This window comes from Salvelinus alpinus, chromosome 3 (assembly GCF_045679555.1).
Source record: "Salvelinus alpinus chromosome 3, SLU_Salpinus.1, whole genome shotgun sequence".
In the NCBI taxonomy this organism is placed as follows: Eukaryota; Metazoa; Chordata; class Actinopteri; order Salmoniformes; family Salmonidae; genus Salvelinus; species Salvelinus alpinus.
Window position 1 is genome coordinate 89,066,663 of NC_092088.1, and position 135,846 is coordinate 89,202,508.

A 135,846-nucleotide genomic window follows, 5' to 3' on the forward strand; every position below is an offset into this window, starting at 1 on the left:
ACCTTGTTCACTCTCCTCAGGACTTTAAATGGCCCCACAAACCGCGGACCCAGCTTCCGACAGGGCAGGCGGAGGGGCAGTTTCGGGTCGAGAGCCGGACCCTGTCCCCCGGTGCGAACACCGGGACCTCACTGCGGTGACGAAGAGTCAATGGAAACACCCTCCCAGGAGAGGAAGAGTCAATGAACACACCCTACCAGGAGAGGAAGAGTCAATGGAAACACCCTCCCAGGAGAGAAAGAGTCAATGGAAACACCCTCCCAGGAGAGAAAGAGTCAATGGACACAACCTCCCAGGTTAAATAAAATAAATAAAATAAAAAATACCCCTACCGTCTGACTCATTGAAGAATAACTATTTGTATAATAGAATAACTATCTAACCCTCATGCAATGGAATAATCAGAGTTCTAGAATGTCTGTAATGGGGTGCGTGCTGGTGGCAGGGAAGTCAGGGAAGTCAGGCGCAGGAGAACGAAATTGGTATAAACTGAGTTATTTAATAAATGCTTACAAACTCCGAAAACCAACATAAAAATAAAGAAAGTGTGTAAAAATGGACCTCTCTCCCTTCCAGTGTGTGTTGGGGTATCAGCCGGTTCTGGCTCCTTGGCACAGCCGAACACCGCCTGAACAAGGAGAGGAACTGACCTCGGCAGAAGTCGTGACAGTAACCCGCCCTTGACGCGCGGCTCCAGCAGTGCGCCGACACCAGCCTCGGGGACGCCCCGAAGGGCGAAGCGCAGGGTGATCCGGATGGAGACGGTGGAAATCCTGCAGCATAGTAGGGTCCAACACGTCCTCCTCCGGAACCCAGCATCTCTCCTCCGGACCGTACCCCTCCCAGTCCACGAGGTACTGAAGGCCCCTCGCCCGACGTCTCGAATCCAGGATGGATCGAACGGAGTACGCCGGGGCCCCCTCGGTGTGGAGGAACCTTCCGCACCTCAGCTTCCTGGAGCGGCCCAGTCACCACCGGCCTGAGGAGAGACACATGGAACGAGGGGTTAATGCGATAATCGGGGGGAAGCTGTAACCTATTACATACCTTGTTCACTCTCCTCAGGACTTTAAATGGCCCCACAAACCGCGGACCCAGCTTCCGACAGGGCAGGCGGAGGGGCAGTTTCGGGTCGAGAGCCGGACCCTGTCCCCCGGTGCGAACACCGGGACCTCACTGCGGTGACGAAGAGTCAATGGAAACACCCTCCCAGGAGAGGAAGAGTCAATGAACACACCCTACCAGGAGAGGAAGAGTCAATGGAAACACCCTCCCAGGAGAGAAAGAGTCAATGGAAACACCCTCCCAGGAGAGAAAGAGTCAATGGACACAACCTCCCAGGAGAGGAAGAGTCAATGGAAACACCCTCCCAGGAGAGAAAGAGTCAATGGACACAACCTCCCAGGAGAGGAAGAGTCAATGGACACACCCTCCCAGGAGAGGAAGAGTCAATGGAAACACCCTCCCAGGAGAGAAAGAGTCAATGGACACAACCTCCCAGGAGAGGAAGAGTCAATGGACACAACCTCCCAGGAGAGGAAGAGTCAATGGACACAACCTCCCAGGAGAGAAAGAGTCAATGAACACACCCTACCAGGAGAGAAAGAGTCAATGGACACAACCTCCCAGGAGAGAAAGAGTCAATGAACACACCCTACCAGGAGAGAAAGAGTCAATGAACACACCCTACCAGGAGAGAAAGAGTCAATGAACACAACCTACCAGGAGAGGAAGAGTCAATGAACACAACCTACCGGGAGAGGAAGAGTCAATGAACACACCCTACCGGGAGAGGAAGAGTCAATGAACACACCCTACCGGGAGAGGAAGAGTCAATGAACACACCCTACCGGGAGAGGAAGAGTCAATGAACACACCCTACCGGGAGAGGAAGAGTCAATGAACACACCCTACCGGGAGAGGAAGAGTCAATGAACACACCCTACCGGGAGAGGAAGAGTCAATGAACACACCCTACCGGGAGAGAAAGAGTCAATGAACACACCCTACCGGGAGAGGAAGAGTCAATGAACACACCCTACCGGGAGAGGAAGAGTCAATGAACACACCCTACCGGGAGAGAAAGAGTCAATGAACACACCCTACCGGGAGAGGAAGAGTCAATGAACACATCCTACCGGGAGAGGAAGAGTCAATGAACACACCCTACCGGGAGAGGAAGAGTCAATGAACACACCCTACCGGGAGAGGAAGAGTCAATGAACACACCCTACCGGGAGAGGAAGAGTCAATGAACACACCCTACCGGGAGAGGAAGAGTCAATGAACACACCCTACCGGGAGAGAAAGAGTCAATGAACACACCCTACTGGGAGAGGAAGAGTCAATGAACACAACCTACCGGGAGAGGAAGAGTCAATGAACACACCCTACCGGGAGAGGAAGAGTCAATGAACACACCCTACCGGGAGAGGAAGAGTCAATGAACACACCCTACCGGGAGAGAAAGAGTCAATGAACACACCCTACCGGGAGAGGAAGAGTCAATGAACACACCCTACCAGGAGAGGAAGAGTCACTGAACACACCCTACCGGGAGAGGAAGAGTCAATGAACACACCCTACCGGGAGAGGAAGAGTCAATGAACACACCCTACCAGGAGAGGAAGAGTCAATGAACACAACCTACCGGGAGAGGAAGAGTCAATGAACACACCCTACCGGGAGAGGAAGAGTCAATGAACACAACCTACCGGGAGAGGAAGAGTCAATGAACACAACCTACCGGGAGAGGAAGAGTCAATGAACACAACCTACCGGGAGAGGAAGAGTCAATGAACACAACCTACCGGGAGAGGAAGAGTCAATGAACACACCCTACCGGGAGAGGAAGAGTCAATGGAAACACCCTCCCAGGAGAGAAAGAGTCAATGAACACACCCTCCCAGGAGAGCAAGAGTAGGGAATCATAGCCAATTAGCTTAAAAAACAACACACGCACACACACACACACATACATACACAGAGATACAACAAACACACACACAGACAGACACACATGCATATACAACACACACACACACACACCAGTCTGCTATATTAGGGAAAGGATTAAGGCCTCGTTCTGCTCTGGATCCTACCTATCCAACCTGTTTACTAGTCGTTGATATATTGATGTGATGACTGCATGCGTCACAGCAGCCTGACATACTGTACCTATGGGAGAAACTGCCCTATATTAGATTAGGGTAGGATCTCTCACAGTGATCTCCTGGCCTGTTATATTAGATTAGGGTAGGATCTCTCACAGTGATCTCCTGGCCTGTTATATTAGAGTAGGATAGGATTTGTTTTGTATCTTTCATTGATCAGCATATAGTGACATTACTTTTTCTGTTTCCATGGCACCTGGGACATGTCTCAAATGATGTAGATTAAAAAGGATAACAGATTAAAGGTTACCCAGACATTTAAAACAATCAGTGGGAGATCTTCTGGTCTCCACAGACATATCCAAATGCAGACATTATGATTTCAAGCTAGTTGAGCTTTTTTCAAAATATACACACGCTCTACGAATCTGATCCTTTAATGCTACCCCGAGAGATGATGGAAAACAACATAAATGCACAGCATGAGCTGACATCACAGCCTAGTTCAAAGGTAACCCCAAATACAGGAAGAATAACCTTACATGCTTTTCTTGTCATCTCAGTATTTCCTGTCGATCGTAGCTAGCTCTTATCATGCTCCCTGTGACGTCTCCAAACACGTCCTGTTGATTGTAGCTATCTCGTACCTCTCTGTGACGTCCCGTCTCCAAACACTTCCTGTTGATCGTAGCTAGCTCTTACCTCCCGTCTCCAAACACAGGCCTTGTACTTTAACAATGCCACCAAGCCTGCCAAATCAGGGAGATACTCTCTCTTATCCATCCTCCCCCCCTCTAGCTGGGTTGCAGTAATAGCCATGTCACACCCTCATACCTGGGACTGGTTGGGAGAGAAATAAGGAAATGCTAGCCATAGCAGCATCGCAGGGCTGCTTTGTACCCTGTGGGTATAGTGAGAGCCATGCAGAGAGAGACAGAGAGACAGGGATGTGCCCTGGGCCTTGTTCCACATCGCAGCCATCACCACATTCGGCCTCCCGTCACCATTGCTCTGCTATGTTCTGCTCCCTCACCCCCCTACTCCTCCTCCTCCTCCTCACTGAAACCTCTGTTGCATTTCTGTTATATATCACCTTTCTAACTGTTCTGACAAAATGCACTATGTAAAGAGAAACTTCTGAATTCCGTTGAATCATGCTGTACATTGCTACTCCCCTAAACACTCTTCCTGAAGCCCAAAGACAACATCTCCTTTCTACCTGTCTGACTGAGCCATCTGTGTGTGTGATGCTTGGCACGTCTGTCTGAGTTTGATGTGTCTCTTTCATAAAGCACCTGCATCTCTCTGCTGGATGACTTACAAGTCCTGCCAAGAGGAGCAGTTCAGATGTGCTGCATGAATAAAACAACAGACATCTTCATCCCTCTCTTTTCAGTATCCTCCGTCTAACAGAATAATAATATTTTTAATTTTTAAATTTTTTATTTCACCTTTACTTAACCAGGTAAGCTAGTTGAGAATAAGTTCACATTTACAACTGCGACCTGGCCAAGATAAAGCAAAGCAGTACGATACAAACAACAACACAGAGTTACACATGGAATAAACAAGCGTACAGTCAATAACACAATAGAAAAAAAGAAAGTTTATATACAGTGTGTGCAAATGGCGTGAGGAGGTAAGGCAATAAATAGGCCATAGTAGCGAAGTAATTATAGTTTATCAAATTAACACTGGAGTAATAGATGAGCAGATGATGTGCAAGAAGAAATATTGGTGTGCAAAAGTAGAGAAAAGTAAATAAAAACAATATGGGGATGAGGTAGGTATATTGGGTGGGCTATTTACAGATGGGCTATGTACAGCTGCAGCGATCGGTTAGCTGCTCAGATAGCTGATGCTTAAAGTTAGTGAGGGAAATATAAGTCTCCAGCTTCAGCAATTTTTGCAATTCGTTCCAGTCATTGGCAGCATAGAACTGGAAGGAAAGGCGGCCAAAAGAGGTGTTGGCTTTGGGGACGACCAATGAGATATACCTGCTGGAGCGCGTGCTACGGGTGGGTGTTGTTATCGTGACCAGTGAGCTGAGATAAGGTGGAGCTTTACCTAGCATAGACTTATAGACGACCTGGAGCCAGTGGGTCTGGCGACGAATATGTAGCGAAGGCCAGCCGACTAGAGCATACAGGTCACAGTGGTGGGTAGTATATGGGGTTTTGGTGACAAAACGGATGGCACTGTGATAGACGGCATACAGTTTGCTGAGTAGAGTATTGGAAGCTATTTTGTAAATGACATCGCCGAAGACGAGGATCGGTAGGATAGTCAGTTTTAGGAGGGTATGTTTGTCGGTGTGAGTGAAGGAGGCTTTGTTGCGAAATAGGAAGCCGATTCTAGATTGATTTTTGGATTGGAGATGATTAATATGAGCCTGGAAGGAGAGTTTACAGTCTAGCCAGACACCTAGGTATTTGTAGTTGTCCACATATTCTAAGTCAGAACCGTCCAGAGTAGTGATGCTAGTCGGGCGGGCGGGTGCGGGCAGGGAACGGTTGAAAAGCATGCATTTGGTTTTACTACCGTTTAAGAGCAGTATGAGGCCACGGAAGGAGTGTTATCTAGTGTTAACTATCTCTCTACATATGTCTCTGTCTCTCTCTATGTCTCTATGTCTCTGTCTCTGTGTCTCTGTTTCTCTCTCTATGTCTCTGTGTCTCTCTCCCTCTGCCTCTCTCTGTCTTTCTCTATGTCTCTGTGTCTCTCTCCCTCTATGTCTCTGTCTCTCTCCCTCTGTCTCTCTCTCTCTCTCTCTCTCCCTCTGTCTCTCTCTCTCTCTCTCTCTCTCTCTCTCTCTCTCTCTCTCTCTCTCTCTCTCTCTCTCTCTCTCTCTCTCTCTCTCTCTCTCTCTCTCTCTCTCTCTCTCTCTCTCTCTCTCTCTCTCTCTCTCTTTTTCTCTCTCTGTCTATCTCTCTCTATCTCTCTCTATGTCTCTGTGTCTCTCTCCCTCTATGTCTCTCTCTCACTATGTCTATCTCTCTCTATGTCTCTCTCTCTCCCTCTTTTTTTCTCTCTGTCTCTCTCTCTATGTCTCTGTATCTCTCTCTATGTCTCTGTATCTCTCTCTCTATGTCTCTGTATCTCTCTCTCTATGTCTCTGTATCTCTCTCTCTATGTCTGTCTCTCTCTCTCTCTGTCTCTCCTTTCGCTCTCACTATGTCTGTGTCTCCCTCTTTTTCTCTCTCTGTCTCTCTCTATATGTCTCTGTATCTCTCTCTATGTCTATGTGTCTCTCTCTCTTACTCTCTGTCAATGTTTGATGCAGTTGTCTACAGTGTCTCAGTACTTGTGTCAATGGTTGGATGAACAAGAAGTCAGCTAGCGTATTTTTATTTTTTTTACTGGAGACTGAAGAGGATGTTTACGACACTGTAGTTACTCTCCTAACAGTAGTAAGCATCATCATGCTCTCTACAGATGCAGTACGACCTCCTCAGAGCGCTGCAACAAAGTTATCAGCACCGCTTTACTTTCTTTGGAAACTGTAGAGTTACTGGCCTGTGGCTGATGATCTATTGATGATCTATTCCCCAATCCCTACATAGAGCACTACATCTGACCAGATCCCTCTGGGCCCTGGTCAAAAATAGTGCACTACATAGGGAATAAGAGGCCATCTGGGACACAATGGTCTGAACCAGATGTGGTAGATGGCAGAGTTCTTCTATTAGCCCTAACCCATAGAGCTCTATAGAAATTGTGGGCATGATGTGTGACATGCTACATTGATTTTCATAGTCTATTCGTGAACCAGTCGGCAGATTTAACTCTCTGACTTAGTGATGTGGCACTATTAGGCCAAACATGGCCCTCTTGGGACGGTTCCCTGGACCTGCACTTTCTAATACAGTCCAGTAAAATACACAATGACATTCTTCAAATGATTGTGTTGTAATAAACGTAAGATTACTCCGGCCTAGTATTCGGTCAGATGCTGGTAAAGTAGCGGAGCTACTGACACGTATATTAGTTCTGTAGTGCCAATAACAAGAGAGGCTTGTCACTAGACACATATTAAATATTGAACATGGAAGGGTGGACGAGGGTAGGGGTTGGCTTGGGAAATGGCGAACCACAAAGGAATGATTCATTGATGGATGGAGACAGAGGGGAGAATTAAATTGAAGGGGGAAAAAATGATTGGACGGGAGAGCAAAAGGATGAGTCTCAAATGGCACCCTATTCCCTATTCAGTGCACTACATTTGACCAGAGCCCTATGGTGCAGTATAAAGGGAATAGAGTGCCATTTGGGACACAACCAAGGAGAAGGGTCATTTGGGATGGAGATGGGGTTGGCTCAAGAAAGATGAGGCTCTTGGATTGTTCTTCAGACATTATGAAGAGACAGTGAAATAGTCAGTACATGAAGAGACCGTGAAACAGTCAGTACATGAAGAGACCGTGAAACAGTCAGTACATGAAGAGACCGCGAAACAGTCAGTACATGAAGAGACAGTGAAACTGTCAGTACGTGAAGAGACAGTGAAACTGTCAGTACGTGAAGAGACAGTGAAACTGTCAGTACGTGAAGAGACAGTGAAACAGTCAGTACGTGAAGAGACAGTGAAACAGTCAGTACGTGAAGAGACAGTGAAACAGTCAGTACGTGAAGAGACAGTGAAACAGTCAGTACGTGAAGAGACAGTGAAACAGTCAGTACGTGAAGAGACAGTGAAACAGTCAGTACGTGAAGAGACAGTGAAACTGTCAGTACGAGGCCATAACAGTAGCTAGGTTTCCATCCAATTGGCAAGAGATTTTTATGCAAATATTCTCAAATCTGGATAAAAACAATGTGCATTTTCCCACCAGAGATGTATTTCCATCAAATTGAAATGTTGCGGATTAAAGGCTGTGCGCCATGATGTACCTGCACATAAAAATGTACTTTTCAGTTAAATTCCCATGTACTGAATAGGAAAAACAAGTTTACAGGTTTCCATCACATTTTCAACTCTACTGATGTTTTTCTCACAACAAATGTTGCGTTGTATAGCGAATGGGCACCACTCTGGTATGGCCTCGTGCGCTCTAGCCAACAGCTCGCAGAAACAGTGCAGATAGTCTACCTACCTACATGAAGAGATTATTATGGATAAGAGTAAGATTATTTGTATTTGTCAAACGGCAGCCAGGCATCGATCATCATGTCACCATCATGTCACCTAGTTTACAGGCCACATCAGGCCTGCTAGTCACATCATGGTGGCTTGCAAAGTGATGTGTAATTCATATTGTAACCCAGCCAGAGTTCAGACATTCAACAGTTGGACTTTTATTCACCCACAACCTGAGACTACCTGCACCATTTAAACTGGGACAAGCATTTCAGTAATGTGTGCAATAAATCGAACTAACTGATTGGAATTAAAGCTAGAATTGTTACTGAAAACCAACACTAGGTAACACTGGCCAATTTGCTCTGTGTGTGTATGTGTCCTGATGTTGAAATGTCCAAGCATTGAACTAGAAGGTGAATTCTCAGGAAAAATAGTGATGAAAAAAGAGGAGAGGGAAAGAGTTCAAGGTCAGGGTGAACAAACCTCTTTCACCCCATTCCTGAATTACAAGAGACACTGTGTTATGACCTGAGAGGCCATTTCTCAGTAATACCCTGGGAGTCATATGATATAAGGCCTAGGTCCTTGGGGGCCACACCCTGGATGGGGATGTTTGATGAGCATGTTTGATGAGAACAGCCAGTTGTTTTCCGAGATGGGGATGTTTGATGAGAACAGCCAGTTGTTTTCCGAGATGGGGATGTTTGATGAGAACAGCCAGTTGTTTTCCGAGATGGGGATGTTTGATGAGAACAGCCAGTTGTTTTCCGAGATGGGGATGTTTGATGAGAACAGCCAGTTGTTTTCCGAGATGGGGATGTTTGATGAGAACAGCCAGTTGTTTTCCGAGATGGGGATGTTTGATGAGAACAGCCAGTTGTTTTCCGAGATGGGGATGTTTGATGAGAACAGACAGTTGTTTTCCGAGATGGGGATGTTTGATGAGAACAGCCAGTTGTTTTCCGAGATGGGGATGTTTGATGAGAACAGCCAGTTGTTTTCCGAGATGGGGATGTTTGATGAGAACAGCCAGTTGTTTTCCGAGATGGGGATGTTTGATGAGAACAGCCAGTTGTTTTCCGAGATGGGGATGTTTGATGAGAACAGACAGTTGTTTTCCGAGATGGGGATGTTTGATGAGAACAGCCAGTTGTTTTCCGAGATGGGGATGTTTGATGAGAACAGCCAGCTGTTTTCCGAGATGGGGATGTTTGATGAGAACAGCCAGCTGTTTTCCGAGATGGGGATGTTTGATGAGAACAGCCAGCTGTTTTCCGAGATGGGGATGTTTGATGAGAACAGCCAGTTGTTTTCCGAGATGGGGATGTTTGATGAGAACAGACAGTTGTTTTCCGAGATGGGGATGTTTGATGAGAACAGACAGTTGTTTTCCGAGATGGGGATGTTTGATGAGAACAGACAGTTGTTTTCTGAGTTTCAAATGGCACTGTACTCCCTATAGTGCTCTATTGGACCTGGTCAAAATTAGTGCACTGAATATGGAAAAGGGTGGTGACATTTGGTTCGCCGATGGGCTGTACACTGGACATAGGTCAGGAGGAACAGATACATGGCTAATCCATTCAGCCTGACCAGGTTAAGGGAATGTTACGTTAGGGGTCTGGAATCAGTCCAAATATGCGGGTGAAATGGGAATTTTATATAGCATGAAGCAACTTTTGAGTGAGTGAGTGAGTGAGTGAGTGAGTGAGTGAGTGAGTGAGTGAGTGAGTGAGTGAGTGAGTGAGTGAGTGAGTGAGTGAGTGAGTGAGATTAGTCTGTGGTGACCTAAATGCCAGAACTGGACAAGAACCCGACACCCTCAGCACACAGGGGGACAACACCTACCTGGAGGTGACAGCATTCCCTCCCCCATTTTCCACCCTAGACACAACTACGATAACATACTTTAACCAACAAAATGGGTCAAAACTCCTGCAGCTCTGTCGGCTGCTGGGTATGTACAAAGTCAATGGTAGGCTTCGAGGGGATTCCTATGGTAGGTACATCTATAGCTTATCTCTTGTCAGTAGTAATCTAGACTACTTTATCACTGACCCCAATCCAGAGTCTCAGAGCATTCACAGTCAGTCCACTGACACCCCTATCAGATCACAACAAAATCATACTCTACTTGAACAGAGCTATGCTCAGTCATGAGGCATCAAAGCCAAAGGGACTGAATAATATTAAGAAATGCTATAGATGGAAGCGAAATAGTATAGAAATCTACCAAAAAACAATTAGGCAACAACAAATTAAATCCCTTCTAGACAATGTCCAGGACAAAAGGTTTTACTGTAATAGTGAAGGTGTAAACTTGGTAGTAGAAAACCTAAACAGTATATTTGACCTCTCAGCTTCCTTATCATATCAAAAAAATTCAATCAGACACCCTAAGAAAATTAACAACAATGACAAATGATTTTATGAAGAATGCAAAAACCTAAGAAAGAAAGTGTGAAACCTACCCAACCACAAAGATAGAGACCCAGAAAATCTGAGCCTACGCCTTCACTATGATGAATTACTAAAACAATACAGAAATACACTACGGAAAGAGAAGGAACAGCATGTCAGACATCAGCTCAATGCAATTGAAGAATCCATAGAATCTAACCTCTTCTGGGAATATTGGAAAACTCTAGATAAATAACACGAAGAGTTATCTATCCAAAACGGAGATGTATGGATAAACCACTTCTCCAATCATTTTGGCTCTGTAACAAACAGCAAAAACATATACATGATCAAATACAAATCATAGAATCAACTATTAAAGACTACCAGAACCCACTGGATTCTCCAATTACATTGAATGAACTACAGGACAAAATTCAAAACCCAAAAAGGCCAGTGGGGTTGATGGTATCCTAAATTAAATGATAAAATATACAGACCACAAATTGCAACTGGCTACACTTAAACTCTTTAACAACATCCTCAGCTCTGACATCTTCCTCAATATTTGGAAGCAAAAACTGATCTCCCCAATACAAAAAAGTGGAGACAAATTTAACCCCAATAACTACCGGGAGATACATATGCATCAATAACAAACTTGGGAAAATCCTCTTCATTATCATTAACAGCAGACTCACACATTCCCTCAGCGAAAACAATTTACTGAGCAGATGTCAAATTGGCTTTTTACCAAATTACCGTACATCAGACCACATATTCACCCTGCACACACTAATTGAAAAAACAAACAGAAACAAAGTCTTCTCATGCTTAGTTTATTTCAAAAAATATTTTGACTCAATTTGGCATGAGAGTCTGCTATAAAAATTTATGGAAAGTGGTGTTGGGGGAAAAAAGACACTACATTATAATATAGTACACAAACAACAAGTGTGTGGTTAAAATTGGCAAAAAACACACATTTCTTTCCACAGGGTAGGGGGGTCAGATAGGGATGCAGCTTAAGCCCCACCCTCTTCAACATATATATCAACGAATTGGCGAGGGCACTAGAACAGCCTGCAGCACCCGGCCTCACCCTACTAGAATAGTCTGCAGCACCCGGCCTCACCCTACTAGAATAGTCTGAAGCACCCGGCCTCACCCTACTAGAACAGTCTGCAGCACCCGGCCTCACCCTACTAGTATCTGAAGTCAAATGTCTACTGTTTGATGATGATTTGGTGCTTATGTCCCCAACATGGAGGTTCTACAGCAGCACCTATATCTTCCGTACAGATTTAGTCAGACCTGGGCCTTGACAGTAATTCTCAGTAAGACAAAGATCATGGGCGATCCAAAAAAGGACCACTTGCCAGAACCACAAATATACATTTAATCTAAACACCGTTGACCTAGAGCAGGTGTTCCCAAACAGGGGTATGGGTAGGCGCATTGCCGTCAGGGGTACGCCAAATAAGTATGTGATTCACATTAAAAAAAAAATACACAGTGCCTTGCAAAAGTATTCATTCCCCTTGGCATTTTCCTATTTTGTTGCATTACAACCTGTCATTTAAATAGATTTTGGGGGGGATTTCGTGTAATGGACATACATAAAATAGTTCAAGTTGGTGAAGTAAAATTTATAAAATAGCATGTTTCAAAAATTTCCAAAAAAATAAAAACGGAAAAGTGGTGCTTGCATATGTATTCACCCACTCTGCTATGAAGCCCCTAACTAAGATCTGGTGCAACCAATTACCTTCAAAATTCACATGATTAGTTAAATAAAGTCCACCTGTGTGCAATCTAAGTGTCACATGTCCTGTCACATGATCTCAGTGTATATATACACACCTGTTCTGAAAGGCTCCAGAGTCTGCAACACCATTAAGCAAGGGGCACCACCAAGCAAGCGACACCATGAAGACCAAGGAGCTCTCCAAACAGGTCAGGGACAAAGTTGTGGAGAAGAACAGATCAGGGTTGTGTTAAAAAATATATATCTGAAACTTTGAACATCCCACAGAGCACCATTAAATCCATTATTAAAAAATGGAAAGAATATGGCACCACAACAAACCTGCCAAGAGAAATCACAGACTAGGCAAGGAGGGCATTATTAATCAGAGGCAACAAAGAGACCAAAGATAACCCTGAAGGAGCTGCAAAGCTCCACAGCGGAGCTCGGAGTATCTGTCCATAGGACCACTTTAAGCCACACTCAACACTCCACTGAGCTGGAGTTTACAGAAGAGTGGCCAGAAAAAAGCCATTGCTTGAAGAAAAAATAAGCAATTACGTTTGGTTTTTGTCAAAGGGCATGTGGGAGACACCCCAAACATATGGAAGAAGGTACTCTGGTCAGATGAGACAGAAATTTGGCTTATTGGCCATCAAGGAAAACACTAAGTCTGGTGCAAACCCAACACCTCACATCACCCCGAGAACACCATCCCCACAGTGAATCATGATGGTGGCAGCATCATGCTGTGGGGATGTTTTTCATCGGCAGGGACTGGGATACTGGTCAGAATTGAAGGAATGAATGATGGCAATGGCGATACAGGGAAATTATTTTGGGAAACCTGTTTCAGTCTTCCAGAGATGTGTTCCTTCAGGACAATGACTCTAAGCATGCTGCTAAAGCAACACTCAAATGGTATAAGGGGAAACATTTAAATGTCTTTGTAACGTTCTTCGTCGGGCGAAAGAGAGGAGGACCAAAATGCAGCGTGATGATTATCCATTTTAATAGAATACTTTAACAACGAACAAAAACAATAAACCGACAAAATGAACGAAGACGAAACAGTCCCGTAACGTGAACATAAACACAGGAACAGGAACAATCACCCACACCCACAATACAAAACAGGCTACCTAAATATGGCTCCCAATCAGAGAAAACTGACACCTGCCTCTGATTGAGAACCATATCAGGCCAAACACATAGAAATAGACAAACTAGACATACAACATAGAATGCCCACTCATATCACACCCTGACCAAACAAAACATAGAAACAAACAATGCAAACTATGGTCAGGGCGTGACAGTCTTGGAATGGCCTAGTCAAAGCCCAGACCTCAATCCAATTGAGAATCTGTGGTATGACTTAAAGATTGCTGTACACCAGTGGAAGACATCCAACTTGAAGGAGCTGGAGCAGTTTTCCCTTGAAGAATGGGCAAAAATCCTAAGCTTATAGAGACATACCCCAAGAGACTTGCAGCTGTAATTGCTGCAAAAGGTGGCTCTACAAAGTATTGACTTTGGGGGGGTGAATAGTTATGCATGCTCAAGTTCTGTTTTTTGTCTTTTTTCTTGTTTGTTTCACAATAAAAAAATTGTTGTAGCTTCAAAGTGGTAGGCATGTTGTGTAAATCAAATGATACAAACTCCCCAAATATCCATGTTAATTCCAGGTTGTAAGAAAAATGATGCCAAGGGGGGTGAATACTTTCGCAAGCCACCCTATATGTATATACTGTGTGTATATATATATATATATATATTTTTTTTTTTACTTTACATTTTCAAACAGTCCATTTATATTTTCCAACGGGGCTATACATTTGGATGAGGTTTTTTTCTTGCTTGAGTAGCCTCATTTTGCTGCCAAAAAAATAAAATTAAACGATCTAGTGTTCATCGAAATAACGCAATGTCAAATACAGGTAGCCTAGTCAAATAATTAACATCCAATCACATTAACCGTTACTCTCTCGCGGGAATTCCACTAATGGTCCGTATGCAGCCAAACGTATCTGCTGCTCATTATGTTTGCTCCAGAATGGATAAATGGTTAAAAAAATTAAGACCATTAAGGACAACAGGGGAGGATATTTTTAAAGCACTGGACAGCTTTGTAACATCAAATGGACTTTGTTGGTCAATATGTGTTGGTATCTGTATTGATGGCGCAAAAGCCATGACAGAGAGACATAGTGGAGTGGTAACGGGCATGCAAGCAATTGCTCCCAACGCCACTTGGGTACACTGCAGCATCCACCGAGAGGCTCTTGCTGCCAAAGGAATGCCTGACAGCTTGAAATATGTTTTGGACACTACAGTGAAAATTGTTAATTTTTTTTAACAAAGCAAGGCCCCTGAACTCTCGTGTATATTTGCTGCACTATGCAATGATATGGGCAGCGACCATGTAATGCTTTTACAACATACACTGTACGTGCACTGGTTATCAAGGGGCAAAGTATTGACACGTTGTTTTGAATTAAGAGACGAGCTTAAAGTTTTCTTTACTGACCATAATTTTCACTTGTCTGACCGCTTGCATGATGACGAGTTTCTCACACGACTGGCCTATCTAGGTGATGTTTTCCCTCGCCAGAATGATCTGAATCTAGGATTACATGGACTCTCCGCAACTATATTCAATGTGGGGGACAAAATTTTGCCTATGATTAAGAAGTTGGAACTCTTCTCTGTCTCCATTAATGAGGACAACACACAGGTCTTTCCATCATTGCATGATGTTTTGTGTGCAAATTAACTCAAGCTTATGGACAATGTCAAATGTGATATAGCGAAGCACCTGAGTGAGTTGGGTGCGCAATTACGCAGGTACTTTCCTGAAATGGACGACACAAACAACTGTATTCGTTATCCCTTTCATGCCCTGCCTCCAGTCCACTTACCGATATCTGAGCGAGAGCCTCATCGAAATTTTGGTTCTGTGAAAATTGAATTTAATCAGAATCTCTCAGAGTATCCTGCCTTGGCAAAATGCTCTGTTAAGATACTGATGCACTTTGGAACCACGTCTCGGCCCTCGCTAGCATTCAAACGAAATACAGGCACAGACTGTGTGTGGAAAATGATTTAAGACTGAGTCTCTCTCCAATACAACCCAATGTTTCCGAGTTATGTGCATCCTTTCAAGCACACCCTTCTTGTTAACCTGTGGTGAGTTATTCACAATTTTCTATGAACAAATAAAGTTTCATATGGAAATAAAGAGGAAATGATTGATTATTATATTATTATTATTTGTGGCCTGGTCCTATAAGAGCTCTTTGTCACTTCCCACGAGCCGGGTTGTGACCAAAACTCACACTCATTCTTATGTTTAGTAAATGTATCATATAGTGTGTGTGTGGCAGGCTTACAATGATGGCAAAAAACATTTGAGAGTGCGCTGACCCTGGTGCTAGAGGGGGTACGCAGCTGGAGGTTAAATGTTTGAAGGGGTACGGGACTATAAAAAGTTTGGAAACCACTGTCCTAGAGCACACAAAAAACTATACATACATCAGAGCCACAGGTAACTTCCATTAAGCTGTGAAAGATCTGAGAGACAAGGCAAGAAGGGCCTTCTATGCCATCAAAAGGAACATAAAATTTGACATACCAATTAGGATCTGTCAAAAAATACTTTAATCAGTTATAGAACACATTGCCCTTTATGGATTTGAGGTCTGGGGTCCGCTCACCAAACAATAATTCACTAAATGGGACAAACACCAAATTGAGACTGCATGCAGAATTCTGCAAAAATATCCTCCCTGCATAACGTAAAACACCAAATAGGCAGAATTGGAAAGAATTTACAAAAAACAGGGCAAGCTAGAATGCTATTTGGCCCTAAACAGAGAGCACACAGTGGCAGAATACCTGACAACTGTGACTGACCCAGAATTAAGGAAATATTTGACTATGTACAGACTCAGTGAGCATTGCTATTGAGAAAGGCTGCCGTAGGCAGACCTGGCTCTCAAGAGAAGACAAGCTATGTGCACACTGCCCTCAGAATAAGGTGGAAACTGAGCTGCAATTCCTAACCTCCTGCCAATTATATGACTGTATTAGAGACACATATTTCCTCAGATTACACAGACCCACAAAGAATTCGAAAACAAATCCAATTTTGATAAACTCCCATATCTATTGGGTGAAATACCACAGTGTGCAATCACAGCTGCAAGAGAGAGAGTTTGAGTTTTAAATAACCTTTTTTTGGTCTTGGAACCCACAACACAATAAACACTCAAACGAACAAAACCATGGTTAAACATCAACTAAAAACACAACACCAAATGTACGACTGATCCTTGTGGACCAACAGCCCCAGATATTTGTTCAACCTGTTTTAAAGACACTTGGATATAATGTAATATTCTGCATACAGCAATACAACCGGTCACCAGTTTTTTAAGAGCCAAATCCACCTTTTTTTTGGCAACAATGAAAGCACAACACATTGACAGGATACAGGAAGAGAAACCATATAAAAGATTCACACACCACTTCATAAAAATCCCCCCCAATCGACCCCCAAAAGTGCTTATAGAATTCAGATGGTAAACCATCGATGCCAGGGACTCGACCTGATGAAAGCTGCATAACTGGAGTGGACAGCTCCTGCAGAGTAATGTCAGAGTCCAAAGCAGCTTTCTGCTCAGGGCCTAATTTGAGTAAGTCCATGTAACAACTGTTCAGCACAAAGAGAATCACAATTCTCCGCCTTATAGAGGGCAGAGTAGAAATCCACGGCAAGTTGGCGCATCTCACCTTCATCCGTGGTCACCTTCCCATCAGTGAGACTAAGGCAGACCATCTGTTTGCGTTGCAATGTCGACTGCGCTAGTTTATTTTTTTTAAAGGCGCTAGGAGCATCCTAATCCTTGAGGGTAGCAAAGCGAGACCTAATCAACGCACCCTTCACTCTTTCATGTATAAACAACCTCAGTTCTTGTCTCTTGTCCTGTAAGTTCATGACTAGTCCGGGGTCATTCTGAGTGAGCAACTTCAATTCAATAGATTTGATGTCCTGTTCAGAGAGAGAGAGAGAGAGCGGGAGTGGGAGAAAGAGAGTATTGCCCTTTATGGTTGTGAGGTCTGGGGTCCAATCACCAACGAAGAATTCACAAAATGGGACAAACAACCAAAAAACATCCTCTCTGTAGGCCGATACCGGCTAATTATCAAAATCCAGAAAAGAGTTCTAAATTCTACAACCACCTAAAAGGAAGTGATTCCCAAACCTTCCATAACAAAGCCATCACCTACAGAAAGATTAACCTAGAGAAGAGTCCCCTAAGCAAGCTGGCTCTGGGGCTCTCTTCACAAACACAAACAGACCCCACAGAACCTCAGGACAGCAACACAATTAGACCCAACTAAATCATGAGAAAACAAAAAGATAATTACTTGACACATTGAAAGAATAAAAAAAACTGAGCAAATTAGATTTCTATTTGGCCCTAAACAGAGAGTACACAGTGGCAGAATACCTGACCACTGTGACTGACGCAAAATTGAGGAAAGCTTTGACTACATACAGACAGTGAGCATAACCTTGCTATTGAGAGAGGCCACCATTGGCAGAACTGGCTCTCAAGAGAAGACAGGCTATGTGTACACTGCCCACAAAATGAGGTGGAAACTTAGCTGCACTTCCTAACCTTCTGCCAAATGTATGACCATATTAAAGACACATACTTCCCTCAGATTACACAGACCCACAAAGAATTTGAAAACCAATCCAGTTTTGATAAACTCCCATATCTATTGGGTGAAATGCCACAGTGTGCCATCACAGCAGCAAAATGTGTGACCTGTTGCCACAATAAAAGGGCTACCAGTGAAGAACAAACACCATTGTAAATACAAACCATATTTATGTTTATTTATTTTCCATTTTGTACTTTAACTATTTGCACATCGTCATAACACTGTATATAGACATATGACATTTGAAATGTCTATTTTCCTTTGGAACTTTTGTGAGTGTAATGATTACTGTTAATTTTTGGGTTATTTCACTTTTGTTTATTATATATTTCACTTGATTTGACAATGTATGCATATCTTTCCCATGCCAATAAAACCTTTTGAATTTAATTGAATTGAATTGAGAGAAGGACTGGTCAACGACTGAACCTAAAATCCCTCTGTCTACCACCATTTTATAGTAAATATGCTCTCCAGGAAAAGCAAAACCGACAATGAAGAGATCCTGGGTCTTGAAGAATGCTAGACGACCTGCCCTGGACAATGTTCACAGTCCCACTCCACCTCTTGAAGGAAGTCAACACAGACGACACACACAAGCACACCGACACAGACAAACGTGCAAACAATGCACTCCCTTTACTGTCCCTGAGGAGGGATAAGTTGCAACGCTTGCTGCAGCTCAATTGGGAATGGCAGAGTCAACCGCGAATCAGATTAGTTTAAATTGCTAAAAAATATCTCTCTCATGACTTTTGTTTGTTTTTTCTTTTAGTTCAGGATATCCCCAGTGTCTTCTCTCTTTTCTCTCAGGATATCACTAGTGTCTCTTTTCTCTCAGGATATCACCAGTGTCTCTTTCCTCTCAGGATATCACCAGTGTCTCTTTTCTCCCAGGATATCACCAGTGTCTCTTCTCTCTTTTCTCTCAGGATATCACCAGTGTCTCTTTTCTCTCAGGATATCACCAGTGTCTCTTTTCTCTCAGGATATCACCAGTGTCTCTTTTCTCTCAGGATATCACCAGTGTCTCTTTTCTCTCAGGATATCACCAGTGTCTCTTCTCTCTTTTCTCTCAGGATATCACCAGTGTCTCTTCTCTCTTTTCTCTCAGGATATCACCAGTGTCTCTTCTCTCTCTTCTCTCAGGATATCACCAGTGTCTCTTCTCTCTCTTCTCTCAGGATATCACCAGTGTCTTCTCTCTCTTCTCTCAGGATATCACCGGTGGCTCTTTTCTCTCAGGATATCACCAGTGTCTCTTCTCTCTTTTCTCTCAGGATATCACCAGTGTCTCTTCTCTCTCTTCTCTCAGGATATCACCAGTGTCTCTTCTCTCTCTTCTCTCAGGATATCACCAGTGTCTCTCTTCTCTCAGGATATCACCAGTGTCTCTTCTCTCTCTTCTCTCAGGATATCACCAGTGTCTCTCTTCTCTCAGGATATCACCAGTGTCTCTTCTCTCTCTTCTCTCAGGATATCACCAGCGGCTCTTTTCTCTCAGGATATTACCAGTGCATTCTTTTTTCTTCTCACAGATATTTTCTATCTCAAGCCATCTGGACAGAAGAATGAGAAAGAAACAACTAGACAGTGTTTCTGAAATGTTTTCCCTTTGAAGCAGTAAACTGGGAAATAACACTTAATTTGTCATCCAACAACTGGAAGACTGGCGAAGACATTCTACCCTCATACCATCAGGATGCTTGACTTTCTCCACATTTTGTTGCGATACAGCCTTATTCTAAAATGTACTAAATGTAATTTTTTCCCTCATCAATCTACACACAATACCCCAATAATGACAAAGCAAAAACAAGGTTTTTAGAAATGTTTGCAAATTTATACAAAATAAAAAACTTAAATATCACATTTACATAAGTATTCAGACCCTTTACTCAGTACATTGTAGAGCAACTTTGGCAGAGATTACAGCCTTGAGTCTTCTTGGGTTCGAATAAGCCAGAACCTGTTCAAGTCCAGGTTCTGGCTTGGCAACTGAAGGACATTCAGAGACTTATCCCAAAGCCACTCCTGCGTTGTCTTAGCTGTGTGCTTTAATATTGTTGTCATGTTGGAAGGTGAACATTCGCCCCAGTCTGAGGTCCTGGGCGCTATGGAGCAGGTTTTCATCATGGATTTCTCGATACTTTACTCCGTTCATCTTTCCCTCAATCATGACTAGTCTCCCAGTCCCTGCCACTGGAAATCATCCCCACAGCATGATGCTGCCACCACCCTGCTTCAACATAGGGATGGTGCCAGGTTTCCCCCAGATGTGACGCTTGACATTCAAGCCGAAGAGTTCTAGCTCGGTTTTTTATCAAACCAGAGAATCTTGTTTCTCATGGTCTGAGAGTCCATTAGGTGCCTTTTGGAAAACTCCAAGCGGGCTGTCATGTGCCTTTTACTGAGGAGTGGCTTCCTCCTGGACACTACCATAAAGGTCTGACTGGTGGAGTGCTGCAGAGATGGTTGTCATTCTGGAAGGTTCTCCCATCTCTACAGAGGATCTCTGGAGCTCTGTCAGAGTGACCATTGGGTTCTTGGTCACCTCCCTGACCAAGGGCCTTCTCCCCCAATTGCTCAGTTTGGCCGGGCGGCCAACTCTAAGAAGAGTCTTGGTGGTTCCAAACTTCTTCCATTTAAGAATGATGGAGGCCACTGTGTTCTTGGGGACCTTCAATGCTGCAGAAATGTTTTGGTACCCTTCCCCAGGTCTGTGTCTTGACACAATCCTGTCTCGGAGCTCTATGGACAATTCCTTCAAACTCATGGCTTGGTTTTTGCTTGGACATGCGCTGTCAACTGTGGGACCTTATAAAGACAGGTGTGCCTTTCCAAATCATGTCCAATCAAATGAATTTACCACAGGTGGACTCCAATCAAGTTGTAGAACCATCTCAAGGATGATCAATGGAAACAAGATGCACCTGAGCTCAATTTCGAGTCTCAACGCAAAGGGTCTGAATAATTATGTAAATATGTTATTTCTGTTTTTATTTGTAATAAATTTGCAAACATTTTCAAAAACGTGTTTTTTCTTTGTCATGATGGGGTATTGTGATGTCATGATGGGGTATTGTGATGTCATGATGGGGTATTGTGTGTAGATTGATGATGAAAAAACATATTTCAACCATCTTAGAATAAGGCTGTAACTTAACAAAATGTGGAAAAAGGGAATAGGTCTGAATACTTTCCGAATGCACTTTATATCTAAAATCTAAATTCCTAATTTAACATCATTACACTGGTCTAGTGCCAAGAACATCATAGTAACACTATATAATATACATGTACTATTCCAGATACATTGTAGAGTTATGGAGCACTCCACTTCAGCACAGTCCTCAATATATTTACAGCAGACTGAGACCCAGGTCCAAGGGGTCTCATTAGCTGTCTATCCAAGTGTCCAAGAGCTGCTGAATGTGAAATGAATCCGAAAAAGAGGTGGGTGTTGGTGAGAGGAGGTTCATCTTGTGCTAGTTACGCCAGAAGGAAGAGGAAATACTCATGAACCCCCATTTCTCACATTCTGTTACACACACTCACCGGGACACACACACTCGCAAGGATATACACACACTCACCGGGACACACACACTCGCAAGGATATACACACACTCACCGGGACACACACACTCGCAAGGATATACACACACTCACCGGGACACACACACTCGCAAGGATATACACACACTCACCGGGACACACACACTCGCAAGGATATACACACACTCACCGGGACACACACACTCGCAAGGATATACACACACTCACCGGGACACACACAGTCGCAAGGATATACACACACTCACCGGGACACACACACTCGCAAGGATATACACACACTTGAATGAGAAATATTACGCTGCGAAGTGAGCCAGTATTTACTCTCTAACTATGAGCCTGACAAAACATAACTGTAATTAACTAGAATTATCTTCATATATACAATATATATAGTATATATACAGTTGAAGTCGGAAGTTTACATACACCTTGGCCAAATACATTTAAACTCAGTTTTTTACAATTCCTGACATTTTAATCCTAGTAATAATTTCCTGTCTTAAGTCAGTTAGGATCACCACTTTATTTTAAGTATGTGAAATGTCAAAATAATTGTAGAGAGAATGATTTATTTCAGCTTTAATTTATTTCATTACATTCCCAGTGGGTCAGAAGATTACAAACACTCAATTAGTATTTGGTAACGTTTATTTGCGTTTAAATTGTTTAACTTGGGTCAAACGTTTCGGGTAGCCTTCCTTAATTAAGCTTCCCACAATAAGTTGGGTGAATTTTGGCCCATTCCTCCTGACAAAGCTGGTGTAACTGAGTCAGGTTTTTAGGCCTACTTGCTCGCACACGCTTTTTCAGTTCTGCCCACAAATTTTCTATGGGATTGATGTCAGGGATTTGTGATGGCCACTCCAATACCTTGACCTTGTTGTCCTTAAGCCATTTTGCCACAACTTTGGAAGTATGCTTGGGGTCATTGTCCATTTGCGACCAAGCTTTAAATTCCTGACTGATGTCTCGTGATCTTGCTTCAATATATCCACATAATTTTCTTTCCTCATGATGCCATCTATTTTGTGAAGTGCACCAGTCCCTCCTGTAGCAAAGCACCCCCACAACATGACGCTGAAACACCCGTGGTTCACGGTTGGGATAGTGTTCCTCGGCTTGCAAGCCTCTCCCTTTTTCCTCCAAACATAACAACGGTCATTATGGCCAAACAGTTCTATTTTTGTTACATCAGACCAGAGGACATTTCTCCAAAAAGAACAATCTTTGTCCCCATGTGCAGTTGCAAACCGTATTCTGGCTTTTTTATGGCAGTTTTGGAGCAGTGGCTTCTATCTTGCTGGTGGCCTTTCAGGTTATGTCGATATAGGACTCATTTTATTGTGGATATAGATACTTTTGTACCTGTTTCCTCCAGCATCTTCACAAGGTCCTTTGCTGTTGTTCTGGGATTGATTTACACTTTTTGCACAAAAGTACGTTCACCTCTAGGAGACAACGCGTCTCCTTCCTGAGCAGTATGATGGCTGCGTGGTCCCATGGTGTTTATACTTGTGTGCTATTGTTTGTACAGATGAACGTGGTACCTTCAGGCGTTTGGAAATTGCTCCCAAGGATGAACCAGACTTGTGGAGGGCTACAATTTTTTTCTGAGGTCTTAGCTTATATCTTTTGATTTTCCATGATGTCAAGCAAAGAGGCGCTGAGTTTGAAGGTGGGCCTTGAAATACATCCACAGGTACACCTCCAATTGACTCAAATGATGTCAATTAGTCTAACAGAAGTATCTAAAGCCATGACATAATTTTCTGGAATTTTCAAAGCTGTTTAAAGGCACAATCAACTTAGTGCATGTAAACTTCTGACCCACTGGAATTGTGATACAGTGAATTATAAGTGAAATAATCTGTCTGTAAAAAATTGTTTGAAAAATGACTTGTGTCAAGCACAAAGTAGATGTCCTAACCGACTTGCCAAAACTATAGTTTGTTAGCATGAAATTTGTGGAGTGGTTGAAAAACAGGTTTTAATGACTCCAACCTAAGTGTATGTAAACTTCCGAACTCTATATAAAATCGCCTAAAAAGAAACGTCCTCTCACTGTCAACTGCATTTATTTTCCGCAAATTAACATGTGTAAATATTTGTGACCATAACAAGATTCAACAACTGAGAAATAAACTGAACAAGTTCCACAGACATGTGACTAACATAAATTTAATAATCTGTCCCTGAACAAAGGGGGGTACAAATCATAGTAACAGTCAGTATCTGGTGTGGCCACCAGCTGCATTAAGTACTGCTGTGGATCTCCTCCTCATGGACTGCACCAGATTTGCCAGTTCTTGCTGTGAGATGTTGCCCCACTCATCCACCAAGGCACCTGCAAAGTTCCCTGACATTTCTGGGGGGAATGGCCCTAGCCCTCACCCTCCGATCCAACAGGTCCCAGATGTGCTCAATGGGATTGAGATCCGGGCTCTTCGCTGACCATGGCAGAACACTGACATTCCTGTCTTACAGGAAATCACGCACAGAATGAGCAGTATGGCTGTTGGCATTGTCATGCTGGAGGGTCAAGTCAGGATGAGCCTGCAGGAAGGGTACCACATGAAGGAGGAGGATGTCTTCCCTGTAACACACAGCGTTGAGATTGCCTGCAATGACAACAAGCTCAGTCCGATGATGCTGTGAGACACCGCACCAGACCATGACGGACCCTCCACCTGCAAATCAATCCTGCTCCAGAGTACATGCCTCATGGTAATGCTCATTTCTTCAACAATAAATGCGAAACCCGACCATCATCCCTGGTGAGACAAAACCGTGACTCGTCAGTGAAGAGCACTTTTTGCCAGTCCTGTCTGGTCCAGCAATGGTGGGTTTGTGCCCATAGGTGACGTTGTTGCCGGTGATGTCTGGTGAGGACCTTTCTTACAACAGGCCTACAAGTCCTCAGTCCAGCCTCTCTCAGCCTATTGCGGGCAGTCTGAGCACTGATGGAGGGATTGTGCGTTCCTGGTGTAACTCGGGGAGTTGTTTTTGCCTTCCTCTACCTGTCCCGCAGGTGTGATGTTCGGATGTACCGATCCCGTGCAGGTGTTGTTACACTTGGTCTGCCACTGCGAGGACGATCAGCTGTCCGTCCTGTCTCCCTGTAGTGCTGTCTTAGGCGTCTCACAGTACGGACATTGCAATATATTGCCCTGGCCACATCTGCAGTCCTCATGCCTCCTTGTTGCATGCCTAAAACACGTTCACGCAGATGAGCAGGGACCCTGGGCATCTTTCTTTTGGTGTTTTTCAGAATCAGTAGAAAAACCTGATTAGTGTCCTAAGTTTTCATAAATGGGACCTTAATTGCCTACCGTCTGTAAGCTGTTAGTGTCTTAATAATGACCGTTCCACAGGTGCATGTTCATGGTTCACTGTCCATCTCAATCTATTTTTAGGATGTGGTCTCTACTATCCATCTCCAATCTATTTTTAGGGTGTGGTCTCTGCTATCCATGTCTAGTGTAGTTTAGGGGGGGTCTCTGTTGTCTACTCTGTAGTTTCAGGGGGAGTCTCTACTTTGCATTCCCAGTGTAGTTTTTTTGGAGAGGTCTCTGCTGTCCACTCTGTAGTTTTATGGTGTTTCTCTACATTCCACCTCTAGTGTAGTTTTAGGGGAGTCTCTAATGTCCATTTCCAGTGTAGTTTTAGGGGTGTATCTACTGTACATCTCTGTAGTTTCATGGGAGACCTCTACTTACCATCTCCGTAGTTTGGGAGGTTACTCTACTATCCATCTTCAGTCTATTTTTAGGATATGGTCTCTATTATCCATCTCCAGTGTAGTTTAATGGGGTGTCTCTACTGTCCATTTCCAGTGTAGTTTTAGGGGGGGTGTCTCTACTGTCCATCTCTGCTGTTGATCTCTGTAGTTTTATTGGGGGTCTCTTCTGTCCATCTCTGTAGTTTTAGGAGGGGGAGGATCTCTACTCTCCATCTCTGCTGTTGATCTCTGTAGTTTTATTGGGGGTCTCTTCTGTCCATCTCGGTAGTTTTAGGAGGGGGGGGTCTCTACTGTCCATCTCCAGTGTAGTTTTAAGGGGTGTCTCTGCTGTACACCTCAGAAGTTTAGGGGTGGTCTGTACTGTCCATAATTTTGTTTTAGGGGGGGTCTCTACTGTCCAACTCTAGTGTAGTTATGGGGGGTGTCTCTTCTGTCCATCTCCAGTGTAGTTTTAGGGGGGTTCGCTACTGTCCATCTCTGTAGTTTCAGGAGGGCGTCTCTACTGGCCATCTCCAGTGTAGTTTTAGGGTTGTCTTTACTGTCCATTTCTACTGTCGTTTTTTTTGGGGGGGGTCTCTAATGTCCATCTCCAGTGTAGTTTTAGGGGAGGTCTCTACTGTCCATCTCGGTAGTTTTAGGGATAGGGAGTCGCTACTATCCATCTCCATTGTAGTTTTTTTGGAGGGCGGCTACTGTCCATCTCTGTAGTTTTAGGGAGGGGGTGTCTCTACTATCCATTTTCATTGTCGTTTTTTTGGGGGGGCTACTGTCTGTCTCTGTAGTTTTAGGGGGTCTTCTCTACTGGCCATCTCCAGTGTAGTTTTAGGGGTGTCTCTACTGTTCCTTTCCATTTTAGTTTTAGTGGGGGGGGGGGGGGGGGTCTCTACTGTGCATCTCCAGTGTAGTAGTTTTAGGGGTTGTCTACTGTCCGTCTCTGTATTTATGGTGAAGGGTGTCTCTACTATCCATCTCCATTGTAGTTTTAGGGGGGTTCGCTACTGTCTTAATAATGACCGTTCCACAGGTGCATGTTCATGGTTCATTGAACAAGCATGGGAAACAGTGTTTAAACCCTTTACAAAGAAGATCTGTGAAGTTATTTTCTTTTTAATGTTATTATCTTTGAAAGACAGGGTCCTGAAAAAGGGACTTTAGGCTATTTGCTGTATTACGAAAGTCATATTGAATTGTGTTTTGTTGACAACACAACCATATATCAACATTTGAAGGATATGTTAATAGTGTTTGGATAGTTTCATCTGAGCCACTTACTTAGTTTGGTTTTAATTCCAGTTTGTTTACAATTTAATAATTGATATGTTGGATTCACGTCTCCATCTCAACCAAAAAACAAAGTTACAGCATAGGACTAAATCAAACGTTAAATGCACTTTAAATAAAGTTTGATTTAGTCCTATTCTTTTTAGGGAGGGGGGGGGTCTCTACTATCCGTATCCATTGTAGTTTTATGTGGGGGGTCGCTACTGTCCGTCTCTGTAGTTTTAGGGGTGCTTTTCTACTGGCCATCTCCAGTGTAGTTTTAGGTGGGGTCTCGATTGTACAGCTCCAGTGTAGTTGTAGGGTGGGGTCTGTACTGTACATCTATTTCGTTTTAGGTGGGGTCTCTACTGTCCATCTCTAGTGTAGTTTTGGGTGGTGTCTCTTCTGTCCACCTACAGTGTAGTTTTAGGTGGGGTCTCTACTGTCCATCTCTAGTGTAGTTTTGGGTGTTGTCTCTTCTGTCCACCTACAGTGTAGTTTTAGGGGGGTCTCTGCTGTCCATTTCCTGTGTAGTATTTTGGTGAAGGGGAGTCTTAAGGGGAGTCTCTACTGTCCATCTCTACTGTAGAGGGGGTGGAGTCTCGAGAGTCCACCTCCAGTGTAGTTTAGGGTTGTCTCTACTGTCCATATCCACTGTTGTTTTTTATGTTGGGGGCGTCTCTAATGTCCATCTCCAGTGTAGTTTTAGGGGGGGTCGTTACTGTCCATCTCTGTAGTTTAAGGTGGGGTCTCTACTATCCATCTCAATATATTTTTAGGATGTGGTCTCTACTATCCATCTCTAGTGTAGTTTAGGGGGGTCTCTGTTGTCCACTCTGTAGTTTCAGGGGGAGTCTCTACTTTGCATTTCCCGTGTATTTTTGGGGGGGAGGTCTCTGCTGTCCACTGCAGTTTTATGGGGTTTCTCTACATTCCACCTCTAGTGTAGTTTTAGGGGGTTCTCCACTGTCCATTTTCAGTGTAGTTTTAAGCTGGTGTCTCTACTGTACATCTCTGTAGTTTTAGGGGGGGTCTCTACTGTCCATCTACTGTCCATCTCAATCGATTTTTAGGATGTTGTCTCTACTTTCCATCTCTAGTGTAGTTTAGGGGGGTCTCTGTTGTCCACTCTGTAGTTTCAGGGGGAGTCTCTACTTTGCATTTCCAGTGTAGTTTTTTGGGAGAGGTCTCTACTGTCCGTTTCCAATGTAGTTATGCGGGTGGTCACTACTGTCAATCTCTGTAGTGTAGGTGGTGTTTCTTTTGTACATCTCCAGTGTAGTTTTAGGGGGGGGGGGGGGTCTGTACTGTCCATATATTTAGTTTTAGGGGGGGTCTCTACTGTCCATCTCCAGTGTAGTTTTAGGGGGGGGGGTCTGTACTGTACATATATTTAGTTTTAGGGGGGGTCTCTACTGTCCATCTCTAGTGTAGTTTTGGGGGGAGGGTCTCTTCTGTCCACCTACAGTGTAGTTTTATGGGGGGTCTCTGCTGTCCACTCTGTAGTTTTATGGGAGTTCTCTACTGTCCATCTCCACTGTAGTTTGTTTTGTGGAGGTCTCTACTGTCCATTTCCAATGTAGTTTTAAGGGGAGTCTCTACTATCCATCAACAGTGTAGAAGGGGTGGGGTCTCGAGAGTCCACCTCCAGTTTAGTTTTAGGGTGGTCTCTACTGTCCATCTCCAGTATAGTTTAAGAGGAGATCTCTACTGTCCCTCTCCAGTGTATTTGTAGGGGGTGTCTATTGTCCGTCTCTGTATTTTTGGTGAGGGGGGTCTCTACTATCCATCGCCATTGTAGTTTTAGGGGGTCTCGACTGTCCATCTCTGTTGTTTTAGGGAGGAGGATCTCTACTATCCATCTCCAGTGTAGTTGTAGGGGGGGTCGCTACTGTCCATCTCTGTAGTTTTAGGTGGGGTCTCTACTATCCATCTCTAGTGTAGTTTAGGGGGGTCTGTTGTCCACTCTGTAGTTTCAGGGGGAGTCTCTACTTTGCATTTCCCGTGTATTTTTTGGGGGGAGGTCTCTGCTGTCCACTGTAGTTTTATGGGGTTTCTCTACATTCCACCTCTAGTGTAGTTTTAGGGGGTTCTCCACTGTCCATTTCCAGTGTAGTTTTAAGGGGTGTCTCTACTGTACATCTCTGTAGTTTTAGGGGAGGGTCTCTACTGTCCATCTACTGTCCATCTCAATCTATTTTTAGGATGTGGTCTCTACTATCCATCTCCAATCTATTTTTAGGGTGTGGTCTCTGCTATCCATGTCTAGTGTAGTTTAGGGGGGGTCTCTGCTGTCTACTCTGTAGTTTCAGGGGGAGTCTCTACTTTGCATTCCCAGTGTAGTTTTTTTGGAGAGGTCTCTGCTGTCCACTCTGTAGTTTTATGGTGTTTCTCTACATTCCACCTCTAGTGTAGTTTTAGGGGAGTCTCTACTGTCCATTTCCAGTGTAGTTTTAGGGGTGTATCTACTGTACATCTCTGTAGTTTCATGGGAGACCTCTACTTACCATCTCCGTAGTTTGGGAGGTTACTCTACTATCCATCTTCAGTCTATTTTTAGGATATGGTCTCTATTATCCATCTCCAGTGTAGTTTAATGGGGTGTCTCTACTGTCCATTTCCAGTGTAGTTTTAGAGGGGGTGTCTCTACTGTCCATCTCTGCTGTTGATCTCTGTAGTTTTATTGGGGGTCTCTTCTGTCCATCTCTGTAGTTTTAGGAGGGGGAGGATCTCTACTCTCCATCTCTGCTGTTGATCTCTGTAGTTTTATTGGGGGTCACTTCTGTCCATCTCTGTAGTTTTAGGAGGGGGGGGTCTCTACTGTCCATCTCCAGTGTAGTTTTAAGGGGTGTCTCTGCTGTACACCTCAGAAGTTTAGGGGTGGTCTGTACTGTCCATAATTTTGTTTTAGGGGGGGTCTCTACTGTCCAACTCTAGTGTAGTTATGGGGGGTGTCTCTTCTGTCCATCTCCAGTGTAGTTTTAGGGGGGTTCGCTACTGTCCATCTCTGTAGTTTCAGGAGGGCGTCTCTACTGGCCATCTCCAGTGTAGTTTTAGGGTTGTCTTTACTGTCCATTTCTACTGTCGTTTTTTTGGGGGGGGGTCTCTAATGTCCATCTCCAGTGTAGTTTTAGGGGAGGTCTCTACTGTCCATCTCGGTAGTTTTAGGGATAGGGAGTCGCTACTATCCATCTCCATTGTAGTTTTTTTGGAGGGCGGCTACTGTCCATCTCTGTAGTTTTAGGGAGGGGGTGTCTCTACTATCCATTTTCATTGTCGTTTTTTGGGGGGGGCTACTGTCTGTCTCCGTAGTTTTAGGGGGTCTTCTCTACTGGCCATCTCCAGTGTAGTTTTAGGGGTGTCTCTACTGTTCCTTTCCATTTTAGTTTTAGTGGGGGGGGGGGGTCTCTACTGTGCATCTCCAGTGTAGTAGTTTTAGGGGTTGTCTACTGTCCGTCTCTGTATTTATGGTGAAGGGTGTCTCTACTATCCATCTCCATTGTAGTTTTAGGGGGGTTCGCTACTGTCCATCTCTGTAGTTTCAGGAGGACGTCTCTACTGGCCATCTCCAGTGTCGTTTTAGGGGGTGTCTCTACTGTACATCTCCAGTTTAGTTTCATGGGGAGTCTCTACTATCCATCTCCAGTCTATTTTTAGGGGTCGTCTCTACTATCGATCGCCAGTGTAGTTTTAGTGGAGGTCTCTACTGTCCACTCTGTAGTTTTATGGTGGTTCTCTACTGTCCATTTCCAATGTAGTTTTTTGGGGGAGGTCTCTACTGTCCATTTCCAATGTAGTTATATGGGGAGCCTCTACTGTCCATCTCTGTTGTGTAGGTGGGGTCTCTTTTGTACATCTCTAGTGTAGTTTTAGGGAGTGGATCGCTACTGTCCGTCTCTGTAGTTTTATTGGGGCGTCTCTACTGGCCATGTCCAGTGTAGTTTTATGGGGTATGTCTACTGTCCATCTCAAGTGTAGTTTTAGGGGGGATTCTGCTTTGCATTTCCTTTGTAGTTTTAGGTTAGGTCTCTGCTGTCCACTCTGTAGTTTGATGGGGGTTCTCTACTGTCCATTTCCAGTGTAGTTTTTTTTAGGCCTCTACTGTCCACCTCCAGTGTAGTTTTAGGGTTGTCTTTACTGTCCATTTCTACTGTCGTTTTTTTGAGGGGGGGTCTCTAATGTCCATCTCCAGTGTAGTTTTAGGGGAGGTCTCTACTGTCCATCTCGGTAGTTTTAGGGATAGGGAGTCGCTACTATCCATCTCCATTGTAGTTTTTTTGGAGGGCGGCTACTGTCCATCTCTGTAGTTTTAGGGAGGGGGTGTCTCTACTATCCATTTTCATTGTCGTTTTTTGGGGGGGGCTACTGTCTGTCTCTGTAGTTTTAGGGGGTCTTCTCTACTGGCCATCTCCAGTGTAGTTTTAGGGGTGTCTCTACTGTTCCTTTCCATTTTAGTTTTAGTGGGGGGGGGGGGGGTCTCTACTGTGCATCTCCAGTGTAGTAGTTTTAGGGGGGCTTCTACTGTTCATCTCCAGTGTAGTTTTAGGGGGGCTTCTACTGTTCATCTCCAGTGTAGTTTTAGGGGGGCTTCTACTGTTCATCTCCAGTGTAGTTTTAGGGGGGCTTCTACTGTTCATCTCCAGTGTAGTTTTAGGGGGGCTTCTACTGTGCATCTCCAGTGTAGTAGTTTTAGGGGGGCTTCTACTGTTCATCTCCAGTGTAGTTTTAGGGGGCTTCTACTGTTCATCTCCAGTGTAGTAGTTTTAGGGGGGCTTCTACTGTTCATCTCCAGTGTAGTTTTAGGGGGGCTTCTACTGTTCATCTCCAGTGTAGTAGTTTTAGGGGGGCTTCTACTGTTCATCTCCAGTGTAGTTTTAGGGGGGCTTCTACTGTGCATCTCCAGTGTAGTTTTAGGGGGGCTTCTACTGTGCATCTCCAGTGTAGTTTTAGGGGGGCTTCTACTGTGCATCTCCAGTGTAGTTTTAGGGGGGCTTCTACTGTTCATCTCCAGTGTAGTTTTAGGGGGGCTTCTACTGTGCATCTCCAGTGTAGTTTTAGGGGGGCTTCTACTGTGCATCTCCAGTGTAGTTTTAGGGGGGCTTCTACTGTGCATCTCCAGTGTAGTTTTAGGGGGGCTTCTACTGTTCATCTCCAGTGTAGTTTTAGGGGGGCTTCTACTGTGCATCTCCAGTGTATTTTTAGGGGGGCTTCTACTGTCCATCTCCAGTGTAGTTTTAGGGGGGGTCTCTACTGTCCCTCTCTGTAGTTTTATGGGGGTGGGGTTCTCTACTAAGTCCAGTTGGTGTAAGGGGGACGATCAGGGACTCACACACTGAGAGGAGAGTGTGCATCAGCTTTAATGAGGCCTCTACTTCCTGCACAACTGACATCACTGTACTTGTCATAAGTAATACAATATGGTCCTACTGTATACTGTGGTAATGTGTTTGGCTTGACTACCCATAGGTCATGTATGGGCCTATATTGCCTGTGGTAATGTGTTAGGCTTGAACAGTAATGGAGGGGCCTATATTGTATGGGGTTATGTGTTAGGCTTGACTAGTCATGGAGGGGCCTTTAATGTCTGTGGTAATGCGTTAGTCTTGACTTGTCATGGACAGGCCTATAACGTCTGAGGTAATGTGTTAGGCTGACTAGTCATGTACGGGCCTATAACGTCTGAGGTAATGTGTTAGGCTGACTAGTCATGGAGGGGCCTATAACGTCTGAGGTAATGTGTTAGGCTGACTAGTCATGGACAGGCCTATAACGTCTGAGGTAATGTGTTAGGCTGACTAGTCATGGACAGGCCTATAACGTCTGAGGTAATGTGTTAGGCTGACTAGTCATGGACAGGCCTATAACGTCTGAGGTAATGTGTTAGGCTGACTAGTCATGGAGGGGCCTATAACGTCTGAGGTAATGTGTTAGGCTGACTAGTCATGGACGGGCCTATAACGTCTGAGGTAATGTGTTAGGCTGACTAGTCATGGAGGGGCCTATAACGTCTGAGGTAATGTGTTAGGCTGACTAGTCATGGACGGGCCTATAACGTCTGAGGTAATGTGTTAGGCTGACTAGTCATGGACGGGCCTATAACGTCTGAGGTAATGTGTTAGTCTGACTAGTCATACAGGCGCTTATTGTGTAACTATGGAGTTAGCTAAACTAGTGAATGGTGACTGTCCATCTCCATTGAGTGGTGACATTTCCAATGAGTGGTCATGCTGACCTTTCCCATTGTGAACCAGTCACCCAAGAAGGACCCGTAACCCACCTGTTCTCTATTGAACCCAACACTGACTCCCCTAAGCCTTTATCACTGTAAATAATTCAAACATGCCAAACAAACATCTGACAAAGAGTGATGAAGAATGGTTTGCATGAGACCTTTTTCTATAAGAGGGAGAGAGAGAAAGAGAGAGATTTAGAAAGAGGAGAGAGAGAAACCTGTGGGCTGCCAAGCGACTCCTCTGGAGCTCATTACGTTTTCATAATGAAAAATGTTTTTTTAATGATGACCTTTTGAGAAAGAAAAAAGAGAAAATACTAAAGAGAAACCTCAGCATGTCATCTGTTCCAGACTTGATCATTCAGTCAGTCTAACTGTGCTGCTCCCTCTGCTCTGCCAACATTGTGTGTAGAGTAGTGTATTCACCCGCCAACCCCCCACTTTCTGATGAAGCATCATCCAAGAAGAGCACACACACACACACACACACACACACAATAACAGAGTGCATGACCCGGTGCCCTACGAAGCTTCATCATAAGCATCAGTACAAAAAAGTATGAAAATGTATGCACTCTACTGTAAGTCGCTCTGGATACTCTTGTGTGTATAAGGTAGAAGTGGAATTGTTAGGTTAGATTACTTGTTGGTTATTACTGCATTGTCGGAACTAAAAGCACAAGCATTTCGCTACACTCGCATTAACATCTGCTAACCATGTGTATGTGACAAATAAAATTTGATTTGATTTTGATTTGATGATTTTCCTATCTCCTCTCCTCATATCTCCTCTCCTCCCCTCTTCTCCCCTCTCCTCCTATCTCCTCCCCTCTCCTACTATCTCCTCTTCTCTATTCTTCTCACCACAAAGAGAGGGAATCAACTGGTTCACGGACCCTCGTCCTGTCTTTGTCATTATAAAATCAAGCATGAGAGAAGTACTTCATTAGAACTTTCATTCATGCCACCATCCTCATCCCTCTCTGTTTGTTTGTGTGGCTTTAAGGGCCACGTTGCCATGGCACGTATCTGCATTTTTCAATTGGAGCCCAAATATTTAGTAACCGTTTCCCTATGTGGGTCGGAGAAATCATTTCCTTTTTCCACTCTGAATCTGCTGCTTCCTTCATTATATCACCCTCAGGGATTGTACTCTTCCAAAGTGACGGTTGACGTTCGGATATATGCCAGCTAACCATCACTAAAACAATAGAACAGACAGTAGAAGCACTTGGAGAGGACCATTTGTGCATTCTCACATTATATTAGGAGTCTGTAATATTGTGTCTACTGTCCTGTTATATTGTGTCTACTGTCCTGTTATATTGTGTCTACAGTCCTGTTATATTGTGTCTACTGGCCTGTTATATTGTGTCTACTGGCCTGTTATATTGTGTCTACTGGCCTGTTATATTGTGTCTACTGGCCTGTTATATTGTGTCTTCTGTCCTGTTATATTGTGTCTTCTGGCCTGTTATATTGTGTCTACTGGCCTGTAATATTGTGTCTACTGGCCTGTTATATTGTGTCTTCTGTCCTGTTATATTGTGTCTACATGCCTGTTAAATTGTGTCTTCTTGCCTGTTATATTGTGTCTTCTGTCCTGTTATATTGTGTCTTCTGGCCTGTTATATTGTGTCTTCTGGCCTGTTATATTGTGTCTACAGTCCTGTTATATTGTGTCTACTGGCCTGTTATATTGTGTCTACTGGCCTGTTATATTGTGTCTACTGGCCTGTTATATTGTGTCTTCTGTCCTGTTATATTGTGTCTTCTGGCCTGTTATATTGTGTCTACTGGCCTGTAATATTGTGTCTACTGGCCTGTTATATTGTGTCTTCTGTCCTGTTATATTGTGTCTACATGCCTGTTAAATTGTGTCTTCTTGCCTGTTATATTGTGTCTTCTGTCCTGTTATATTGTGTCTTCTGGCCTGTTATATTGTGTCTTCTGGCCTGTTATATTGTGTCTACTGTCCTGTTATATTGTGTCTTCTGTCCTGTTATATTGTGTCTTCTGGCCTGTTATATTGTGTCTACATGCTGTTATATTGTGTCTACTGGCCTGTCCTGTAATATTGTGTCTACTGGCCTGTTATATTGTGTCTACTGGCCTGTTATATTGTGTCTTCTGTCCTGTTATATTGTGTCTTCTGGCCTGTTATATTGTGTCTTCTTGCCTGTTATATAGTGTGTACTGGCCTGTCCTGTAATATTGTGTCTACTGACCTGTTATATAGTGTCTCCTGGCCTGTCCTGTAATATTGTGTCTACTGGCCTGTTATATTGTATCTCCTGTCCTGTAATATTGTGTCTACTGGCCTGTTATACTGTGTCATCTGGCCTGTTGTATTCTGTCTACTGGCCTGTAATATTGTGTCTACTGGCCTATTATATTATGTCTTCTGGCCTGTTATATTGTGGCTACTGGCCTGTTATACTGTGTCATCTGGCCTGTTGTATTCTGTCTACTGACCTGTTATATTGTGTCTACTGGCCTGTTATATTGTGTCTACTGGCTTGTAATATTGTCTGCTAGCTTGCCTAGGCATTCTGTTGTCACACAATAGCAGATTTAATGTTGCCAACAGACATTTCTGGATTGAAGGGGTATCCTTAAAATCAAGCCTATACTCTCCTGGTGTCAGCCAAGATGTCACAAATGTAATTGTGTATGTTATGTAACTCTGAGCTGAGAGTAGCTACAGGAGAGAGTCAAGGGTTAAAGAGGCATCATCTTTCTTCATATCACCCACCACAACCCTGGTTTATATTTCAGAGGGACTGCTTATACAGAAAGAGTGCTGAGCATACATGCTAACAGCTACTTACATAGTGGTGTGTGGTGTGGTGTGTATGTCTGTGTATGTGTGCGTGTGCAGTACCCTCTCACTTACAGTACAAGTCCATGACCTCTCGCTTTTAAAAAACATAGTCAAATTCCCAGTCTTTGGCTGCTTGATTCTTTATTCTTGGTTTTCATGCAATAAGGCCTGTTAACACCTTCATCATCCAGGCATGTTTATATAACAAGTTATTTAGCCACTGCCTACAGCAAATTGTTTACAATATCAAAATGTGTGTAATAAATTATTTGTGTTCCTCGACCTGAATTTGAACACAAAGCAGTCGAGAGTGATGTGCATTAGCGAAGGTTCGCTGACCTCAAAAAAACACTGTGTAGACCTGTGGGCGGTTAGACCTGTGGGCGGAGTAGACCTGTGGGCGGAGTAGACCTGTGGACGGCGTAGACCTGTGGACGGCGTAGACCTGTGGGCGGACTAGACCTGTGGGCGGAGTAGACCTGTGGGCGGCATAGACCTGTGGACGGAGTAGACCTGTGGGCGGAGTAGACCTGTGGGCGGGTAGGCCTGTGGACGGAGTAGACCTGTGGACGGAGTAGACCTAGACCTGTGGGCGGAGTAGACCTGTGGGCGGAGTAGACCTGTGGGCGGAGTAGACCTGTGGGCGGCGTATACCTGTGTGCGGAGTATACCTGTGTGCGGAGTATACCTGTGGGCGGAGTATACCTGTGGGCGGAGTAGACCTGTGGGCGGAGTAGACCTGTGGGCGGCGTAGACCTGTGGGCGGACTAGACCTGTGGGCGGACTAGACCTGTGGGCGGCGTATACCTGTGTGCGGACTAGACCTGTGTGCGGACTAGACCTGTGGGCGGACTAGACCTGTGGGCGGCGTATACCTGTGGGCGGACTAGACCTGTGGGCGGCATAGACCTGTGGACGGAGTAGACCTGTGGACGGCATAGACCTGTGGGCGGCGTAGACCTGTGTGCAAAGTAGACCTGTGGGCTGAAAAATAAAGAGAGGATAAGAAATGTAGAATGGCGCTGGAGAGGATGGCTGACGTTTCACGTGCTCCTAACCAACTGTGTTATTTTGTTCATTTTTTAGCATTGTTTGTAACTTATGTTTTTACTTATTTTGTACATAATGTTGCTGCTACTGTCTCTTATGACCGAAAATAACTTTTGGATATCAGAACAGCGATTACTCACCTCGAACTGGTGGAAGCTTTTTCCTCTAACGAGTCCAATGAGTCCAACGTGAAGGATATACTGCTTCCCTGGGAACAGGCCCAAATCCCCGTCATTTGCGTGAAGAGAAGACGGAGAAACAGGGGGCGGAGATCGGGCTGCCTTCTGAGAATTCGTAGGCGAGCAAGTAATACCCCACTGCCATTCGTTCTATTGGCAAACATGCAATCATTGGAAAATAAAATCGATTGCCTATGAGCAAGATTAAACTACCAACAGGACATTAAAAATGTCTTATGTTTCACCAAGTCGTGGCTGAACGACGACATGAACAACATACAGCTGGCGGGATTTACACTGTATCGGCAGGATAGAACTTCAGCCTCAGGTAAGACAAGAGGTGGCGGTATATGTGTATTTGTAAACAACAGCTGGTGCATGATATCTAAGAAAGTCTCAAGGTTTTGCTCCTCTGAGGTAGAGTATCTCATGATAAGCTGTAGAACAAACTATCAACCTAGAAAGTTTTCATCTGTATTTTTCGTAGCTGTATACATTCCACCACAGACCAATGCTGGCAATAAGACCGAACTCAATGAGTTGTATTCCGCCATAAGCAAATAGGAAAATGCTAATCCAGAGGAGGCGCTCCTAGTGGCTAGGGACTTTAATGCAGGGAAACTTAAATCCGTTTAACCAAATTTCCACCAGCATGTTAATTGTGCAACCAGAGAGAAAAAATTTGACCACCTTTTTTTTACTCCACACAGAGAGACGCACGCGTACAAAGCTCTCCCTCGCCCTCCATTTGGCAAATCTGACCATAATTCTATCCTCCTGATTCCTGCTAACAAGCTAAAATTAAAGCAGGAAGCACAAGTGACTCGGTCAATAAAGAAGTGGTCAGATGAAGCAGATGCTAAGCTACAGGACTGTTTTGTTAGCACAGCCAGGAATATGTTCCTTGATTCTTCCGATGGCATTGAGGAGTACACCACATCAGTCCCTGGCTTCATCAATAAGTGCATCGATGACGTCGTCCCTACAGTGACTGTACATACATACCCCAACAAGAATCCACGCATTACAGGCCACATCTGCACTGACATAAAGGGTAGAGCTGCTACTTTAAAGGAGCGGGACTCTAACCCGGAAGCTTATAATAAATCCCGCTATGCCCTCTGACGAACCATCGAACAGGCAAAGCGTCTAAGATCGAATCGTACTACACCAGCTCCGACGCTCGTCGGATGTGGCAGGGCTTGCAAATTGTTACAGACTACAAAGGGAAGCAAAGCCGAGAGCAGCCCAGTTACACAAGCCTACCAGACGAGCTAAATTACTTCTATGCTTGCTTCGAGGCAAGTAACACTGAAACATGCATGAGAGCATCAGCTTTTCCGGGCGACTGTGTGATCACGCTCTCCGCAGCCGATGTGAGTAAGACCTTTAAACAGGTCAACATTCACAAGACGGGTTACCAGGATGTGTAATCTGAGCATGCGCTGACCTTTTGAGCTTTTCAACCTCTCCCTGTCCGAGTCTGTAATATCAACATGTTTCAAGCAGACCACCATAGTCCCTGTGCACAAGAACACTAAGGTAACCTGCCTAAAAGACTACCGACCCGTAGCACTCACGTCTGTAGCAATGAAGTGCTATGAAAGGCTGGCCATGGCTCACATCAACACCATTATCCCAGAAACCCTAGACCACTCTAATTTGCATACAAATCCACAGATGATGCCATCTCTATTTCACTCCACACTGCCCTTTCCCACCTGGACAAAAGGAACACCTATGTGAGAATGCTATTCATTGACTACAGCTCAGCGTTCAACGCCATAGTGCCCTCAAAGTTCATCACTAATCTAAGTACCCTGGGATTAAACACCTCCCTCTGCAACTGGATCCTGGACTTCCTGAAGGGCCGCCCCCATGTGGAAAGGGTAGGTAACTTCACATCCGCCACACTAATCCTCAACATGGGGGCCCCTCAAGGGTGTGTGCTTAGTCCCCTCCTGTGCTCCCTGTTCACTCATGACTGTACAGCCAGTCACGACTCCAACATCATCATTAAGTTTGCTGATGACACAACAGTGGTAGGCCTGATCACAGACAACGACGAGACAGCCTATAGGGAGGAGGTCAGAGACCTGGCTGTATGGTGCCAGGACAACAACCTCTCTCTCAACGTGGTCAAGACAAAGGAGATGATTGTAAACTACAGGAAAAGGAGGACCGAAGACGCCCCCATTCTTATTGACGGGGCTGTAGTGAAGCAGGTTGAGAGCTTCAAATTACTTGGTGTCCACATCACCAAGAAACTAACATGGTCCAAGCACACCAAGACAGTCTTGAAGAGGGCACGACAAAACCTCTTCCCCCTCAGCAAACTGAAAAGATTTGGCATGGTTCCTCAGATCCTCAAAAGGTTCTACAGCTGCACCATCGAGAGCATCGTGACTGGTTACATCACTGCCTGGTACGGCAACTGCTCGGCCTCTGACCGCAAGGCACTATAGAGGGTAGTGCGTACGGCTCAGTACATTACTGGGGCCAAGCTTTTTGCCATCCAGGACCTCTATACCAGGCAGTGTCAGAGGAAGGCCCTAAAAATTGTCAAAGACTCCAGCCACCCTAGACATAGACTGTTCTCTCTGCTACTTCATGGCAAGCGGTACCGGAGTGCCAAGTCTAGGTCCAAGAGGCTTCTAAACAGCTCCTACCCCCAAGCCATAAGACTCCTGAACACCTAGTCAAATGGCTACCCAGACTATTTGCAATGCCCCTCCCCCCTTTTACACTGCTGCTACTCTCTGTTATCATCTATGCATAGTCACTTTAATAACTCTACCTACATGTACCTATTACCTCAATTACCTTGACTAACCGGTGCCCCTGCACATTGACTCTTTACCGGTACCCTCTGTTTATAGCCTCGCAATAGTTATTTTACTGCTAATCTATAATTATTTGTTACTTTCATTTCTAATCTTATTCTTATAATTTTTTTAAACTACATTGTTGGTTAGGGCTTGTAAGTAAGCATTTCACTGTAGGGTCTACACCTGTTGTATTCGGGACACGTGACAAATTAGATTTGATTTGATTTGAAAAGATGAACGGAGCAAAGTACAGAGAGATCCTTGATGAAAACCTGCTCCCGAGCACTCAGGACCTCAGACTGAGGCGAAGGTTCACCTTCCAACAGGACAACAACCCTAAGCACAGATCCAAGACAACGCAGGAGTGGCTTTGGGACATGTCTCTGAATGTAATTGAGTGGCCCAGCCAGAGCCCAGACTTGAACCTGACCGAACATCTCTGGAGAGACCTGAAAATATCTGTGCAGCGACGCGCTACCCAACCAACCTGACAGAGCTTGAGATCTGCAGAGAAGGATGCGAGAAATTCCCCAAATACAGGTGTGCCAAGCTTGTAGGGTCATACCCACAAATACTCAAGGCTGTAATTGCTGACAAAGGTGTTTCATCCATGTACTAAGTAAAGTGTCTGAACACTTATCTAAATGTGATATTTCAGGTTGTTATTTTTTAGAAATTTGAAAATAAATATTGAAAAACCTGTTTTTGCTTTGTCATTATGGGGTATTTTGTGTAGATTGATGAGGGGAATAAAAAAAAAATCTAATTTAGAATAAGGCTGTAACGTAAGTAAATGTGGAAAAAGTAGAGGGGTCTGAATACTTCCCGAATGCACTGTACACCCATCTAGTACCGGGTGGGCCCCCTTTGCCTCCAGAACAGCCTGAATTATTTTGGGCATTCTATAAAAAGTGTTGGAAACGTTACACAGGGATGTTGGTCCATGCTGACGCGATGGCATCAAGCAGTTGCTGCAGATTAAGCGGCAGTACATACATGCTGCGAACAGCCCGTTCCATCTCATCCCAAAGATGCTCTATTGGGTTGAGGTCTGGGGACTGCGCAGGCCACTCAAGTGAACTGAACTCGCTGTCATGTTTCATGAAATGTTGTTCCACTCCTTATTTGTACAGTGTTGGTGAACGCATACCCACTGGATCCGCTTCTTCTTGTTTTTAGCTGAGAGGAGTGGAACCTGGTGTGGTCGTCTGCTGCAATAGCCCTTCCACGTTCCAAGATGCCGTTCTGCACACCACTGTTGTACTACACCGCTATTTGTCAGTTTCTGGCCCACCTGTTAGCTTCCACAATTCTTGCCATTCTCCTTTGACCTCTCTCATCAAAAAAAAAATGTGTCCACAAGACTGCCGCTAACTGTGTCACGACTTCCCCCGAGTCGGCCCCCTCCTTGTTCGGGCAGCGTTCGGCGGTCGACGTCACCGGCCTTCTAGCCATCGCCGCTCCATTTTTCATTGTTCCATTTGCTTTTGTCTTGTTCCCCGCACACCTGGTTTACATTCCCTAATCACACCGCATATATATATTCCTCTGTTCCCCCCATGTCTTTGTGTGGAATTGTTTTGTTTTGTGTTTGTTGTATCGCGCCAGTCTGGTTTTTCACCCTGGGCATTGCCTGTACCCTATTTGGGGAATTATTGGTGAACCTTTTTGTTATATTATTGACGGTATTTTGCGCTTGTAAATTTTGCCGGTTGGCTTGAGTTGTAGCTGTTTGCGCCCGTCTGTTTGTTACTCTTGGCTAATAAAGTCGCCTAATCACCTATTCTCTCCTCTCCTGTACTTGACTCGAATGACCAGCAACGAAAACCCTGACAGAATTCCACACCACCTATGGAGTCAGCAGGAGTAGGTACCCCGGTCAGAGGAGTCGAGGAGCGCGTCCGAGAACACTCGATGCTGCAACATATCGGCGCCACAATGGATCGTGTTGTCCAGACCATGGACCGCTGGGAGAGACAGGGAGTCTCTCAGCCCAACCGGGGTTACCTCTACCCGTCCCTCCTGTACCCGATCCCAGTGGAATGCGTCTCTCGCCTTCCCAGGGAGTATGATGGTACGGCAGCACGGTGCCAGAGGTTCCTGTTACAGCTGGACCTATATAGCTGGCCACCGTTCACCCAGCTCCCTCGGGAAGGGAGAGGGTGTCCACCCTCGTCTCGTGCCTCTCGGGGAGAGCTCTGGAGTGGGCAAACGCCGTGTGGGGAGAAGGAGACACGGCATTGGACCACTTGAGGAGTTCACCCGCCGCTTCCGGGCAGTCTTCGACCATCCGCCCGAGGGTAGAGCGGCGGAGGAACGGCTCTTCCACCTGAGGCAGGGGACGAGGAGCACCCAGGAGTTTGCCCTGGAATTTCGGACCTTGGCCGCCAGAGCAGGATGCAACAACAACAGGGCCCTTATCGACCACTACAGATGCAGCCTGTGCGAGGACGTCCGTCGGGAGTTGGCCTGCAGGGATGCCACCATCACCTTTGACCAACTGGTGGATCTGTCCATTCGGTTGGATAACCTGCTGGTCACCTGCGGACGTACAGAGAGGGCTCTGTCGGTTCCAGGGCTTTCACGTTCCAGGGCTTTCACGTACACCTTCTGTGGCCGCAGAGGGCACACTGCTGGTCAGTGCTGGGTTGTTCCCTCTGGGAGTCGAGGCAGCAGGCAGGGCTCTCTGGCGTCACCCCAGGTGAGCCTGCACCACTCTCATCCAGAGTCCTCTGTTGTCCACCTGTTTGTTCATGTTTGTTTTCCTGAGTTTTCCCCGCATTCCCAGCATAAGGCGCTCGTCGATTCAGGCGCGGTTGGGAATTTTATCGACAGAGCGTTCGCCCTTAGTTTAGGGATCAACATTGTTCCTGTGGTTAGACCCTTCCCGGTACACGCTCTGGATAGTCGACCATTAGGGTCCGGGTTAATTAGGGAAGCCACCATCTCCCTGGTCATGGTGATGCATGGGGGTCACGAGGAGAGAATCAGTCTCTTCCTCATTGACTCTCCTGCGTTTCCCGTGGTACTAGGCCTTCCCTGGTTAGCTCGTCATGACTCCACCATTTCATGGCAACATAGTGCTCTAACGGGGTGGTCACGAGAGTGCTCGGGGAGGTGTGTAGGGGTTTCCGTTGGTGCTACCACGGTGGAAAGTCCAGACCAGGTCTCCACCGTGCGCATCCCCCAGAATATGGCGGTTTGGCTCTCGACTCAAATGGGGGTGATTGTGCGATAAATCTTCTGGTAGACGCTACACTTCCCAGGAGTCACGTGTATTCCCTGTCGCAAGCGGAGATGGCGGTTATGGAGACATATGTCTCTGAATCCCTGTGTCAGGGGTACATTCGGTCCTCCAATTCACCAGCCTCCTCGAGTTTATTTTTCGTGAAGAAGAAGGAGGGAGGTCTGCGCCCGTGCATTGACTATCGAGGTCTAAACCAAATCACGGTGAGGTACAGTTACCCGCTACCTCTCATCGCCACGGCAATTGAGTAAAAATGCATGGCGGCGCGCTTCTTCACTAAACTGGATCTCAGGAGCGCTTACAACCTTGTGCGTATCCGGGAGGGAGACGAGTGGAAGACGGCGTTTAGTACCACCTCAGGGCATTATGAGTACCTCGTCATGCCGTACGGTTGATGAATGCTCCATCAGTCTTCCAATCCTTTGTAGATGAGATTTTCAGGGAGTAGTGGAGTATGTCGAAGACATTCTGATATACTACGCTACACGCGCCGAGCATGTGTCCTTTGTGCGCAGGGTACTTGGACGACTGTTGGAGCATGACCTATACGTCAAGGCTGAGAAATGCCTGTTCTTTCAGCAGGCCGTCTCCTTCCTAGGGTATTGTATTTCCACATCAGGGTTGGAGATGGAAAGTGACCGCATTTCAGCCGTGCGTAATTGGGCGACTCCCACCATGGTAAAGGAGTTGCAGTGGTTTTTAGGGTTTGCCAATTACTACCGGAGATTTATCCAGGATTTTGGCCAGGTGGCTGCTCCTATTACCTCACTGCTGAAGGGGTGTCCTGTACGTTTGCAGTGGTCGGTTGAGGCGGACAGGGCTTTTGGGCCCCTAAGGGCTGTGTTTACCTCGGCTCCCGTGCTGGCCCATCCGGATCCCTCTTTGGCATTCATAGTGGAGGTGGACGCATTCGAGGCTGGGATAGGAGCCGTTCTCTCTCAGCGCTCGGGTACGCCACCGAAGCTCCGCCCCTGTGCTTACTTCTCGAAGAAGCTCAGCCTGGCGGAGCGGAACTATGATGTGGGGAACCGGGAGCTGTTGGCTGTGGTTAAAGCTTTGAAGGTGTGGAGACATTGGCTTGAGGGGGCTAAACACCCTTTCCTCATCTGGACTGACAACCACAACCTGGAGTACATCCGGACAGCGAGGAGACTGAATCCTCGTCAGGCAAGGTGGGCCATGTTTTTTACCCGTTTTGTGTTTACCCTGTCCTACAGACCAGGTTCCCAAAATGTTAACTTCTCACGAGTCACCAACCCTGATCTTTCATCAGAATGTTGATCAAAGTGTCCTTTGTCAAGATGAGTCGTTGGTTCCGTTCAGAATTGTTCCTTTCCCACTCCATTTAGCACAGGTACTGGTCGAGTGGCACGGATCTCTCAAACGTAAATAAAATCAGACAACGGAACACCACAAAACTCCCAAAAAAATTCAAATAATCTGATTAAACTATATTGAAAAAACATACATTACGATGATCTGGTCACATGTATCAAACAAACTTCGAGACGGAGATAGTTTTCATCCATAATGGCCCCACAACAGAAGACAATCGCAGCTACAAGTCGCACGATTTAGAGAACCGGAAGTTGTCGGTCACGCCAAAGAATTAGCTCTCATTTCACGTCAGTCCCAGATAAACAAGATATTTTTCCTCTGACGTCCTCTTGACACCCAGAGGAAGGCCAATGAGGTGTGTTTCGGGTCATAGGGGGCACGACCATATATAGGCAGAGCGTTGAAGCTGGCATACACATCTTGCTTTTTTCTTCTTGGTCATGGAAAGTGCTGTCAAATGACTTCTGTATCACTCAGAGACAAAATTGAAACGGTTTTAGAAACTAGAGATTGTTTTCTTTCCAATGGTATTATTTATATGCATATAGTAAGAGCAATAATTGAATAAGAGGCAGTTTAATCTGTAGAGCAAATTATGCTAATGGGAAAATAGCACCCCCTGTATTCTCAAGAAGTTAAGGCAGACGCACTGTCCTGGCTGTATGACACAAAGGAGCGACCCATGGATCAGACTCCCATACTCCCGGCCTCCTGCCTGGTAGCCGGTTGTGTGGGAGCTGGACGCGGACATTGAGCAGGCGTTACGTACAGAGCCCGCTCCCCTCAATTGTCCCGTCGGGCGTCTGTACATTCCGTCTGCTGTCCGTGACCAGTTGATCTATTGGGGCCGCACGTCACCCTCCTCTGGTCATCCGGGGATCGGCCGGACAGTGTGCTGTCTGAGTGGAAAGTACTAGTGGCCTACCTTGGTAAAGGACGTGAGGGTTTATATTTCCTCCTGCTCGGTGTGCGCCCAGTGTAAGGCTCCGAGACACCTGCCCAAAGATAAGCTACATCCCTTACCCGTTCCACAACGGCCTTGGTCACACCTGTCGGTGGATTTTCTGACCGATCTTCCTCCCTCATAGGGAAACACCACTATCCTGGTCGTTGTGGATCGGTTCTTTAAGTCCTATCGTCTCTTCCCTCTGCCCGGTCTTCCTACAACACTACAGACTTTGGAGGCCTTGGTTACACACGTCTTCCGGTGCTACGGAGTGCCTGAGGATATAGTGTCTGATCGAGGTCCCCAATTCACTTCGAGTGTCTGGAGGGCGTTCATGGAACGTCTGGGGGTCTCGATCAGCCTCACCTCAGGTTTTCACCCTGAGAGTAATGGGCAGGTGGAGAGAGTGAACCAGGATGTGGGCAGGTTTCTGCGGTCTTATTGCCAGGACCAGCCGGGGAAGTGAGCGGCGTTCGTGCCCTGGGCAGAGATGGCGCAGAACTCACTCCGCCACTCCTCCACTAACCTCTCCCCCTTTCACTGTGTATTGGGGTACCAGCCGGTTCTGGCGCCGTGGCATCAGTCAGACCGAGGCTCCTGCGGTGGATGACTGGTTCAGGCGCGCGGAGGAGACATGGGAAGCCGCCCATTTTCACCTCCAGCAGGCCGCGCTGCGCCAAAAAACCAGCGCGGACCGTCACCACAGTGAGGCCCCGGTGTTAGCACCGGGGGACCGGGTCTGGCTCTCGTCCCGAAACCTGCCACTCCGCCTGCCCTGCCGGAAGCTGGGTCTGCGGTTTGTGGGGCCATTCAAAGTCCTGAGGAGAGTGACCGAGGTGTGTTACAGGTTACAGCTTCCCCCCGATTACCGTATTAACCCCTCGTTCCATGTGTCTCTCCTCAGGCCGGTGGTGGTTGGTCCGCTCCAGGAGTCTGAGGTGCGGGAGGTTCCTCCGCCACCTCTGGACATCGAGGGGGCCCCGGCGTACTCCGTCCGTTCCATCCTGGATTTGAGGCGTCGGGCGAGGGGCCTTCAGTACCTCGTGGAGTGGGAGGGGTTACGGTCCGGAAGAAAGGTGCTGGGTTCCGGTGGCGGACGTGTTGGACCCTGAAATGCTGCGGGAGTTACACCGTCTCTGGCCAGATCGCACGGCGCCTCGCCCTTCGGGTCGTCCCCAAGGCCGGGGTCGGCGTGCGGCTCCAAGGGGGGGTACTGTCACGGCTTCCGCCGAAGTCGGCTCCCCTCCTTGTTCGGGCGATGTTCGGCGGTCGATGTCACCAGCCTTCTAGCCATCGCCGCTCCATTTTTCATTGTTCCATTTGTTTTTTCTTGTTCCCCTGCACTTGACTCGAATGACCAGCAGCAAAAACCCTGACTAACTGGATGTTTTTTGTTTGTTGCACCATTCTCGGTAAACCCTTGACACTGTCATGCGTGAAAAGCCCAGGAGGGCGGACGTTTCTTTATTAAATCTAGAATCGGCTTCCTATTCTGCAACAAAGCCTCCTTCACTCATGCTGCCAAACATACCCTCATAAAACTGATTATCCTACCCATCCTTGACTTCGGCGATGTCATTTACAATGTAGTCTATCACAGTGCTATCTGTTTTGTCACCAAAGCCCCATATACTACCCACCACTGCAACTTGTATGCTCTCGTTGGCTGGCCCCCACTACATATTCGTCGCCAAACCCACTGGCTCCAGGTCATCAATAAGTCTTTGCTAGCTAAAGCCTCGCCTTATCTCTGCTCACTGGTCACCATAGCAAAACCAACCCATAGCACGCGCTCCAGCAGGTATATTTCACTGGTCATCCCCAAAGCCAACACTTTCTTTGGCCGCCTTTCCTTCCAGTTCTCTGCTGCCAATGATTGGAACTAATTGCAAAAATCACTGAAGCTGGAGTCTTATTTCTCCCTCTCTAACTTTAAGCATCAGCTGTCAGAGCAGCTTACCGACCACTGTACCTGTACACAGCGAATCTGTAAATAGCACACCCAACTACCTCATCCCCATTTTATTACTTACCCTCTTACTCTTTTGCACCCTCGTATCTCTACTTGCACATCCTCCTCTGCACATCTATCACTCCAGTATTAATGCTAAATTGTAAATATTTCGCCTCTATGGCCTATTTATTGCCTACCTCCCTACTCTTCTACATTTGCACACAATGTACATAGATTTCTATTCTATTGTGTTATTGACTGTACGTTTGTTTATGTGTAACTCTGTGTTGCTGTTTTTGTCGCACTGCTTTGCTTTATCTTGGCCAGGTCGCAGTTGTAAATGAGAACTTGTTCTCAACTGGCCTACCTGGTTCAATAAAAGGTGAAATAAAAATAAATGAAAATAAAAAATAAAATTTCTGGGGTACTGGATCCGGTGCACCTGGCACCAATGATCATACAATGCTCAAAGTTACTTAGGTCACTCGTTTTACCCATTCTAACGTTCAATCGAGCAGTAACTGAATGCCTCAATGCCTGTCTGCCTCCTTTATTTAGCAAGCCACGGCCGCGTGACTCACTGTCTGTAGAAGCGATTCATTTTCTTGAACGGGTTGGTTTACATAATAAAGTGTATATTTATGCTGAGAATGTTAATAGACCATGGAGCCTTTTAAGTAGTGTAACTTTGTGGGGAATCTTTATTTTTTATTTCACCTAATTTTTACATTCTGTCAGAAAGAGCCGATGTTCAACTTAATAAAATACATGTTTTTTTTTTAATTACTGGAGTAAGTGCCTATTAAGTGCCAAATACAGTAACAGGGTTGACCCTAAAAGGGTTGACCACAATCCCCTTGTGACAGTCTTGTTGTGTGCAATAAGGAGCACGTTTCAATGTCTAGCCTGTCTATATACAGTGAGGGAAAAAAGTATTTGATCCCCTGCTGATTTTGTACGTTTGCCCACTGACAAAGAAATTATCAGTCTATAATTTTAATGGTAGGTTTATTTGAACAGTGAGAGACAGAATAACAACAAAAATATCCAGAAAAATGCATGTCAAAAATGTTATAAATTGATTTGCATTTTAATGAGGGAAATAAGTATTTGACCCCTTCTCAATCAAAAAGATTTCTGGCTCCCAGGTGTCTTTCATACAGGTAACGAACAGAGATTCCTAATCTCAGTTTCTTACCTGTATAAAAGATACCTGTCCACAGAAGCAATCAATCAATCAGATTCCAAACTCTCCACCATGGCCAAGACCAAAGAGCTCTCCAAGGATGTCAGGGACAAGATTGTAGACCTACACAAGGCTGGAATGGGCTACAAGACCATCGCCAAGCAGCTTGGTGAGAAGGTGACAACAGTTTCTGTGATTATTCGCAAATGGAAGAAACACAAAAGAACTGTCAATCTCCCTCAGCCTGGGGCTCCATGCAAGATCTCACCTCGTGGAGTTGCAATGATCATGAGAACGGTGAGAAATCAGCCCAGAACTACACAGGAGGATCTTGTCAATGATCTCAAGGCAGCTGGGACCATAGTCATCAAGAAAACAATTGGTAACACACTATGCCGTGAAGGACTGAAATCCTGCAGCGCCCGAAAGGTCCCCCTGCTCAAGAAAGCACATATACATGCCCGTCTGAAGTTTGCCAATGAACATCTGAATGATTCAGAGGACAACTGGGTGAACGTGTTGTGGTCAGATGAGACCAAAATGGAGTTCTTTGGCATCAACCCAACTTGCCTTTGTTTGGAGGAGGAGGAATGCTGCCTATGACCCCAAGAAACCATCCCCACCGTCAAACATGGAGGTGGAAACATTATGCTTTGGGGGTGTTTTTCTGCTAAAGGGACAGGACAACTTCACCGCATCAAAGGGACGATGGACGGGGCCATGTACCGTCAAATCTTGGGTGAAAACCTCCTTCCCTCAGCCAGGGTATTGAAAATGGGTCGTGGATGGGTATTCCAGCATGACAATGACCCAAAACACACGGCCAAGGCAACAAAGGAGTGGCTCAAGAAGAAGCACATTAAGGTCCTGGAGTGGCCTAGCCAGTCTCCAGACCTTAATCCCATAGAAAATCTGTGGAGGGAGCTGAAGGTTCGAGTTGCCAAACGTCAGCCTCGAAACCTTAATGACTTGAAGAAGATCTGCAAAGAGGAGTTGGACAAAATCCCTCCTGAGATGTGTGCAAACCTGGTGGCCAACTACAAGAAACGTCTGACCTCTGTGATTGCCAACAAGGGTTTTGCCACCAAGTACTAAGTCATGTTTTGCAGAGGGGTCAAATACTTATTTCCCTCATTAAAATGCAAATCAATTCATAACATTTTTGACATGCGTTTTTCTGGATTTTTTTGTTGATATTCTGTCTCTCACTGTTCAAATAAACCTACCATTAAAATTATAGACTGATCATTTCTTTGTCAGTGGGCAAACGTACAAAATCAGCAGGGGATCAAATACTTTTTCCCTCACTGTATGGCTAACAGGGTTGACGTGTTTTGCTCTACTCACTCAGTTTTCCACCACAAAACACCAGAAAATGGCCAAAAAGAGTAGAACCAGCTCACCTGATTTTACACTATGATTTGACTATTATATGTTCAATGTTTCACTATATTAAAACGAGAGATCAGTTAACAAAACAGTTCATTTTAAACCTTAAAATGAATCAATAAGGACATGAAATAAATCATAATCTTCAGAAATGACTATGTCAAAGCAATAAAATAACTAGGGCTTTACAATGATGGTGAAAACATGGAAAAATACTGTGGTCTGTTGCTGTGACCTGGAGTGGTCTGCTCTGGCCCCTGTCTCTCAAACACATGGGTTGAATTTGACCCACTGCTCTAGCATCATCTCTCCTAACTTTCTCCTCTCTCTATCCTGTCCGATAAATACAAAATATATGAAACAAGTTGGATTGCCCCGCTCCTAAGAAAAATGTAGCTGACAAGCACAGAGAGAGACATTCATGCAATATTGACAGTGGAACCGATTGAGGACGTGGCACCTATCTCCCATGAAGAAAACTAGATCTCAGCTTTGTGTCAACTTACATAAAAGGATGTGAGGCTGGCCATGTTCTTCAACACTCTCGAGGCATAAACAGTCTTATAAAGAGAAAAGCCAGGCCAGCTACAACTGTGGTGTTATTGTTGCAGAGAGAGAAAGAGAGAGAGACAGAGAGAGAGAGAGAGATAGACAGAGAGAGAGAGGAGGTTGTGAAAGCCAGGTATGAAGCAGAGTTGTCGCTGCGTTTGACTAAAGATAACAAACCACGCAGGGAGGAGGGTAATACAACAGTGTATCTGTTCAACAGAAAACCTGTTGTTGTAGTGTGTGTGTTTCCGTGCATGTGCGTGTGTGTGTGTGTGTGTGTGTGTGTGTGTGTGTGTGTGTGTGTGTGTGTGTGTGTGTGTGCGTGCGTGTGCGTGCGTGCGTGCGTGCGTGCGTGTGTGTGCGTGCGTGCGTGTGCGTGTGTTTTAGAATGTTTGTGTTGTGTGTTCGCATCTGATTAGCCTAACTGTGAACAGGCCAAGTAAGAGCAAAGTATATTTAGCAATTTCACTTATACATTTCCATAAAATCCAGACTATGGAATATGAATATGGCACATTGAAAAGACACGTAAGCCAATAGTTAAACTGATATTGGGAGCAGTATATCTAAGCCTGGAATCTCAGGTTCAATTGTTTAATGCACCCCAGGAGTTCCAGGAATGTGCCTGCTCTCACATGTGGGAAAGCTTAGCCTCATCTGGTGATTGGGGGATCATTTTCACCCAGCAGAGAACAGGTTTGAAGCCAGAGGCCACATCTTTATGTCACTTGAGACAAAGTCATCTACACATTAGTGTCCTCAGCAAATCCAATACATATAATAACATTGATAAACAGGGAAAGAAACAGCCTTTTAATGTGTGGATATATATCTCTGCATCTCTTAAGTGTTTCTCATGACACAGATCCCATATGGCCCTTGTGTACTTTTTTTATTTTTTATTTCACCTTTATTTAACCAGGTAAGCTAGTTGAGAACAAGTTCTCATTTACAACTGCTACCTGGCCAAGACAAAGCAAAGCAGTGCGACAGAAACAACAACACAGAGTTACACATGGAATAAAAAAGCGTACAGTCAATAACACAATAGAAAAAAAATTAAGTCTATATACAGTGTGTGCAAATGGCATGAGGAGGTATGGCAATAAATAGGCCATAGTGGCAAAGTAATTACAATTTAGCAGATTGACACTGGAGTGATAGATGAGCAGATGATGATGAGCAGATGATGGTGTGTAAGTAGTACAATAGTCTCTCCAAGACCATTGCACTGGAGTATGGGGATGCGTCCCAAATGGCACCCTATTCCATATAGTGCACTACTTTTGACCAGGGTGCACTATATTAGGGAATAGGGTGCCATTTAGTATACAGACTGGGACACATCCCACTGTGTTAGTCATAGGAACCAAGGGTTGCCCGGCTGTCAATTTTAAGGCAGCATACTGTTTATACGGGTAATGCCAACAGGATCCTGATTGCAAGCCACTGGTTTATGATGATTAGCCATGGAGACTATTCCCAATTAGGTTTGATTTGAATCACCCTTTTTTAACATTAGGCTCTACCATGCAGTCCCACTGTAAGTCTGAGGTTGGGTTTCACCTAGATTAGAGACAGTTTGTGTGTGTGTGTTGGTGAGCATGTGTGTGTGTGTATGCGTGCATGACTGCGTGTGTGTATAGCACTGTGTAATGATGTAGAAAACCCAATTAGTATCTTTGGACTGGTTGAGAGATTTGAAGGTGTTAATCACACAGAACACTGGGGTTTCTCTGAGCTGGTATAGAGAACAGTGTGTCCTGTCTATGTTTTTATTGGATGACCACAGGCTTGCATTTTTATCCAAACATCTCCTTTTTCCCAGAATGAAATGATTCACCAGGTATTCCCTGTCTTTCCCCATGCTGAAATATTTTCCATTTGGAACAATAATCTATGTTTCATTAGGAGATAGAGACAAAATGGTTGATTTGGATTGCGAGTTACTTCGTTCTGTATAAGATGGCGTGGTAAATTCCACTGACTAATCAATCAGAGAAAGTCTTCATAAGAAGTGACACATTTCAGTGACAGTACAGTAGTTGGACAGAATCTAGTTGACACGATCGTCGTATAGTGAAAGAGAGGAGGACCAAGGCGCAGCGTGATAACAATACATCTTACTTTTTAATGAAGACGAAACTAACACTTTTACAAACTAACAAAACGACGAACGTGACGCTATACAAACAATAAGTGCAGACACTGGCAACTTACACATAGACAATCACCCACAACCTACCTAATGACTATGGCTACCTAAATATGGCTCCCAATCAGAGACAACGGTAGACAGCTGTCTCTAATTGAGAACCAATCTAGGCAACCATAGACTTACATAAACACCTACAATGAACACAACCCCATGAACTCTACAAACACCCCCTACACAATACAAACACCCTAGACGAGACAAAAACACACAAACATCCCCCATGTCACACCCTGACCTAACTAAAATAATAAAGAAAACAAAGATAACTAAGGCCAGGGCGTGACACTAGTGTCACAACAAGAAGAGTACAGCAGTCACCACCACTATGTCCTACTAACAATCTGCACTGAAATGTTTCCTGTCTATGCCAATGTTATGGTGACAAGGTCATGGGAGGGTTTGTCATCTTAATCTCAACTTTATCTCCATATGAAACAACTTTTGGATAGTTTTAAAGCTATCATCAAGTCTTGCCACAGCTGTGATTGTGGATATCCAATACAACATGACTCCAACAGAAAGGCTTTCAGCAGATTATCCTCAGACACAAATACCTAATATAGTCCCAACCCTTTATGCTCCAGTTTCCCATTATGAAATTATTGTTGGATTAATCAGCCAATAAGCATTACTGAATAAATCTCTCAAAATGTTTCTCCATTTGTGATGTTCTGTGGTGCCTTCAATAGTTTTTACAACAATGAGTAACACTATGACAATATCACTGAGGAGAAGAAGTTTTGATTTAGTCCACTACTTTTGACCAGGGCCATTCCCTATATACAGTAGTCCACTACTTTTGACCAGAGACCTATAGGCCCTGGTCAAAAGTAGTGGACTAAATAGGGAATAGGCTGCCAATTGGGATGCAAACTTTAGTCTTTAGAGCAGGCAATTTATTCCCTGGGCCTGACCTACTTTTTTCCAATCCTTAAACTGAATTGTGCAAAACACATGAGCTGCATCAGTGGCAAAGCCACTGCTTCAACCTCGCTAAGAAGATCACTTCTGATGTCTCCACATCAAAAACAGTGTGCGAACCTAGACACTGGCGGAATGAGAAGTGGAGGCCTGATGTTTCCAACTTATCAAATCATATTGGGTTACTCTTGTGTACATACGCAGTGGCTGGCCGTTAGGAAAGCTCTTAGTGGAATTGTCATTGATTCAGTGCTCATGCTCTCCTCTCTCCATCCACCTTTTCAGCCTGCAGGTTGCAACTGATATCTTGGTTGCACTTTAGTTGACACCTAGCGTCATAACATGTTACGACACAGTCATAACCATGTCCTAATATATCATAACAGCTGACATAAATTGTCATAACCTGTCACAATATGTTCATAACACTGTCATGACCCATATCTTTACACCTGTTGTGACATAAATTGAGTTATTTTATGGCTGGTTATAACACCTACATAAGTGTCAAAACCCAGATTTATTCAAATGTGTTTTTCTCTGCCAAGAAGTTTCCTTCCTGTAGTAATGAATCATTCACAGTCATGTTTTTTCAATCGTATTTTAAATAACATGTTGAAATACACTTTATGACACTGTCATTAAGCATTATGATCATCCTGTGTCACTTTACTTGAACTAAGAAAATACACTTTATTGCACTGTCAAGAAGCATTATGACCATCATGATCATATAAAACAGATAGGCCTATCACGTACATGCCCTTATGTCAGTCATCAGTCATAAAGAGGGTGTTTTGTCCTGCTCCTGAAATCTGCTCCTGCATTCATCTCAGTCATCAGCAACAGAGCATTGGGGTAGGTGCATGTCTGACATTAATGTGCGCTATTACAATGGTCATTTAATAGTTCAGAAAATGTGCACACTAAAGTGTAAATGGAATGTTTTGCCTTGTGTGGTAGGATTTGTGGGTCTTGACAATCTTATGTAGGTGTCATAACCAGCCATAAAATAACACTATACATGTCACAACAGGTCTAAATATGTGCCATGACAGTGTAATGACCATATTATGACAAGTTATGTCAGATGTTATGACATGGTTATGAACGTGTTAAGAAAGTGTTACAGATATCGTTCCTTTTCCATGTTTATTCTAGCTATAGTCCCCACAGCACTTTGCATAGCCTATATTGTAAAATGGTGCCAGATCATGAATCGGATGGATGAGCAAGCTTTTCCACTGCATCTTGTGAGGACAGAGAGAGAGAGAGAATATTCAGTCCCTTTTCAACCCTGAGAGGCCTAAAAAACAGTACAGGACTTAGGTGATAGAACTCTTCATACAGTTTTTTTCTGACCAAAAAGGAGCACGTTTTCATCGGGAAGTTGGGTTGATTATTATACCAAATATTTTAAAAGGGTGGGGGAAAAAACTCAAACCTTGGCTTAAAGTGTCATGTTTATTTCGTTATTGTATTGGTGAATACAGGGCACTGACTCAGAGCCGGAGAGTTTTCAACATTCACAGGGACTGCAGCTGCATAGGGATCAATTCATATTTAATCTCACCCAATAGCTTCAGACTCAGTGAACACTATCATGGTGATCGGTCACATATTTTTTTCTTCTTCTCTCTCTATCTCTTCTTCTTTAATATGTTTCTGTGCAGCTGTTAGCATATGTTCGGAGAAGAAGAAAGAGAATGTGATCGTTTTCATTAAAAGTCTAACGAGCGGCAAGGGAATACCCAATAAAACAGAGACTCAAAGTGACAAAACAGCCAAGACAACGGAGTGTTGGAAACATTAACATAGAGAGAGAGAGCGAGAAAGTCCTGAAAGATTTGTGAAGTCATTCTACCAAGAGAAATAACAATAAAAAAACATTGGAATTGGTGAACAAGCCTTTAAAATCATCAAGAAGAGAAATGTTACGTTCATATATTTGGCGGTGGTGGGCGTTTCATCATTACTACAGTAGGGTGATTCCTCGCCAAACAAGACCATAGAAGGGTCCTTTAGAGGAAGGATTGTTGACATATATTTGACATTTTATTAAAACAATAACAAAGCGGTCTCCTTGCCTCTGTTTGGTAAAAAGCTTAGGGATGGGCCTGGAGAAATTGAACAACTCTCAAATTCATAGACAGCTATGGATGCAAGGACTAACCATCCATGATATCAAATGTATAGTTTTAACCATGTTTTGAGGCTATACAGTGATTGTTTACTTTTACATTGTTTACAAACATTGGAGTAAACAAGCTTGTGTATTGGGTTCTGATGGTGTACGACACTTGAACTAAGCTCATGAAGCATTTAAAAATTATATTTTTCAAGAATCAATGTGTATAGCTCATTCATTTATAAGTCTAACTGGATGTAGCAACTAATGATTCTAGCTTTAAAGCACAATTGAAAATGATTTATTGTTGGTTTTCAGTTTGACATTTTTTGACATTTTGGCCTTAACATCCTGACTCCATAATGTTTCATCTGTAGGTGCTACAAAGCAAAAGTTGGGGTCATATGAAGCTTTACCTCTTGCTCTGTAATTTGAGTAGTATTTTGATTTCAATAACACATTTCTTACATAAATATATAAATATTGAAAAACATAAACATGAGTGTAGAATATATACGTATATAAAAGGCTAATATTTCAATATATTGTTGAACATAATATTCTCTACGGGTATATCAAAGTTCCAGAGTGGGATCTCTGCTACTTTTAGAGTTATGATCCAATGTATAATCATTACTAACAGAGTGAATGTGAAAATGGATAAAAAATGGTCGCCCTGGTGATTTGCAGGATGTGCGATGCTAGAACTAAAAGCTGGGCTGCGATTGGTTACATTGCATTCAAATTTCAATATTCGTAAATTAACTTTGGCGACTATTAAGTATTTTTTAAACATCCCGCTTTGGGCTGCATAATTCATGAACAGAATTAATGTCTTACCTCAAATAGCCACGAAATCCCTAGTTTGAAAGCCACTGTTTTTTTTCAATCATCAAGTTTGCAGACGACACAACAGTAGTAGGCCTGATTACAACAATGACGAGATAGCCTACAGGGAGGAGGTGAGGGCCCTGGGAGAGTGGTGCCAGGAAAATAACCTCTCACTCAACGTCAACAAAACAAAGGAGCTGATCGTGGACTTCAGGAAACAGAAGAGGGAGCATGCCCCTATCCAAATCGACGGGACCGCAGTGGAGAAGGTGTAAAGCTTCAAGTTCCTCGGCGTACACATCACTGACGATCTGAAATGGTCCACCCAATCAGACACTATGGTGAAGAAGGCGCAATAGTGCCTCTTCAACCTCAGGAGGCTGAAGAAATTGGTCTTGGCCCCTAAAATCCTCACAAACTTTTACAGATTCACAATTGAGAGTATCCCGTCGGGCTGTATCACCAACTGGTAAGGCAACTGCACCACCCGCAACTGCAGGGCTCTCCAGAGGGTGGTGTGGTCTGCCCAACGCATCACCGGGGGCAAACTACCTGTAGCACCCGATGTCACAGGAAGGCCAAAAAGATCATCAAGGACGTCAACCACCCAAGCGAAGGCCTGTTCACCCCGTTATCATCTAGAAGGCGATGTCAGTACAGGTACATCAAAGCTGAAAAACAGCTTCTGTCAGACTGTTAACCTCTACGGGAATGGTGTCCCCCCCCGGGACGGTTAAGCTAACGTAGGCTAATGTAATTAGCATGAGGTTGTAAGTAACAAAGATAATTCCCAAGACATAGACATATCTGATATGGACAGGAAACTTACATTCTTGTTAATCTAACTGCACTGTCCAATTTACATTAGCTATTACAGTGAAATAATATCATGCTATTGTTTGAGGAGAGTGCAGTTATGAACTTGAAAATGTATTAATAAACCAATTAGGCACATTTGGGCAGTCTTGATACAACATTTTGAACAGATGTGCAATGGTTCATTGGATCAATCTAAAACTTTACACATCCACTGCTGCCATATAGCGGCCAAAATCTAAATTGCACCTGGGCTGGAACAATATTATCCTTAACCAGATCTAATGTATTGTCCTACATTCATTTCACATTTCCACAAACTTCAAAGTATTTGCTTTTAAATGGTATCAAGAATATGCATATCCTTGCTTCAGGTCTTGAGCTACAGGCAGTAGAATTGTGTATATCATTTTAGGCGAAAATTGAAAAAAAGGGTCGGATCCTTAGTTAGAAAATTGTTATTGAAATGAAAATACTACTCATTTTACAGTACACACTGTAAAGCTTCACATGACACCAACTTTTAATTTATAGAACCTGCAGATGAAACATTATGGAGTATTAAAGGGAAAGGTCATACATATTCCAAAGGAAATTATTGATGTCTCAATTATGCTTTAACATGCAAATGTAAAGTATACGTAAAAAATTGTTCCTTCAAAGGACCCTTCTATAGATTTAATTTAACTAAAATCCCCAAAATCCTGGTCTTGTTTTGCTCTAGTTTTGTAAGGAATAACCCAGTAGCCTAATGATGCTCTGTCAGATGGTGAGGAATCACCCAATAGCCTAATGATGCTCTGTCAGATGGTGAGGAATCACCCAATAGCCTAATGATGCTCTGTCAGATGGTGAGGAATCACCCAGTAACCTAATGATGCTCTGTCTGATGGTGAGGAATCACCCAATAGCCTAATGATGCTCTGTCAGATGGTGAGGAATCACCCAGTAACCTAATGATGTTCTGTCAGATGGTGAGGAATCACCCAATAGCCTAATGATGCTCTGTCAGATGATGAGGAATCACCCAGTAGCCTAATGATGCTCTGTCAGATGGTGAGGAATCACCCAGTAGCCTAATGATGCTCTGTCAGATGGTGAGGAATCACCCAATAGCCTAATGATGCTCTGTCAGATGGTGAGGAATCACCCAATAGCCTAATGATGCTCTGTCAGATGGTGAGGAATCACCCAGTAACCTAATGATGCTCTGTCTGATGGTGAGGAATCACCCAATAGCCTAATGATGCTCTGTCAGATGGTGAGGAATCACCCAGTAACCTAATGATGTTCTGTCAGATGGTGAGGAATCACCCAATAGCCTAATGATGCTCTGTCAGATGATGAGGAATCACCCAGTAGCCTAATGATGCTCTGTCTGATGATGAGGAATCACCAAATGATGTTCTGTCAGATGATGAGGAATCACCCAGTAGCCGAATGATGCTCTGTCAGATGATGAGGATTCACCCAGTAGCCTAATGATGCTCTGTCAAATGATGAGGATTCACCCAGTAGCCTAGCTATGCTCTGACAGATGGAGGAAAGGACCACTATAAATCAGTCAAAAAAAACGTTACTGTCCGTAAAATGTTTTGTCACGAACATTCAAAACTACAATTCCATGATTGGTATTTATTTATTTTTATTTTTATTTTTATTTATTTACATATTTATCCAGCCCTAGGCTTTCTGTCAAATCTGTAGAGAAAGTTGCAGGTCAGTCGCAGTGAAAAGACAACCCATGCCCTGTCTCTCGGTCTCCTTCACTGTGGTGGTATCCATTTCATATCACTGAGGAGAAATTGGAAACACCTGATATAATTAGTCAAACTATTCCAAAAAGTAAGTCTAAAGGTGGTAAAACTTTAAGAATGTTAGTAGTCAGAAAATACTTGCCGTTTACCGCAATCGTTGATTGATTCATTTTTGTCATCCAGCTTGGCACATTAAAATAACAGGCTACACACTGAAACAATTACAGACATAATTTCTGCTCTTTAAACAGCTGAAGATGGGGGTGGAGGGATGGAGTGGTTGGATGAATCAGGAAATGACGAGAGAAACCAGACCAGACGTGTGTGACTGCCTCAGCGGTGTAATACCACTCACTGATGAGAGTGATCGAGGACCGTTTCTCAGAATCTAAAATGGATCGAGGGGCTCTAAGAGCGGTTTATTGTGTCATTGTTGGCTTTGGGTTCTGTTTTAATCTATGCAGCTGTTTTATCCCCTGTGACTGACAGTGCTGTAGGCTTTCAACAGTCAGGAAACATGGCCATGTACACTGTATGTGGAGTTTTAAGAAAAAACAGTCAAGCGTTTTATCGGTCAACCATCCAATTGCAGGAGCTCTACCAATGGGGGAAAATGAGTTGACTGAGTCTGATGGTGACCTCAAACATCTGCTTCTGAAATGAGTCATCATTCTTTCCCGATAATACTCCCTAGGACAACTACATGAGAAACACTACAGGTCTTATACATATGCTTTTTTTTATACAGCACTTGTGTCAACATGATGTAAATCACAGACAGAGAGCTGTGAAATATCTGAGCCTGGCGACCAGTTGGGCGTCCAAAAACAGGATTTGAGCCTGGCTACCCGTTGGGCCTCCAAAAACAGGATGTGACCCCTGCTACCCGTTGGGCCTCCAAAAACAGGATTTGAGCCTGGCTACCCGTTGGGCCTCCAAAAACAGGATTTGAGCCTGGCTACCCGTTGGGCCTCCAAAAACAGGATTTGAGCCTGGCTACCCGTTGGGCCTCCAAAAACAGAATCTGAGCCTGGCTACCCGTTGGGCCTCCAAAAACAGGACCTGACCCTGGCTACCCATTGGGCCTCCAAAAACAGGATCTGCGTCTCAAATGGCACCCTACTGCTGGTCATGTCTTAAAACGTCCAATCCACCTAACCTTGTCCCAAACAACAAACCAGGTTGTAGCTGTAGTTTTATTTCTAAATGATCACTAACCTCGAGCCTCAGACATGCCCACACACTCAGCCCCTGATACCACCAGGATCTCAGTCCCTGATACCACCAGGATCTCTGTCTGCAGCCCCTGATACCACCAGGATCTCTGTCTGCAGCCCCTGATACCACCAGGATCTCAGCCCCTGATACCACCAGGATCTCAGCCCCTGATACCACCAGGATCTTAGCCCCTCATACCACCAGGATCTCTGTCTGTGGGGGGCTAGGGTCTCTGTCTGTGGCAGGCCGGGTTCTCTGTCTGTGGGGGGCTGGGGTCTCTGTCTGTGGAGGGCTGATACCACCAGGATCTCTGTCTGTGCCGGGCTGGGGTCTCTGTCTGTGGTGGGCCGGGGTCGCTGTCTGTGGTGGGCCGGGGTCGCTGTCTGCGGCGGATCAGGTTCTCTGTCTGTGGTGGGCCAGAGGCCGGGGTCTCTGCAGAGCCTGATAAGACAGAAGACAGTACAGCCTGGCCTTGTGTCCTAAACACATACACATATTACACACTTATTTCTAAAGTTGCTCCCTAAATGGCACCCTATCCCTATATAGTGTGCTAATTTTAAGGGGATCATTTAAAAAAGTACTTGATATAGGGAATAGAGTGTCATTTGGGATGTAGGATATGTTTCTAGAGTGGGCATTCCACAGCAGACTCCTTTAAAAACTATGCACCATTTCTGCATTCCTTGTCTAAACATATGGAGTAAACAGTATTGCTTCACTCTTGTCTTTAGGGTAAGTGGATGAATCCTTGAGCTTGGGTTGGGCAGGGCAGCAGATAGCCTAACGATGGGAACCTAGTGAGTGAACTTCCATCGACCTGAAGTAGGAGCGTAGTAGTAACTGATTGTAGAAGACTTGGCAAAGACTCAACAGAGATCCAACCCCTAACTTTAAACTGAATAATGATATGTGTGATTGATGTGGCCCCTCCACTTGGCCCCCAAGAGGTCATCTGCTTTCCACTGTCTCGCATGTGAAGGAGTTTTACATCAATTGTCTCTAACCAAAGCATCTAGCCTTGTTTTGTTAATCTGACAAAAGCTGTTTGACTTCCAGCAGCATATTAAAATGTGAAAAGGTGCATAGCGTTTGTTGCTTAATGCATAACAGGGCCTTTGAATATCTTGACACACCAGTAAACAGAATATACAGTGCTAAGTAAGCAGATTGATTCAGTTAATACTGCTTTCACCTCCATAAATGTTCATTTTTTTCTGGCAATTACTCACCTTCTCTGATTCCTATTCAGAGTTAGCTACCATCATATATTCTTGTTCAACATTGAAAACATCAAACCTCTAATCCTTTGTCAGTTCCCCTGGCTGCAGCTCTGGGCCACTTGGTTAGTTTTGTTCTGCTCCTCTGGTGCGTGAAGAACCTCTGTAGTGTTGTGTTACAATACATGTCTTGTTTCTGTTAGGGGCCAGGAAACCGAGTCAGAGGCTGCTTTCCCAAAACCTTTCCTGTGTGAATTGGCCACTTGTTTCAGGTTTCTGGTTGCATCCCCCCCAGCCGCCAAACCAACCGGTCCCAAATAGGGACATTTTATGCAGGTGACCTTTAACCTTCACCACCGTGTCCAAAATGGCACCCTATTCCCCATATAGCGCACAATAATAACTATGTAGCATACTGTCAATGGAAATACGGTGCATTTTGGGACGCACCTCATGTCTTCTTATTTACCTCTCAGAAAATAGTGGAATTATGACATTTAACACAGTCTGTCGCCTGCAGATGTCTAGGGTAGCCTGGCTGTGATTGGGAGCTATTGAGACCACAGCTCAATCGCTGGCCTGGCAGACCCTTTCTCAGTAGTGGCAGACATTAAAACACATTCACATTTCATGAAAATGTAACAGAAAATAACTAAACCACATGTTTTCTTAAGAGTAGACAGTAGGTTGACAATGAAAACACGTGAAACTAATGACATGGTGCAGTGTTGTTCTGCTCCTGGTAAATCATTTATATCTGGAATGTGCATTAAAGCTGCTTTGATATCAATGCTCCACACAGCCGTGAAGGCCATATGTGACGCAAGGGCGCCATCTAGAGGTAAAACAGGAGAGAGAGAGAGAGAGAGAGAGAGAGAGAGAGAGAGAGAGAGAGAGAGAGAGAGAGAGAGAGAGAGAGAGAGAGAGATGGCTTCCTCAGGCTGTGACCAGGCTTTAGACATAGTTTCAGGCTTTTATTTTGAAAAATGAGCGAGATTTTTCAAAAGTAGTCAGGTGTCCTCTGAATAGTTCCTGCGTGCGAGAGGGGAGCTCTCCATTTTCTTTTTCTCTCTTATTGAATAGGTTACGGTCCGGTTGAAATATTATCGACTATGTTTGTTATAAACAACCTGAGGATTGATTATAAAAAACATTTGACATGTTTCTACGACCATTACGGATACTTTTTGGAATTTTCGTCGAACGGAACGAGGCTTTGGTTTTCTGAACATAGCGCAACCCAAAATGGGTTATCGAACAAAAAGAACATTTGTTGTGTAACTGGGAGTCTTGTGAGTGCAAACATCCGAAGATTATCAAAGGTAAGCGATTCATTTTATTGCTTTTCTGACTTTCGTGACCAAGCTAATATAAGGCTAACTGTTCTAGCATTGATTGATACACTCACAAAAGCTTAGATTGCTTTCGTTGCAAAGCATATTTTCAAAATCTGACACGATAGGTGGATTAACTATAAACAAAGCTGTGTTTTGGTATATTTCACTTGTGATTGCATGATTATAAATATTTTTAGTAATATTTTTGTATCTGATACGTTTGGGAATTTTCTTCTGCCTTTCAGCACCGGAACGAGGCTGTAGTTTTCTGAACATAACGCGCAACCCAAATGGCGTTTTTTTGTTATAAAAGTAACATTTATCGAACAAAAATAACATTTATTGTGTAACTGGGAGTCTCGTGAGTGCAAACATCCGAAGATTATCAAAGGTAAGCGATTAATTTTATTGCTTTTCTGACTTTGGGGCTAGCTGTTCTAGCATTGATTGATACACTCATAAAAGCTTGGATTTCTTTCTCTGTAAAGCATATTTTCAAAATCTGACACGATAGGTGGATTAACAACAAGCTAAGCTGTGTTTTGGTATATTTCACTTGTGATTGCATGATTATAAATATTTTTAGTAATATTTTGCGCCCTGCAATTCAGCAGTTGTTTAGGAAAATGATCCCGTAAAAGGGATCCGTAGCGCAGAGAAGATAATGCAACCGCTGCGTCAGATTTCAAAAAAGCTTTACCGAAAAAGCACACCATGCAATAATCTGAGTACAGCGCTCAGAGCCCAAGCAAGCCATACAGATATCAGCCATGTTGTGGAGTCAACAAAGTCAGAAATAGCATTATAAATATTCACTTACCTTTGATGATCTTCAGCAGAATGCACTCCCAGGAATCCCAGTTCCACTATAAATGTTTGATTTGTTCAATAAAGTCCATCATTTATGTCCAAATACCTCCTTTTTGTTTGCGCGTTTAGTACACAATCCAAACTGACGACGCGCGTGCAGGTCCAGGCGAAAGTTCAGACGAAAAGTCATATTACAGTTCGTAGAAACATGTCAAACGAAGTATAGAATCAATCTTTAGGATGTTTTTATCATAAATCTTCAATAATGTTCCAAACGGAGAATTCCTTTGTCTGTAGAATTGCAATGGAACGCAAGCTACCTCTCACGTGAATGCGCATGACCAGCTCATGCCACTCTGGCAGACCTCTGACTCATTCAGCTCCCATTCCCCCCTCCTTCACAGTAGAAGCATCAAACAAGGTTCTAAAGACTGTTGGCATCTAGTGGAAGCCTTAGGAAGTGCAATATGACCCCATTTCCAATGTATCTTGGATAGGCAAAGAGTTGAGAAACTACAAACCTCAGATTTCCCACTTCCTGGTTGGATTTGTTCCCAGGTTTTTGCCTGCCATATGAGTTCTGTTATACTCACAGACATCATTCAAACAGTTTTAGAAACTTCAGAGTGTTTTCCATCCAAATCTACTAATCATATGCATATTATAGCTTTTAGGACTGAGTAGCAGGCAGGTTACTCTGGGCACCTTTTTATCCAAGCTACTCAATACTGCCCCCCTGTCCCAAAGAAGTTAAAGTCTCCACCCACTAGGAGCGCCGCCTCTGGGTGAGCGGTTTCCTGTTTGCTTATTTCCTTATACAGCTGACTGAGTGCGGTCTTAGTGCCAGCGTCTGTCTGTGGTGGTAAATAAACAGCCACGAAAAGTATAGCTGAAAACGCTCTTGGCAAATAGTGTGGTCTGCAGTTTATCATGAGATACTCTACTTCAGGCGAGCAAAATTTTGAAACCTCCTTAGATTTCGTGCACCAGCTGCACAGACCGCCCCCACCCCTTGTCTTACCGGAGTGTGCTGTTGTTTCTAGCCGGTGCAACGTATATCCATGTCATCATTCAGCCACGATTCCGTGAAACATAAGATTTTAACGTTTTTGATGTTCCGTTGGTAGGATATTCATGATCTTACCTCATCTAATTTATTGTCCAATCATTGCATGTTGGCGAGTAATATTGACGGTAACGGCAGCTTTCCCACTCGCCTTCTGCGGATCCTTACGAGGCACCCCGCTCTGTGTCCTCTGTACCTGTGTCTCTTCCTCTTGCCAATAACTGGGATGTTGGCCTTGTCGGGTGTTAAGAGAATGTCCTGTGCGTCCTGATTGTTGAAGAAAAAATCTTCATCTAATCCGAGGTGAGTGATTGCTGTCCTGGTATCCAGAAGCTCTTTTTTTACCGTAAGATACTGTGGCAGAAACAATATGTACAAAAGAAGTTACAATAAATAGCACAATTGGTTGGGCGCCTGTAAAACTGCTGCCATTTCTTCCGGACCCATTTTATTAATGATGGACTGCTGTGATTGCAAACTTAAATACCACAGTGTACAATCACAGCTGCAAGTTTTGTGACCTGTTGCCACAAGAAAAGGTCAACCAGTAAAGAACAAACATCATTGTAAATTCAACCTATATTTATGTTTAGTTATTTTCCCTGATGTACTTTAACTATTTTCACATCATTACAACACTGTATATAGACATTATGACATTTGAAATGTCTTTATTCTTTTGGAACTTTTGTGAGTGTAATGTTACTGTTAAGTTTTATTGTTCCTTTCACTTATATCATTATGTATTTCACTTGCTATAGCAATGTAAACATATGTTTCCCATGCCAGTAAAGCCCCTTAAATTGAATTGAGGGAGAGAGACAGAGAGAGAGAGCATCTTTGCCCAATCACCTCTGAAGAAGAGCAGACTGAACCACTCAAACCAATCAAATGCAGCCACTCTTATACACAACCAAACATAGCACTGCCTTTAATCACACTCCTCCTAAGTTACATCCAAAATAGGGCTCTGGTCAAAAGTAGTGCACTATATAGGGTAGGGATCATGGACTAAATTCAGCACCGGTCTGATGTTTTCAAGAACATAATTACGAATAATTTATAGACTTCAAATTGACCACAAGAAGCCCAAACATATATAATATTTGACTAAAACATAATCATTTCAAGCCTTGCTGACATTTGTATACGACCACGTGTCTCTCTATTATGCGTGGGAATACTTGGAAACAGATTTCTGAAATTAAAATCACTGAGAGTTGATTTCCGAGTGTTTTTTCAGTCTTTGATGACCAACAATGAATTTTAATTTGATTTGTATTATTGTAGAGTAATAGTGACGACATGAAAACTATGACTTAACACTTATGGAATAATGTAGTAACCAAAAAGGTGTTAAACAAAAAAAAATAAAAAATAGATTTTAGATTCTTCAAAGTAGCCACCATTTGCCATGATGACAGCTTTGCACACTCTTTGCATTCTCTCAAACAGCTTCACCTGGAATGCTTTTTCAACAGTCTTGAAGGAGTTCCCACATATGCTGAGACCTTGTTGGCTGCTTTTCCTTCACTCTACAGTCCAACTCATCCTTAACTATCTCAATTGGGTTGAGGTCAGGTGATTGTAGAGGCCAGGTCATCTGATGCAGCACTCCATCACTCTCCTTCTTGGTCAAATAGCCCTTACACAGCCTGGAGGTGTGTTGGGTCATTGTCCTGTTGAAAAACAAATCATAGTCCTACTAAGCACAAACCAGATGGGATGGCGTATCGCTGCAGAATGCTGTGGTAGCCATGCTGGTTAAGTGTGCCTTGAATTCTAAATAAATCACAGACAGTGTCACCAGCAAAGCACACCCACACCATCACACCTCCTCCTCCATGCTTCACACACACAAATCTCAAATTTGGACACATCAGACCAAAGGACACATTTCCATCAGACTAATGTCCATTGCATCTGTTTCTTGGCATAAGCAAGTCTCTTCTTCTTATTGGTGTCCTTTAGTAGAGGTTTCTTTGCAGCAATTCGACCATGAAGGCCTGATTTACGCAGTCTCCTCTGAACAGTTATTGTTGAGATGGGTCTGTTACTTAAACTCTGAAGCATTTATTTGGGCTGCAATTTCTGGGGCTGGTAACTCTAATGAACTTATCCTCTGCAGCAGAGGTAACTCTGGGTATCCTTTCCTGTGGCGGTCCTCATGAGAGCCAGTTTCATCTAAGTACTTGGTTTTTGCGACTGCACTTGAAGAAACTTTCAAAGTTTGTTACATTTTCCAGGTTGACTGACCTTCATGTCTTAAAGTAATGATGGATTGTCGTTTCCCTTTGATTATTTGAGCTGTTCTTGCCATAATATGGACTTGGTATTTTACCAAATGTTCTGTGTACCAACCCTACATTGTCACAACACAACTGATTGGCTTAAACACATTAAGAAGGAAAGAAAATCCACAAATTACCTTTTAAGAAGGCACACCTGTTAATGTACATGTATTCCAGTTGACTACCTCATGAAGCTGGTTGAGAGAATGCCAAGAGTGTGCAAAGCAGTCATCAAGACAAAGGGTGGCTAATTGAAGAATCTAAAACATAAAATATATTTTGAATTGTTTAACACCTTTTTGGTTACTACATGATTCCATATGTGTTATTCCATAGTTTTGATGACTTCATTATTATTCTACAATGTAGAAAATAGTCAAATTAAAGAAAATCCCTGGAATAAGTAGGTGTGTCCAAACTTTTGACTGGCACTGTATATACAGTTGAAGTTGGAAGTTTACATACACCTTAGCCAAATACATTTAAACTCAGTTTTTCACAATTCCTGACATTTAATCAAAGTTAAAATTCCCTGTTTTAGACAGTTAGGATTACCACTTTATTTTAAGAATGTGAAATGTCAAAATAATAGGAGGGAGAATGATTTCTTTCAGCTTTTATTTCTTTCATCACATTCCCAGTGGGTCACAAGTTTACATACACTCAAATAGTATTTGGTAGCATTGCGTTTAAATTGTTCAACTTGGGTCAAACATTTCGGGTAGCCTTGCACAAGCTTCCCACAATAAGTGGGAAGAGCTGGTGACAGAGCTGGTGTAACTGACAGAGCTGGTGTAACTGAGTCAGGTTTGTAGGCCCACCTTTCTCGCACACACTTTTTCAGTTCTGCCCACAAATCTTTTATAGGATTGAGGTCAGGGCTTTGTGATGGCCACTCCAAAACTTTGACTTTGTTGTCCTTCATCCATTTTGCCGCAACTTTGGAAGTATGCTTGGGGTCTATGCCCATTTGGAAGACCCGTTTGCGACCAAGCTTAAACTTCCTGATTGAGGTGTTGCTTCAATATATCCACATAATTTTACTTCCTCATGATGCCCTCTATTTTGTGAAGTGTACCAGTCCCTCCTGCAGCAAAGCACCCCCACAACTTGATGCTGCCAACAAGGGCTTCACGGTTAGGATGGTGTTCTTTGCCTTGCAAGCATCCCCCCTTTTTCCTCCAAACATAACGATTGTCATTATGGCCAAACAGTTCTATTTTTGTTCCATCAGACCAGAGGACATTTCTCCAAAAAGTACAATCTTTGTCCCCATGTGCAGTTGAAAACCATGGCCAGGCTTTTTTTATGGCGGTTTTGGAGCAGTGGCTTCTTCCTTGCTGAGCGGCCATTCAGGTTATGTCGATATAGGACTTGTTTTAGTGTGGAAATAGATACTTTTGTACCTGTTTCCTCCAGCATCTTCACAAGGTCCATTGCTGTTGTTCTGGGATTGATTTGCACTTTTCACACCAAAGAGCATTCATTTCTAGGAGACAGAACACGTCTCCTTCTTGACTGGTATTATGGCTGCGTTGTCCCATGGTGTTTATACTTGCGTACTATTGTTTGTACAGATGAACGTGGTACCTTCATGCGTTTGGAAATTGCTCCCATGGATGAACCAGACTTGTGGAGGTTTACAATTTTTTATGAGGTCTTGGCTGATTTCCTTTGATTTTCCCATGATGTCAAACAAAGAGGCACTGAGTTTGAAGGTTGGCCTTGAAATACATCCACATGTACACCTCCAATTGACTCAAATTATGTCAATTAGCCTATCAGAAGCTTCTAAAGCCATTGCATGATTTTCTGGAATTTTCCAATCTGTTTAAAGGCACAGTCAACTTAGTGTATGTAAACTTCTGACAAACTGGAATTGTGATAAGGTGAATTATAAGTGAAATAATCTGTTTGTAATTGCTGGAAAAATGACTTGTGTCATGCACAAATTAGATGTCCTAACCGACTTGCCAAAACTATAGTTTGCTAACAAGAAATTTGTGGAGTGGTTGAAAAACGAGTTTTAATGACTCCAACCTAAGTGTATGTAAACTTCTGACTTCAACTGTAAGACCTCTGTATTGTCTTGTATGGTTGAGCTCTCAGTCCCGTCTTGTATGGTTGAGCTCTCAGTCCCACTCTCCGGAGTGTGTGACCGACCAGCTTCATTATTGCAATTCTTAATCAATAATAAAGATTGATTTTTTGAATAACAAAGTCTATCTCACTTAATAAAGATTTTTCCAAGACAACCTGTACTCAGAGCATGCATGGACCAACTGGAAAGTGTCTTCACTGACATTTTCAACCTCTCCCTGACCGAGTTTGTAATACCTACATGTCTCAAGCAGACCACCATAGTCCCTGTGCCCAAGAAAGTGAAGGTAACCTGCCTAAATTATTACCGCCCCGTAGCACCTACGTCAGTAACCATGAAGTGCTTTGAAAGGCTGGTCATGGCTCACATCAACACCATCATCCCGGAAACCCTAGACCCACTCCAACTCGCATTCCGCCCCAACAGATCCACAGACGACACAATCTCAATCACACTCCACACTGCCCTTTCCCACCTGGACAAAAGGAACACTTATGTGAGAAAAATGTTCATTGACTACAGCTCAGCGTTCAACACCATAATGCAATAGCTATGGACCCTGGGACTAAACAATTCTCTCTGCAACTGGATCCTGGACTTCCTGTTGGGCCACCCCCAGAAGGTAAGGTTAGGCAACAACACATCTTCCATGCTGATCCTGAACACTGGGGTCCCGCAGGGGTGCATGCTTAGTCCTCTCCTGTACTCCCTGTTCACCCACGACTGCGTGTCCAAGCACGACTCCAGTACCATCATTAAGTTTGCTGACAACACAACGGTGGTAGGCCTGATTACCGACAATGATGAGACAGCCTATAGGGAGGAAGTCAGAGACCTGGCAGTGTGGTGCCAGCACAACAACCTCTCCCTCAACGTGAGAAAAGGAGATGAATGTGGACTACAGGAAAAGGAGGGCCGAAAATTCCCCCATTCATGTCGACAGGGCTGTAGTGGAGCGGGTCGAGAGTTTGGTGTCCACATCACCAACAAACTATCATGGTCCAATCACACCAAGAAAGTAGTGAAGAGGGCACTACAACACCTTTTCCCCCTCAGGAGACTGTACAAATTTGGCATGGGTCCCCAGATCCTCAAAAAAGCTTCTACCCCCAAGCCATAAGACTCCTGAACAATTAATAAAATGGCCATCCGGACTATTTGCATTGACACCCCCCACTCCCCTTCGTTTTTACACAGCTGCTACTCACTGTTCATTATCTATGCATAGTCACTTTACCCCTACTTACATGTACATATTACCTCGACTAACTTGTACCCCCGCACATTGACTCGGTACCCGTAACCCCTGTACATAGCCTAATTATTGTTATTTTATTGTGTGTTTTTTTATGGGCTTGTAAGTAAGCATTTCACAGTTAAGTTTACACCTGTTGTATTCGTTGCATGTGACAAATCAAATGTGATGTCATTTGATACCCCACAAGACATGCCACCAGAACAGACTATGGGAGGCGCACAGTACTACATAGAGCCATGACTACATGGAACTCTATTCCACATCAGGTAACTGATGCAAGCAGTAGAATCAGATTTAAAAAACAGATAAAAATACACCTCATGGAACAGCGGGGACTGTGAAGCAACACAAACATTCACACTATACACACACGTACACATAGATTTTTGAGTTGCAGGTCCGGGAAGGACTGCATGTTGCACTTAAACAGCATGGGATTATTGCAGACCCGCCCTGCTTTTCAGAATGGGAGAGTGAGAGAGTTTAGACACCTACCAATTTGCTGTAAGTCGTTCTAGATACGAGTGTCTGCTAAATGATTCAAATGTAAATGTTATGTAAATGATGATCACTGCAGACTGCTGCATGAATGTCAGTTGTGACACACCTGTACATGTAATGATGCTTTAAATTAAATAGTGTGAAGAAATTACAATAAACATTTATCTGTTCTTTGGGAATGCATTACATTGTTGCTATTGGTCAATCATTAAAGGTCTAATCACAAACTTCAGGTTCTGCTGTTTTTAAAGAGGTGACTTAATCTCCGCCTTACCATAGTGTTTCAGGAAGGGTTCAAATTCATTCTGGACTGTCTTTCTCTGCAACTGGAACATGCTGCCACATGGGCATAATACTGTGTACAAGTAGATAGGAACACAAGCACCAAAGGATATCACTATTTGATAGGTTACATTTACATGAGGTTACAAATAACATGGAACTCGGGCAGTGAACTGATTTGCACTTGAACACCGTGTCCACACCACTACTCAGCCTCATGGCATACAACAATACACTTGACATAGCTGCTGAAATTATATTTACAGTCATTTCACATACTGTTATCGGACATCAGCATATATACTGGCAGCACAATATTCCTCCTCTTACTATAAAACTATTTAATCACTGGTAAGTTCTCTAAAATATTTATTGTAAAACTAAAAGTACAATTTTCTGTAGGATAAGTGATCAATGTAAATAAAAAACAGCTTGTTGTCAAATTGACAGGAAGCATTGCGAGCGATCAAGATGATTGTGACTCAGTGTGAGAGAGATGGCAGGAAGCAGCTCATCATGTCATTGTTTGTTTTGGATTACCTTTAGTTGGGCCTTTTTCTAGTGTGGTTAAGGTACATATTTATTTAGTCACCAGGAACATATGAACAACCTGCTTGGACTGGCTCACCATGGGAGTCATACCTGAGCTGGCCCTGGACCTAAGGTAAGGTGTTTCCTGGGTACATGCTCATTCAACACCTGGTCACATATGCATCCTTCTCACATTAATGCACACATTAAACCAGGTGGTCAAGAAAATATGTAGGGAATAGGGTGCCATTTGGGATGCACACCCAGACTTTACACCATAGGCCTTGTTACTGTATTAATTGCTAGCAGCGGGTGCTCCAATGTTACAAAAACACTGTGGTTACTGTTACTGACCTATCCAGCAGCAGCAAAACGTTGTACATTCCACAGTAGACATTCCACTCTTCCATCTGCATGGCTGCAAACCTAGGGCTGGGACCCACCGCTACCCATGGAGCTGCATGGAGTTGGCAGCTATTGGCTGAAAAAAGGAGCGGACTGGAAATGGTGAACTTTGAAAAGTGCACAAAGTTGAGACCAACCAAAATGTCAATGATCATTGTAGTCTACTTTCATTAGATTTGGGTATGTGATTTTAGGTGAACATTGAAAAAAATGGTCAGATCCTTAATCAAACGTGACATTCTTATCTTAAACATTCAGTAACACAGGTAACCACTGACCGCTGCCTTTACAGGTTGACCTATGCCTATACTGATATTAATTCCTGATGGCAAAAAAAACCCACAAAAACATTTCCAACAGCAACACTCACAGAGCTTTGGATCATGGCATGTCTCCTGGCCTCCATCTATGGTGTCGATGTCAGCAGGGGTGTAAAGTACTGGGGTATCTGAACTTTACTATTTATATTTTTGACAACTTTTAGTTCACTATATTCCTAAAGAAAATAATGTACTTTTTACTCCATACATTTTCCCTGACACCCAAATGTACTCCTTACATTTTGAATGCTTAGAAGGACAGGAAAATGGTCTAATTCACACACTTTTCAAGAGAACATCCCTGGTCATCTCTACTGCCTCTGATCTGGTGGACTCACTAAACACAAATGCTTCATTTGTAAATGATGTGCCCCTGGCTATCCGTAGATAAAAAAATATATATAATAATTTTGTGTCATTTGGTTTGCTTAACATAAGCAATTTGAAATGATTTATACTTTTACTTTTTATACTTAAGTATATTTTTGCAGTTACATTTACATTTAAGTCTATTTAAAACCAAATACTGTACTTTAAGACTTTTTCTCAAGTAATATTTTACTGCTTATATTTACTTAGTATGATATGTAGGTACTTTTTTCACCACTAGATGTCAGTCTCATTGTGCATGTTGACAGCCTCATAGAAGCAGCTGGCCTGGATGAGAAGGTCCAGGTTCGGATGATCCTCCTGAGAGTTGAAAGAGTAGGTTGATTCTGGAATAGAGGTGTCAACCTCAGGATCATCATTCTCCAGCACTGAAGATAAACTATAATAAACTCTAAAACAACATCAGTTTTTCAAATAACAATTATATAACTTTTTATAGTTTTGCATGGAATATCATTTCACGGTGTGGGGGGTGGGGTGCTCTAGATGGCACGGTAGAATTAACTTGAAAATGGAGACTGAAGTACTATTACTATTAGCATGGTCAAATCTAACACAGTGGATGCATGCACACATCAAACTGCAAAACTGATCATTTACATTTCCCCTTGACCTTCAACCTCAACAGTGACACTGATTGACTCTAAAACACAAGGGAGTTATGGACTGTCATTAAATGTGTATAGCTCTATATATTACGGGGGACACTTGTCTTTTCAAGTTATCAAGGATGTGAATAAGCTCTGTATTGCATAGACAAAGAATTCCTAAAAGATTATTGGATTTTTGGCCAGTGGTGGCTGCGACTGAACAGTCCCAAAGTGTCAACCATCTCCATCGCAAGTTTGGTGTCAAGTGGTCAAATCTTCTGGAACACTTGGATTCTGTCATGACCTGGTATAGGTGACATCTTTCCCAAATGTCTCTTGCAGTACTTTTAGGATAGTTTCGAGAATCTCGACACTATGCAACCGCACGAGAATGCCAGTGAGGATAAAGTTGCTTCCGACTGGCTCCACTGCAACCTGTCTGGAACTTCAGTGTGTCTCTGTTGCTTGGTTGTTTCCATTAGACACAAGCGACAGCTGCAGAGGTAAAATGTTGCCTACTTGGCTGCTGAGAAGGAAACCCGAAAACAGAGATTATTAATTTGTTAATCATGCTACAGCAGTTTTGTGTCAAGATAGCAAAAGCTGTGCGCCGCCCGGGAATCGAACCCGGGTCGAAAGAATGGGAATCTTCCATGATACCATTACACCAGCGGCGCAGTTAATAATACAACAGATTTTAGCTCATATAAAGAAAGTGTAAATCAGTTTAGACATTGTATATATGATTTACAGCGTATGAATAATACTCTGGTCATTAAAGCGTCATCGATCATTTAAAACATTTATAATAATTGTGAAAAGTCCACATTTAGAGGCGATCGTTTGCAAGGTTTTCACTTCCGGTTCATGAAAAGGGCAACAAACATAATCCGAACATTGTTACAAGCTACCCATGAACTTTTACCACAAAAGTCAAATCAGTTTTCCAAAAGTAACAAACACACTAGTACCTTAACGATAACTAAGATTATTGCCAAGTAATTAGATACAGGTTTCAGGTGGATTCATTTGTACAGGTTTGTCCTAACATCATTGTAAACAATATTATGATAAAAATGCTAGCTAGCAATATGGAATTAGCATTAACTGGCTAGCTAGAAAATGCTAATTACACATTGCTAGCTAGCATGTTTTTCTGTAGCTAGCTAGCTAACAACATTGCGTATTATGACATTCATAAATGTTTTGTTTTCGTTAGTAGCTAATGTTCATTGCACAGTTAAATTAATTCGTCAAATTGGTATAGAATCAGGACAAAATGGCTGTTGCCATAGTTCAACACACAGGGTGACGGTTTTGTCCGGATACATGGCTGTTGTGCTTGCTGACACTGTCATTTTGCTACCCTATTAACCGACTACAGCGCCTGCAGTCATGTCTGAAGAAGTGATCATCGTGGAGTGGGCAGAGACTGGTGCATCAGAAGAGGGATGTCAAGCCCAACTCATTACAGACAACGCCTCTGCAGGTGTGGTACTCAGGCTACAGTAGCCTAATTCAATCAGAGTTTCATATTCTGTTTGACATATACTCCTGTGTCAGGAATGTTTGTCATGTACTCCTGTTTCTCACTGGATCTGTGTTGTCACAGTGTTGCCCGACAGCCTGGTCCAGAATATATTGGTGAACACTGTGGTACAAGGCCAAGAGGAGGATCATCCACTACTAGATGACAACGGCAATGACCTCTGTGAGTGACAACAGATTCTGTGTACTCTGACTATCTTGAATTCAAAGGCCGTCAATGGTTTTTGCATGCATCTTTCAAATCATAGTTGCTTAGATCTACGGTTAGTAAGTGTAAGGCCTTGTTATGTCCAGTTTAGTTTACCACATGATTGTGTCATCTTACTTAGTTAGGCCTATCACTTTCTTTCTTCTTTTTTTTTTACAGATTGTGAGGAGTGTCATGCCTCCTACAAAGACCAGTGTGATATCCAAGGTGGTCTGTCCTTCATGCTGGACTCTCCCACACCAGTGGGCTTACCCCAGAGGGCCCTCCTCACCCTACCCCATGGGCTGGTGGTGGGCAGGTCCAGTATCCCTGGGGCAGGCCTGGGGGTTCTAAACCAAGGAGCAATTGTGGCCCCGGGAATGCACTTTGGCCCCTGTGAGGGGGAGGTGACTACCAGGGACAGCGCAGTAACAAGTGACTACTCCTGGGAGGTGAGTACTGATGGATGCTTTTTTCAAATTGTATTTATTTAAGCTTTATTTAACCAGGCAAGTCAGTTAAGAACAAATTCTTATTTACAATGGCGGCCTACCAAAAGTCAAAAGGCCTCCTGCGGGGACGAGGGCTGGGATTAAAAATAAAATAAAAATATAGGACAAAACACACATCCACAACAAGAGAGACACCACAACACTACATGAAGGGTTGAGTCGTGCTTAAGAACAACCCTTAGCCGTGTATATAGGCCATATACCACACCCCCTCTGGCCTTATTGCTTAAGTATATTGATTGAGTTATTTTCAACTGTGCCTCCAAATCTTTTTGAAAATCGGAGCATATGTGCCTGCAATTCTACATCACAAACATTGTAATCGCGGCAGCTTCACCCGGGACATCCATCATCTTTCTGCCACACCACTGTGAACCACAGCAGATTGAAGCTTGTGATTAGTTTAGTAAGGGACCGGGACCAAGGCGATTGGATGCGTTTGTAATGAAACGCCCCTTTATGATTAGAGTGGACTGCAGACTGGAAAGCCACGTTCATTCTACTCGCTGATCAAAGTCTTTAAACTCAATTGTCAAAAGAGCATTATGGCAACTTGAGTGCTGTTTTGTAAACATAAACGTCAAGAAATACATTTGGTTCACACCTGTCCCAGAATGCTCCCTTATGACAGCATGTGATAATAGGCTATAGCATACTAGTACTGATTTTAATATAGGGTTGGGTGGTATCCAAGGGATCCTGAGTGGCGCAGCAGTCTAAAGCACTGCATCACAGTGCTAGAGGCGTCACTACAGACCCGGGTTCGATATTTGTTCTTAACTGACTTGCCTAGTTAAATAAAGTTTCAAAAAATTAAATAAATCCAGATTTTCATATTGTCCTTGTCTCATGCCGGGATTTATGGTATGAGACAAAAAAAGGGATAGTGGGTGTCTATTACCAGAATGCTGCCAAATTTATCACAAGTATAGCACATTTCCATGGAGGCTGCTAGCTAAATATGCTAAAGAACGAAAACGAAAATAAACTAATTACAAAGACAGGCAATCCAGCTACCGAATGTCATTTTTGGTGAGTCTGGACATTTTACAAGCAAAATGTGAACGAGAGACACTGTGCAAATGAACAAAGTTTTGATGCATGCTGGTCTGAACGAAGAACAGTACTGCCTCTGGAGCAGCATATGTACAAGCTGTGTCTGTGTGGAGTCTAGAGTTGCTAGGGCAACTGGCCTGCCTGCTCTGCTCGGAGAAGATGGGAGAGGAGCAGACCAGCCAAGAACTGAGAGGAGAAGATGGGGGAGGAGCAAACAGGGCGAGAACTTAAGAGGAGAAAAAAACGCTAGGAAATCAAAAGATAACTCATCTAAAGGGCTTTGACTTCTCAAACATGGCAGAAAGCTAACACAATATGATGCCCCATCACCTTATTAATTCAGCCACTTACTTAGATAACTAGCCAGTTAAACTTAGGGGTTGCGTTAATGCACAATTCTTAATTTTTTACGGAGGACAAAAATTCAATGCATAACAAATATCTTGCTGTGTTTTGTAAACGCAGATGTAAAATACTTCTATTGTAATTTCTCTTCAGCATCATACTAATTTAGTGCTTAAGTTGCACTTCTCCACTCAGATGAGAGTTCACGACCATGCTCTGACTGATGTATATCTACTTTTCTCCCGTGCTTTTCTCAGTCTAGCCAGCTTACATTTCTCTGATAAAATGCAAAATTAACTTTTAAGAAAAACATTAGAAATTGTAGCTTACTTCATTTTTTTCTATGATAAACATTAGAAATATGATGGCCATGCATCATTTTTGCCCCCAAAAAATATTTTTAATTGTATGCTCACTTAGTGCCTATGTAGGGAATGCGGTGCCATTTGGGACACAACACTGTACTGTAGTTTGTGTAAAACATAACCCATGTCATTCTGGAGCATTGTCTCTATGCTCTGTCTATCTGAGCATGGTCAGCTGGCATTATTTGTCCGTATTGTTCTTTTTAAAGCGCTTGTCTCTTTTCAGGTCTGGAACAGTAAGGGTGAATCTGAGTACATTGATTCTGCAAGAGACACTCATTCCAACTGGATGAGGTAACTTGTGTTGTAGAACGTACCTTATTTTACACTGCATCTGTCTGTCTGTTATGGAGTGCTTAGTCCCAGTGCACTCTCTCTCATCTCTCTTTTAGGTATGTTAACTGTGCTCGTAATGTAGAGGAGGGTAATCTCATAGCACTCCAGTACAGGGGGATTGTTTTCTTCCACTGCTGCCGCTCTATCCTCCCAGGAGATGAGCTCCTGTTTTGGCCTGGGGGGCGATTCATCGACAGGTTTAGGGACCCCTCTGACCAAATCTGGCTCCGAAAGAGCACCCCTTCAGGTACTTATCATCCCCAGTCTCTTTTTACAACCTTGCTCTGGCATTAGGCATCTAGAAGGTTCTGTGAGAGTGTATAAGAGATAATAATAATACATTTCTCCAAAAAGTTGAAAGAACGTCACTTTAGTTTAATAAGACCTAACTTTTTCTTCTTCTTTTCTCTCCGTTTTAGAGGTTAATACAAATTTATCGTCTCAGGTTTTCCTCTGCTGTCAGTGCCAGCTTTCTTTCACCACTGAGACCTACATCCAAAGACATAAAGAGCAATTACACCCTCTGGACCTATCACCTGCGTCTGCACTGAGTGACCTTGAAAATCACCTTTCTAACAGTAACATGAACCCAGACCCTATGTCGTCCTCTGTCCGTGAGTTGGGCTACCGGTGCCCTCAGCGTCCTAAGAGCTTTAAGCAGAAGGGCCACGTCCAGAGAACCATGCGAGCTGTCCACTCCAACGTCAGACCCTACTGCTGCCCCCAGTGCAGGAAGTGTTTCGCTCAGGGGTACGACCTGGCAAGTCACCAGCTACGAGTTCACCCAAGGAAGAAGAAGCCTGGAGTGGTAGAGGTCAGAGGTGAGGAGGTCAGAGGTGAGAGTTCGCTCCCGCCTCCTTCTGACAGCGCCTGGGAACCCGAGCCTCCGTCCAATGATCAACCTACAGAGACCCAGACAGGGAGAGCTTCCTCACAGAGACTGAGGAACCTCAGGGTAAAGTCCACCAGGAACTCTAAAGCCAAAACTAAGGCAAACACACCGAAACAAAGAGAAACCAGTACCAAGAAGAGGTTCCATTCAGATCCCAATCCAGATGCTCTGGACATGGAGGTGGAGAGGAGAGAGGCTGTAGGAGAGGCACAGTACAGCTGCATTGATTGTCAGGGAACCTTCAGCAACCCAGAGTCCCTTAAAGTCCATCAGTGCATCCGGGTCGTGGTGGGGCCACCGCCGTACTCTTGCTCTACATGCAGGGTTACCTTCAAACGGTACACCACCCTGAAGAAGCACAAGGTCAACAAGCACCCGAAGGAAAATATGCTTTATTGCTGCACCCACTGTGGGAGGTTCTTCAGTCAGGCTGCCGGTCTACAGCACCACCTGGATGCAGAGGTATGTAAGGACATCCGGCTGAGCACTAAAGCTGTTCCTTGCTCCTACTGCCAGTTCTCCTTCACCGAGGAGAGGTACCTCCGGAAGCACGTTAAGAGACACCACCCTGATGAGCATGTCTCTCAGGCCATAGGCCTGGGCTCAGGGCTAATTCAGTCGGAGCAGAAGGCTGGAGATGCAGGAGAAGTTCACCTGTGTTTGCAGTGTGGAAAGAGCTACGAGCACGTTCAAAGCTTCAAAGCTCACCAGTGTTTCCAGTCAGACGCAGCCAAACTGCACTTGTGCAATGACTGTGGGAAAGGTTTCTCTTGTTTCTACAGCCTTAAGCAGCATCAGCGGATTCACACGGGAGAGAAGCCATACCGCTGCTCTTACTGTGAGAAGTGTTTTAGCCACTCTGGACATCTGAATGTGCACGTGAGGATACACACAGGGGAGAAATCTTTCCTGTGTACTGAGTGTGGAGAGAGTTTCCGTCAGTCTGGGGATCTGAAGCGCCATGAGAGAAAACACACTGGGGTGAAACCATGTACCTGTCCTGAATGTGGGAAAAGCTTCAGTCGACCTCAGAGTCTGAAAGCTCACCTGATGCTGCACAACGGAGAGAGACAGTACAAGTGTGATCAGTGTGGGAAAAGTTTTTCACGAAATTATCACCTGACGAGACACCATGAAAAGACACATTCATAATTTGTTTGCACCACACATACACTATTGACTATCGTGTTTCTTTGAAAACACTTGGTTAAGTTGATACATACCCATTGCAACATTCACAGCTGAGAATACCAGTACATTTTACAACACTTCATGTAAAATAATGTGATTTTTGTTCATACTTTGGTTTTCAAAGAAAATAATGTGTTAAAGGCACTACAAGTCCTTACACCATGGCAACCCTGCCTGCCTACAAGCTATGGGTATTGATCATGTTCTGGCCTCAATTAGCTATGTTTAGACAGTTGTGGTCCATTTTTGCTGTGTTCTAGTGTACTATAAAATAGATGTCTCTCCTATTCTTAACACCTAGCCCAGTCATATTCAAGGTTAGAACTACCTTTCTAGAGGTCCTGATGATTCTAGCCTTGAGATGCATTTTTGATAGCATATCTACAGTATTTCACTTTTTAATGTGTATAGTATTGTTTACTAGGTGTTGTCCAATGAATTCTGTAACCACTCCCTCTTCAAATCAGGGTTGATTGGAAAAAGCTGTTCAAAATAGGACATTGTATTGTCATATCTTTGTACTCCCTGACGAAGGCCATGCAGCCGAAATAGTTTTTAAACTGTTTCCATTTTAACATGCCATACAAATAAAGGCTTTTTAATTAATTATATGACGAGTGCCTACGTCTTCCTTTCTTTTTGATGACCAATGTGTTTGTTATTCATAATATGCCATTTCCAATTTAGAGTAGAATATATCTCTATTGTCCCTGGAGTATAATTCAGTTTGTGATCTGAAGATGAGGGAAATGTAAAATGGAAGAAGTTTAAAAAAAAATAACTGACTTCAGTATCACAGTTCACCATTTATTGCACAAAACAATGCAAAGCATGTGCCCTGTCCAAGCCTAAAATCTGATGAAAACACTCGAAACATGCCCATGAGATACAGTATGTGTTCATTTGATAACATTATCTAACACTGTCTTCATGAAATCCCCCAGGTCTAGCCTCTCTGAAATGTATTCTTCCTTTCATCAACACTTGTTTCTTTGCATTGCTTTTCTCCAATACCACACATGTTTACGGGGAGGAATGTTTCATCACCTTCAAACTCCATGGTTGTGTTCACGATGGACAAGTTCAGTTATGCCTAGTCCCTCTGTTTCAGTCCATCAGTCACCAGTTCTTGTGTCTGCCATTCAGTCAGTGTTGAACACATCTTTGATAACATTCACAATAAAAATTTAAAAAAACTAAGATTCCAATCATGTCATGTCCCTTTGTGGTACAGCACATATGGAGGAGTTCTCTTCTTTTTATAAGGAGTTATATAAGTTTAGTTATTTAAATAAGAAAGGGGTTATTACTGAAGGTTTAGTATACTCTTACTGAATCCCATCGGTTGCCATTACTGGGTAGCGGAGTTGACTAACAACACACATACTGTATGGCTGTGGCAGCAGTTGACTGTTTGAAGTGTCAAACTCCTGCAAAAGTTGGATTCCTGATACAATTGTAGGATATAGCCCACCTCTTCTTGCCCCTTTCATTCCAGTGAAGCACCAAACGTTCAATCAAGCTACACTACCGTTCAAAAGTTTGGGGTTTGGGCCTCTGTACGCCTATGCAGATATTCCATTTTAAAATCAGCCGTTTCCAGCTACAATAGTAATTACAACATTAACAATGTCTACATGGTATTTTTGATCAATTTGATGTTATTTTAATGGACAAAAAAATAGCTTTTCTTTCAAAAACAAGGACATTTTTAAGTGACCCCAAACTTTTGAACGGTAGTGTATATCTTCTCCAGTGTGGACATTTGACTAGTTACACATCTTCCTCAGTCACATAAGCACCAACTGTTGACTCCATTATGTCATACTGTATATGTTAAATGTTATACATATATTAATAAAAATACAAAGCAAACTTTTGTTTTATAAACAACATACAGTATTACAGCTGTACAATGACAATCCAGAAAATGAAACGGCACTTACAAAATAGGCAAATAAAAGAAAGAAATGTGATTTGTTTTGGCAATTGAAATCAAAAGCCCAGTCTTCTATTTCACCCAAAAACACGATTTGTGATCAAATTGTAAAATACTGAACACTGGGAATGAAAAATTAGGAACAGCAACGGTTAGAGCTCCATGGACGTTCTTGTCAGTATTTTGGAATGTTAAGAAAATGGTTGATTAAACTGTCAGACAAACCAGTAGTTATTGGCAATATTACCAGCTGGGAAATGTAAAAACAAAACGGGATTGAAAGAGTTGTTACATAAAGAGATTACATAAAGAAATACAAAGCCTGAGGGTACCTGTATTCGACCGCAAACCAGGCTAAAGTTTGAAACAAGAAATACCCTGGGTCCACTGCAAGTACAATAACACTATCCTCGTATTCACTTTTGGAAATTCTTGAAGAGACTCTCTTAGAAAACAAGGCTTTTATAAAGGTTCAGATTTCAGTTCCTCAACCCTGCATTCCAGATCTGCTACCTGCAAACAAACACAGAAAGTTATGGTTATGTTTGTGTATTATAGATGATGGACTACTAGGAACTTTAATTGTTACCATAATACATTCAATCAAGTTTCTTAATCACAAAGTTGTCTGCAACTGCCAACGTTCTGTGTAATCAATGGTCTCACTGATGGCTGCACACGATGACATTTATAATATATTAATAATATATGCCATTTAACAGACAGTTTTATCCAAACCGACTTACAGTAATGCGTGCATATATTTTTCATATTGGTGACCCCAGCGGGAATCAAACCCAGGAACCACACATCCAACCATCAGTCTCCACTATTACCTGTTCATGGAGCTGTCCTGACTCCTCCCTCAGTGATGCCTCGGCCCCGTCCTGAAGACAGCGCTGAGTCTCCTTCTTCAGGTACTCAATCTCCCTGGAGAAGAGCCATCACAGAGACACTAATCACACCACTCTAAAACTACTTGTATTTCCACTGTAATGAATGAGCTCTGAGAAAAGCCTTGGGGCTGAAACATTGGAAACATTGCCGAAGACTGAACAAGTTCTACTTTCTTTTCTATTATTCACTGTAATTAACATAATTTTATATTGACCTCTTATGTACAACCTTACCACACTCTCAATGCATTGTGTGTGTGTCTCCCGGCCTTACTTCTGCTGGTACTCCTTGATGAGGCGCTTGGCCTTGCTGTACTTGCGCTCCAGAGCCTGGTACTGGGCCTGGGTCTCCTTCAGGTGCTCGTCCACAGCCTGACACAGACTCTGGGCCTCCATCCAGTAACCCTCCAGCTTCTCCATGCGCTCCTTGTTCTCCTGCAGGGTCTGCTCCAGCTGGGTCTTGTCCACACGCCAGCGCTGCTTGTCCTGCTTTGCATGGTTCAGCTGGGAGTGTGGAGAAGCACACAAACACACACATACACATGTACACAAACAGACAGGCAGGGGATGAAAACTGTAAAGGCCACTGTATATCAACTTGCCATATTTACAATTAAACATTAGAACATAATAAGAATGACATAATATAACAACCTTTATTTTCAGCTGTTGGATCTCTGCCTGTGTTACAGCATGCTTTATGTGAAGCTGAGGAGGGAGAGAGAGAGAGAGAGAGAGAGAGAGAGAGACAGAAAGAGACAGAGAGAGAGCGAGAGACAGACATAGGGAGAGAAAGAGAGAGAGGTGGAGAGAGAGAGTCAGTGAGTAAGTAAGTAGTGCACTACATAAGGAATAGAGTGACGCAGGCCTTTGTCTTTAACTTTGTCTTCTCTCACTTCCTGGTACTTATGGGCCAGCTTATCAGGGTCCGTCTCCAGTGGAGAGATGTCCTCGTTCTCAGCCAGGTCAAACACCTCGATGGCAGAGGGATGCGTGGGGCTGACCTCCTCCTCGTCATCCTCCTCCTCGTCAGTACCATATTCGCCACCCTGGGGGAAGAGCGGACAGATGAGCCTGAAGTCTCGATTGGGTCTGGGGTTTTCCACAATGCCTCCAGGTCTTAACTGAGACGGCCAACGTGTCTGCATATTTGAAAAGGTTCAATATAGTTCCATCTGTCCATCCATCCATCCCACAGCATTTTTATAATTGCCAGTGACTGCTGCCTCTACAAGAGCTTCATGGTTGGTTCTCTATTGGTACGGAGACTGGCCACTAGATGGCATATAACATCAGTAAAGCGGGTCCCTAGATAGGGGTGAGAACACACCAGAACTAAACCTCAGCCATTATGCTATCATTCTGCATGTCATTGTAATAAGATGGAGAATATAAGAATGTCCTGCATCCTCATAGGATTTTGATTGCATAGAGGTCATCCTCGTTGTGATAGGTGATGACATTTACATTTGAGTCATTTAGCAGACACTCTTATCCAGAGAAACTTACAGTTAGTGATTCATCTTAAGATAGCTAGGTGAGACATCAACACATCACAAGCGTATCAAGTACATTTTCCCTCAACAAAGTATTCATCAGCAAAGTCAGAGCTAGTAGGAAAAGACAAGTGCTTTTTTGAGGGGGAAGTGGGCACCTGGGGCGCTGGGAAAGTTATTTAAGATACTCTTCAATAAGGTAAGGTTCCAGACGTTTTCAGAAGATGGACAGGGACTCCGCTGTCCTGACTTTAGTGGGAAGCTGGTTTCACGATCGGGGTGCAAGGGTAGAGAAGAGCTTGACTTTAGGGGGAAGCTAATATTGGGGTGCCAGGACAGAGAAGGGATTGCCTTTAGGAAGAAGCTTTTTCAACCAATGAGGTGCCAGGAAAGAGAAGAGCTTGATTTTAGGGGGAAGCTAGTATTGGGGTGCCAGGACAGAGAGGAGCTTGACTGTAGGGGGAAGCTGGTATTGGGGTGCCAGGACAGAGAAGAGATATACTTTAGGGGGAAGCTGGTATTGGGGTGCCAGGACAGAGGAGAGCTTGACTTTAGGTGGAAGCTGTTTCCACCATTGGGGTGACAGGACAGAGAAGAGCTTGACTTTAGGGGGAAGCTGGTTCCACCATTGGGGTGACAGGACAGAGAAGAGCTTGACTTTAGGTGGAAGCTGGTTCCACCATTGGGGTACCAGGACAGAGAAGAGCTTGGACTGGGCTGATGACCTGAACCAATTGTGGATTGGAAGTCCTATAAAATGTCTACCCCAACAACCCAGAGAGGAAGTGGCCAGAACATCATAAACAGATTAAAAAAGGAGTCCTGGGGGGACATCATTTAATGTATCTTACTTGGCCTAGGCTCTCTGAACTGACCTGTTGGTGTGCATCACAAATGGCACCCTATTGTCTATATAGTGTACTACTTTTGACTAGTCCATAGGAAGAATAGTATATTTTGGTAAGCAGACTTGTGTTTATACTGTCTGCAGGCTACACTGAACATTAACAGCGTACCTATGGACACACGCCCATTCAGCTCACTCAATACAGGCACCGGCTTTGGGTCCATTCTGACAAAGATGCGATTGGCACACATATCTTAATCCTAAAGCTGAGGGGAAAAGAGAACACACAAAGGCAACGTTTGACCTAAAAAGCTTCATAGTCATTTGAAAAATTCTAATAGTGACCAGGCTTCTATTTCTGTCTCTAAACTGGCTGTGTTCAGGGTCGTGTTCTTTTGGGCACACAGTAGCAAAACCTTTTACAACATAAAGCAAACATTTGTTTTCTTATTGGACTAGTCTTTCTGTACATCTGTACTGTACCTCTTGGTTGCCCGTTCACCGACTAATTTGGTTGTAGACCTACCTATGCTGGATGTAGACTAGTTGTAGACTGATTGTAGACTGGTTGGAGACTTACCTCTTGGTCCTCCATATACTGGCTGTAGCGTTGTTCCATCACCTCTCTCTGCCAGCGCTCCTGTTCCAGGGTCTGTTGGATCAGCTGGGCCACCTCACTCTGTTCGCCCGGCTTCTCTCGACCAATCAGAAACCTGCATAACATTACACAGCTTTTGAAAATGTCTTCCTATGTGGACTGCAATAAGAGGAACCTCTATAATATGGTTCCTTAGCAAGAGGTTAAATAATTATATAGCCCGTTTCAACATTTAGATTATTTTGACTCAATATATGCTCTGTTTTTCAGTGTAATACCCTCCTCAGCTATGTAAAAAGAATCTGTGCAGTTCAGAATGAGTACCCATAGTCAGTCAGTTATCAAGACCACCAAAGCAGACTTACAATTCCCTCTGCTAACTATCACGTAATTAAATGCTAACCAACACAGTTCCCATCCTCAGCCATCCATCCATTCATCTGGCTGACATTTTTATGAATAGGACTGACCGACTGACCGCCTGCCTCAGCCCTTCCTTCCACGTCTACCCTGTTCTATAATTCATGAGCAATCTCTGAAGAGGGCTCTGATCTTCGACAAGTCACACAACACTAACAATTACACACGCACACACAGGAACACACACACACAGGAACACAGACACACCACACACCTCACGCTAACAATTACCCCCATAGCTCCACTGACGACTAGTTCCTGAATAATGAATGAATGAGCCTATAGTACGACAAAGGAGTGTTGGGGATTGGGGAACTCTGGTGCCCCATTCAGTCAGCCACAAATAGACCCCTCTGGCATTTCGGAATGATAATTGTGTTGATGCCTGCTGTGAGGATGATGGTGATGTTTTTATGCTCTGCTATGGTCCAAATGTAGAGTTTCAGCTTTGTCTATGGTTCTGCTGTGGTTCTGTTGCTATATCTATGAAGGGAAGGCTCTTCATCATACTATCATCATGGCCCTATTTGGCTTCTGATGACTACTCTGCGTGACCTGATCTATGCAGTATGTATGTGGGAGGATGTGATAACTGACTGACTATGGGTACTAGATCGAATATGGGTACTAGACTATGGGTACTAGATCGGTTGCTAGATCGAATCCCTGAAATGACAAGGTAAAAATATGTTGTTCTGTCCCTGAACAAGGCAGTTAACCAACTGTTAACTGGCGTCATTGTAAATAAAAATGTGTTCTTAACTGACTTGCCTAGTTAAATAAAGGTTAAAAAAAATGATATTCTGAAGTGCAGATTCTTACATAGCTGAGGAGGGTATTACACTGAAAAACATGTCTCTCTCAGAGCATATAATGAGTCATTTTGACAGTCTCTCTAGTCTAAAGCTGCTGCAAACTAAGAAGAACATGTCTCCAGAAAACCGTAATGGCGTCTGACATCACACTGTACAACACAAAGAAGAGATCAGACTTGATGGGCCCAACTTCATATAGGGCCAAGCAATTTAACCTGCCTGTCTGTATTCAAGTGTTTGAGAGTGACGTCCATCAAAGCAACTCTATTCTTTCTCAGTAGCTCATTGTTTTAAAATTGCTTTAAAAGGTGCAGTAGTTGGGCCCTGGTCAGAAGTAGTGCACTATAAAGGGAATAGGGTAATTTGGGATGAATCCCCAAAACCGTATCCTCACTTGACGGTGCCTGTGGTGTTCCTGAGGACGGAGGCAGCGAAGGTCTGGGTGACCCCCACCAGACTGGTCCCATCCACCTCCACTATGAGGTCATTCACCTGGATCCTGGATGGAAAAACACAAAGCAGCACAACAGCCTCAGTCAGGACTCGTATAACATGCTTACTTTTTCAGCCACCTTTTATTCAACTTTTATTTTATACAGGTTTGTCTCATTGAGATAGAAATCTATCTTGCAAGCGAGACATGCTCACACAAGGAACCATATCAAATCAGCTAGCTAGACCAAGATGTGAATACTACTACTAGATACACTAGTCTGGCTCATCTCACATGCTTGATTGCTTCTTACATGATTAAATCATCATTAATCATTAAATTCAAGGACTAGCATTTCGCCCAATTATAAATTGGTTTAGACATGACTCTTCTGCTCCCTGGCTGAGAATAGAGATAAATATTATGGCTTCCATTGCCCTGGAAGAAGTGCTATTCATTTATCTCTTAAACCAGGGTTTCCCAATCTTTCCTAAATGGGCTCACCTGATTCAATTAGTCAACTGGGTGGGAGGTGGACTGATAAGCAACCTCAGTAGCTGGGCGAGATGGGAAGGGGTGGGAGGCATGCTTTCTTCGGGTCAGGGAGGTGAGGTAGGGTAGATGAAGATGCGAGAGGAGGGGGGCTTGGTGGGGTGGGAAGGGCTGGGAAACATGGTTTCCAGTGGGTAGGGAGGATGCAGGCGTGTGGATGGGGACTGAGGGGGTTGAGGGAATGGGTTGGGGAGGGGGACTGAGGGTTTTGAGGGAATGGGTTGGGGAGGGGGACTGAGGGTTTTGAGGGAATGGGTTGGTGAGGAGGACTGAGGGTGTTGAGGGAATGGGTTGGGGAGGGGGACTGAGGGTGTTGAGGGAATGGGTTCGGGAGGGGGACTGAGGGTTTTGAGGGAATGGGTTGGGGAAGGGGGACTGAGGGTTTTGAGGGAATGGGTTGGGGAGGGGGACTGAGGGTGTTGAGGGAATGGGTTGGGGAGGGGGACTGAGGGTGTTGAGGGAATGGGTTGGGGAGGGGGACTGAGGGTGTTGAAGGAATGGGTTGGGGAGGGGGACTGAGGGTGTTGAGGGAATGGGTTGGGGAGGGGGACTGAGGGTTTTGAGGGAATGGGTTGGGGAGGGGGACTGAGGGTTTTGAGGGAATGGGTTGGGGAGGGGGACTGAGGGTTTTGAGGGAATGGGTTGGGGAGGGGGACTGAGGGTTTTGAGGGAATGGGTTGGGGAGGAGGACTGAGGGTTTTGAGGGAATGGGTTGGGGAGGGGGACTGAGGGTTTTGAGGGAATGGGTTGGGGAGGGGGACTGAGGGTTTTGAGGGAATGGGTTGGGGAGGGTGACTGAGGGTTTTGAGGGAATGGGTTGGGGAGGAGGACTGAGGGGGTTGAGGGAATGGGTTGGGGAGGGGGACTGAGGGTGTTGAGGGAATGGGTTGGGGAGGGGGACTGAGGGTGTTGAGGGAATGGGTTGGGGAGGGGGACTGAGGGTTTTGAGGGAATGGGTTGGGGAGGGGGACTGAGGGTTTTGAGGGAATGGGTTGGGGAGGGGGACTGAGGGTGTTGAGGGAATGGGTTGGGGAGGAGGACTGAGGGTGTTGAAGGAATGGGTTGGGGAGGGGGACTGAGGGTGTTGAGGGAATGGGTTGGGGAGGGGGACTGAGGGTGTTGAGGGAATGGGTTGGGGAGGGGGACTGAGGGTGTTGAATGGGTTGGGGAGGGGGAGACTTTTTTCTTTATCTGTGTATGCATTATTTTTGTGTATTTTTTGTTTTTGTGGCAGCCCACACGTACAAGAAATACTGTTTGTGAATATATTACATGCAAATATGATAACTGAATATATGGATATAACTGAATTAAAATGACTTTGTATGTTAAACCTGTACCTGTAACCCCCTTTTGAATAAATTACTATCTAAATTAAAAGTTGGTCACAAAAAAACAAAAAAAGATGATTAAATCATGCAGAACTTGTTCAGGTAAATCTGCCAGGAGTATAGATGGACAAGCCGTAGATGGAGAGGCCACCATTTTGTGACATACCTGCCGTCCCTGTGCGCTGCTCCTTTATCGGTGACCGTCTTGACAAAGATGCCCAGTTTCTCCAGGCCCATGTCTGCCCCTGCCCCCATCCCAATGATACTGATACCTAACCCATCACCATCTGAAGACACAGTGGATATAGGAGAAATACTGTGAGAAGAAAATACAATCATAGTTATCTTAATCCATGATGAAAATGAAATGCTCTTTTGTTTCATAATAGCTTTTCAAATCAATGTTTTCCTGTTACAGTCATTTTACCCTATGTTAACATCCTGTCAATGTGAAGATGGAGTGATTGAGAATTCCCTCTTGGGAGGAGGGATAACTGGATGGCAGATGGAGGGATTGAGAATTCCCTCTTGGGAGGAGGGATAACTGGAGGGCAGATGGAGGGATTGAGAATTCCCTCTTGGGAGGAGGGATAACTGGAGGGAAGATGGAGGGATGATGGAGAAATGATGGATGGGTGCTAATGGGGATTGATTGTCTGATTGTCTCAAGAGAATGGAGATACAACTCTTCTTTAGAGTACTGTGAAATATAAGTACGTTTTCTTAAAAGTGGGCAATCTGGGAATGATCTTTGTTGCTGTTCGATTCTCAGATTGCCACAATAAGGTTATGGGGGTAACTCAGATTGCCACATTAAGGTTATGGGGGTAACTGAATCCCAGATTGTCACATTAAGGTTATGGGGATTACTGAATCCCAGATTGCCACATTAAGGTTATGGGGATTACTGAATCCCATATTGCCACATTAAGGTTATGGGGATAACTGAATCCCAGATTGTCACATTAAGGTTATGGGGATTACTGAATCCCAGATGCCACATTAAGGTTATGGGGGTAATTTGGCTGAGCTGTACCTTTCTCCAGCTCGACGGGGAACAGATGGAGCCTCTCCACCCTCTTCTCCAGCTCGTACTCTGCAGACGCAGCCATGGGGTCCACGTCCTCATTCCGACGGTCATAGTCCTCGTTGGGGTAGGTGGAAAACACCTGACAGATGGACCGGTCACAATGAAGTTTATTACAAAACAGTTTATTCAGACTGGTTTAACTTGTCTGATTGATTGACTGATTGATTGACTGATAGAGAAGTAGTTGCATGTTTATAATTCAGGATGTCTCTATCCATGTTGGAAGAAGGCCTTAGATCCAATATGTTCAGATGGGTAGGTGGAGGTGGGACAGAGGTGACAACATAGTGTTGTCTTTAGTGCATTACACTGACACGTCATTCACCTCTAATAATGAATACAAAGCATTTCCATCACCAAATTTGCCTCAGTCAGAGCTTGCTTTAACTACCAAAGTGCTACTATAATTCAGTAACAGGACTCAAATCAACCCCAGTATAAAACAAAGCACCTCTCATAGAATAGATAGTGGCCCATTTCAGAGCAGAGATTCCCACATTGGCCCAGCTCCAACAGCATGGGTCCATCCCAAATGACACACTATTCCCTACATAGTGCACTGCTTTTGACCAGAGCCCTATGGGTGGTACACTTTATAGGGAATACAGTGCTATTTGGGACGTGGACCATGACAGTTTACATAAGCACCTTCAGCATGCTAATGCAGGCCTGACCACTGCAGCTGCTACACACACACAAGGAGAGATGGAGCTGCCAACATGGCTTAACTGTAAAAGCCTCCCCTCCTTCTCGGCCACAGCCACTCTCCTCTTTGGTCTTCCAGGGAGGGTTAATATCCCTCTTCCTCCATGTTAAACTGTCTTTACGTTAATATCTCCCTCTTCCTCCATGTTAAACTGTCTTTACGTTAATATCTCCCTCTTCCTCCATGTTAAACTGTCTTTACGTTAATATCTCTCTCTTCCTCCATGTTAAACTGTCTTTACGTTAATATCTCTCTCTTCCTCCATGTTAAACTGTCTTTACATTAATATCTCCCTCTTCCTCCATGTTAAACTGTCTTTACGTTAATATCTCTCTCTTCCTCCATGTTAAACTGTCTTTACGTTAATATCTCTCTCTTCCTCCATGTTAAACTGTCTTTACGTTAATATCTCCCTCTTCCTCCATTTTAAACTGTCTTTACGTTAATATTTCCCTCTTCCTCCATGTTAAACTGTCTTTACGTTAATATCTCCCTCTTCCTCCATGTTAAACTGTCTTTACGTTAATATCTCCCTCTTCCTCCATGTTAAACTGTCTTTACGTTAATATCTCCCTCTTCCTCCATGTTAAACTGTCTTTACGTTAATATCTCCCTCTTCCTCCATGTTAAACTGTCTTTATGTTAATATCTCCCTCTTCCTCCATGTTAAACTGTCTTTACGTTAATATCTCCCTCTTCCTCCATGTTAAACTGTCTTTACGTTAATATCTCCCTCTTCCTCCATTTTAAACTGTCTTTATGTTTGCCAACTTTTCCAATTTCTTACTCTAGATCTGTTTGTGCCTCAGAGTAGTCGGTAGGGACATACACAAAAGCATCTCTTTGCTTGATCAGTGCTGTCTAAATCACATGGTCTCTGTCTCCGTAGCAACCGCACAGTGAAGTGCTTGTCAGATTTGACATTGCCCCTATGATTCAATCAACCTCCCCTGAGAGAAGTACATAAGAGTATTATCTGTGTTTTCATACATCATTGAATACTAGGAAGGTTGAGGTGAGGCACATTTCTTTGACTGGGTTAAACTGTACCTAGGTCTGTGCAGTTGGATCAAACCTTTTCCAATAGAACACTAGGAAGAGAAGGCCTTGCATCAAAGCAGCCATCGTACAGTACATACACTGTTGATGACACTTCCCATGGCCATATAAATGCCAGCTCAGAACTATACAGTCATGCACACACACACACAGACACAGACGCACACACACTGACACGGCCTAAACCGGTAAACCTCTGACTGGTGTAGACCAATGGCGTGGGTTTGGCATACGGTCTTAACGGGTTGTGTGATTTAGGTTTCCTTTGTATTTAGGCGGATTAGGATAATATGGATTATAGGCAGAGAAAAAATATGTTTCGCCTTCGTATGAATGGATGTAGCCTGGCATTAGCACAGGGGTATTCAAATCTTACCCTACGAGGTCCGGACTGGTATTCTGTTCTACCTGATAATTAATTGCACACAGCTGGTTTCCCAGGTCTAAATCCCTGATTATAGGGGGGAAATAAAATAAACTAGTGGAACTGGCTTCGAGGTCCAGAGCTGAGTTTGAGGGCATTAGCACATCAACAGTTAAAACAACTGAAAGTGGTCCTACAAATCTGTCTCACTCTCTGTTACTGTGTGTGTCCAAAATAGCACCCTATTCCCTATATAGTGCACAACTTTTGACCAGAGCCCTGTCTGTTTGTGTCTGAAGCACCACCATAGCACTAGTAGACTTGGCCTAAGTGCACAAATAGAGTTATCTCAATTGCTTTTCAAAAGTAGTGCACTACATAAGTAGGTTGTAATTCGGGACTGTCTCACATGGAAGTTCACTCCTTGAGTTTAATGATCAAGAGGCCACAGCTGGTGGGCCTTCCTATCCCCATTTCATGGCCTTGTGAGCAGAGACCAGTGTATTAAAACATGTAGGAAACCCTACATCCAGATGTGTCTGTACTACCTGTCTGTGTTGGGCTTCAGCTCTGCACACTGACTGACAAGGCAAACACACACAAACACACTGACTGACAAGGCAAACACACACAAACACACTGACTGACAAGGCAAACACACACAAACACACTGACTGACAAGGCAAACACACAAACACACTGACTGACAAGGCAAACACACACAAACACACTGACTGACAAGGCAAACACACAAACACACTGACTGACAAAGCAAACACACAAACACACAGGCACAAGGCCAATACTTTCTCCTCCAAAATCAAGAGATTTACTTCTTCCTTATATGGATTATCCCACTAAGGTTCAGACTCACACTGATTATCTAACATGATGCCCTCATATCCTCCCTGCCTCCCTCCATCTCCCTCCATTCATCCATCCTGCCCTCTCTCTCTTCCTACCTCCATTCAATCAACCATCCATACCTCTCTCTCTTCCTCCGTTCCTTCCTCCCTACATCTCCCTTCTCTCCATCCTCCCTCCTGTACTGTAAGTAAGACCACAGTAGATGAACACTGACTGGGCGGGGCGGATAAGCTGGCAATGTGGCAATCAATGGGCTTGTTTGAGTGGTAAGGCTGACACAACCGACTGCAGACGAAAGTCAAGGAATGAAGTCAGGGGAGGTGCATCTGCAACAGCCGAAAGTCAGACACTGATGTAGTTTTCCAACAGCAAGGCTCAGTGCAACACGGCAGTGTGTTGCCATTGTTTCTAGAAGTTTTTCTTTGTAATGTCGAAATTAACATGTCTCCAGCTCCCATATCACATAGTCACAAACTGAAAATATACACTGAGTGTACAAAACATTCACATATGCTAATATTGATTTGAGCAGAACAGCCTCAATTTGTCAGGGCGTGGATTCTATAAGGTTTCGAAAGCGTTGCACAGGGATGCTGATTCCAATGCTTCCCACAGTTGTGTCAAGTTGGCTGAATGTCCTTTAGGTGGAGGACCATTCTTGATACACACGGGGAATTGTTGAGTGTGAAAAACCCAGCAGCGTTGCAGTTCTTGACACAAATCGGTGTCCTTGGCACCTACTACCATACCCAGTTCAAAAGCACTCAAGGCTTAAACATCCTCCTTTAACCTGTCTCCCCTTCATCTACACTGATTGAAGCGTATTTAACAAGTGACATCAATAAGGGATCATAGCTTTCACCTGAATTCACCTGGTCATTCTATGTCATGGAAAGAGCAGCTGTTCCTAATGTTTTGTACACTCAGTGTATGTGTGTACATTTTACTAAAAATTGGTTAGAGAGACAAAGTTGGTTCCTGTTTCAGTCATGTCTTTGGTCACGTTCACGTGGGTCAACCAAAAATAACCTCCCACAATGCAGGCAGGACATTTCACGTTTACATTTTAGTCATTTAGCAGACACTTTTATCCAGAGTGACTTAGAGGAGCAATTAGGGTTAAGTGCCTTGCTCAAGGTCATATCGACAGATTTTTCACCTAGTCAGCTCTGGGATTTTAACCACCGATCTTTCGGTAACTGGCCCAACGCTCTTAACCGCTAGACTACCTTACGAAGATGATGAAGAACAACTGCAGAAACTTACGGTTGACTAAGGGAGCCTGGGGTAGGGCTGAGGGAGGCTAGGGGAGGCTGGGGAAGCTGGGGCAGGGCTGAGGGAGGCTAGGGGAGGCTGGGGAAGCTGGGGCAGGGCTGAGGGCGGCTAGGGGAGGCTGGGACTGGGGAGGCTGGGGCTGGGACTGGGGAGGCTGGGGCAAGGCTGAGGGAGGCTGGGACTGGGGAGGCTGTGGTCGGGCTGGGACAGTGCTGAGGGAGGCTGGGGCAGGGCTGGGGGAGGTTGGGGAGGCTGGCGCTGGGGAGGCTGGGGCAGGGCTGGGGCAGTGCTGAGGGAGGCTGGGGCAGGGCTGGGGGAGGCTGGCGCTGGGGAGGCTGGGGCAGGGCTGGGGGAGGATACATGCAGCACTGCACTCTCCTGCTGCTCCAGTTGTGACAGATAGTAGGTGACAGCGGCTAGCAGATGCCCAGGAACACCTGTCCCTCTATATCTGCCTCCCTCTCTGCCACCAGCTGACTGACTGGGATGCCCTACAAAAGCTGTGTAGCTAGTAGCTAAATGGGAAACCACGTATTCAAATTCCCCAGGAAGTGACTACCACCTTTTTTTTTAAATGTAGTTTGCCTATCGTGAGTTACTGACAAAAACACACTAATGACTAGGTTGGCACTATAGAGGTATATAGAGGCATGCCTTCTGCTATTTTTTCCCAACAATTACCACAATGGCTCCTTGGCAGCGCCCCAAATGGCACCCTATTCCCTATGGGCCCTGGTCAAAAATAGAGAACTATCTAAGGGATAAGGTGGCATTTGGGACACAGCCCTTGGCTGGGAGGGATGTGGTTGGATAACAGTGTGGTCAAGTGGTTACATCCTCCCAGTAGAAAGCAGTTTACCATGTTCCTCCTCTTCTTGCTTCCCCCAAAAACAAATCTAAATTTGGCTAAAGTCAGAGTTAGACTGTGTGGAGGTGGTGGTGACGAGTTCTACAGTTTCACACAACAGGAGGTGTGGAGGTGGTGGTGACGGGTTCTACGGTTTCACACAACAGGAGGTGTGGAGGTGCTGGTGACGGGTTCTACGGTTTCACACAACAGGAGGTGTAGAGGTGCTGGTGACGGGTTCTACGGTTTCACACAACAGGAGGTGTAGAGGTGCTGGTGACGGGTTCTACGGTTTCACACAACAGGAGAGGTGGAGGTGGTGGTGACGGGTTCTACGGTTTCACACAACAGGAGGTGTAGAGGTGCTGGTGACGGGTTCTACGGTTTCACACAACAGGAGAGGTGGAGGTGGTGGTGACGGGTTCTACGGTTTCACACAACAGGAGAGGTGGAGGTGGTGGTGACGGGTTTTACGGTTTCACACAACAGGAGAGGTGGAGGTGGTGGTGACGGGTTTTACGGTTTCACACAACAGGAGAGGTGGAGGTGGTGGTGGCGGGTTCTACGGTTTCACACAACAGGAGAGGTGGAGGTGGTGGTGACGGGTTCTACGGTTTCACACAACAGGAGGTGTAGAGGTGCGGGACGGGTTCACGGTTTCACACAACAGGAGGTGTGGAGGTGGGTACGGGTTCTACGGTTTCACACAACAGGAGGTGTAGAGGTGCTGGTGACGGGTTCTACGGTTTCACACAACAGGAGGTGTGGAGGTGGTGGTGACGGGTTCTACGGTTTCACACAACAGGAGGTGTAGAGGTGCTGGTGATGGGTTCTACGGTTTCACACAACAGGAGGTGTGGAGGTGGTGGTGACGGGTTCTACGGTTTCACACAACAGGAGGTGTGGAGGTGGTGGTGACGGGTTCTACGGTTTCACACAACAGGAGGTGTAGAGGTGCTGGTGACGGGTTCTACGGTTTCACACAACAGGAGGTGTGGAGGTGGTGGTGACGGGTTCTACGGTTTCACACAACAGGAAGTGTGGAGGTGGTGGTGACGGGTGAGGTTCTATGGTTTCACACAACAGGAGGTATGGAGGTGGTGGTGACGGGTGAGGTTCTATGGTTTCACACAACAGGAGGTATGGAGGTGGTGGTGACGGGTGAGGTTCTATGGTTTCACACCACAGAAATAGCATGCTCCTCTCCACACAGTCTCTCCACAATCTCTGCTGCTAACCTGTTAACATAACCACAGGGGCATTTCACACACTTTTATAACACTCTCACTGTCTTCCTATTATATTGATTTTGTTCCATTTCTAAAAGTCTTCACTCTCTATACTATTTGCTCTCCCGCATGGGAGAATCAACGGTCCTGACTTCCTGCTCCAGAGATTCCTCCCCTTTGACCTTCTCCTCCAATGGGTTTTGAAAAGGAGGTGAGAGGACACAAGGAATCAAGGCAATGCAACTGAGATTCTCCCCATGTCAAATTGAAATGGCACTTTGGTAGTTGAAGAAAGCTCTGACTGAACTAGAATTATGGGGTGGTACCCCATTGGTGAGATGGGGTGGAAACTGGTACCCCATTGGTGAGATGGGGTTGAAAGTGGTACCCCATTGGTGAGATGGGGTGGAAACTGGTACCCCATTGGTGAGATGGGGTGGAAACTGGTACCCCATTGGTGAGATGGGGTGGAAACTGGTACCCCATTGGTGAGATGGGGTGGAAAGTGGTACCCCATTGGTGAGATGGGGTGGAAACTGGTACCCCATTGGTGAGATGAGGTGGAAAGTGGTACCCCATTGGTGAGATGGGGTGGAAACTGGTACCCCATTGGTGAGATGGGGTGGAAAGTGGTACCCCATTGGTGAGATGGGGTGGAAACTGGTACCCCATTGGTGAGATGAGGTGGAAAGTGGTACCCCATTGGTGAGATGGGGTGGAAACTGGTACCCCATTGGTGAGATGGGGTTGAAAGTGGTTCCCCATTGGTGAGATGGGGTGGAAAGTGAATCCCCATTGGTGAGGTGGTTGTACCATTGCCATCTTTGTCTAGACTGCCTGTTCTGAACAATCTGCTACTCTCAGTCTCAGAGCGTTTCATGTCATCTGTTGCAAATAACCCACTCTATGTGGGCTAAATTGGTATCAGAGAGCTGGCGTGTGGCATAATGAAACTGCAGCAGCAACAAGCTTAGCACAAAAACAGAGACTTAACGTCCCTCTGAAAATCACTCAGGCTGGCCTACCACCAACAAACACTCAATCTCCCACTAACTGTCTTGACGACAATCAAACCATAATCAAACTTCAACAACAAGCTCAGCATGTATAACAGAGACTTAATGTCCCTCCGAGAAGTATGTAGACTGTCCCTCTGAGGATATAGACGTAACTACAACAAACCCTCAATGTCACTAAGTCTCCTGATGACAATTGAACCTTAATCAAGCCGCAGCAACAAGCTCAATGTAAGGAATGGATACCCCCAACAAACACTCACAATCACAGTCGGTAAGTATTCGCTCGCACACACTTTTTCAGTTCTGCCCACACATTTTCTATAGGATTCAGGTCAGGGCTTTGTTATGGCCACTCCATTACCTCGACTTTGTTGTCCTTAAGCCATTTCACCACAACTTTGGAAGTATCGCTGGGGTCTGTTTGAAGGTAGGCCTTGAAATACATCCACAGTTACACCTCCATTTGACTCAAATGATGTCAATTAGCCTATCAGAAGCTTCTAAAGCCATGACATAATTTTCTGGAATTTTCAAAGCTGTTTAAAGGCACTGTCAACTTAGTGTATGTAAACTTCTGACCCACTGGAATTGTGATACAGTGAGTTATAAGTGAAATAATCTGTCTGTAAACAATTGTTGGAAAAATTACTTGTGTCATGCACAAAGTAGTTGTCTTAACCGACTTGCCAAATCTATAGTTTGTTAATAAGAAATGTGTGGAGTGGTTGAAAAACAAGTTAATGACTCCAACCTAAGTGTATTTAAACTTCTGACTTCAACTGTATGTACAGTATACTTTAGCTCAGAAAGTAATACTGAGTGTATGTTGTGAAATAAGCTGTTAGTAGCCCATGTGCCTCACCCTAATAATTTGGTCCCTTTCCCCTACATACCTTAGCCTACTGTTCTGACTTGGTGGTGCACATGTCATCAGAAATGTCATCATCAAATATTGTAAGAGCTTTCATTGTCTGCTTATCTTCATTCAAAGACTCAATCATGGACACTCTTACTGACAGTTGTGGCTGCTTTGCGTGATGTATTGTTGTCTCTACCTTCTTGCCCTTCGTGCTGTTGTCTTTGCCCAAAAATGTTTGTACCATGTTGTGTTGCTACCATGTTGTGTTACTACCATGCTGTCTTGAGCACTGACCATCAAACCAACCATCTCTCCACCCTATCATCCCTCCCTCCCTCTCTCCTACCAACCCTCCACCCTACCAACCCTCCACCCTTTTATTTTTTTATTTAACCTTTATTTAACTAGGCAAGTCAGTTAAGAACAAATTGTTATTTACACTGACGGCCTAGGAACAGTGGGTTAACTGCCTTGTTCAGGGGCAGAACGACAGATTTTCACCTTGTCAGCTCGGGGATTTGATCTAGCAACCTTTCGGCTACTGGCCCAATGCTCTAACCACTAGTCTCCCCTACTATCCCTCCCTCCTACCATGCCTCCCTACATCCTACCATCCCGCCATCCTTTCATCCCTCCCTCCATCCCTCCCTCCATCCTACCATCCCTCTACCATACTATCCCTCCATCCTACCATCCAGCCATCCTACCATCCCTACCTACTACCATCCCTCTACCCTACCATCCCTTCATTCTACCATCCCTCCATCTGACCATCCTGTCATCCATCCCTCCATCTCTCCATTCTACCATCCCTCCATCCTACCATCCCTCCACTCTACCATCCTGTCATCCATCCATCATACCATCCCTCCATCCCTCTATCTGCCACCCCTCCAATATTCCACCCCTCCATTATTCCACCACTTCATTATTCCACCCTTCCATTATGGCACCCCTCCATTATGGCACCCCTCCATTATTCCACCACTTCATTATTCCACCCTTCCATTATGGCACCCCTCCATTATGGCACCCCTCCATTATTCCACCCCTCCATTATGGCAACCCTCCATTATTCCACCCCTCCATTATTCCACCCCTCCATTATGGCAACCCTCCATTATGCAACCCTCCATTATTCCACCCCTCCATCCTGTCATGCCTCCATTATTCCACCCCTCCCATTCTGCCACCCCTCCATTAGTCCACCCCTACATTATTCCACCCCTCCATCCTGTTATCCCTCCCTTCTGCCACCCCTCCATTATTCCACCCATCCATCCTGTCATCCCTCCATTATTCCACCCCTCCATCCTGCCACCTCTCCATCTAGCCATCCCTCCTCCAGCCAAGAAAGTGGATGCCTTTGTCATGGTAACGGTTAGGAGCAGAGCATGTGTTTTTGCTGGCAGGGCAGGCTTGGTCAGCACTGTGTCACATTGAGCTTAGCCAAGCCGAGGTGACCCTGGGTGGGCATTAACACAGCATGAGAACAAGGTCAGCCACAGAGCTGAATGACACTACGTGTGTGTCTCAAATGGCATAGGGAATAGGGTGCCATTTGAGACACAACTCCATATGGGTAAGGAAGGACAACACAGGCATTGGAGAACTGTATGAAGAAGACCAAATGAGGATGTAGCCTACCTGTTGTGCTTACATAAACTATTCCTACTGTACTATATTGGTATTGCACTTTGTCATGGGCTAAAGGAAGTTGTCAGAAAAGAGAAGTCATCTATTAGTGACTCATCCCCAGAAACCACCAGAAAGCACTAGTGTGCAGCGTTATGTAACAAGGTCTGTAGATGCACTAATCTGAGGTAGTGCTCTTCACATATAGAAACCACACACAGAGGCTGCATGCAGCAGGACTGTACTGTAGTGTGCATTGAGCTGCGTGGCGCAGCCCATAGAGGCATAGACAGTCTAATATGGTGCAGCCCATAGACTGTATAACACGGTGCCGCCCATAGACTGTATAACACAGTGCATCGTGCAGCCCATAGACTGTATAACACAGTGCAGCCCATAGACTGTATCACACGGTGCAGCCCATAGACTGTATCACATGGTGCAGCCCATAGACTGTATAACACGGTGCCGCCCATAGACTGTATAACACAGTGCATCGTGCAGCCCATAGACTGTATAACACGGTGCAGCCCATAGACTGTATAACACAGTGCAGCCCATAGACTGTATCACACGGTGTAGCCCATAGACTGTATCACACGGTGCAGCCCATAGACTGTATAACACGGTGCAGCCCATAGACTGTATCACACGGTGTAGCCCATAGACTGTATCACACAGTGCAGCCCATAGACTGTATAACACGGTGCAGCCCATAGACTGTATAACACAGTGCAGCCCATAGACTGTATAACACAGTGCATCGTGCAGCCCATAGACTGTATAACACAGTGTAGCCCAGACTGTATAACACGGTGCAGCCCATAGACTGTATAACACAGTGTAGCCCATAGACTGTATAACACAGTGCATCGTGCAGCCCATAGACTGTATAACACAGTGCAGCCCATAGACTGTATAACACAGTGCAGCCCATAGACTGTATAACACAGTGCATCGTGCAGCCCATAGACTGTATAACACAGTGTAGCCCATAGACTGTATAACACAGTGCATCGTGCAGCCCATAGACTGTATAACACAGTGTAGCCCATAGACTGTATAACACAGTACAGCCCATAGACTGTATAACACAGTACAGCCCATAGACTGTATAACACGGTGCAGCCCATAGACTGTATAACACAGTGCAGCCCATAGACTGTATAACACGGGGCAGCCCATAGACTGTATAACACAGTGCATCGTGCAGCCCATAGACTGTATAACACAGTGTAGCCCATAGACTGTATAACACGGTGCAGCCCATAGACTGTATAACACAGTGCAGCCCATAGACTGTATAACACAGTGCAGCCCATAGACTGTATAACACGGTGCAGCCCATAGACTGTATAACACGGTGCAGCCCATAGACTGTATAACACGGTGCAGCCCATAGACTGTATAACACGGTGCAGCCCATAGACTGTATAACACGGTGCAGCCCATAGACTGTATAACACGGTGCAGCCCATAGACTGTATAACACGGTGCAGCCCATAGACTGTATCACATGGTGCAGCCCATAGACTGTATCACACAGTGCAGCCCATTGACTGTATAACACAGTGCAGCCCATAGACTGTATTACACGGTTCAGCCCATAGACTGTATAACACAGTGCAGTCCATAGACTGTATAACACAGTGCAGCCCACAGACTGTATTACACGGTTCAGCCCATAGACTGTATCACACGGTGCAGCCCATAGACTGTATAACACGGTGCAGCCCATAGACTGTATAACACGGTGCAGCCCATAGACTGTATCAAACGGTGCAGCCCATAGACTGTATAACACGGTGCAGCCCATAGACTGTATCACACGGTGTAGCCCATAGACTGTATCACACGGTGCAGCCCATAGACTGTATAACACGGTGCAGCCCATAGACTGTATAACACAGTGCATCGTGCAGCCCATAGACTGTATAACACGGTGCAGCCCATAGACTGTATAACACAGTGCAGCCCATAGACTGTATCACACGGTGCAGCCCATAGACTGTATAACACGGTGAAGCCCATAGACTGTATCACACGGTGCAGCCCATAGACTGTATAACACGGTGCAGCCCATAGACTGTATCACACAGTGCAGCCCATAGACTGTATCACACGGTGCAGCCCATAGACTGTATCACACGGTGCAGCCCATAGACTGTATAACACGGTGCAATCCATAGACTGTATCACACGGTGCAGCCCATAGACTGTATAACACGGTGCAGCCCATAGACTGTATAACACGGTGCAGCCCATAGACTGTATCACACGGTGTAGCCCATAGACTGTATCACACGGTGCAGCCCATAGACTGTATAACACGGTGCAGCCCATAGACTGTATCACACGGTGTAGCCCATAGACTGTATAACACGGTGCAGCCCATAGACTGTATCACACGGTGCAGCCCATAGACTGTATAACACGGTGCAGCCCATAGACTGTATAACACAGTGCATCGTGCAGCCCATAGACTGTATAACACAGTGCAGCCCATAGACTGTATAACACAGTGCAGCCCATAGACTGTATAACACGGTGCAGCCCATAGACTGTATAACACAGTGCAGCCCATAGACTGTATAACACGGTTCAGCCCATAGACTGTATAACACAGTGCAGCCCATAGACTGTATAACACAGTGTAGCCCATAGACTGTATAACACAGTGCATCGTGCAGCCCATAGACTGTATAACACAGTGTAGCCCATAGACTGTATAACACAGTGCAGCCCGTAGACTGTATAACACGGTGCAGCCCATAGACTGTATAACACAGTGCAGCCCATAGACTGTATAACACAGTGCAGCAGCCCATAGACTGTATAACACAGTGTAGCCCATAGACTGTATAACACGGTGCAGCCCATAGACTGTATAACACAGGGTAGCCCATAGACTGTATAACACAGTGCATCGTGCAGCCCATAGACTGTATAACACAGTGCAGCCCATAGACTGTATTACACGGTTCAGCCCATAGACTGTATAACACAGTGCAGTCCATAGACTGTATAACACAGTGCAGCCCACAGACTGTATTACACGGTTCAGCCCATAGACTGTATCACACGGTGCAGCCCATAGACTGTATAACACGGTGCAGCCCATAGACTGTATAACACGGTGCAGCCCATAGACTGTATCAAACGGTGCAGCCCATAGACTGTATAACACGGTGCAGCCCATAGACTGTATCACACGGTGTAGCCCATAGACTGTATCACACGGTGCAGCCCATAGACTGTATAACACGGTGCAGCCCATAGACTGTATAACACAGTGCATCGTGCAGCCCATAGACTGTATAACACGGTGCAGCCCATAGACTGTATAACACAGTGCAGCCCATAGACTGTATCACACGGTGCAGCCCATAGACTGTATAACACGGTGAAGCCCATAGACTGTATCACACGGTGCAGCCCATAGACTGTATAACACGGTGCAGCCCATAGACTGTATCACACAGTGCAGCCCATAGACTGTATCACACGGTGCAGCCCATAGACTGTATCACACGGTGCAGCCCATAGACTGTATAACACGGTGCAATCCATAGACTGTATCACACGGTGCAGCCCATAGACTGTATAACACGGTGCAGCCCATAGACTGTATAACACGGTGCAGCCCATAGACTGTATCACACGGTGTAGCCCATAGACTGTATCACACGGTGCAGCCCATAGACTGTATAACACGGTGCAGCCCATAGACTGTATCACACGGTGTAGCCCATAGACTGTATAACACGGTGCAGCCCATAGACTGTATCACACGGTGCAGCCCATAGACTGTATAACACGGTGCAGCCCATAGACTGTATAACACAGTGCATCGTGCAGCCCATAGACTGTATAACACGGTGCAGCCCATAGACTGTATAACACAGTGCAGCCCATAGACTGTATAACACGGTGCAGCCCATAGACTGTATAACACAGTGCAGCCCATAGACTGTATAACACGGTTCAGCCCATAGACTGTATAACACAGTGCAGCCCATAGACTGTATAACACAGTGTAGCCCATAGACTGTATAACACAGTGCATCGTGCAGCCCATAGACTGTATAACACAGTGTAGCCCATAGACTGTATAACACAGTGCAGCCCGTAGACTGTATAACACGGTGCAGCCCATAGACTGTATAACACAGTGCAGCCCATAGACTGTATAACACAGTGCAGCCCATAGACTGTATAACACAGTGTAGCCCATAGACTGTATAACACGGTGCAGCCCATAGACTGTATAACACAGGGTAGCCGCATAGACCTTGTATAACTATCAGTGCATCGTGCAGCCCATAGACTGTATAACACAGTGCAGCCCATAGACTGTATAACACAGTGCAGCCCATAGATTCACTGTATAACACAGTGCATCGTGCAGCCCATATGACTGTATAACACAGTGTAGCCCATAGACTGTATAACACAGTGCATCGTGCAGCCCATATGACTGTACTAACACAGTGTAGCCCTGGATAGACTGTATAACACAGTGACAGCCCAATAGACTGTCACTAGACACAGTGTAGCCCATAGACTGTATAACACAGTGCCAGCCCATAGACTGTATAACACGTGTGCGAGCCCATATGACTGTATAACACAGTGCAGCCCGGATAGACTGTATAACACGGGGCTGCCCAATAGACTGTATAGACACAGTGCATCGTGCAGCCCATATGACTGTATAACACAGTGTAGCCCATAGACTGTATAACACGGTTCAGCCCATAGACTGTATTACACGGTTCAGCCCATAGACTGTATAACACAGTGCAATCCATAGACTGTATAACACAGTGCAATCCATAGACTGTATAACACAGTGCAATCCATAGACTGTATAACACAGTGCAGCCCATAGACTGTATAACACAGTGCAGCCCATAGACTGTATAACACAGTGCAGCCCATAGACTGTATAACACAGTGCAGCCCATAGACTGTATAACACAGTGCAGTCCATAGACTGTATAACACAGTGCAGCCCACAGACTGTATCACACAGTGCAGCCCATAGACTTTATAACACAGTGCAGCCCATAGACTGTATAACACAGTGCAGCCCATAGACTGTATAACACAGTGCAGCCCGTAGACTGTATAACACAGTGCAACCCATAGACTGTATAACATGGTGCAGCCCAGCCAGAAAAGGGGAACAGAATGACCTTGTTGATTATCTGCCTGGACCCCCCCCCCCTTCTTGTGGGCAGTATTTAAGATATGACTGGCCAATAGATTCACTGGATAGTACAGTGTGTGAGATATGACTGCCCAATATATTCACTGGATACAGTGTGTGAGATATGACTGGCCAATATATTCCCTGGATACAGTGTGTGAGATATGACTGCCCAATATATTCACTGGATACAGTGTGTGAGATATGACTGGCCAATATATTCACTGGATAGTACAGTGTGTGAGATATGACTGCCCAATATATTCACTGGATACAGTGTGTTAGATATGACTGCCCAATATATTCACTGGATACAGTGTGTGAGATATGACTGGCCAATATATTCCCTGGATACAGTGTGTGAGATATGACTGCCCAATATATTCACTGGATACAGTGTGTTAGATATGACTGGCCAATATATTCACTGGATACAGTGTGTGAGATATGACTGGCCAATATATTCACTGGATACAGTGTGTGAGATATGACTGGCCAATATATTCACTGGATACAGTGTGTGAGATATGACTGGCCAATATATTCACTGGATACAGTGTGTTAGATATGACTGGCCAATATATTCACTGGATACAGCCACATTGTGCTGCATTACATCACCCTGGCTTCCCTGGTGGTCCAAGTAAAGACCCTCCATTTTACTAATGCTGCAAATATACTATAATTTCTATCTGCTAAATGGGTTTTTAACACATTTCAATATCTAGTCAACAAAGTCTACTGGGCTATAATTGCATCAAATACTATTTTTGTATTTGTTATTTGTTTGAATTGCAGAGAGCGTAAAAAAACTGATATGTATTCGTGACTGAAGCTAACACTGACTATGATTATTATGTGCTGTCACGGTGTAGGCTGCAGATATTCATCAGAGAGAGAGGACTGGAGAAGGATGGTCGAGGTGGGACGATAGTTGGAGAGGGAGCAAGCCAGGTTAATTCTGTCACTGGTTGACATAGTGGTACATATTCAAATTAGATTATCTCAACAACAAAAATCTCCCAATCAATATTAGGCTCAATAATTCAATAGCTCAATAATTCATATTGTACCAGGAGAACAGGAGAGAACAGTTCTGAAATGCAGTGATGTATAAACAGGAAATATAGAGTATGTACAACCAAATAAATAAATCAATAAGAAATGAGGAGCTGGAGAGCAGCTTCCTGTGTTTAAAACAAGCAGACAGCCCAAAGGAGAGGCCTGTCTGGGGTGATCACAATGCTGCTATTTTTATCCACTTCTAAAAAAAAAAACAGGAGGAGAATGGTGGCAGATAGAGAGAGGGAGTGAGAGAAAGAAAGCAGGGTGTTAGAAAGAGTGAACAAAGCCGGTAGTGTGAACTGAACTCTACCAGTGATACTGTTTGTGCCAGTTTTAGAAGAGAAAAAGTATATACATTTGACACAGACCCCAACGGTTGTCACCACAACAACCCCTGTGTGTGGGCGTCTGGGTGAGTGGGAGAGCATGGTTACAATGAGGGGGAAGTATTCACAAAAATGGCCAAGCACGAGTACTTCCTTTACCACAGAGAGACAGAAAGAGAGAGAACGGTACACAGAGATAGAGATTCACTGGAATCAACACAATTAGACCCAACCAAATCATGAGAAAAACAAAAATATAACTACTTGACACTCTAGAAAGAATAACAAAAAAAATTAGCAAACTGGAATGTTATTCGGCCTCAAACCGAGAGTACACAGTGGCAAAATACCCAAACTTAAGGAAAGCTTTGACTATGTTCAGACTCAGTGAGCATAGCCTTGCTATTGAGAGAGAGGCCACTGTAGGCAGACCTGGCTCTTAAACCTGTTTGGGATAGGGGGCAGCATTTTCACTTTTGCATGAAATGCGTGCCCAGAGTAAACTGCCTGCTACTCTCTCCCAGATGCTAATATATGCATATTATTAGTAGTATTGGATGAAAAACACTCTGAAGTTTCTAAAACTGTTTGAATGATGTCTGTGAGTATAACAGAACTCATATGGCACGCGAAAAATCCAACCAGGAAGTGGGAAATCTGAGGTTTGTAGTTTTTCAAAGCTTGGCCTACCGAATACACAGTCTCTGGGGTTAAGTTGCACTTCCTAAGGATTCCACTAAATGTCAACTGTCTTTAGAAACTTGTTTCAGGCTTCTGCTATAAAGGAGGGGGGAATGGGAGCTGAATTAGTCATGGGTCTGGCAGAGTGTCTCAGGCTCGTGACGTGTGCTCCCGACAGAGTTAGATCTCGTTCCAGTGCTTTGCTACAGACAATGGAATTCTCCGGTTGGAACATTATTGATGATTTATGTTAAAAACATCCTAAAGATTGATTCCATACATCGTTTGATATGTTTCTACGACCTGTAACGGAACTTTGAGTTTTTGTCTGGACGTAGTGCTCATGAAGATGGATTGCTGGTCTGAACACGCTAACAACTAGTGGCTATTTGGACATAAATTATGGACTTTATGGAACAAATCAGTCATTTATTGTTGAACTGGGATTCTTGGGAATGCATTCTGATGAAGATCATCAAAGGTAAGTGAATATTTATCATGTTATTTCTAACTTCTGTTGACTCCAACATGCGGATATTTCTTTGGCTAGAATGGGCTCTGAGCGCCGTACTCAGATTATGCTTTTTCCGTAAAGTTTTTATGAAATCTGACACAGCGGTTGCATTAAGGAGAAGTCTATCTTTAATTATGTGAATAACACTTGTATCTTTTATCAATGTTTATTATGAGTATTTCTGGGATTTCTGTGGCTATCTGCAAAAACACCGGATGTTTTGGAATCAAAACATTACTGCACGTAACGCGCCAATGTAAACTGAGATTTTTGGATATAAATATGCACATTATCGAACAAAACATACATGTATTGTGTAACATGATGTCCTATGAGTGTCATCTGATGAAGATCATCAAATGTTAGTGATTAATTGTATCTATATTTCTGCTTTTTGTGACTATCTTTGGCTGGAAAAATGGCTGTGTGTTTTTGACTCTGAACTAACATAATCATATGTTGAGCTTTCGCTGTAAAGCCTTTTTGAAATCGGACACGATGGGTAGATTAACAAGATGTTTATCTTTCATTTGCTGTATTGCACTTGTTAATGTGTGAAAGTTATATATTTCAAAAAAATATATTTGAATTTCCCGCGCTGCATTTTCAGCGGAATGTTGTCAAGGGGTTCCGCTAGCGGAACGCCTGCGCTAGAAAGGCACACTGCCCATGAAATGAGGTGGAATTTGAGCATCACTTCCTTACCTCCAGCCAAATGTATGACCATATCAGAGACTCATACAGTATTTCCCTCATTTTTAATAAACTCACATCTAGTGAGTGAAATAACACAGTGTGCAATCACAGCAGCAAGATTTGTGACCTGTTGCCACAAGAAAATGTCAACCAGTGAAGAACAAACACCATTGTAAATACAACCTATATTCATCTGTGTATTTATTTTCTGTTTTGTACTTCAACTATTTGCACATTGTTACAATACCGTGTAATGTTTACTCTTTTATTTCACTTTTAACTATTTCACTTGCATTGGCAATGTAGGCATGTGTTTCCCATGCCAAAATAGCCCTTTGAATTGAATGAGAGAGAGAGAGAGAGAGAGAGAGAGAGAGAGAGAGAGAGAGAGAGAGAGAGAGAGAGAGAGAGAGAGAGAGAGAGAGAGAGAGAGAGAGAGAGATAGAGAGAGAGAGAGAGAGAGAGAGAGATAGAGAGAGAGAGAGAGAGACTGTATCACACATTAGCTGGCTTGCTGGCGCTGCATGTGTGACTGTGGGACCTAATAGTATCAAGGAAGGGCTTCTCTCTCTCCTTGTGAATTCTGGAGACCTCAGGGCAATGCAGTGAGACTGAGCTTCGATTGCAAAGAACATACTGTGGATTATGCTTACTGTGGATTCGGCATACTGTGGATTCTGTTTACTGTGGATTCGGCATACTGTGGATTCTGTTTACTGTGGATTATGCTTACTATGGATTCTGTTTACTGTGGATTCTGTTTACTGTGAATTCTGTTTAGGTGAAATGGTGCTGCCACAGTAATCAAATTCTGGGTAAATGCATTATCCCTTTCATACACATACCAAAATCCAACTAATGTATCATGCCTGCATTTTTATACCAAGGTTTTGGTATATCTGAAAGTGGTTGGAGGTTAAAAAAACAACAACAAAAAAACAACAACAAAAAAACATGGAAAAATAAAAGCCACCTAAAGACTTTGTACTGCATTTTCACAGACCTTGTAACCAAAATACAGGTGTCAGGTCTGTGTGAATCATTCTGTTTTTTTTGCAGGTAAATCATTAACACTTCCATTGTTTAACACCTCCCTATTTTGAACTGTAAACAGCCCCCATGGTTTAACAACACCCCTCCAAATGTCCAAGTTACCCACTTATATGTAGAAAGTGCACATAAGTGGTAACTAAGATTTATTATTTATTTTTTCTCACCTTTATTTAACCAGGTAGGCTAGTTGAGAACAAGTTCTCATTTACAATTGCGACCTGGCCAAGATAAAGCAAAGCAGTTCGACACATACAACAACACAGAATTACACATGGAGTAAAACAAACATACAGTCAATAATACAGTAGAAAAATAAGTCTATATACAATGTGAGCAAATGAGGTGAGATAAGGGAGGTAAAGGGAAAAAAAGGCCATGGTGGTGAAGTAAATACAATATAGCAAGTAAAACACTGGAATGGTATATTTGCAGTGGAAGAATGTGCAAAGTAGAAATAGAAATAATGGGGTGCAAAGGAGCAAAATAAATAAATAAATACAGTAGGGGAAGAGGTAGTTGTTTGGGCTAAATTATAGATGGGCTATGTACAGGTGCAGTAATCTGTGAGCTGCTCTGACAGCTGGTGCTTAAAGCTAGTGAGGGAGATAAGTGTTTCCAGTTTCAGAGATTTTGGTAGTTCGTTCCAGTCATTGGCAGCAGAGAACTGGAAGGAGAGGCGGCCAAAGGAGGAATTGGCTTTGAGGGTGACCAGAGAGATATACCTGCTGGAGCGCGTGCTACAGGTGGGTGCTGCTATGGTGACCAGTGAGCCGAGATAAGGCGGGGCTTTATCTAGCAAAGACTTATAGATGACCTGGAGCCAGTGGGTTTGGCGACGAGTATGAAGCGAGGGCCAGCCAACGAGAGTGTACAGGTCGCAGTGGTGGGTAGTATATGGGGCTTTGGTAACAAAACGGATAGCACTGTGATAGACTGCATCCAATTTTTTGAGTAGGGTATTGGAGGCTATTTTGTAAATGACATCGCTGAAGTTGAGGATCGGTAGGATGGTCAGTTTTACGAGGGTATGTTTGGCAGCATGAGTGAAGGACGCTTTGTTGCGAAATAGGAAGCCAATTCTAGATTTAACTTTGGATTGGAGATGTTTGATGTGAGTCTGGAAGGAGAGTTTACAGTCTAACCAGACACCTAGGTATTTGTAGTTGTCCACATATTCTATGTCAGAACCGTCCAGAGTAGTGATGTTGGACGGGCGTGCAGGTGCAGGCAGCGATCGGTTGAAGAGCATGCATTTAGTTTTACTTGTATTTAAGAGCAGTTGGAGGCCACGGAAGGACAGTTGTATGGCATTGAAGCTCGTCTGGAAGGTTGTTAACACAGTGTCCAAAGAAGGGCCAGTTGTATACAGAATGGTGTCGTCTGCGTAGAGGTGGATCAGAGACTCACCAGCAGCAAGAGCGACATCATTGATGTATACAGAGAAGAGAGTCGGCCCAAGAATTGAACCCTGTGGCAACCCCATAGAGACTGCCAGAGGTCCGGACAACAGGCCCTCCAATTTGACACACTGAAATCTATCAAAGAAGTAGTTGGTGAACCAGGCGAGGCAATCATTTGAGAAACCAAGGCTAGTCTGCCGATGAGGATGTGGTGATTGACAGAGTCGAAAGCCTTGGCCAGGTCAATGAATACGGCTGCACAGTATTGTTTCTTATCGATGGCGGTTAAGATATCGTTTAGGACCTTGAGCGTGGCTGAGGTGCACCCATGACCAGCTCTGAAACCAGATTGCATAGCGGAGAAGGTGCGGTGGGATTCGAAATGGTCGGTAATCTGTTTGTTGACTTGGCTTTCGAAGACCTTAGAAAGGCAGGGTAGGATAGATATAGGTCTGTAGCACTTTGTGTCAAGAGTATCCCCCCCTTTGAAGAGGGGGATGACCGCAGCTGCTTTCCAATCTTTGGGAATCTCAGACAACACGAGAGAGGTTGAACAGGGTAGTACTAGGGGTTGCAACAATTTTGGCAGATCATTTTAGAAAAAAAAGGTCCAGATTGTCTAGCTCGGCTGATTTGTAGGGGTCCAGATTTTGCAGCTCTTTCAGAACATCAGCTGACTGGATTTGGGAGAAGGAGAAATGGGGAAGGCTTGGGCGAGTTGCTGTGGGGGGTGCAGTGCTGTTGACTGGGGTAGGGGTATCCAGGTGGAAAGCATAGCCAGCCGTAGAAAAATGCTTATTGAAATTCTCAATTATAGTGGATTTATCTGTGGTGACAGAGTTTCCTATCCTCAGAGCAGTGGACAGCTGGGAGGAGGTGCTCTTATTCTCCATGGACTTTACAGTGTCCCAGAACTTTTTTGAGTTTGTGTTGCAGGAAGCAAATTTCTGCTTGAAAAAGCTAGCCTTGGCTTTTCTAACTGCCTGTGTATATTGGTTTCTAACTTCCCTGAAAAGTTGCATATCACGGAGAATGTTCGATAATGCAGATCGCCATAGGATGTTTGTGTGTTGGTTAAGGGCAGTCAGGTCTGGAGAGAACCAAGGGCTATATATGTTCCTGGTTCTAAATTTCTTGAATGCGGCATGCTTATTTAAGATGGTGAGGAAGGCATTTAAAAAAAATAACCAGGCATCCTCTACTGACGGGATGAGGTCGATATCCTTCCAGGATACCCGGGCCAGATCGATTAGAAAGTCCTGCTCGCTGAAGTGTTTCAGGGAGCGTTTGACAGTGATGAGTGGAGGTCGTTTGACCGCTGACCCATTACGGATGCAGGCAATGAGGCAGTGATCGCTGAGATCTTGGTTGAAAACAGCAGAGGTGTATTTAGAGGGCAAGTTGGTTAGGAGGATATCTATGAGGGTGCCCGTGTTTACGGCTTTGGGGTGGTACCTGGTAGGTTCATTGATAATTTGTGTGAGATTGAGGGCATCAAGCTTAGATTGTAGGATGGCTGGGGTGTTAAGCATGTCCCAGTTTAGGTCACCTAGCAGCACGAGCTCTGAAGATAGATGGGGGGCAATCAGTTCACATATGGTGTCCAGAGCACAGCTGGGGGCAGAGGGTGGTCTATAGCAGGCGGCAACGGTGAGAGACTTGTTTTTAGAGAGGTGGATTTTTAAAGGTAGAAGTTCAAATTGTTTGGGTACAGACCTGGATACTAGGACAGAACTCTGCAGGCTATCTCTGCAGTAGATTGCAACACCGCCCCCTTTGGCCATTCTATCTTGTCTGAAAATGTTGTAGTTAGGAATGGAGATTTCAGAGTTATTGGTGGTCTTCCTAAGCCAGGATTCAGACACGGCTAAGACATCCGGGTTGGCAGTGTGCTAAAGCAGTGAGTAAAACAAACTTAGGGAGGAGGCTTCTAATGTTAACATGCATGAAACCAAGGCTATTATTACATTTACATTACATTTAAGTCATTTAGCAGACGCTCTTATCCAGAGCGACTTACATATGGTTACAGAAGTCATCAAAAGAGAGTGTCTGGGGAATAGGAGTGGAGCTAGGTACTGCAGGGCCTGGATTCACCTCTACATCACCAGAGGAACAGAGGAGGAGTAGGATAAGGGTACGGCTAAAAGCTAGGAGAATTGGTCGTCTAGGACGTCCGGAACAGAGAGTAAAAGGAGCAGGTTTCTGGGGGCGATAAAATAGCTTCAAGGTATAATGTACAGACAAAGGTATGGTAGGATGTGAATACAGTGGAGGTAAACCTAGGTATTGAGTGATGATGAGAGAGGTATTGTCTCTAGAAACATCATTGAAACCAGGTGATGTCATCGCATGTGTGGGTGGTGGAACTGAAAGGTTGGATATGGTATAGTGAGCAGGGCTAGTGGCTCTACAGTGAAATAAGCCAATAAACACTAACCAGAACAGCAATGGACAAGGCATATTGACATTAAGGAGAGGCATGCTTAGCCGAGTAATCATAAGGGTCCAGTAAGTAGTGAGGTTGGTTGGGGACACGGTGATTCAGACAGCTAGCCGGGCCATGGGTAGCAAGCTGGCAGAGGATGGAGGTCTGTTTTTAGCTACCTCGTGCGTTTCCGTGGGTAGATTAGTGAGGTTCCGTGTGGTAGAGGGGACCAATCCAATTGGCAAAATAGTTATAGTTATAGTGGCCCAAGAAAATTGTTTGAAAGATGGTCATGTAAAGATTGCCTTAGATTTTTTACAGGTAACATACCACACCTTCTGTCTAAAATGAGTATAAATGTAATTGGCAAATAAAGGTAATTATGCCAGGTGTGAATGTTCTAGCATATGCCTAGCTAACCAGATTGAATACAACGGGAACCCCATCCACAGTTGATAGCCCATCAGCAGGAAATGAAGCATGCTAATTCTGGATAATGAAGGCTACAGCCATATCAGGGCTACTTCTCTACCATGCTGAGAGAGAAATCCTTAATATGACTTCTCCTCATCTAGTGATGTAGTGATGTACCGTGACTTACTTAAAGTTCATGAGCATGAACCAACCACCAACCAGCCCATATAAACCAACCACTTATTCTTCTTTGGAGTTTAATGGCAGTTTGCAAAACATATTTGTAGGTACATTACTGCCACCCATATAAAACCAACCACTGCACTACTGTTGACCTTTTATAAACCCAGCCAGTCAGAATATCCCGACACACAATAAGAGAGCAGCTACGCTAATTATTCTGACTCTTTGTTCCTCCCTAACAATTATTTACAGGGTAGAGAGAGAGAGTAAAGAGAGAGAGTAGATAGAGAAATAGTAGAAAGAGAGTAAAGAGAGAGAGTAGAGAGAGAAATAGTAGAGAGAGAGAGAGAGAAATAGTAGAGAAAGAGAGAGAGAAAGAGAGAGAAATAGTAGAGAAAGAGAGAGAGAGAGAGAGAGAGAGAGAGAGAGAGAGAGAGAAATAGTAGAGAGAGAGAGAGAGAGAGAGAGAGAGAAATAGTAGAGAGAGAGAGAAATAGTAGAGAGAGAGAGAAAGAGAAATAGTAGAGAGAGAGAGAAAGAGAGAAGAGAGAGAGAGAGAGAGAGAGAGAGAGAGAGAGAGAGAGAGAGAGAGAGAGAGAGAGAGAAAGAGAGAAAGAGAGAGAGAGAGAGAGAGAGAGAGAGAGAGAGAGAGAGAGAGAGAGAGAGAGAGAGAGAGAGAGAGAGAGAGAGAGAGAGAGAAGGGCCTGGGCCCTGACAGTAAATCTCAATAAGACAAAATAATAGTGTTCCAAAAAAGCTCCAGTTGCTAGGACCACAAATACAAATTTCATCGAGTCACCGTTGCCCTAGAGCACACAAAAAACGATACATACCTCGGCCTAAACATCAGCGCCACAGGTAACTTCCACAAAGCAGTGAACGATCTGAGATACAAGGCAAGAAGGGCCTTCTATGCAATCAAAAGGAACATAAAAATTAACATACCAATTAGGATCTGGCTAACAATACTTGAATTAGTTATAGAATCTATTGCCCTTTATGGTTGTGAGGTCTGGGGTTCGCTCACCAACCAAGAATTCACAAAATGGGAAAAACATTCAATTGAAACTCTGCATGAAGAATTCTGCAAAAATATCCTCCGTGTACAACATAAAACACAAAATAATGCATACAGAGTAGAATTGGGACGATACCCACTAATTATCAAAATCCAGAAGAGCCGTTAAATTCTACAACCACCTAAAAGGAAGCGAATCCCAAACCATCCATATCAAAGCCATCACTTACAGAGAGATGAACTTGGAGAAGAGCCCCCTAAGCAAGCTGGTTCTGGGGCTCTGTTCACAAACACAAACAGACCCCACAGAACCTCAGGACAGCAACAGACTTATACCCAACAAAATTATGAGAAAACAAAAAGATAATTATTTGACACTTTGGAAAGAATTAACAAAAAACAGAGCAAAGTAGAATGATATTTGGCCCTAAGCAGGATTTCTGGCTCTCACTGACCTGTAACTTCTTCTATTAGTGAATAGAGGGCGCTGTTTTCACTTTGGGGAAAAATCGTGCCCAAATTAAACGGCCTCGTACTCTGTTCTAGATCATACGATATGCATATTATTATTACTATTGGATCGAAAACACTCTGAAGTTTCTAAAACTTTTTGAATTATATCTGTGAGTAAAACAGAACTCATTTGGCAGCAAACTTCCAAATAGGAAGTGAAAATTCTGAAAATGGGGCTCTGTGTCAGGCCTTGCCTATTCAATTGCCTTATATTTATGGATATGTATGCACTTCATACGCCTTCCACTAGATGTCAACAGGCAGTAGAATGTTGAATGGGTTGTCTAGCTTGATGTGAGACCGAATGAGAGCTTTTGGAGTGACAGGTCCGCCCTATTGGCAGTATTTAGCCGCGCACCAGGGAACCCCACATTGTCTTCTGAAATGCGTTAGGTATACACGACGAAATGCTCCGTCTTGGAATTTATTGGATACATATGAGAAAAACATCATAAAGATGGATTTTCAACTGAGTTTGACCAGTTTATTCGACGTTTATTGTGACTTTTTGAATTTTTCGTTCCATGCGCCAAGAGTTGATGGACATGTGCCCTCCACAATGCTAGCCAAAGTTGCTAATTCGACAGAAGAAATGGACATTCTAAAACAAAACAATGATTTATTGTGGAAATAGGACTCCTTGCACTACATTCTGATGGAAGATCATCAAAGGTAAGAGAATATTTATGATGTTATTTCGTATTTTAGTGGAATATGTTGGCTCCAACATGGCGGAGAATTGCTGGGCGCTGTCTCAGAATATTGCATGCTGTACTTTGTACTAAAGTTATTTTTTTTAATCTAACACAGCGGTTGCATTAAGAACCAGTGTATCTTTCATTTGCTGTACAACATGTATTTTTTAGTAAAGTTTATGATGAGTTTTGTGGTTAGATTACGTGACTGTCCAAAATTTCTCCGGACAATTTGGTGCATTATGGCGCCGTATTCACAATGTAAAACCAGGATTTGTAGCTATAAATATGCACATTTTCGAACAAAACATAAGTGTATTGTATAACATGATGTTATAAGACTGTCATCTGATGAAGTTGTTCAAAGGTTAGTGATTAATTTTATCTCTATTTGTGGGTTTTGTGAAAGCTATGTTAGCGGTGAATAAATGGCGTTGTGTGTTTGGCTATTGTGGTGAGCTAACATAAATATATATTGTGTTTTCGCTGTAAAACATTTAAAAAATCAGACATGTTGGCTGGATTCACAAGATGTTTATCTTTCATTTGCTGTATAGGACTTGTTAATGTGTGGAAGTTAAATATTTCAAAAAAATATTTTTGAATTTTGCCCGCTGCGAAGGCAGTGGAATGTTGTGGGTGTTCCGCTAGCGGAACCCCGGGGCGAAAGAGGTTAAGAGGCTCCTCTGTCCTCCACTCGTTACCTGTATTAATGGCACCTGTTTGAACTTGTTATCAGTATAAAAGACACCTGTCCACAACCTCAAACAGTCACACTCCAAACTCCACTATGGCCAAGACCAAAGAGCTGTCAAAGGACACCAGAAACAAAATTGTAGACCTGCACCAGGCTGGGAAGACTGAATCTGCAATAGGTAAGCAGCTTGGTTTGAAGAAATCAGCTGTGGGAGCAATTATTAGGAAATGGAAGACATATAAGACCACTGATAATCTCACTCGATCTGGGGCTCCACGCAAGATCTCACCCTGTGGGGTCAAAATGATAACAAGAACGGTGAGCAAAAATCCCAGAACCACACGGGGGGACCTAGTGAATGACCTGCAGAGAGCTGGGACCAAAGTAACAAAGCCTACCCTCAGCAAGGGCATTGAAGATGAAACGTAGCTGGGTCTTTCAGCATGACAATGATCCCAAACACACCGCCCGGGCAACGAAGGAGTGGCTTCGTAAGAAGCATTTCAAGGTCCTGGAGAGGCCTAGCCAGTCTCCAGATCGCAACCCCATAGAAAATCTTTGGAGGGAGTTGAAAGTCTGTGTTGCCCAGCAACAGCCCCAAAACATCACTGCTCTAGAGGAGATCTGCATGGAGGAATGGGCCAAAATACCAGCAACAGTGTGTGAAAACCTTGTGAAGACTTACAGAAAACGTTTGACCTCTGTCATTGCCAACAAAGGGTATATAACAAATTATTGAGATAAACTTTTGTTATTGACCAAATATTATTTTCCACCATAATTTGCAAATAAATTCATAAAAAATCCTACAATGTGATTTTCTGGATTTTTTTTTCTCATTACCGGCCTCTCATCTTTTTAAGTGGGAGAACTTGCACAATTGGTGGCTGACTAAATACGTTTTTTGCCCCACTGTATGTATGTGTGTGTGTGTGTGTGTGTGTGTGTGTGTGTGTGTGTGTGTGTGTGTGTGTGTGTGTGTGTGTGTGTGTGTGTGTGTGTGTGTGTGTGTGTGTGTATGTGTGTGTGTATATGTGTGTGAGTGGGTGTTTATTCTATTAGAATGTGAACTCACCTTGATAGGCCCCGTGCTGAAGCAGATCTTCCGGCTAGGTGGAGGGTCCTCCTCTTCAGGCAGCCCAGGTTTCTCATGACAGCTGGACTCGGGCTCGTATGGCTCATCATCCTCCTCCTCCTCTTCCTGCTGGCTCCCTCCAGAGTCCTCCCCCACTGCGCTGTACATTCTGATAGCCACCTGTTCTCCCCCTGACTGATCCTCCTTTACAGTCCTCTCTTCCCCCTCTGCTGTACCCCCCTGGCCAATCTCTCCATCTCCACCCTGCCTCCCCCTCTCACTGCTAGTGCCCTTGGGAGAGGTCTCCCTTACCTGGGCCTCTCTCTCTGTACTGTTCTCTCCATTCTCCAGAGAGAAGTGGTGGATGTCAGATTTAACTATGGTGCTGCTGGGCTCCAGGTCGCCAGAACGATCCTCAGACTGGCCCTCAATTTTGGCCTGGGACCCAGAGTCTGGCCCAGTCTTATCCCGGCCCTCTCTGGGCTCAGGGAGTGTGTGGCCACTGTGGCCTCCATTCTGCCCTCCGCTTTGGCCATCGGAGGTGGAGGAGGATGAGGCCCTGAGGCTTCTGGGAGGTCCATCCTGGTCCCTCTGGCTGCGGCCCCAACTCCCTTCCTCCTCCTGGCTGGTTGGTGGGAGGGCAGAAGCACGATTCGCCCTCTTAGAGATGATTTTGGAGTTGAGCTGCACCCCCACCTTGGTGCTGACCCCCCGGGAGGGCAGCGGAGGTGTGGAGGAGAGGCGATGCAGGTTGTTGCGGAGCTCTGAGGCCCGCTCGAAGACAGCGCTGAGCTGGGAGACGGTGGGGGACACGGCCTCGGTGGTGTCCAGGCTGTCCAGGGACTCTGTGCTGCCATTGAACCGCGCCACCACGTCCAGCCTGCCATCCTGGATGCCCAGGCCCGAGGTCTGCTCTGTCTTCAGCAGGACCCGGTTGGTGGCAGCGGCCTGCTTCTCCCGCTCCAGCTGCTGGGCCGCCTGCTGTTGTTCAAAGATCTTCCGTGTCTCCTGCAGCTTGGAGTAGCTGGGTGATGAGGCTAGGGGAGCCTGCCCGTTCTCAGCTTTGGCATTAGGGTCGAACCGGTTAACCCGCTCTGAGACAGTGGATCCCAGCTTCAGCAAGGCGCTGTGGTCCACATTCTCATTCAGGCTACCGGCTCTGGGGAGGGAGAGACGCACTCTCTCAGTAGTCTTCTCTGGGTCCTCCCCTCCCTCCGTGCAGGGAGATGTGCTCCCTGGGCCTTGCATCTGCTGGAACATGTTCTTGATACGGTGCACATTGGAGCCATAACTCCTGCGACCGCGGGGGCCTTCCTGCATATGATCGCCTTTTGCAGCATTGTCCTTGGCAGGCCTCAGCGCCTGCATCCCCGCCTCGTATGCGTTCCGGTGCGGGGATGGGCTCCTCAGCGTCGAACCGGAGCCGGTGCTTTTGGAAGATGAGGAATCGGTCTTCATCATGATCAGTCAAGCATCACAACCGCTGCTCAGCAACGACATATTTGCCTTTCCTTTCCTCGGTTGTCAGCAAAAATTGGTCCGTTCTCACCGACAGTCAATTATGTTGGGGAGACGGTGAGCCTATGTGCCGTGCCGAATAGAATTGAATAGCAGAAGAGAATAAAAAAACGACGGTATTGTTTTAGGCTGCGTGCATCCAGTGTTTTCCTATGGAAATTGAAAACGATACATTAGTATTTGAACGCCAACCTGACCAAAAACCCGGATAAAATGCCCTGGTTACAAAAACATCCCTGCAGAAAACTGGAACAGTAACCTAATGAACGCTGGATTTTCCACTGACGAAAGATTTATTCCGTTTAATCCCTTTTCACCAGCAGCAGCATCATTTTGATCTCTTGATTTTCTGAGCTGCTGATTTTTGCCACGGTGTCCTCTTCGCTCGCGTAAAACGGTCCGTGCTATCCGGGTTCCTTGGGACGTCCCAACTCTGGAATTACCTTGTTGAAGTTGACATTTAAAATGGTTAAGGTTAGGGTTAGGTAAGGGTAATGGTTAAAGTAGGGGTTAGGGTTTAGGGTATGGACGTCTCAAGGATTCCGTATAGCACTTACACACGTTAACGCTGCTGGGGATCGGGCGCAACGGGGTCATAGCGCCGGTCGTTTCACTGGTCCTCTACGTTTTAATTCCTACACCTGGAATATGAATTTAGTGATAATCAATATATTTGTGAGGCCTACACACGTTTTATATCATTAAAAATTATGATATCAAGTAGACGAGCCAAATAAACATAAATCTACTTTATTCAAAGAATTGGGGCACTTTAGGAACCCGAGGGCGTCAGATTACTGTGTCCGTTTAATATTGTCGCATGCTGCACCCACTACCTGTCTGGCCTACAAGTTTGATAATACTACAATGTTTTAGCAGTGAGAGACATTGTGACATTCTTGTGAGGGCGTAGGGTAGACTATTTCCTCAGCTTCACTATAAAACCCTACCATGTTGGTTTGTAGGCGCTTCAATTGTAGGCTATGTCGCCTAGTCTGGTTCTGCATCTCATGCGCTCCATACCTTGTCCGTCCAATGCGTTTTCCATAGCTACGAATAAAGACTGTAAATTAGCTATATCTCAGAATATGTAGGCAGATAAATTTTAACGTTACGATCAGAAAAAATATAACATAATATAAAATCACAGTGACGGGGGCAGACATTTTGATCAAGAGAAACCTTTAGAAAATATGCACTTTTCTCCAACACTAAACATACAAATATGTATTTTACAGTTATAAGGAAGGTGAAATCTTACAGTTAGTCGTTTTATAAATTGATTATACTATATTTACAAAAAATAGAAGTAATTTCAAGCCTTATTCATGCCGTTTAGTTGAATAGGAAATACATCATGAGTACCTGAGTTTGGGTCCTAAAATATGACTACACCTCCGCTTGTTTACAACTGTTTTTACAAGAAAGGTGAGATTTGAACCTTTCTTGGAGTATGCTTTGGTTGTGTTTCAGATTGTGTTCCCAATAGATAATGAAATGGTAAATAATGTATTGTGACATTTTGAAGTGAATTTTATTGTAAATAAGAATATGTTTCTAAACACTAATACATTCATGTGGATGCTACCATGATTATGGATAGTCCTGAATGAATCGTGAATGATGAGTGAGAAAGTTAGACTCACAAATATCATACCCCCAAGACATGCTAACCTCCACTGTTATTGTAATGTTTAGATGTAATCACAGCTCCAAACAAGATGGCAGACTGGACAGGCTGATTTATTTTAACAGTCAAATTTAGTCAATGACAACAAGCTGATTTTTATTTACATTGATCACTTATCCTATATATAGCAAATTATCATTTGTGTTTTACAATAGATATTTTAGAGAACTTACCAGTGATTAAATAGTTTTATAGTAAGAACAATATTGTGCTGCCAGTATATATGCTGATGTCCGATAACAGTATGTGAAATGACTGTAAATATAATTTCAGCAGCTATGTCAAGTGTATTGTTGTATGCCATGAGGCTGAGTAGTGGTGTGGACACGGTGTTCAAGTGCAAATCAGTTCACTGCCCGAGTTCCATGTTATTTGCAACCTCATGTAAATGTAACCTATCAAATAGTGATATCCTTTGGTGCTTGTGTTCCTATCTACTTGTACACAGTGTGTGTGGCCAGTGTGCTGGTGGTCAAGGCAGATATCAAGGATTATGCCCCTGTGGGAGCTATTTGTGTTCCAGCTGTAGAGAGATTGTCCAGAATGAATTTGAACCCTTCCTAAAACACTATGGTAAGGCGGAGATTAAGTCACCTCTTTAAAAACAGCAGAACCTGAAGTTTGTGATTAGACCTTTAATGATTGACCAATAGCAACAACGTAATGCATTCCCAAAGAACAGATAAATGTTTATTGTAATTTCTTCACATTTTTTCATTTAAAGCATCATTACATGTACAGGTGTGTCACAACTGACATTCATGCAGCAGTCTGCAGGGATCAGCATTTACATAACATTTACATTTGAATCATTTAGCAGACACTCGTATCTAGAACGACTTACAGCAAATTGGTAGGTGTCTAAACTCTCTCATTCTGAAAAGCAGGGCGGGTCTACAATAATCCCATGTTATTTATGTGCAACATGCAGTCCTTCCCAGCTGGCTTCGTTTTACCCAGAGGCACTCCATGATAACTGTTTCCTCTACAGCACCCCGCTGGCCCAGGGAGAGAGTATGATAGAAGTACACAGTACAGACTCATTATCTAGGGGCCCCATATAGCACCCTATTCCCTACATAGTGCACTACTTTTGACCGTAGCCAGGCTGAGGAATAGGGTGCCATTTGGGACACAAGCACTGTGTCCTGAGGATCAAGTTTAAAACTTAACTCAGTTGAAATATGATTCTGCACTGAAACATTTGAAACATATTTGAAGCATGAATTGCATAAAGAATATTTCTGGGCACCGTCTGGAGCCTGTAACAGTATAAGGATAAAACATCTCTCCATTTCAGATCACAGTGACTAACAAACAGAGCTATGACACATTCAGAGGCAGACTGTTCATAATGATTGACCCTCCAGGTATTTGTATTTATTATGGATCCCTAGTTCCTGCCAGGGCAGCAGCTACTTTTATAGCAGCTACTCTTTCTGGGGTCCAGCAAAATGAAGGCAGTTATACAATTTTAAAAACGTTACAATATATTCATAACAGATTTCACAACACACTAAGTGTGCGCCCTCAGGCCCCTACTCCAGTACCACATAGCTACATCACAAAATCTATGTGTACGTGTGTGTATAGTGCGTATGATATCGTGTGTGTACGCGCCTATGTTTGTGTTGCTTCACAGTCCCCGCTGTTCCATAAGGTGTAGTTGTATCTGTTTTTTAAATCTGATTCTACTGCTGCGTTAGTTACTTGATGTGGAATAGAGTTCCATGTAGTCGTGGCTCTATGTAGTACTATGCACCTCCCATATTCTGTTCTGGACTTGGGGTGTGTGAAGAGACTTCTGGTGGTATGTCTTGTGGGGTATGCATGGGTGTCTGAGCTGTGTGCTAGTCGTTTAAACAGACAACATGTTTTCAACATGTCAATACCTCTCATAAATACAAGTAGTGATGAAGTCAATCTCTCCTCCACTTTGAGCCAGGAGAGATTGACATGCATATTGTTAATGTTTGCTCTCGGTGTACATCCAAGGGCCAGCTGTGCTGCCCTGTTCTGAGCCAGTTGCAATTTCCCTAAGTCCCTCTTTGTGGCACCTGACCATACAACTGAACATTAGTCCAGGTGCGACAAAACTAGAGCCTTTAGGACCTGCCTTGTTGATGGCGCTGTTAAGGTAGAGCAGCGCTTTATTATGGACAGACTTCTCCCCATTTAGCTACTGTTGTATCAATATGTTTTGACCATGACAGTTTACAATCCAGGGTTACTCCAAGCAGTTTAGTCACCTCAACCTTCTCAATTTCCACATTATTTATTACAATATGTAGTTGAGGTTTATGGTTTTGTGAATGATTTGTCCCAAATACAATGCTTTTAGTTTGAAATATTTAGGACTAACTTATTCCTTGCCACCCATTCTGAAACTAACTTCAGCTCTTTGTTGAGTGTTGCAGCCATTTCAATCGCTGTAGTTGCTGATGTGTATAGTGGAGTCATCCGCATACATAGACACTCTGGCTTAACTCAAAGCTAGTGGCATGTTGTTAGTAAAGATTGAAAAAAGTAAGGGGCCTAATCAGTTGCCTAGGGGAATGCCTGATTCTACCTGGATTATGTTGGAGAGGCTTCCATTAAATAACAACCTCTGTGTTCTGTTAGACAGGTAACTCTTTATCCACAACATAGCAGCCATAACACAATTTTCCAGCAGCAGACTATGACCGATAATGTCAAAAGCCGCACTGAAGTCTAACAAAACAGACCCAACATCTTTTTATCATCAATTTCTCTCAGCCAATCATTTGTATAAGTGCTGTGCTTCTTGAATGTCTTTCCCTATAAGCGTGCTGACACAATTTTTTCCAAAACTACTAAGGGTTGGTAACAGGCTGATTTGTCAGCTATTTGAACCAATAAAGGGAGCTTTACCATTCTTAGGTAGCGGTATGAATTTATGTATTCTGTAATGGGAGAGTATTGAGTCTAAACCATGTAAACACAGTGGCTGCATCGAAACTGGCACTACCTTTGACCAAGGCTCAAAATGGCACCCTATTCCCTATATAATGCACTGCTTTTGATCAGAGCCCTATGGGCTCTAGTCAAAAGTAGGGCATTATAGTAGTGCCATTTCAGATACACAGTGACAGTAGTGAATATTTGTTTATTTATTCCTCCCACTGGCCTTGATTTCAGAAAAAAGAATGCCCTACCAGGCTGCGACTCAATACAGTAGATCAACCTGGTGACCCAGCAGGGAGTAGTCTACTGTTACTACTACTAGTAGAGACTCAATACAGTAGATCAACCTGGTGATCCAGCAGGGAGTAGTCTACTGTTACTACTACTAGTAGAGACTCAATACAGTAGATCAACCTGGTGATCCAGCAGGGAGTAGTCTACTGTTACTACTACTAGTAGAGACTCAATACAGTAGATCAACCTGGTGACCCAGCAGGGAGTAGTCTACTGTTACTACTACTAGTAGAGACTCAATACAGTAGATCAACCTGGTGACCCAGCAGGGAGTAGTCTACTGTTACTACTACTAGTAGAGACTCAATACAGTAGATCAACCTGGTGACCCAGCAGGGAGTAGTCTACTGTTACTACTACTAGTAGAGACTCAATACAGTAGATCAACCTGGTGACCCAGCAGGGAGTAGTCTACTGTTACTACTACTAGTAGAGACTCAATACAGTAGATCAACCTGGTGACCCAGCAGGGAGTAGTCTACTGTTACTACTACTAGTAGAGACTCAATACAGTAGATCAACCTGGTGACCCAGCAGGGAGTAGTCTACTGTTACTACTACTAGTAGAGACTCAATACAGTAGATCAACCTGGTGACCCAGCAGGGAGTAGTCTACTGTTACTACTACTAGTAGAGACTCAATACAGTAGATCAACCTGGTGACCCAGCAGGGAGTAGTCTACTGTTACTACTACTAGTAGAGACTCAATACAGTAGATCAACCTGGTGATCCAGCAGGGAGTAGTCTACTGTTACTACTACTAGTAGAGACTCAATACAGTAGATCAACCTGGTGACCCAGCAGGGAGTAGTCTACTGTTACTACTACTAGTAGAGACTCAATACAGTAGATCAACCTGGTGACCCAGCAGGGAGTAGTCTACTGTTACTACTACTAGTAGAGACTCAATACAGTAGATCAACCTGGTGACCCAGCAGGGAGTAGTCTACTGTTACTACTACTAGTAGAGACTCAATACAGTAGATCAACCTGGTGATCCAGCAGGGAGTAGTCTACTGTTACTACTACTAGTAGAGACTCAATACAGTAGATCAACCTGGTGACCCAGCAGGGAGTAGTCTACTGTTACTACTACTAGTAGAGACTCAATACAGTAGATCAACCTGGTGATCCAGCAGGGAGTAGTCTACTGTTACTACTACTAGTAGAGACTCAATACAGTAGATCAACCTGGTGATCCAGCAGGGAGTAGTCTACTGTTACTACTACTAGTAGAGACTCAATACAGTAGATCAACCTGGTGACCCAGCAGGGAGTAGTCTGCTGTTACTACTACTAGTAGAGACTCAATACAGTAGATCAACCTGGTGACCCAGCAGGGAGTAGTCTACTGTTACTACTACTAGTAGAGACTCAATACAATAGATCAACCTGGTGACCCAGCAGGGAGTAGTCTACTGTTACTACTACTAGTAGAGACTCAATACAGTAGATCAACCTGGTGACCCAGCAGGGAGTAGTCTACTGTTACTACTACTAGTAGAGACTCAATACAGTAGATCAACCTGGTGACCCAGCAGGGAGTAGTCTACTGTTACTACTACTAGTAGAGACTCAATACAGTAGATCAACCTGGTGGCCCAGCAGGGAGTAGTCTACTGTTACTACTACTAGTAGAGACTCAATACAGTAGATCAACCTGGTGATCCAGCAGGGAGTAGTCTACTGTTACTACTACTAGTAGAGACTCAATACAGTAGATCAACCTGGTGACCCAGCAGGGAGTAGTCTACTGTTACTACTACTAGTAGAGACTCAATACAGTAGATCAACCTGGTGACCCAGCAGGGAGTAGTCTACTGTTACTACTACTAGTAGAGACTCAATACAGTAGATCAACCTGGTGACCCAGCAGGGAGTAGTCTACTGTTACTACTACTAGTAGAGACTCAATACAGTAGATCAACCTGGTGATCCAGCAGGGAGTAGTCTACTGTTACTACTACTAGTAGAGACTCAATACAGTAGATCAACCTGGTGACCCAGCAGGGAGTAGTCTACTGTTACTACTACTAGTAGAGACTCAATACAGTAGATCAACCTGGTGATCCAGCAGGGAGTAGTCTACTGTTACTACTACTAGTAGAGACTCAATACAGTAGATCAACCTGGTGATCCAGCAGGGAGTAGTCTACTGTTACTACTACTAGTAGAGACTCAATACAGTAGATCAACCTGGTGACCCAGCAGGGAGTAGTCTACTGTTACTACTACTAGTAGAGACTCAATACAGTAGATCAACCTGGTGATCCAGCAGGGAGTAGTCTACTGTTACTACTACTAGTAGAGACTCAATACAGTAGATCAACCTGGTGACCCAGCAGGGAGTAGTCTACTGTTACTACTACTAGTAGAGACTCAATACAGTAGATCAACCTAGTGACCCAGCAGGGAGTAGTCTACTGTTACTACTACTAGTAGAGACTCAATACAGTAGATCAACCTGGTGACCCAGCAGGGAGTAGTCTACTGTTACTACTACTAGTAGAGACTCAATACAGTAGATCAACCTGGTGACCCAGCAGGGAGTAGTCTACTGTTACTACTACTAGTAGAGACTCAATACAGTAGATCAACCTGGTGACCCAGCAGGGAGTAGTCTACTGTTACTACTACTAGTAGAGACTCAATACAGTAGATCAACTTGGTGACCCAGCAGGGAGTAGTCTACTGTTACTACTACTAGTAGAGACTCAATACAGTAGATCAACCTGGTGACCCAGCAGGGAGTAGTCTACTGTTACTACTACTAGTAGAGACTCAATACAGTAGATCCACCTGGTGATCCAGCAGGGAGTAGTCTACTGTTACTACTACTAGTAGAGACTCAATACAGTAGATCAACCTGGTGACCCAGCAGGGAGTAGTCTACTGTTACTACTACTAGTAGAGACTCAATACAGTAGATCAACCTGGTGACCCAGCAGGGAGTAGTCTACTGTTACTACTACTAGTAGAGACTCAATACAGTAGATCAACCTGGTGACCCAGCAGGGAGTAGTCTACTGTTACTACTACTAGTAGAGACTCAATACAGTAGATCAACCTGGTGACCCAGCAGGGAGTAGTCTACTGTTACTACTACTAGTAGAGACTCAATACAGTAGATCAACCTGGTGACCCAGCAGGGAGTAGTCTACTGTTACTACTACTAGTAGAGACTCAATACAGTAGATCAACCTGGTGACCCAGCAGGGAGTAGTCTACTGTTACTACTACTAGTAGAGACTCAATACAGTAGATCAACCTGGTGATCCAGCAGGGAGTAGTCTACTGTTACTACTACTAGTAGAGACTCAATACAGTAGATCAACCTGGTGACCCAGCAGGGAGTAGTCTACTGTTACTACTACTAGTAGAGACTCAATACAGTAGATCAACCTGGTGACCCAGCAGGGAGTAGTCTACTGTTACTACTACTAGTAGAGACTCAATACAGTAGATCAACCTGGTGACCCAGCAGGGAGTAGTCTACTGTTACTACTACTAGTAGAGACTCAATACAGTAGATCAACCTGGTGACCCAGCAGGGAGTAGTCTACTGTTACTACTACTAGTAGAGACTCAATACAGTAGATCAACCTGGTGACCCAGCAGGGAGTAGTCTACTGTTACTACTACTAGTAGAGACTCAATACAGTAGATCAACCTGGTGACCCAGCAGGGAGTAGTCTACTGTTACTACTACTAGTAGAGACTCAATACAGTAGATCAACCTGGTGACCCAGCAGGGAGTAGTCTACTGTTACTACTACTAGTAGAGACTCAATACAGTAGATCAACCTGGTGACCCAGCAGGGAGTAGTCTACTGTTACTACTACTAGTAGAGACTCAATACAGTAGATCCACCTGGTGACCCAGCAGGGAGTAGTCTACTGTTACTACTACTAGTAGAGACTCAATACAGTAGATCAACCTGGTGACCCAGCAGGGAGTAGTCTACTGTTACTACTACTAGTAGAGACTCAATACAGTAGATCAACCTGGTGACCCAGCAGGGAGTAGTCTACTGTTACTACTACTAGTAGAGACTCAATACAGTAGATCAACCTGGTGACCCAGCAGGGAGTAGTCTACTGTTACTACTACTAGTAGAGACTCAATACAGTAGATCAACCTGGTGACCCAGCAGGGAGTAGTCTACTGTTACTACTACTAGTAGAGACTCAATACAGTAGATCAACCTGGTGACCCAGCAGGGAGTAGTCTACTGTTACTACTACTAGTAGAGACTCAATACAGTAGATCAACCTGGTGACCCAGCAGGGAGTAGTCTACTGTTACTACTACTAGTAGAGACTCAATACAGTAGATCAACCTGGTGACCCAGCAGGGAGTAGTCTACTGTTACTACTACTAGTAGAGACTCAATACAGTAGATCAACCTGGTGACCCAGCAGGGAGTAGTCTACTGTTACTACTACTAGTAGAGACTCAATACAGTAGATCAACCTGGTGACCCAGCAGGGAGTAGTCTACTGTTACTACTACTAGTAGAGACTCAATACAGTAGATCAACCTGGTGACCCAGCAGGGAGTAGTCTACTGTTACTACTACTAGTAGAGACTCAATACAGTAGATCAACCTGGTGATCCAGCAGGGAGTAGTCTACGTTACTACTACTAGTAGAGACTCAATACAGTAGATCAACCTGGTGACCCAGCAGGGAGTAGTCTACTGTTACTACTACTAGTAGAGACTCAATACAGTAGATCAACCTGGTGGCCCAGCAGGGAGTAGTCTACTGTTACTACTACTAGTAGAGACTCAATACAGTAGATCAACCTGGTGATCCAGCAGGGAGTAGTCTACTGTTACTACTACTAGTAGAGACTCAATACAGTAGATCAACCTGGTGACCCAGCAGGGAGTAGTCTACTGTTACTACTACTAGTAGAGACTCAATACAGTAGATCAACCTGGTGACCCAGCAGGGAGTAGTCTACTGTTACTACTACTAGTAGAGACTCAATACAGTAGATCAACCTGGTGACCCAGCAGGGAGTAGTCTACTGTTACTACTACTAGTAGAGACTCAATACAGTAGATCAACCTGGTGGCCCAGCAGGGAGTAGTCTACTGTTACTATTAGAGACTCAATACAGTAGATCAACCTGGTGATCCAGCAGGGAGTAGTCTACTGTTACTACTACTAGTAGAGACTCAATACAGTAGATCAACCTGGTGGCCCAGCAGGGAGTAGTCTACTGTTACTACTACTAGTAGAGACTCAATACAGTAGATCAACCTGGTGACCCAGCAGGGAGTAGTCTACTGTTACTACTACTAGTAGAGACTCAATACAGTAGATCAACCTGGTGATCCAGCAGGGAGTAGTCTACTGTTACTACTACTAGTAGAGACTCAATACAGTAGATCAACCTGGTGACCCAGCAGGGAGTAGTCTACTGTTACTACTACTAGTAGAGACTCAATACAGTAGATCAACCTGGTGATCCAGCAGGGAGTAGTCTACTGTTACTACTACTAGTAGAGACTCAATACAGTAGATCAACCTGGTGACCCAGCAGGGAGTAGTCTACTGTTACTACTACTAGTAGAGACTCAATACAGTAGATCAACCTGGTGATCCAGCAGGGAGTAGTCTACTGTTACTACTACTAGTAGAGACTCAATACAGTAGATCAACCTGGTGATCCAGCAGGGAGTAGTCTACTGTTACTACTACTAGTAGAGACTCAATACAGTAGATCAACCTGGTGACCCAGCAGGGAGTAGTCTACTGTTACTACTACTAGTAGAGACTCAATACAGTAGATCAACCTGGTGATCCAGCAGGGAGTAGTCTACTGTTACTACTACTAGTAGAGACTCAATACAGTAGATCAACCTGGTGACCCAGCAGGGAGTAGTCTACTGTTACTACTACTAGTAGAGACTCAATACAGTAGATCAACCTAGTGACCCAGCAGGGAGTAGTCTACTGTTACTACTACTAGTAGAGACTCAATACAGTAGATCAACCTGGTGACCCAGCAGGGAGTAGTCTACTGTTACTACTACTAGTAGAGACTCAATACAGTAGATCAACCTGGTGACCCAGCAGGGAGTAGTCTACTGTTACTACTACTAGTAGAGACTCAATACAGTAGATCAACCTGGTGACCCAGCAGGGAGTAGTCTACTGTTACTACTACTAGTAGAGACTCAATACAGTAGATCAACTTGGTGACCCAGCAGGGAGTAGTCTACTGTTACTACTACTAGTAGAGACTCAATACAGTAGATCAACCTGGTGACCCAGCAGGGAGTAGTCTACTGTTACTACTACTAGTAGAGACTCAATACAGTAGATCCACCTGGTGATCCAGCAGGGAGTAGTCTACTGTTACTACTACTAGTAGAGACTCAATACAGTAGATCAACCTGGTGACCCAGCAGGGAGTAGTCTACTGTTACTACTACTAGTAGAGACTCAATACAGTAGATCAACCTGGTGACCCAGCAGGGAGTAGTCTACTGTTACTACTACTAGTAGAGACTCAATACAGTAGATCAACCTGGTGACCCAGCAGGGAGTAGTCTACTGTTACTACTACTAGTAGAGACTCAATACAGTAGATCAACCTGGTGACCCAGCAGGGAGTAGTCTACTGTTACTACTACTAGTAGAGACTCAATACAGTAGATCAACCTGGTGACCCAGCAGGGAGTAGTCTACTGTTACTACTACTAGTAGAGACTCAATACAGTAGATCAACCTGGTGACCCAGCAGGGAGTAGTCTACTGTTACTACTACTAGTAGAGACTCAATACAGTAGATCAACCTGGGGATCCAGCAGGGAGTAGTCTACTGTTACTACTACTAGTAGAGACTCAATACAGTAGATCAACCTGGTGACCCAGCAGGGAGTAGTCTACTGTTACTACTACTAGTAGAGACTCAATACAGTAGATCAACCTGGTGACCCAGCAGGGAGTAGTCTACTGTTACTACTACTAGTAGAGACTCAATACAGTAGATCAACCTGGTGACCCAGCAGGGAGTAGTCTACTGTTACTACTACTAGTAGAGACTCAATACAGTAGATCAACCTGGTGACCCAGCAGGGAGTAGTCTACTGTTACTACTACTAGTAGAGACTCAATACAGTAGATCAACCTGGTGACCCAGCAGGGAGTAGTCTACTGTTACTACTACTAGTAGAGACTCAATACAGTAGATCAACCTGGTGACCCAGCAGGGAGTAGTCTACTGTTACTACTACTAGTAGAGACTCAATACAGTAGATCAACCTGGTGACCCAGCAGGGAGTAGTCTACTGTTACTACTACTAGTAGAGACTCAATACAGTAGATCAACCTGGTGACCCAGCAGGGAGTAGTCTACTGTTACTACTACTAGTAGAGACTCAATACAGTAGATCCACCTGGTGACCCAGCAGGGAGTAGTCTACTGTTACTACTACTAGTAGAGACTCAATACAGTAGATCAACCTGGTGACCCAGCAGGGAGTAGTCTACTGTTACTACTACTAGTAGAGACTCAATACAGTAGATCAACCTGGTGACCCAGCAGGGAGTAGTCTACTGTTACTACTACTAGTAGAGACTCAATACAGTAGATCAACCTGGTGACCCAGCAGGGAGTAGTCTACTGTTACTACTACTAGTAGAGACTCAATACAGTAGATCAACCTGGTGACCCAGCAGGGAGTAGTCTACTGTTACTACTACTAGTAGAGACTCAATACAGTAGATCAACCTGGTGACCCAGCAGGGAGTAGTCTACTGTTACTACTACTAGTAGAGACTCAATACAGTAGATCAACCTGGTGACCCAGCAGGGAGTAGTCTACTGTTACTACTACTAGTAGAGACTCAATACAGTAGATCAACCTGGTGACCCAGCAGGGAGTAGTCTACTGTTACTACTACTAGTAGAGACTCAATACAGTAGATCAACCTGGTGACCCAGCAGGGAGTAGTCTACTGTTACTACTACTAGTAGAGACTCAATACAGTAGATCAACCTGGTGACCCAGCAGGGAGTAGTCTACTGTTACTACTACTAGTAGAGACTCAATACAGTAGATCAACCTGGTGACCCAGCAGGGAGTAGTCTACTGTTACTACTACTAGTAGAGACTCAATACAGTAGATCAACCTGGTGATCCAGCAGGGAGTAGTCTACGTTACTACTACTAGTAGAGACTCAATACAGTAGATCAACCTGGTGACCCAGCAGGGAGTAGTCTACTGTTACTACTACTAGTAGAGACTCAATACAGTAGATCAACCTGGTGGCCCAGCAGGGAGTAGTCTACTGTTACTACTACTAGTAGAGACTCAATACAGTAGATCAACCTGGTGATCCAGCAGGGAGTAGTCTACTGTTATTACTACTAGTAGAGACTCAATACAGTAGATCAACCTGGTGACCCAGCAGGGAGTAGTCTACTGTTACTACTACTAGTAGAGACTCAATACAGTAGATCAACCTGGTGACCCAGCAGGGAGTAGTCTACTGTTACTACTACTAGTAGAGACTCAATACAGTAGATCAACCTGGTGACCCAGCAGGGAGTAGTCTACTGTTACTACTACTAGTAGAGACTCAATACAGTAGATCAACCTGGTGGCCCAGCAGGGAGTAGTCTACTGTTACTATTAGAGACTCAATACAGTAGATCAACCTGGTGATCCAGCAGGGAGTAGTCTACTGTTATTACTACTAGTAGAGACTCAATACAGTAGATCAACCTGGTGACCCAGCAGGGAGTAGTCTACTGTTACTACTACTAGTAGAGACTCAATACAGTAGATCAACCTGGTGACCCAGCAGGGAGTAGTCTACTGTTACTACTACTAGTAGAGACTCAATACAGTAGATCAACCTGGTGACCCAGCAGGGAGTAGTCTACTGTTACTACTACTAGTAGAGACTCAATACAGTAGATCAACCTGGTGACCCAGCAGGGAGTAGTCTACTGTTACTACTACTAGTAGAGACTCAATACAGTAGATCAACCTGGTGACCCAGCAGGGAGTAGTCTACTGTTACTATTAGAGACTCAATACAGTAGATCAACCTGGTGACCCAGCAGGGAGTAGTCTACTGTTACTACTACTAGTAGAGACTCAATACAGTAGATCAACCTGGTGATCCAGCAGGGAGTAGTCTACTGTTACTACTACTAGTAGAGACTCAATACAGTAGATCAACCTGGTGACCCAGCAGGGAGTAGTCTACTGTTACTACTACTAGTAGAGACTCAATACAGTAGATCAACCTGGTGATCCAGCAGGGAGTAGTCTACTGTTACTACTACTAGTAGAGACTCAATACAGTAGATCAACCTGGTGACCCAGCAGGGAGTAGTCTACTGTTACTACTACTAGTAGAGACTCAATACAGTAGATCAACCTGGTGACCCAGCAGGGAGTAGTCTACTGTCACTACTACTAGTAGAGACTCAATACAGTAGATCAACCTGGTGACCCAGCAGGGAGTAGTCTACTGTTACTACTACTAGTAGAGACTCAATACAGTAGATCAACCTGGTGACCCAGCAGGGAGTAGTCTACTGTTACTATTAGAGACTCAATACAGTAGATCAACCTGGTGATCCAGCAGGGAGTAGTCTACTGTTACTACTACTAGTAGAGACTCAATACAGTAGATCAACCTGGTGACCCAGCAGGGAGTAGTCTACTGTTACTACTACTAGTAGAGACTCAATACAGTAGATCAACCTGGTGACCCAGCAGGGAGTAGTCTACTGTTACTACTACTAGTAGAGACTCAATACAGTAGATCAACCTGGTGACCCAGCAGGGAGTAGTCTACTGTTACTACTACTAGTAGAGACTCAATACAGTAGATCAACCTGGTGATCCAGCAGGGAGTAGTCTACTGTTACTACTACTAGTAGAGACTCAATACAGTAGATCAACCTGGTGACCCAGCAGGGAGTAGTCTACTGTTACTACTACTAGTAGAGACTCAATACAGTAGATCAACCTGGTGACCCAGCAGGGAGTAGTCTACTGTTACTACTACTAGTAGAGACTCAATACAGTAGATCAACCTGGTGACCCAGCAGGGAGTAGTCTACTGTTACTACTACTAGTAGAGACTCAATACAGTAGATCAACCTGGTGACCCAGCAGGGAGTAGTCTACTGTTACTACTACTAGTAGAGACTCAATACAGTAGATCAACCTGGTGACCCAGCAGGGAGTAGTCTACTGTTACTACTACTAGTAGAGACTCAATACAGTAGATCAACCTGGTGACCCAGCAGGGAGTAGTCTACTGTTACTACTACTAGTAGAGACTCAATACAGTAGATCAACCTGGTGATCCAGCAGGGAGTAGTCTACTGTTACTACTACTAGTAGAGACTCAATACAGTAGATCAACCTGGTGACCCAGCAGGGAGTAGTCTACTGTTACTACTACTAGTAGAGACTCAATACAGTAGATCAACCTGGTGACCCAGCAGGGAGTAGTCTACTGTTACTACTACTAGTAGAGACTCAATACAGTAGATCAACCTGGTGACCCAGCAGGGAGTAGTCTACTGTTACTACTACTAGTAGAGACTCAATACAGTAGATCAACCTGGTGACCCAGCAGGGAGTAGTCTACTGTTACTACTACTAGTAGAGACTCAATACAGTAGATCAACCTGGTGACCCAGCAGGGAGTAGTCTACTGTTACTACTACTAGTAGAGACTCAATACAGTAGATCAACCTGGTGACCCAGCAGGGAGTAGTCTACTGTTACTACTACTAGTAGAGACTCAATACAGTAGATCAACCTGGTGGCCCAGCAGGGAGTAGTCTACTGTTACTACTACTAGTAGAGACTCAATACAGTAGATCAACCTGGTGACCCAGCAGGGAGTAGTCTACTGTTACTACTACTAGTAGAGACTCAATACAGTAGATCAACCTGGTGACCCAGCAGGGAGTAGTCTACTGTTACTACTACTAGTAGAGACTCAATACAGTAGATCAACCTGGTGACCCAGCAGGGAGTAGTCTACTGTTACTACTACTAGTAGAGACTCAATACAGTAGATCAACCTGGTGGCCCAGCAGGGAGTAGTCTACTGTTACTACTACTAGTAGAGACTCAATACAGTAGATCAACCTGGTGACCCAGCAGGGAGTAGTCTACTATTACTACTACTAGTAGAGACTCAATACAGTAGATCAACCTGGTGACCCAGCAGGGAGTAGTCTACTGTTACTACTACTAGTAGAGACTCAATACAGTAGATCAACCTGGTGGCCCAGCAGGGAGTAGTCTACTGTTACTACTACTAGTAGAGACTCAATACAGTAGATCAACCTGGTGACCCAGCAGGGAGTAGT

At 44.2% G+C, this 135,846-nt stretch overlaps 2 protein-coding genes and 1 non-coding gene across 3 annotated transcripts; 1 reads left to right on the forward strand and 2 right to left on the reverse strand.

The window, feature by feature from the left end:
* Positions 1–73,973: 73,973 nt before the first annotated feature.
* Positions 73,974–74,044, reverse strand: trnag-ccc (transfer RNA glycine (anticodon CCC)). Its single transcript has one exon. It is a non-coding gene; the product is annotated as a tRNA-Gly (tRNA).
* Positions 74,045–74,221: 177 nt separating this feature from the next.
* On the forward strand, positions 74,222–80,413 carry LOC139571495 (histone-lysine N-methyltransferase PRDM9-like). The gene is made up of 7 exons (XM_071394422.1): positions 74,222–74,404; positions 74,752–74,856; positions 74,980–75,078; positions 75,283–75,554; positions 77,607–77,674; positions 77,773–77,963; positions 78,136–80,413. The coding sequence occupies exons 2-7, from the start codon at positions 74,763–74,765 to the stop codon at positions 79,758–79,760; spliced, it is 2,349 nt and encodes a 782-aa protein (XP_071250523.1). The 5' UTR covers positions 74,222–74,404; positions 74,752–74,762; the 3' UTR covers positions 79,761–80,413.
* Positions 80,414–80,592: 179 nt separating this feature from the next.
* On the reverse strand, positions 80,593–120,159 carry LOC139571494 (neurabin-2-like). The gene is made up of 10 exons (XM_071394421.1): positions 118,047–120,159; positions 90,163–90,295; positions 89,293–89,413; positions 87,205–87,309; positions 85,558–85,690; positions 83,531–83,683; positions 83,289–83,342; positions 82,909–83,138; positions 82,575–82,668; positions 80,593–82,251 (listed from the first exon to the last, which is right to left on the reverse strand). Exons 1-10 carry the CDS (start codon positions 119,505–119,507, stop codon positions 82,201–82,203), a joined length of 2,535 nt encoding a protein of 844 aa, XP_071250522.1. The 5' UTR covers positions 119,508–120,159; the 3' UTR covers positions 80,593–82,200.
* Positions 120,160–135,846: the final 15,687 nt, after the last annotated feature.

Bases quoted from the DNA above. Each gene is read 5' to 3' on its own strand.
- LOC139571495 (XM_071394422.1), top strand. From the start codon at position 74,763: ATGTCTGAAGAAGTGATCATCGTGGAGTGGGCAGAGACTGGTGCATCA. The intron at 74,857-74,979 runs GTGTGGTACTCA...GTGTTGTCACAG, and splicing joins TACAGACAACGCCTCTGCAG to TGTTGCCCGACAGCCTGGTC. The intron at 75,555-77,606 runs GTGAGTACTGAT...GTCTCTTTTCAG, and splicing joins CAAGTGACTACTCCTGGGAG to GTCTGGAACAGTAAGGGTGA.
- LOC139571494 (XM_071394421.1), bottom strand. From the start codon at position 119,507: ATGATGAAGACCGATTCCTCATCTTCCAAAAGCACCGGCTCCGGTTCG. The intron at 83,139-83,288 runs GTTGTTATATTA...CCACACTCCCAG, and splicing joins TCCAACAGCTGAAAATAAAG to CTGAACCATGCAAAGCAGGA. The intron at 82,669-82,908 runs GTAAGGCCGGGA...GCTCTTCTCCAG, and splicing joins ATCAAGGAGTACCAGCAGAA to GGAGATTGAGTACCTGAAGA.